This window comes from Jaculus jaculus, chromosome X, assembly GCF_020740685.1.
Source record: "Jaculus jaculus isolate mJacJac1 chromosome X, mJacJac1.mat.Y.cur, whole genome shotgun sequence".
In the NCBI taxonomy this organism is placed as follows: domain Eukaryota; kingdom Metazoa; phylum Chordata; class Mammalia; order Rodentia; family Dipodidae; genus Jaculus; species Jaculus jaculus.
This window is the reverse complement of record NC_059125.1, coordinates 36288839-36401243: the sequence shown is the minus strand read 5'-3', so window position 1 is coordinate 36401243 and position 112405 is coordinate 36288839. Positions and strand designations below refer to the sequence as shown.

The 112405-nt window shown below is 39.2% G+C and overlaps 2 pseudogenes; both read left to right on the top strand.

Annotated features, from left to right (window-relative positions):
* Nucleotides 1-31567: 31567 nt before the first annotated feature.
* LOC105944557 lies at nucleotides 31568-32782 on the top strand (annotated as a pseudogene).
* Nucleotides 32783-33246: 464 nt separating this feature from the next.
* LOC101610967 lies at nucleotides 33247-98132 on the top strand (annotated as a pseudogene).
* The last annotated feature ends 14273 nt before the right edge of the window (nucleotides 98133-112405 follow it).

The window sequence follows — 112405 nt, the reverse complement described above, 5'->3', positions numbered from 1 at the left end:
ACAGGTGTAATTTGGTTAGAACTAGAAATGAGTTAATGGCCACTTTTTTTTTTTTTAATTTCTAACTTTGGATATGGGTTAGAGTTATATTTTCGAGACTTCTGGTAGATTGATTTATACATTCCTGCATTATTTTTTATAACAAACTTGTATATTTTTTGAGGCAGAGAGAAGGAAAGATTGCATCTATCTAAGTAGTTTAGAAATAGTGTAAAGGTTATTTAATATAAGTATGCTGATATCTAGTGTTGCATTTTACTTTTTTACTGTTGGAAGAAGTTGTACGTGAAGCAGTGACCTAGATAGCACTATAGATTATTGTTGTACACTTTTCTAATTTCAACACCATTTAAATTATTTTAAATGACTTATTGGTTCTAAAGGAAATGGTAATTAACTTGTCAATTCAGAAAATCCTTAAGTCTTTCTGTATTTCTAATCCGTGGGTTTGGTTTGGTTTTGTTATTTTTGTTCTTTGAGACAGGTTCTCACTCTAGCCCACTCTGGCCTGTAATTCATTGTGTAGCCTAGGCTGACTTTGAATTTGAGATTACAAGTGTGAGTTACCACCCCCAAAAGAGGTAACGTGTACAGCTGTCCAGGGTCTTCTTTCTCACCATCAATATCTTATTAATCTTAATAAGCATCTTGGTATAAATTTAAAAAAATATTTATTTATTTATTTGAGAGACAGAAAGAGGCAGAAGAAGAGAGAGAGAATGGGCGTGACAGGGTCACTAGGCACTACACACAAACTCGAGATGCATCCCTTATGCATCTGGCTTATGTGGGTCCTGAAGAATCAAACCAGGATCCTTTGTCTTTGCAGGCAAATGGCTTAACTGTTAACTCGTCTCTCCAGCCCTAAAATTTTGATAGCTTCCTATTGTCAAATTTTAATTAACATATTAACCAAAAATCGAAAATAACTGTATTGTTGTGATTTGTGGAAGAAACCTAACTAGAATTTGTGAGCAAATTATTTGTTGGGTTTAATATCAAAAATATGCACTTATTTTGTGTTTTCTTATTTCAGAATGATTTTTTTTCTGGATATTTGGAATTTTTAAATAATTCTTAAATATTAGATATTAAATATTAGAGAGAGAGAGAGAGGGAGAATGAGTGGTCTCCAGCAACTGCTCTATGTGCATCTGCCTTACATAGGTACTGGGGAATCAGACCCAGGACCTTGGGCTTTGCAGTCAAGTGCCTAAATAGCTAAGCCATCTGGCCAGCCCCCTAGGCAAAAATTTGATTGACATGTAACTTAAAGAGACTTTTCATTTCTTTCTACCTTAAATCAATGTGCTTTTTAAAGAAAAATTGTCAAATCATGTGATTGCTATTGTCAGTATTAAAATGTATGTGAATTTGAAGAATTTATTTTCATATAAAATATATTTAAGCATTAATATAATTGATACATGTGTATATATGTTTTACATTTGTGTATATATACCTTGAGTGTTAAAGAAAGCATCAAACTGGTAATAATGTTTGTTGTACTAGATAAAACTTTTAAAAATAATTTTATTACCCTATAGAATGCAAATTTTAATAGAAATACATCAGCCTAATTCAGAAAGTAATCAATGGGCTGGAAAAATTACTTAGTGGTTAAGGTGCTTGCTTACAGAGCCTAAGGACCATGTTTGATTCCACCAGATCCCACATAAGCCAGAAGCACATGGTGGTGCATGCATCTGGAGATTGTTTACAGTGGCTAGAGGCCCTGGCTTGCCCATTCTCTCTCTCTCTCTCTCATTCTCTGTCTCTCTCTCCCTCTTGCTAATCAACAAATGAAAATAAAATATTAAAGGAAGTAATTACCCTGCCCCTGGGCTCCCAGTTCCAGTATCCACTGCTCTAGAAGGCGCTAGCACTGAGGACTAGGCCCGAGCTCCCACTTCCTTCCTCACATGTCAGTTCCATGGTTCCCATATGCCTGCTATTGGTTTGGGGCTTCCTGGACTCTGCTTGCATGCTATGGAAGCAGGCCCCTTGCTCCACTTTTCTGACTAACCGGCCTCTGGGTCTCCAACTCCCAAATCCCCTGCTCTTGAAGGTGCACATGTGGAATGAGTAGGCCAGAGCTCCCCAGTTCCTTCCTGGTTTTCCAGTTCCCTGGCCCCAGTCTTCCTGCTACTGGCTTGGACCATCTGGTCCGTGTGTGTGTGTGTGTGTGTGTGTGTGTGGCACGCTTTTGCACCAGCTTCCTGATTGACTGGCACATGGGTCCCCAAATCCCTGTTCCTCTGAGCCTGAGGGCACATGGGCCATGTGGGATCTGGCCTCGTGACCTCACTCCCTAGCTTGCTGGATCCTGGTTACACAACCCCCGGTTCCCTTGTGCTGAACAGTGTAGGCAAGCAGAATGAGTAAGCCAGAGGTCCAAGTTCCCCACCTCCCAGTTCCCAAGGAAAATTGACATAACTTCCTATATCATATCAGATCACAATGCTTTAAAGCTAGACATTAACAACAAAGCACACCACCAGCTCCTGGAGACTAAAAAACACATTTTTTAACAATGGATGCATTGTGGAAGAAATAAAAAAAATCATAAAATTTCTAGAATTGAATAATAATAAAAACACATCTTACCAAAACTTGGGACACAATGGAGATAGTCCTAAGGGGAAAAATTAATAGCACTAAATGGCTTAATAACAAAAAATGTGCTGGGCATGGTGGCACACACCTTTAATCCCAGCACTTGGGTAGAAGAGGAAGGAGGATCTCCAAGTTGGAGGCCACCCTGAGACTACACAGTAAATTCCAGGTCAGCCTGGACCAGAAAGAGACACTACATTAAAAAAAAAACAACCTGAAAGATTCCAAATTAATAACCTAATCATCCACCTAAAGGCATTGGAAAAACAAGAAGAATACAACTCTAAGAGCTCCAGATGTAAAGATATAATCAAGATAAGAGTAGAAATTAATGAATTGGAAACTAAGAACACACTTAAGAAAATCAATGAAATGAATAGCTGGTTCTTTGAAAAGAATAAACAAGATTGACAAACCCTTGGCCAATTTGATCAAGTGAAAAACGAGAAGTATCCAATTAACAAAATCAGAAATGAAAAGGGAGAGGTCACAACAATCATCAATGAAGTTGGAAGAATCATGAGGACATACTTCCAAAACCTCTACTCCACATAATTGGATAATCTGGAACAAATGGATGAATTTCTGCACACATACCATTTATCAAAACTAAAGTCAGAGCAGAATAATATCCAAACAAACCTATCACATTCATCAAGATTGGAAAGGTATTCAAAAACCTCCCCCAAAAGAAAAGTCCGGGACCAGATGGCTTCTCAGCTGAATTTTATCAAACCTTCATTGAAGAACTGAAACCAATTTTTCTCAAACTGTTTCACATACTTGGCGAGCAGGGAGTCCTTCCCAAATCCTTTTATCAAGCTAGTATCACCTTAATACTTAAACCAGACAGAGATACAACAAGGAAAAAAAAAGAACTCTTGGCCTCTATCCCTGATGAATTTAGATGCAAATATCCTGAACAAAATCCTTGCAAATTGAATTCAATAACACATCAAAAGCATTGTGCATGATCCAGCAGGATTCATCCCAGGGATGCAGGGATGGTTCAACATATTGAAGTCAGTCAACATAATACACCACATAAATAAACATAATTACAAGAACCACATTATCATGTGCATAGAGGCAGAAAAGGCCATGACAAAAGATAACATCACATCACTTCAGGATCAAAACAAGGGAGAAAATGGGCATGAATGGTTTATATCTCAACACAATAAATAATCTCAAAATTCATATGCAATGGCAACAGGCCTTGGATATCCAAACATTTCCCAAGCAAAAGAAAGATCTCTGGAGGTATCACCATTCCAGATCTAAGGCTGTACTGAAATGCCATAGTAACAAAAACAGCATGGTACTGGCATAAAAAAAAAAAAACAGAAATATAGATCAGTGGAACTTAATTGAAGACCTGAACCTTACAGCTACTTGAACTTTGACAAATGTACCAATAATGTAGCCTAGAGAAAAGGCTGAATCTTCAACAAATGGTGCTGAACAAATTGGATAAACACGTGTACAAACATGAAACTAGACACACTCATCTCCCATACACAAAAATCAGTTCCTGACTTCTGGTCAAATGGCATCTGCTGAACCTCCCAGGGGAAAAAAGGCAACACATTATGGGTTCATTGGGTCTTCTAAGGCAAGTAGTCTCTAATAGACCTCCAGAAAGAGAGAGCAGAGGTGCAAAAAAGGGAATCAGCTGATTCCCACACTCTCGGGTACCCCACCAATCCTTATACCCTCAAGCAGTCTTCCTAGCCATAGCTCCAAACACGGGTTCCTCTTGCATTAATTACAGGCCAGGGGACCCAGGTCAATGTAGCTGCACCTATGCCCTAGGGAGCGGATGACTGTTCCACTCCCCTAACCACACGACCTCCATCTCACTCCCCCCACCATGCACACTTCCCCACTCCATGCAACCTCCATTCCACTCCCCCAACCACCGTTAGGAAAGATTTTAGTTAAGAAAGATAATGAAGGTCACTTTATATTGACTAAAGGCACACTACAATAGGAGGACATTACAATCCTAAACATATATGCACCTAAAATGGGATCTCCTAACTTCATCAAACAAATGCTATTTAGAACTAAGGTCACAGATAACACAGCTGTAGCGGGAGACTTCAACACCCCACTCTCATCAATTGACAGGTCATCCCGGCAAAAAAGAAACAGAGAGGCATCTGGATTAAATGAGGTCATAAAAAAAAGAACTGAGCAGATATATACAGGACATTTCATCCAAATAATGCAGAATATACATTCTTTTCAGCAGCACATGGATCATTTTCTAAAATAGACCATATATTAGGACACAAAGCAAATCTTAACAAAGACAGGAAAATTGAAAAAATTCCTTGCATTCTATCAGACCACATTGGAATCAAACTACAAATCAATAGCAAGAAAAGCAATATATCATATAAGAAATCATGGAAAGTATGGAGATCCAAGCAGGTATCAAAAAAAAACCAACTAAAAAAAGTTCAGGCCTAGATGGATTCACTGGTGAATTTTACCAAACCTAAATGGAAGAAATAACACCAATGCTTCTTAAACTTTTCCATAAAATAGAAAAAGAAGGAATCCTACCAAACTTCTTCTACAAAGCCAGCATCACACTGACACTGAAACCAGGCAAAGATAGAACAAAAAAGGAAAATTACCGACCAATGTCCCTCATTAACATAGATGCAAAAATTCTCAACAAAATACTGGCAAACAAAATTCAGGAATATATCAGAAAGATCATTCAATCTGGCAAATTAGTCTCAATACCAGAGATGCAGAGATGGTTCAACGTATGCAAATTGACAAAAGTAATACATTATATAAGTGGAATGAAGGGCAAAAATCACATGATTATCTCACTAGACACAGAAAAAGCATTTGACAAAATCCAACATCCCTTTATGATAAAAGTCTTACAGAAACTGGGAATAAAAGGAACATATCTCAACATAATCAAGGCTATTCATGACAAGCCTACAGCCAACTTATAACTAAATGAAGAAAAACCTGAAGCTTTCCCAGAAAAATCAGGAACGAGACAAGTGTGTCCACTTGCCCCACTTTTACTTAATATAGCACTGGAAGTCTTACCCCTAGCAATAAGGCAAGAGACACACATAAAAGGGATAGGAATGGGAAAGGAAGAGATCAAGTTATCATTATTTGCAGATGACATGATTCTACACATAAAGGACCCTAAAGAATCTATCAGCAAACTGTAAGGGCTGAAAAACACCTATAACCATATAGCAGGATACAAAATAAATACAGAGAAATCAGTAGCCTTCCTATATGCTAATACTAAACACACGGAGGAGGACTTCCAGCTAAGATGGCAGCGTAGGAACCACACAAAGCAGCCTAGTGGAGAAAAAGCCAAAGAAAATCCATCAAAATACATACTTTTACTAAAAAGTGAGGTGTATAAGAAATTAAAACGACAGCAGAGAAGTAGGAGAAAATTATACTAACGGAGGTAACCCAGGCTCAGAAAGCCAAATGTTTCAGGTTCCATTGCAGAAGAGGTGGTGGAAAGAAAGTAGAGCCAAGGGAAGGGTAGGACTCCTTACAACATTCTCCTCCATATACAAAATGGCCTGGATATCCATGACCTCACAGTGTCTGACACTACTTATACAACACCATCATAATGGGAGGAAAAGATCTTAACATCAAAATAAAAGAGAGACTGACTGAGAGGGGGAGGGGATATGATGGAGAGTGGAATTTCAAAGGGAAATGTCGGGGTAGGGAGGGAATTACCATGGGATATTGTATACAATAATAGACTTTGCCAATAAAAACTGAAGAAAAATAAATGAATAAATAAATGAACATAAATTAAAGAGAGCCCAGCTTCATGACACACGCCTTTAATCCCAGCACTTGGGAGGCAGAGTTTAAGGCCATCCTGAGACCACATAGTGGATTCCTACCTTGAAAAAAAAGTGAGACTATTTGAGAGGGGGATGGGATATCATTGATGGCAGATTTTTAAGTGGAAAGTGGGGTAGAATAGGGAATTATCATAGTTTATTTTCAATAATTATAGAGGCTGTCAATAAAAACTTTATATGGCACACATGAAGAACAAAAACATTAGCTGGGCATGGTGGCACATGCCTTTAATTTCAGCACTTGGGAGGCAGTGGTAGTAGAATTGCCATGAGTCTGAGGCCACCCTGAGACTCTATAGTGAATTCAAAGTCAGCCTAGGCTAGAGTGAGAACCTACCTAGAAAAAACAAAACAAAATAAAAGAGTGGAAGCAAACATAAAAGGGAATAACCACTAGACACATGTCAAGGGTAGCCTATAGCTTCCATCTAAATTAAATAAGGCTTCTACACTGTGATGGGCAGACCACAGAGCAAAAGGAATGACATGAAAAGTCAAATGCAAGTAAACCCCATAAGATCTCCCAGTCTAACAATGTATGTCTCAAATTGAAACATAGAAGAGACATTAGGATCAGAACCCCAGAAATGAAGTCATAAGTTATGCAACCCTGAACAAGCAAATGGCAGTATTTGCAAAAAAGCAACAAAGGGCGAATAATCATATGAGTGTTGTCATCACTAGACTAGACCTAATAGCTAAGACCTGAAAGGGGTCCAGAGAAAGTTAAAGGATATGAAGGAGGGCAATGAAAAAGAGGGCCTCAATAATCAGCTGGCTAAGCTCAACAAAGGCATAAAGAAATACATGGATGAATTCCAAGAAGCATCAAGAAAATTAGAAAATGACATGAAAAGGAAACTTGACAGCGAGATGGAATCTGTACATAAGAAAGTAGTAGAAAATGCAAAGTAAATTGAACAAACCCAAAACTCTATAGATGTTCTCAAGAATAGAGTCAGCCATGTGGAGGACAGAAACTCAGATCTGGTAGAAGAAACAGTTCGAGAGTCCAAACATTTCAATAAGTTCAAAAATTTCTGTGAACAGAACATAAGGCAACGGTGGGATACCCTTAAATGTGCCAACATTTGGGTCATTGGAATACCAGAGGAGGACAAAATTCAGACCAAAGGTATGGAGAACTTATGCAACAAAATTATTGAAGAAAACTTTCCCACTCTCTCAAAAGAAAGATCCATCAAGTAACAAGAAGCTATCAGAACTCCAAACAGACTGGAACAAAGGAGATATTCCCCAAGACATATTATCATTAACACTAAATATTGATACCAAAGAGAATGTCCTAAAAACAGCTATGGAGAAATAACACATTGCATATAAAGGTAACCCCATTAGAATAACTTCAGACTTCTCAATGGAAACACTGAAAGCCAGAAGGGCCTGGAATGGAACACTGCAAAGTCTAAGAACCTATGGCTTCCAACCCAAACTACTCTACCCAGCAAAAGTATCTTTCTTAGTAGATGGTGAAAGAAAAACTTTCCATGAAAAACTCAGCTTTACCACTATATGAACACAAAGCCAAACATGCAGAGGGTACTTCAGGAAATTCTCCACACAGAAGAATCAAGTAATCAACATCAAGTGCCTACAAGAAACAGATCACAAAAACCAAACTCAGATAGGGCAAAAAAGCTACAAAATCTAAGAAAACACAAAACCACACAAACCAACACACTATGGCAGGGATCACATCAAACCTTACAGTCATTACCCTAAATATTAATGGCCTTAATTCACCAAACTAGAAACATAAGCTAACAGGTTGGATCAGAAATTTAGACCCCTCAATCTGTTATCTTCAAGAAACCCACCTCACCACTAAAGACAGACATCTCCTCAGGGTGAAAGAGTGGAAAATGATATTCCAGACAAATGGGAATAAGAAACAAGCAGGTGTAGCTATGCTAATATTGGATAAAATAGACTTCAAACCAAAAGTAATCAAAAATGAAAAGAAGGGTACTTTCTACATATCAAGGGAATGATAAAAGAGGATATCACAACCATAAATGTCTATGCACCAAACACAGGGGCACCACAATTCATAAAATTAAACCTGCATGACAATAAAACATAAATAACAACAAACACAATCATAGCCGGGTACTTCAACATTCCATTATCAGCAGTAGATAGATCATCCAAACAGAAAATCAACAGGGAAGATGAAGAGGTCAACAAAACCATAGAACAATTAGACCTAAAGGACTTCTCAAAACATTCTACCCCAAATCCACAGATCACACATTCTCCTCAGGAGCCCATGCAATGTTCTCTAAAGTATATCATATACTGGGTCACAAAGACTGCCTCCAGATATTTAAGAAGATTGGCATAAATTCCTGCATGATGCCAGACCACAATTCTATATGGATAGAAATTAACCACAAAAGAAGCACCAGGAACCCCATCACCTCCCAGACACTGAACAACACACTTTGAAGCAATAAATGGTTAGTGGATAAAATTAAAAATGCAATGCCAAAATTTCTAGAAACGAATGACAATGAGAACACATCATACAAAAACTTATGGGACACAGTGAAGGCAGTCTTCAGGGGAAAATTCATAGCACTCAATGCCTTCATAACAGTGACAGAGAGATCCCAAATCAAACCCTAACTGTCCAAATAAAGGCACTGGAAAAGGAAGCAGAATCCAACCCAAAAAGATCCAGATGGAAATAAATAATTAAGATCAGAGCAGAAATTAATGAATTGGCAACTAAGAAAACAATTTTAAAAATTGATGAAACAAAGAGCTGGTTCTTTAAAAAGTGAAAAAGATTGACAAACCCCTGACCAATTGGATCAAGTGAAAAAAAATTAACAAAATTAGAAATGAAAAACAAGAGCTCACAACAGACATAAGTGAAATTGGGAGAATCATCAGGACTGATTTCAAAAACCTCTACTCCACAAAACTGGCTAATGAACAGATGGCTTCTCAGCTGAATTCTATCAAACCTTCATGGAAGAACTGAAACCAATTTTTCTCAAAATATGTCCCACAATCAGAGAACAGAGAAAGCTCCCCAAAATCTTCTTCAAAGCTAGTACCACCCTAATACCAAAACCAGGCAAATACCTCACTATAAAACTGGAAACTTGGCTACGACGGGAAGAAAAAATAGGAGGAAATTTCAGTGATACAGTAATGGGAAAAGACTTCCTGAATAAAACCCCAGTAGCACAGTGAACAATCACTCAACCAATGGGATCATATGAAGCTAAAAAGTTTCTTCACAGACAAACATACAATAAGCAGAACCACAGAATGGGAGAAAATAGTTACTGAATATCCAACTGACAGAGGCCTAATTTCTAGAATCTACAAAGAACTCAAAAACAATAAAAAGTCAAACCACTCACAAAATGGGGCTAAGAACTGGACAGGCAGTTCACAGAGGAAGAAATACAAAGGGCAAACACACACTTAAGAAAATGTTCATCAACTTGTGGTTAAGATAGTGGCATAGGTACCACACCAAAGAAGCCTAGGGGGGGAAAGACCAAAAGAACTCATCAAAATACACACTTTTACTAAAAAGCAAGGCGTATAGGAAATTGAAGTGGCAGTGGAGAAGTAGAAGAGATCCAGAGCATCCAGAGCCCGCACAGGCCGGCAAAAGCGGCACTGGCAGGTCTGCCAACTGTGGCGGCGGTCATGGCGATGCACCAAAAAGCCACCAGGATCAGCTCGAGCCGCAGGAAAAGCCAGGTGAGGGGAGCTTCCACTCACACCGGAGCTCTCTGCAACTCAAGAAACGTGAAGGGAGAGTGGCAGTGAACAACGGAGGAGCTAATCACAAGGTAGAAGAACGCGTGGAACAGCGAGAGAACTGGAGCAGCTGCAGCTCCCACCCCTCCCCCACCACCTGTGCCCAGGTCCAGCGAACAGAGCAGTGGTCCACGACCTGGCCATGCCAACTTGAGCCAAGGGTGGGACCCAAGCAGAAGCAGAGTCCCTAAGCAACTTCAGCACTGGCAACAGCAGCCCCAGCAGCAGCGGATCCAGTAGCGGCAGCTTCAGCGGCAGCAGTGGCAGACCCAGCAGCAGCAGCTTCAGTGGCAGTAGTGGTGGCTCCAGCAGTGGCAGCTACAGTAGCAGCGGCGACAGGCCCAGCAGCGGCAGCTTTAGCAGCAGCAGGGACAATTCCAGCAGCAGCAGCTTTAGCAGCAGCAGTTCCAGAACTGGGGGTGGTGATCTGTAGGGCCACAGTTGCCATGCTCATCAAGGTATATTATGCACAGAGACATTACTTCTTACCCATAACTGATGGCTACCCCCATAATGTATGACCTACAATCTCCAAGGAGGAGGGAGGGTACCTTTGGAAGGGGGAGGACAGGGAGGAGACTAACAATAGTACCAACATGGCTGTTTACACACTTAATTTGTACATAACTAACAAAGAAGAAAAAGCCCAGGCTGAAAAATGGTATATAGGACAATAAGTACTCCCTATAATTATTAATTAAGTCAAAGTCTTCTTGCAACATCCAAAACTGCAAAAAACAAAAAAATCCTGAGCAAAATCCTCACAAACCAAATACAACAACACATCAAAAGCATTATCCACCTTGATCAAGTAGGCTTTATCCCAGCAACGCAGGGATGATTCAACATACGGAAATCAGTCAACATAATACAACTGATAAATAAGCATAAAAAGAAGAACCACATGATCAGGGGTAATCATGAGTCCTGGAGGTGTAACATCTGCTGATGTCTGGAAAAATGTATTACTATGCTTATCAAACTGCCCAGTAAGCACTTCTCTTACTATTCATACCCTTATATTAATGCTACTCTCACTTTGGGTAGAGAATCTTCTCTTTTCAGATGGCAGTGGCATTGGGATGACTCAGAAGGTATCATAGTGCTGGAAAGAAGTTACTGGAATACTGAGGAACATCTCAATCACACTTTCCAAGGCTCAGGGTCCAATGCGGAAGAGGTGGCAGAAAGAATGTAAGAGCCAAAGGAAGGGTAGTACTCCTTACAACATGCTCCTCCAGAAACAAAATGGCCTGGATATCCATGACCTCACAGTGCCTGACACTACCTACATAAGACCATCATAAGAGGAGGAAAAGATTATGACATCAAAATAAAAGAGAGACTGACTGAGATGGGGAGGGGATATGATGGAGAATGGAATTTCAAAGGGAAAAGTGGGGGGAGTATTACCATGGGATATTTTTTATAATCATGGAAATGTTAATAAAAATTGAGAAAAAAAATAGAAGAATTAAAAGGGAGAGAGAGGGAGAGAGAGATCTAGGCCTCTGTCATTAGAACTAAAAATAAGTAGAGGAAGACATAAAGGCAGCATATTGACAAAATCTAAGAAGAAATTTAAGCATCACTTATGATGTAAAGGGAACATTGAAGAGGAATAGGCCATTTTGTAATAAAACTGGCCTCCTTGACTCTATCCCAGGACTGATCTGAATTTCTGGATTCAGAAGGGATTGGAATCACAGCAAGGCCATTTCTCACATCAACGTTTATACATACATCGATACAAAGGAGATCAGGCTTCATCCTGAGCTGGCAGTAGAACTTGAAAACATCATCCTGGTTTTACAGGCTTAAAAAGGAAATATTGAAGAAGTTACAACATCTTACTCCGTGGTTCCAGAGAGCCAAGAAGGCACAGATGTGTGAGAGTGTCAGATGCTCTTCAAGAGACCCCTGAGAGGCCATTTCAGGAAGTGATGAAAATGAACTTTAAGTTTCAATAGATGCCCTAAGATATTGGAGATGCCAGAACCATAGGAGAACCCCAAGGAACATTGTAGGCTCAGAGTGCAGTCAATTCATCAGTCAGACTTTGAATGCTACAAGCATCAGGGCCGGAGAGATGAAGGCACTGAATCTTTTGAAATTCAGATAATTTTGTCCTAAGTCCCACATACCAGATTTGTAATTACAGGATTTGGTGTTTGCCCTGCTTGTCTTTGCATTTGCTTTGGTCTTAGTTTTCCTTCTTATTTCTCCATCCCTCCCTTTTAGAATGTTAATTTACTGTGCAGCATTATATGTTAGAAGAGTGCAATTTGTTTTTCTTTTTAATTTCACAGGAGGACACAAGTAAGTGATTGTCATGAGTTTCAGAAAAGACCTAGAACTTTTGAACAGTGTTGAATCTATTAAAAAACTATGATGTCTTTTGAAGTTGGACTGAATGTGTTTTGCATTATCAGATGGAGGCCAGGGACAGAATATAGTGGTTTGAATATAAAATGTGCTCCATAAACTGTTGTTTATGAACAGGTGGTCCCTAGCTTTTAGTGCTATTTGGGAAAGTTGTTGAACCTTTATGAGGTGGAGCTTTGCTAGAGGAAGTGGGTTATTGTAAGGAAAGTGTAAGAAAAAAGCAAATGAGAACACAAGACCTGATCTCTACAGACAGTTTGTTTAGAGAAAACAGTAAAGGAGTGAAGCTTTCCCATGGGATGAAGGCTGAAGCATTGAGCCAGGCTAAGTTTTATAAGAAGGATTTTAAGAAAAGCATACTGTACCACGTGCAGTTGATAAGAAAATTGTAGCTGTTTGTGTCCTTGTTCAGAATAGGCTTTTTCAGCCAGGAATGCCTAAGGGATGATACTCAGATGGTCTCTGGTCCTTCAAGGCCATCTAGGCTAAGGGGAGTATGTCAATCAGGGAAAAGTGCCAAACTTAATGAGGCCAAATGTTTCTGTTTTTTCCTTTTATTTTATTTTATTTTTTAAATTTAATTTATTAATTTTCTTTTCAGCAAATACAGGCAGTTTGGTACCATTGTTTAGGCTCTTCTATGATCTACCCCCTCCCATTGGACCCTCCTTGTTGATGAAAATGGGTCATGCATTGTGGAGTTATCCCAGTTATTGGTATGATAAATGTCTCTGCAAATCATGACCCAACATGTGACTCTGACATTCTTTCCGCCCCCTCTTCCGTGAAATTTCCCTGAGCCATATTGGGTTCATTTTTGGTCTGCTTCAGTGCTGAGTTGTTGGGGGTCTCTGAGGCTCTGGCTCTCTGATTTGGTAGGAGTTGATTTTTCCCTGTGTTGGTCTCCTTCCCCTTTGTGCTGGTATCTGGTTCACAGGAAAACATCACCCTTGCTTCTGTCAGAGTACTTGATGACCCACCAAAGGCCAGTGGTAAGACCCTATTGCTGAAGACTCCATACAGAGCTGACACATAAAATGGAATGGCATGGCTGGAAGCCAGGAGAGAGTCAGTCCCCAGACAGTCAGCGTGTCTAGTGCCAGAAGGTGCTACATAGGCGACTGGGGGAAATGACCAATATCTGTCCAAGCAACTCATTGTCTAACCTAATTAGCAACAAATAACCTGATGTGATGCCCACGCAAGTGCAATAGTTGCACACAGCCATGGTGGGGAATCAACTGCTTTTGATTTGGCTAACTGATCCTCTCAGTGGTATGAGACCCATAGCTGGAGCTGGGAAACAATTCAGAACCATACCCAAACACAAGCCCACTCTCCATTTTCAAGCTACCATCAATCATGGGGTACAAAAGGGCCTACACCTATCAAACTCTCTATCAAAAAAGTAAGTGTTACCTCAATTTTCCGGGTGCTAACTTACTCTCCATTGGAGAATCTTCTTCTCTTTTTCAGATAGATGCAGATCCTAAGGAGAGAGCTGCCCCACCATACCTCAAAAGGGGCCTGACTGAAACTAAGGACAATTGTTTTTTTTTTTCCTTTTATTGCCCTTGAGCTTTAGATATAGTTATTAACTCTTTAGTTTCCAGGGAAGGATATTAACCCTTTAGTTTAGACTCTAAAAGGATAAAAGAAATTGAGGAGAACTGGGGGTGAATGGGACGTTTTCGGGAGGACTGTGTGGGCTGGAACAGGGATGGCTAAGTCTTACGCTGATTTCTACTGGGGAGGGGGAACAGTAAATCTCTTGGGGTGTCCTATTCAGTCTTGTGGAAGTTGGATGTTCAGGGGCTGATATTTAGTGGCCATGAAGAGTTAAGTGACTCGCTGTGATGGCATGTATTTTGTACAGGAAAAATTCAGTGAGTCATTTGAGTATGTAAGGATCAGAAAAAGAGAAGGTGAACATTATCACAATCAGGGGAATAAAGTACATGTCAGAGACAGTATAGGTTTAACTTGAAGGGAGTAGATTTGTGAGGTTTTTTTTTAAATTTGAAGCAATATATATCTTACTTGGTCATAAAGAGATGTTAGGTCACATGTACAGAAATATTATTGGCCATTAAAAAGGCTAATGAAACCTACATTATTATTGGCTCTGGATTGGTAACATTTACCTCTCCACAATCATTGTAGTCCATCATGGAAGTTTTAGTCATACAGATGTGGCTTTTGGTAGTTTTATTTGTTTTATTTGTCAAACTTTATTTTGCAGTTTCTATACCTATTAGGCTATTAGCCCACGTTTAATTTATGAACAAGCAAGGAAGCAGCTCTTCAGCACAGTGATAGTTATCAAAGCCATTAGGAAAGAAACTCCAAGATCATGTCAAATCTATTAGCCATTATGATCTGGTATCCATCCATCCATCTGGTACTCATCCATGCATGAGTTGTTTTGCATGAGACATGACATTTATAGGTGCCATGAACATTATATATAAGGTTGAAAAAATAATAATAGTAATAATATGGGTGATAAGTAGGGAAGAAGTAATTGTTAACTTGGATGCAAAGTTCATTGGAATTTATAGACTTAGATTAGGTAAAGTAGGACATATAAGAGATTAGTATTGAAGTAATATTTTAAGTATCCTAAATTTTTTTTAACTTTAACTAAGATAGATAGTAAGAAGTTAACTAATTATGAGGTTTAGGTTTATAGGGTTTTTTTGTGTAAGTCTTTAATATAGAGGGTTTATGCTCTTTATTTACTTGGTACAAAGATCAAAAAGTCTTATATTTAGGAGAACTAATGAAAGTATGTTAGGCTGAAAGTTTAAAACTTTTATTAGTCTTGATAATTTTTTTATTATCAGTTGTTTATTTTATAAAAATAATGAAATTGTGTTTTACAGAAGTATACTGGTTATATAACATAATGAAATGTATTTTATGTAAATATATTTACATAAAATTTTGATTTTACATAAAAGTTTTATTTATTAGAATAAGTTTATAGCAATTGGAAAACATGTAAGAGTATAACATTTAAGAAACTTATAGTTGTAAACAAGTGTCTGGTAGGAGCCGTGCAGACGCCATTACAAGATGGCACCAGTTTCTGGTTTCTTCTTGGTCACAGTTGAAGTAAATAAGCACAGTGCGCATGTTCACTTACGCAAGCGACCTGGTGTCTTTGGCTACGGGATTATCAGACTGGATACAGAAAGCTACCCTCTATTTGAAGGAATGGGCTGGAATGGGTTCCATGATGCTGTTGATGATCGCTGCTACAGTCGGATGTCTTTGGTGTTTCTGTAAGATGCAAAGTCAAAGACTCAGAGACAATGCCATGCTAGTGCAAGCATTTGCTGCACTGGAAACAGGACATTCACCTAATGCTTGGTTGATAACTCTGAAACAATAATGAGCTGAGGCCGAGGATTGGTGTTTACCCTGGGCCTCTTTGGTAATTGCCTGATGTGCCTGTGTGTAATTTTACAATTGCTTGACCTGTACATTTCCCTCCTCTGTTAAGCTGTCTTGTGGCCTTTGCACCCTGAGAGGTTGTTCTCATTGCACCAGGTTAGGCATAAGACTTCTAGTTTTATTTCACACTCAGCCTTTGCACATCCCTGAGGAATAACTCATTGCACGGGATAAGGTGAGTTTTGAGTTTTCCAAGGCCTTATAACCTTGATTGCCTGTTGCCAGAAGTGGGAAAGGCTAGATCGGTGATTTGGTCTCTTGGTGTCTAGATAATAAAAAAGGGGGAGATGTAAGGAGCCGTGCAGACGCCATTACAAGATGGCGCCAGTTTCTGGTTTCTTCTTCGTCACAGTTGAAGTAAATAAGCACAGTGCGCATATTCACTTACACAAGCGACCTGGTGTGGGCAGATGCTAATGAGGTATTCAGGGAGTAACCAATCACTGGCGGTCACATATCCTTTGGTAACCAATCATTAGTGGACATGCAGTCAAGAACACTATATAACCCGTGGCCTATCCTGGTTCGAGGTCTTCGCATCTAGCAGCTTGGCAGTCCCCAATAAAGTGTGTACAGAAGAATCCTGATTGTGGCGTCTTCCTTGCTGGCGAGGTGGGCGCGACAAGTGTCCTATGTAACAAAATAATGACTTAGTTTTGATTTTTTTTTTAAATTTTTTATTTATTTATTTGAGAGCGACAGACACAGAGAGAAACACAGATAGAGGGAGAGAGAGAGAATGGGCGCGCCAGGGCTTCCAGCCTCTGCAAACGAACTCCAGACGCATGCGCCCCCTTGTGCATCTGGCTAACGTGGGACCTGGGGAACCGAGCCTCGAACCGGGATCCTTAGGCTTCACAGGCAAGCGCTTAACTGCTAAGCCATCTCTCCAGCCCTAGTTTTGATTTTTATGACATATATTTTTTTTCCTCTTTTTTTTTTAAATTTTTATTAACATTTTCCATGATTATAAAATATATCCCATGGTAATTCTCGCCCTCCCCACCCCCACACTTTCCCGTTTGAAATTCCATTCTCGATCATATTACTTCCCCATTACAATCATTGTAATTACATATATACAATATCAACCTATTAAGTATCCTCCTCCCTTCCTTTCTCCACCCTTTATGTCTCCTTTTCAACTTACTGGCCTCTGCTACTAAGTATTTTCATTCTCACGCAAAAGCCCAGTCATCTGTAGCTAGGATCCACATATGAGAAAAAACATGTGGCGCTTGGCTTTCTGGGCCTGGGTTACCTGACTTACTATAATACTTTCCAGGTCCATCCATTTTTCTGCAAATTTCATAACTTCATTTTTCTTTACCGCTGAGTAGAACTCCATTGTATAAATGTACCACATCTTCATTATCCACTCATCTGTTGAGGGACGTCTAGGCTGGTTCCATTTCCCAGCTATTATAAATTGAGCAGCAATAAACATGGTTGAGCATGTACTTCTAAGGAAATGAGATGAGTCCTTTGGATATATGCCTAGGAGCGCTATAGCTGGGTCATATGGTAGATCAATCTCTAGCTGCTTTAGGAACCTCCACATTGTTTTCCACAATGGCTGGACCAGATTGCATTCCCACCAGCAGTGCAGAAGGGTTCCTTTTTTTCCACATCCCCGCCAACATTTATACTCATTTGTTTTCATGATGGTGGCCAATCTGACAGGAGTGAGATGGAATCTAAATGTAGTTTTAATCTGCATTTCCCTGATGACTAGTGATGTAGAACATTTTTTTAGATGCTTATATGCCATTCGTATTTCTTCCTTTGAGAACTCTCTATTTAGCTCCTTGGCCCATGTTTTGATTGGCTTGCTTGATTCCTTATTATTTAACTTTTTGAGTTCTTTGTATATCCTAGATATTAATCCTCTATCAGATATAAAGCTGGCGAAGATTTTTTCCCATTCTGTAGGTTGCCTCTTTGCTTTTTTCACTGTGTCCTTTGTGGTGCAAAATCTTTGTAATTTCATTAGGTCCCAGTGGTTAATCTGTGGTTTTATTGCCTGAGCAATTGGAGTTGTATTCAGAAAGTCATTGCCAAGACCAATATGTTGAAGGGTTTCCCCTACTTTTTCCTCTACCAGTTTCAAAGTTTCCGGTCTGATGTTAAGGTCTTTAATCCATTTGGACTTAATTCTTGTGCATGGCGAGAGAGAAGAATCTATTTTCATCCTTCTGCAGATATTTATCCAGTTTTCAAAACACCATTTGCTGAAGAGGCTGTCTCTTCTCCAATGAGTATTTTTGGCATTTTTATCGAATATCAGGTGGCTATAGCTACTTGCGCTTACATCTGGGTCCTCTATTCTGTTCCACTGATCTACATGTCTGTTTTTGTGCCAGTACCATGCTGTTTTTGTTATTATGGCTCTGTAGTATAGGTTAAAATCAGGTATGGTGATACCACCAGCCTCTTTTTTGTTGCTCAGTATTATTTTAGATATTCGAGGTTTTTTGTGATTCCAAATGAATTTTTGGATTGTTTTTTCTATTTCCATGAAGAAAGCCTTTGGAATTTTGATAGGGATTGCATTAAATGTGTAGATTGCTTTAGGTAAGATTGCCATTTTCACGATATTGATTCTTCCAAGCCAGGAACAAGGGATGTTTCTCCACTTTCTAGTGTCTTCTGCAATTTCTCGCTTGAGTGTTTTAAAGTTCTCATTCTATAGATTCTTTACTTCCTTGGTTAGGTTTATTCCAAGGTATTTTATTTTTTTGGATGCAATTGTGAATGGGAGTGATTCTCTGATTTCATCCTCTGTGTGTTTGTTGTTAGCATATATGAAGGCTACTGATTTCTGTGTATTTATTTTGTATCCTGCTACATTGCTGTAGGTTTTGATCAGCTCTAACAGCTTACTAGTAGAGTCTTTCGGGTCCTTTATATATAGAATCATGTCATCTGCAAATAATGATAACTTGATTTCTTCCTTTCCAATTTGTATCACTTTTATGTGTGTCTCTTGCCTTATTGCTATGGCTAAGACTTCCAAAACTATATTAAATAGAAGTGGGGACAGTGGACACCCTTGTCTTGTTCCTGATTTTAGTGGAAAAGCTTCCAGTTTTTCCCCATTTAGTAATATGTTGGCTGTAGGCTTGTCATAAATAGCCTTTATTATATTGAGATATGTTCCTTCTATTCCCAGTCTCTGTAGGACTTTTATCATGAAGGGATGTTGGATTTAGTCAAATGCTTTCTCTGCATCTAATGAGATGATCATGTGATTTTTGTCCTTCAACCCGTTTATGTAATGTATTACATTTATAGATTTGCGTATGTTGAACCATCCCTGCATCTCTGGGATAAAGCCTACTTGGTCACGGTGAATGATCTTTTTATATACTCTTCTATTCTGTTTGCTAATATCTTGTTGAGAATTTTTGCATCTATGTTCATGAGGGACATTGGTTTGTAATTTTCTTTTTTTGTTCTATCTTTGCCTGGTTTTGGTATCAGGGTGATGCTGGCCTCATAGTAGGAGTTTGGTAGAATTCCTTCTTTTTCTATTTCCTGGAAAAGCTTAAGAAGCAATGGTGTTAGCTCTTCCTTAAAAGTCTGGTAAAATTCAGCAGTGAATCCATCCGGGCCTGGGCTTTTTTTAGTTAGGAGATTATTGATAACTGCTCGGATCTCCATGTTTGTTATAGGTCTATTTAAGTGATTAATCTCATTTTGATTTAATTTAGGAAGGTCATATAGATCAAGGAAATCATCCATTTCTTTCAGATTTCATACTTTGTGGAGTATATGCTTTTATAGTATGTCCCTATGTTTTTTTGAATTTCTCTGGAATCTGTTGTGATGTTACTTTCTTCATCTCTGATTATATTAATTTGTGTCTATTCTCTTTTTCTTTTGGTCAGATTGCTAAGGGCTTATCAATCTTGTTTATCCTTTCAAAGAACCAACTCTTTGTTTCATTAATTCTTTGGATTGTTCCTTTTGTTTCTATTTCATTAATTTCTGCCCTAATCTTTATTATTTCTTCCCGTCTACTGATTTTTGGTTTGCCTTGTTCTTCTTTTTCCAAGGCATTAAGGGGAAGCATTAGGTTGTTTACTTGCGACCTTTCTAATTTCTTAATATAGGCAATTAAGGCTATAAATTTACCTCTTAGAACTGCCTTCATTGTGTCCCAGAGATTTTTGTATGTTGTGTTCTCATTATCATTTGACTCTATAAAGTTTTTGATTTCCTTCTTGATTTCTTCATTGACCCATTCATTATTTAGTAGTGTATTATTTGGTTTCCATGATTTTGTGTATGCTCTATAGCCTTTCTTGCTACTGATTTGTAGTTTAATTCCATTGTGGTCAGAGAGATTGCACAGAATTATTTCAATTTTCCTATATTTGTTATGATTTGCTTTGTGTCCTAATATATGGTCTATTTTAGAGAATGTTCCATGTACTGCTGAAAAGAATGGATATTCTGCAGCCTTTGGATGAAATGTCCTGTATATATCTGTTAGGTCCATTCCTTCTATGACCTCATTTAGTCCAGATGCCTCTGTGTTTATTCTTTCCCTGGATGACCTGTCAATTGATGAGAGTGGGGTGTTAAAGTCACCCACCACCACTGTGTTTGGTGTTATCTGTGACCTTAGTTCTAATAGTGTTTGTTTGACGAATTTGGGAGCCCCCATGTTAGGTGCATATATGTTTAGGATTGTAATGTCCTCCTGTTGGAGTGTGCCCTTAATCAATATAAAGTGACCTTCCTTATCTTTCTTGACTAACGTCGGACTAAAGTCTACCCTGTCTGATATTAGGATAGCAACCCCTGCTTGTTTTCTAGGCCCATTTGCTTGAAACACCGTCTTCCAACCTTTCACCCTAAGATAATGTCTATCCTTTGTAGAAAGGTGAGTTTCTTGGAGACAACAAATTGTAGGATCCTGCTTTTTAACCCAGTCTGCAAATCTATGTCTTTTCGTTGGGGCATTGAGACCGTTGATATTAAGAGATATTATTGAAAGGTGTGTATTTATGTTTGCCATTTGTGTGTGTGTGTGTGTGTGTGTGTGTGTGTGTGTGTGGTGTGTGTGTGTGTTACTGGTTCTACCTGTGCTCTCTTCTGTTAACTGGTATTTGAGTATAGCTGGTTTTTTCTAGGTTCCTTATATGTGTGCTTTTCCTTTTGTTCAGCATGGAGGATTCTATCAAGTATTTTCTGTAGAGCTGGTTTTGTCTTCACATACTCCTTATCCTGCTTTTGTCATGGAATGTCTTTATTTCTCCATCTATTTGAATGGATAACTTTGCAGGATAAAGTAACCTTGGTTGACAGTTGTTATCTGTCAGAACTTGGAGTATATCACTCCAAGCCCTTCTGGCTTTAAAAGTTTGTGTTGAATAATCTGCTGTAATCCTGATGGGCTTGCTTTTGTAGGTAACTTGATTTTTCTGTCTAACTGCTTTCAATATTTTTTCTTTGGTTTGTGTGTTTGGAAGTTTGATTATAATGTGGCGAGGAGAGGTTCTTTCTGGGTTTTGTCTGGCTGGGGTTCTAAAGGCTTCCTGTATCTGTATTGGCACCTCTTTCCCAATTTGGGGGAAATTTTCCTCTATGATTTTGTTGAAGATGCCTACTATGCCTCTGGAGTGGATTTCGTCTCCTTCTACTATGCCCTGAATTCTTATATTGGATCTTTTCATAGTGTCCCGAATATCTTGAAATTCCCACTCATACTTTTCTATAAGTTTGTCTTTCTCTTTGTTGGACTGCATTAGGTCTGCCACCTGGTCTTCTAGCTTAGATATTCTGTCCTCTCCCTCATCCATCCTACTGGTGAGATTTTCTACAGAGTTTTTTATTTCATTAACTCTGTTCTTCATTGCTAGTAATTCTGACTGGTTTTTCTTTATTATTTCTATTTCCCTATTTATGTCTTGTATTGCCTTCTTTATTTCATTAAATTGGTGTCCTGCCTCTTCTTTGATTCCTTTGATTTCCTCTTTGATTTCCTCTTTGATTTCTTCTTTGATTGTTTTCATGTGTTCTTTGACCTCTTTGAACATATTTATAATTATTCTTTTGAACTCTTTCTCAGGCATTTCCTCTAAATCCTTCCCACTGGAGGACATTTCTGATGCATTAATACTTTTAGGTGGATTTATATCGTCTTGCTTTTTAGTGTTTCTTGTGTTATAATGTATATATTTTTGCATCTTGGATTAAGTTAATGCTTGGATTTTCTAGCTAGCTGTGTATTCTTAGCTGTATAAATTGATTTGATGTAATATATTTTCAGGGTAGGACCTTAAGGTATTAGGTGTGGCTCTTAAGACTCTCAGAGTATTTACAAAGATGTTCTTAGGGGTTGAGTTTCCCTGCTATAGTAGTATTCAAGCAGGCTGAGTGGAATAAAATACAGGTAGCTTCTAAAATTTAACTAAACACTGTACACATTCAATCAAAAACAGCCCCAAGTATGTATGCAAGAGTAGTTATTATAATGACCAGATCCTCTATCAACAAAGAGGTTTAGATTTCTGGTCTGTTGAGGTATCCAAGTCAGCGTGTGACCAAGTGAGACCCTTCCCTGGTGCAATCCCAGTTACCTTGGGTGATTTTGGTCTCAGTCAAGTTGCTGCCTGGGTCGTCGGGCTGCTGTTCTGATTTCTGGAGCTGGGCACTTGCTTTTCCTACGGGGCAAACCGAGCCGCTGCTGCTGCTGCCTCTGCTGCTGTCATAGCTGCCACACCGGAGCCACCACTGCTGCTGAAGCTGCCGCTGCCGTGTCCACCGCCATTGCTCCCCCCGAAGCCGCTGCTGTGGGATCTGCCGCCGTGCCGCTCCTGGGTCCGCTGCTGCTGGGGCCGCTGGTACCGGTTCTGGAGCCGCTGAAGTTGCTGCCGAACTCTGCTCCTGCTTGGGTCCCATTGTCAGCCCAAGTTGGCGTGGCTGGGTCCCAGGCCGCTGCTCTGTTCGCTGGAGCTGGGCTCAGGCGGTGGGGGAGGGGAGGGAGCCGCGGCTGCTCTGGTTGTCTCGCTGTTCCACTTGTTCTTCTACCTCGCGGTCTGCCCCTCTGCTGCTCGCTGCCGCTCTCCCCTCACGTTTCCCGAGTTGCAGAGAGTGCGGTGCAAGGGGAAAATCCCGCACCTGGCTTTTCCTGCGGCTCGAGCCGAGATTCTGGCGGCTTTCTGCTGCGCTGCGGTTGCGGCGATTGGCCGAGCTGCCGGAGCCGCCTTTCCCGCCTGTGCAGGCTCTGGATGCTCTATAACTCTTCCACTTCTCCGCTGCCACCTCAATTTCCTATACACCTCACTTTCTAGTAAAAGTGTGTATTCTGCTGAGTTTTTTTGGTCTTTTTCCCCCCTAGGCTGCTTTGGCGTGGTACCTACGCCGCCATCTTAACTGGAAGTCTTATGTCATATTTAGATAGACAAAACTAGTTGAGGTGGTTTGATTCAGGTGTCCCCCACAAACTTAGGTGTTCTGAATGCTAGGTTCCCAGCTGATGGAGGTTTGGGAATTAATGCCTACTGGAGGCAGTGTATTGTTGGGGGCGGGCTTATGGGTGTTATAGCCAGTGTCCCCTTGCCAGTTTTTGGCACTCTTCTGTTGCTCTGGTCTACCTTATATAAGCCAGGGGGTGATGTCCACCCTCTGATCATGTCGTTTTCCTTGCCATCATGGTGCTTCCCCCTCAAGTCTGTAAGCCAAAATAAACCTCTTTTTTGCCACATGCTTCTCTTGGTTGTGTGATTTTTACCAGCAATGCAGACCTGACTGCAATAGTAAAGTGGTACCGAGGAGCGGGGATGCTGTTAGACATCTGACTGTGTGGCTTTGACCTTTTGGAGCTTATTTTTCAAGAGGAATGTGAAAGGCCTAAGAGATGCCTTTCAGTGCTGTAAGTACAGCTTGATGGACTGTTCTGGTGAGAGTGAAAGGCCTGAATGCAGTAAAAACTATGGACTGCAAGATTTGGCTAATGAGGGTGAGAAAGGGCTTTGCCTGGACTGGACTAGTAGTTTGTGTGGGAAGCTTGCTGTTATGCCCATGTCCTGAGAAGTTGTGCAGCATTACTTTGTGGAGAAATGAACTTGTATGAGTAGAGGGATATGGCACAGAAAGAAAAATCATTGGGTGAATTGCTGCCCATTCAACTGCAATTGAGAGATTACAACTATCGAAATTGGGCCAACTGACCTGTGTTGGGGCAACAAAAGAATAGTCTTCTGAAGGGGCCTGAGTGCTCAAGGAGTGTCCTGTTCTTCTTTATTCCCCCTTGGATTAACAAATTGGCATGCTACTTGGTATTGTGGAGTATAAGAAATGCAGGAAAGAGGATCATTGAGTTTGCAACAAGGTCTTGTGTTTTGGAAATGGCCATGGGCAGTGTGAAGCAGGTTTGCTAGATGCCTGCATGGAGACCCCATGGGGCTATAATGATGAATCATGGATTGCAGTGGAGACCCAGTGGAGATGCCAGGACCATGATGTGGCTGCTAATGAAAGCTGCCAGCCCTGATGAAATTTTCCAGGACTGTGAGTAGCCTAGCTGGAGGGGAAGAATTGGAATGCCAGAGATTTATTTCTGGTTAGAATTATTGAACTTGGAGATTTGTCATTGGCTAGAGTTAGTTGTTGGACTTGAAGCTACAGAGTTTGATGGTTGCCCTGGTTGTTTTAAATCTTGTATTGGTTGGATATTTCTTTGCTATGCCCAATGCCATCTTTTGTAGTTTATTTATTCTGTGCCATTATGGGTTTGGGGGATTTTTTTAGTTATTATAGCTCAGTTAAATGATCTTGGATTATAGGGATGTTTGAACATCATTGGGATTGATAAAACCTATGGAGACTTTTAAAGTTGGACTGAATGCATTGTATTTTACATCAGGTATGGATATCAGTTTATGGGGGCCAGGGGCAGAATGTGGTGCTTTGATTCAGGTATCCCCCATAAACTTAGGTGTTCTAAGCTTCTAGGTTTCCAGCTGTAGCAGAGAGCTTCAGGTTCACTGAGATGAACTTTCAGACCAGGCACAATTATGGAGGAAGGTATTTATTGAAGCTTACAGATCCAGGGGAAGTTCCATAATGGCAAAAGAAGCTGGCCTGCCTTCACAGGCCCAAGCAGAGAGAAACAAGTACAAGCCTCAAGGTCAAAAGCCACAGCACACTTCAGGAACTCCAGCTAGGCACATTTTGCATATCTTTAGATTGAAACTGGAAACCTACCACCACACCTTAAGATCACCCAGTGACATTGCCTCCAGCCAGGTAGCCAGCAGATGCAAACTACAAACAATAAGGAACTGAATATATTGGGGGCCATCTATTCTATTCAAACCACCACACCAGCTGATGGATATTTGGGAATTAATGCCTCCAGGAGGCAGTGCATTGTTGGGGGCAGCCTTATAGGTGTTATAGCCAGTTTCTCCCTTGCCAGTATTTGGCACACTCTCCTGTTTCCCTGGTCTACCTTGTGTTGGCCAGGGAGTGATGTCCACCCTCTGATCATGTTGTCGTTTTCCCTGACATCGTGGAGCTTCCCCCTCAAGCCTTTAAGCCAAAATAAATCTCTTTTTTCCCCCACAAGCTGCTCTTTGTTGGGTGATTTCTACCAGCAATGCGGACCTGACTGCAACACTAGTTAAAACATCTTGATCTTGTTAACTTTGATATCATATGGGAAACTAAGGTTTAGAGAATTGGCACCAGAGATGGAGTGGAGAATCAGTCTAGTTTTACACCAGCATGAGTCCAGGGTAAGTCTCTTCTAAAGCCTGGAAAAAATTTGTTAATTCTTAGTGAGATATGTATAGTTGTGTTATTGAGTTAAGAAGAAACACAAGACAATTTTAGTACTTGCCAGAAATTGTAATACAAATTATGACCTTGAAACAGTATAAAAACTAGTGTCAGTACAAAAGACTATGTAGTATGGGACATAAATAGCATGAAAGCTTATTACAGTACAAGATATAACTTTGACCCACAGGCTGTTAACTTTTTTTATCATAATATGAGGTGTGAAATTATAAATAAATTTATCACCTTGATATATTATTAATTAAATATGTAATAGTTATAAATACAGGCATAACATGTCAAGTAAGACAGCATAAATTTCTGGCATGTGTATTTGGTACCAATTACCCCATACACTGTAAGCAGAACAGCAGCATTTAAGATAATTTTTCTATAGCAGGGAATATGTCTTAAGTATCATATATCTATAAGCAATGAACTGAAGATATAAGAAATGAGACAAATATTTAAGTAAAATCTTGACTGAGACTGATTATCCATAATTTAAGAATAAAGCCAAACCTGGTCATTGTTGAGCTAAATTAGTCTGATTTTATTTTACATTAAAGACATTATGATAGATATAAAGTGATTTTTTTAAACAATTACCTTTAATCATTGAATCATTATTTTTTAAATTTTTTTTTGTTATTTTTATTTACTTATTTGAGAGCAACAGAAAGAAAGAGGCAGAAAGAGATAGAGAGATAATGGGTACACCAGGGCCTCCAGCCACTGCAAACGAACTCCAGAAGCATGTGCCACCTTGTACATCTGGCTTACATGGGCCCTGGGGAATCGAGCCTCAAACCAGGGTCCTTAGGCTTCAGAGGCAAGCACCGCTAAGCCATCTCTCCAGCCCCATTGAACCATTATTAAGTTTAATGTAAAGCAACATTTATGAATGGTAGAACATATGAAACCTGGACAAACTATATTAACATTGTTTGTGTATTGCAGGCTTCCTTAGGACAGGAGGAGTTTTGGGTTTGTTTTGTTTTTCAGTTTTCCTTTGAACAATGTTACAATGAGTAAATCACCTTTTATAAGACTTAGACAATAATCTTAGTGATAATCACCCAGTAAAACAGCATTAACAAGACAGGAACCATATAAAGGTTACAGTGGGATTTTTGTCTGCTTGTTTGTTTATTTGATTGTTTTAAGATATAATAATCTTATTAAATAGTAAAAGGTTGACAAATAGATGAACATAGCAGCATAGTTGGTTGAGAACTTTTAAAGTCAGTTTTTTAATATTTATTTATTTATTTATTTGAGAGAGAGAAAGTGGTTGAGGTAGAGAGAGAGAATGGGCACACCAGGGCCTCCAGCCACTGCCAATGAACTCCAGGTGCATGCGCCGCCTTGGGCATTTGGCTTACGTGGGTCCTGGGGAATTGAACCTAGGTCTTTTGGCTTTGCAGGCAAGTGCCTTAACTGCTAAGCCATCTATCAGCATAAAGCCAGGTCTTTTTTAATAACAATTATCATGATCAAATAAATATCAATGACTTAAAGTTTGTAAGTTTACCACCTGAAAACCATAGCATTCTGCTACCAGCCAGGGCCATCCTTTGTTAGTCTGATGTAAGGCCTAGGCTAGTAGTCATCTTAAATATCTCAAGGAGACTGTAATCTGATTAAGTACTTTAAGATTTAATTAATTTTGTCTTTGACCTTTTCTTTAAGAATACTCATACTTTTATCTACATACTTTACTCATACCTTCATCTACATACTTTTTACCTTACAATCTATGTAGCCACTGTGTAACAATCTTTTTCATCAAAAATTTATCAACATCTAAAGTTTTGTCTCCAGTTTGTCTTCCTTAGTCAGTTTTTCTCATGATTATCAACAAAAATTTTCATTGTCCTTAATATAAGACTTTTAATATGACAATTTCAGTTTTTTTTAACTTCTGCTTTTATGTTTTCTTGTCCCCATGGTTAATTATATATAGACTGTCTGGATTCTGATTGTCTCTCTTCCAATACAGACTACATGAAACATAGAACATGTTACATGACATGGTTGGCCAACATTAGACATGACAACATGAACCATGGAGAGGCATTATTTTAAGATTTTTGTTTGTTTGTTTGTTTGTTATTTTGTTTTTCGAGGTAGGGTCTCACTCTGGATCAGGCTGACCTGGAATTCACTATGTAGTCTCAGGGTGGCCTCAAACTCTTGGCGATCCTCCTACCTCTGCCTCCCGAGTGCTGGGATTAAAGGCGTGTGCCACCACGCCCAGCTATTTTAAGATTTTTGTTATGTTTTAAATTGGTGAAGACTTAATCTTAACTGGACAACAGCCAGTGGTTTGGATTTAAAGTTGACTTTTTTTTTTTCCTTTGGTAGCTTGTAATGAAAATAAGGAGGAAAGGTAAAAGAAAGGAAAAAAATAAAGACCTTAGAAGCTATATAGTGATTTTAACTTTCAGCAAGGAGATATAAATTAGATATACATATGTAGAGAAGTTAAAGAGGCCCAGTAAAGATAGGAGGTTTTTTTTTGAATTTGGAGTGAGATGGAGAGACACTGGAAAGTCATAGCTAGATGGCAGAACTGTGTGTGAGAAAGAGAGTTTTAGAAGGGATATGATTTTACAGGCTTTTTGTGACAGAGAATTTGGTAGGTAGAACAAGAAGTACCAAGGGAAGGGCAGGAACGGAGGGCAAAGAAGCCCTGAAGGTATGGTACCTTGGACCACTTGACATGTTTTCTGAGGAAGTTATCAAGATCAATAAGAATATTAAAATCAAAAGTATCAAATTCAGGCCAGTGGTGGAAATAATGTGGCCAAATTTGAACAGAAAAGTGGAATAATTTGGCATGCAGGAACTCAGGAAGTTTGAGTTCCTTTAGATTAGACTTGAGTCATGTCAATGGAGTGTCTTTTGGAGCAGATAATTTAGAGCCCATTTTGGAAGACAATGACTAGAGTGGCCAATCCTACCACCAAGATGTCTCCCAGGCGAAGGAAGGGCAAACAAAACCCAAAGACTAGGAGGGAGCATCCTTGCACTTATAATGCTTGGGGTGTCTGGTGGAATGGCACATGGGGAGGCTCCTAAAGTCTCTGATTGTCCATAAAACAAAAAGTATGAAACTCCCAGAGTTTCTAAGGTCTGGGGTGGAGCACCTACACCACAGACCAAGAATGAATACTTTATTCTGAAGTTGGAATTTGATGAGGATGTGGATGCAGGTGGTCACATGGTGAAAGACCTCTAGTCTGGAGTTCAAAAGTCCAGTGGGAGAGGGTGAAAGAAGAAAAAGAAGAAGCTCCCAGGTATCAGCAGGAAAGACGGAAGGTTTCAGGTCACAGGTCGCTATTTAGTTCAAAGTAGTGAGCACAGTAATTTTTGGGCTCCTGAGGGAGTGAAACATTGGCAGGGAGATAGAGAGGAGAAGGAAATAGAAAGGTAAGGCCCACCTCAAATTCCCAGAGGGCTCTGATCTGAGTCACCACACCAGAAATGTAAGGAAAGTGTATGATAAAAGCAAAAAAGGACACTAGACTTGATTTCTACAGAGAGACTGTTTATTTAGAGAAAAAAGAGAAAGAATTAGCTTTCCAATGGGATGAAAGTGAAAGATAGGATAGAAAAATTCAAGATAAACTTTGTAAAGAAACAGATGGTGGCTACAGAACAGCTAAAGGGGAACATAAACTTTATGCCCCAGGAAGAGTAAAGTTAAAAATAGACAAGATATAGATTGAGTCGACAAGTTTCGAGAAAAACAGGAATGAGGAAATGGTCTCCCATGATAGCCTAACAGGAGACTTGAACCCTGGTTGAGTAAAGATAAGAAGTTTTGACATAACTGTACCAGTAAAGTTGCAACAAAAGTTAACAATTCCTGCTTTGTAAGCATCCTTGTAAAACCTCCCCCTACCCGCTCTTGCTGTAGAAATCCTATAAAAAGAAACATCCAGAGGGGCTGGGGGTCTATTCCTCTGTCTCCTGCATGAGACAAGTGTCGACCCCAGAGCTCTGGCCTCCCTAAATAAAGCCTCATGCTTTTGCAGCAAGCTCGGTCTCCTGTGTGTCTTTGGGTGCGTGCTCTCCTGAGACTTGAGTGAGGGTCTCCCTCAAGGGAGTCTTTCAAAAGCTGAAGTGCTGAGCCAGGCTAGGGTGTAAGTTTATAAGGAGGGTCTTAAGAAAAACAAACTGTATACCCCATGCAGTTTATAAGAAAACTGTAGCTGTGTCCTTGTTCAGAATAGGCTTTTTCAGCCAGGAATGTCTAAGGGATGATATTCAGATGGTCTCTGCTCCTTCAAGGCCATCTAGGCTAAAAGGAGTACATCAGTTAGGGATAGGTGCCAAACTTAATGAGGCTGAATATCTCTGTTGTTTCTTTTATTACCCACAAGAGTTAGGGATAGTTATTAACTCTTTAGTTCCCTTTAGTTCTCAGGGAAGGCTATTAACCCTTCAGTTACAAAGGATGACTCTTTAGGCTTTATAGCCATGCTCCACTTTCTGTTCCCTTTTGGCTTCCTGGCTTTTGATACAATGTCTTGAGCTCATTCTCATCCTTTTGCTGCCCTGCCTTCCCCAACATGATTGAATGTTTACTCAAAACTGCAGACCAGAACAAATCCCTTCCTTTTTGAAGTTGCTTCCTGTCAAGTACTTAGTCACAACAACAAATGGAATAGCTAATGAAACACCACGTATGCATTCTTTTTCTCTTTAATTCTGATAATTGAATTGCTTTTGTTCATCAAATACATATTTAGTAATTGTGAAACCCATGGAAAAATACCAGGAGCCAAAAACAGCCCCCAGATGCAGACAGGCAAACAATCTTGTGACCATAGCATGACCATTGACCCCACCTAATGTACTATAGATAACCCTGGCAGGATGTTTCCGAGAAGAAAACAAAAAAAGGATCCCCACCGACCCCAAGTCTATTAATAAGTAACCAGTGCTGGGACTGTAACCATGCTTCTGCTTCTGTAAACCTGCTTCTGCTCTCCCTAACCCTATAAAAAGAGACCCTTCCCCTTGCCCGGCACACTCAGCCTCTCGAAGGACTGGAGTGCCTGCAGGCGCCTGCAAGAACAATAAAGCTGCCTCTTGCCTTTGCATCCAGTGGCTCGGTCTTGGTTCTTGGGCACGGGTCTCCCACCATGGAAGATTCCCCCTCCCCCGGGAATCTTACAGCAGGGGGCTCATCCGGGATAGAGAGACCCCTGCCCAACCCAACTACTGCCCACCAGAAGGTAAGCGATTGATTTGGTGCACCATTCTGTCTGTCTACGTCTGGTTTTGTTTTTGACTGCTTGCGTTGTGTTAGAAAATCGGCTCGGATCCTATGTCGTTTTGTATCTGGGCAGCCTGAGAAGGAGCTGACGGGCTCGGACTTCTCCCCTGCCACCCTGGAGAATGCTCCAGGGAACCTGGGAGCCCGATTTTTCGGGGCTCAACAAGTATCTGAGGGATACGTTAGTCTGTTGGGTGGACGAAGAGTCCCCCCGTCTGAATCTGCATTTTCAGTTTGTTACCGAAGCCACGCTGCGCGTCTCTGTGCCGGCTGTCTCTCTGTTGTCTTAGTCCTTGGTGTTTGTTTAGTGTTGTCTCTTGACAAAATGGGTCAAAAATTGGTGACCCCCCTGAGTTTAACCCTAGATCATTGGAAAGACGTTCGAAAGATCGCCTCCAACCAGTCAGTAGACATCAAAAAGGAAAAATGGCAAACTTTCTGCTCTGCAGAATGGCCCACTTTCAATGTGGGCTGACCAAGGGATGGAACTTTTAACCTATCTACTATTTTACAGGTGAAAGCTAAAGTGTTTGATCGTGGCCCACACGGACACCCAGACCAGGTCCCCTATATAGTTACCTGGGAAAGTCTGGCAGTCGACCCGCCACCCTGGGTCATTCCTTTCATTCCTCCTCAACCTACCCCACCGCTGCCTATCCCTGCCCCTACCTCCTCCTCCTCTTGTTGTCCAGTTGATACCAAGAAGCCCCTAAAACCAGTACTTCCCCCGGACCCCAACACCCCCATTATAGATCTCCTCTCGGAGGAGCCCCCTCCCTATATATCTCAGACCCAAGATACCCCGAGTCACCAGCCACCAGCCCCTTCGGCCCCACCCGAGCTCCCTTCCCCAATGGCTGGATGTCTGAGGAGCCACCGAGAGCAGCCACCTAAGGAGACTTCACAAGCCTTTCCCTTGAGGCAGGGGCCAGGGGAACAGGTTCAATATTGGCCCTTCTCTGCCTCAGACTTATATAACTGGCGGACCCACAACCCGCCTTTCTCCAAAGACCCTACTGCCTTGACTAACCTGATTGAATCTATCTTAGTTACCCATCAACCCACTTGGGATGATTGCCAACAACTCTTACAGGCTCTTCTTACGTCAGAAGAAAAGCAGAGAGTTTTTCTGGAAGCCCGAAAAAATGTTCCAGGCAATAACGGGAGACCTACCCAGATACTAGATGAGATTAATGATGCTTTTCCTTTGACCCGCCTCGACTGGGATCACACCTCAGCAGACGGTAGGGGACACCTACGCCTTTATTGCCAGTTGCTCATAGCGGGCTTCCGTGGTGCTGGGCGCCACCCTACTAATTTGGCCAAGGTAAAGCAAGTAATACAAAAACCAGATGAATCCCCTGCTGCCTTTCTAGAGAGAATTAAGAAAGCCTATCGCATGTACACCCCCTATGATCCGGAGGATCCTAATCAGGGGGTAAATGTGTCCATGACTTTTATCTGGCAGTCTGCCCCAGATATTAGAAATAAACTTCAAAGATTAGACAATTTACAAGGACAGTCTCTCCAAGATTTATTAAAGGAAGCAGAAAAGATTTTTAATAAGCGAGAGACACCAGAAGAAAGAAAAGACCGCTTACGTAGGGAGGCAGAGGACAGGGAGGACAAACTTAGGAAAGAAGCAGAGGACAGGGAAAATGCAAGAGAACGCAAAAGGAGCAAAGAATTGAGCCGCCTCTTGGCCACTGTAGTACAGAACAATGATAGGAGTAATAGGTTGGGAGACCAAGGGAGACCCCGACCCAGAGTGGACCGGGACCAATGTGCATATTGCAAAGAAAAAGGACACTGGGTAAAGGACTGCCCTAAAAGGCCCAGGAAACCAACGGATTCCACCCCGAAATCTAACCTGTTTGCCCTAGATGAAGACTAGGGCAGTCAGGGCCAGGAGCCCCCCCCTGAGCCTAGGTTAACTCTTAATGTTGGGGGGCACCCTGTCACGTTCCTAGTGGACACTGGCGCCCAACATTCGGTCCTCACCCAATGCCCTGGACCCATGAGCGACCGGACTGCCTGGGTACAAGGTGCCACAGGAGGAAAACAATACCACTGGACCACCGAACGGAAGGTACATTTAGCCACCTGTAAGGTCACACATTCTTTTCTACACGTGCTGGATTGTCCCTACCCATTGTTAAGGAGGGATCTTTTAACAAAATTAAAAGCCCAAATTCATTTTGAAGGAACTGGGGCCAAAGTATCTGGTCCTAAGGGAGTTCCCCTACATGTACTGACTCTTAATCTGGAAGATGAATATCGGCTCCATGACAACTCCCCAAGTGAACCTAAAGATATAGATTATTGGCTAAAGGCCTACCCGCTGGCCTGGGCAGAAACTGGAGGGATGGGAGTGGCAAGACAACAGGCCCCCCTTATTATAACCTTAAGGACATCGACATCCCCAATATCAGTTAAACAATATCCAATGTCTAATGAGGCCTACCTGGGAATTAGGCCTCACATAAGAAGGCTCTTGGACCAGGGAATTCTGACCACCTGTAGATCCCCATGGAATACTCCACTATTACCTGTCAAGAAGCCTGGTACCGGGGACTATCGCCCTGTCCAAGACCTTAGGGAAGTTAACAAAAGGGTGGAAGATATCCACCCCACTGTGCCTAATCCTGATAACCTGCTGAGTTCTTTACCTCCGTCTCATCAGTGGTATTCAATCTTGGATTTAAAGGATGCCTTTTTCTGCCTGAGACTGGGTCCCCAGAGTCAGCCACTGTTTGCATTCGAATGGAAGGACCCTGACTTTGGAATCTCAGGGCAATTAACATGGACAAGACTTCCCCAGGGATTTCAAAACAGTCCCACCCTCTTTGATGAAGCCTTACACCGGGACCTGGCTGACTTTCGAGTCCAGCACCTGTCTTTAATTCTGCTCCAATATGTGGATGACCTCCTGCTTGCGGCCTCCTCACATCAGGACTGTCATAAAGGTACTGGGGCCCTGCTTGAGACTCTGGGACGCTTGGGCTATAGAACTTCTGCTAAGAAGGCCCAAATCTGTCAACAAGAGGTCACCTACTTGGGGTACAAATTAAGAAATGGCCAACGCTGGTTAACACCGGCCCGCATAGACACTGTAGCTCGCATTCCTGTCCCCCAGAACTATAGACAACTCAAAGAGTTCTTGGGGACCGCTGGGTTCTGTCGCCTATGGATACCAGGGTTTGCTGAAATGGCAGCCCCCCTTTACCCCTTGACTAAACAAGGAACCCCTTTCAATTGGACTAAGCCACAGCAAAAGGCTTTTGACAAAATTAAACACTCTCTCCTCTCTCCTCCGGCTTTGGGCTTGCCTGACATCACCAAGCCCTTCGAGCTATTCATAGATGAGAGACAGGGGTTTTCAAAGAGAGTGCTAACTCAGAGGCTTGGACCATGGAGGCGCCCGGTTGCATATCTCTCAAAAAAGTTAGATCCAGTGGCCTCAGGCTGGCCACCATGCCTAAGGATGATCGCTGCAGTTGCAGTCTTAACCAAGGATGCAAGTAAATTAACCCTGGGGCAACCTCTGACTGTGCTGACGCCACATGCCATTGAGTCTATCGCGAGACAGCCCCCAGATCGTTGGCTGTCTAATACACGTATGACCCATTACCAATCCTTGCTTCTTGACAAAGACCGTGTGCAATTTGGTCCAATAGTGGCCCTAAACCCGGCCACCCTGTTTCCCCTCCCTGAGGGGCCAGAGACTCATAATTGCCAGCAGATTCTTGCAGAGGTGCACAGAACCAGGAAGGATCTCACTGACCAGTTGCTGCAGGATGCAGATTTCACCTGGTACACGGACGGGAGCAGCTTCCTACTGAATGGTGAGAGGCGGGCTGGGGCTGCAGTGACCACCAGAGACCAAGTAGTCTGGGCTAGCACCCTGCCTGGAGGGACCTCGGCAAAAAGCAGAACTCATTGCCTTGACTCAAGCCCTCCAGCAGGCTAAAGGTAAAAGACTCAATGTGTACACTGATAGCTGGTATGCATTCACCACCGCCCACATACATGGGGAAATTTACAAAAGAAGGGGCCTGCTGACTTCAGAGGGAAAAGAAATCAAAAATAAGACTGAGATATTGGCCCTCCTCAAGGCTCTGTACCTACCCCAGAAGCTCAGCATTATACACTGTCCAGGCCACCAGAAAGGAAACAGCCCCGAGGCCATAGGGAACAGGTTCGCTGATAAAGCCACCTGTGAGGCAGCTCTGGGACCCCAACTCTTGATTTTGATGGCCACTGAGGAGGGGACTCCTAAAGCAGCATCTCCAACTCCGGGATGGGAATACACGAATGAGGACTTGGACTTAATTCAGAAACTGGGGGCATCATATGATGCTGCCCACGGCAAATGGACTTACCTAGAAAAGACTATTGTACCTCAAAAGATTACAGCCCTCCTCATTAAGCAACTTCACAGGCTAACCCACATGAGCGCTCAGAAGATGAATACTCTACTAGAACAAAAGGAAACAGGACATCTTTTTCTAAACAAAGGTTCAATCCTAAAAGAAATTGCAAACACTTGCAAAGTGTGTGCTCAGGTAAATGCTGGATGAGCCCAGATGGCCCTTGGGTCCCCCCGCCTGAGGGGACACCAACCCGGGGCTTGCTGGGAGCTCGACTTCACTGAGGTAAAACCGGGTATGTGTGGTTACAAATATCTCCTAGTTTTTGTAGACACTTGTTCAGGATGGGTAGAAGCATTTCCCACCAAGCATGAAACCGCCAGGATGGTAACCAAGAAATTACTAGATGATATCTTTCCTCGGTATGGAATGCCACAGGCACTCGGGTCAGATAATGGGCCTGCCTTTGTCTCCCAGGTAAGTCAGTCAGTGGCCAAGGCACTGGGGATCAATTGGAAGTTACATTGTGCATACAGATCCCAAAGTTCAGGTCAGGTAGAAAGGATAAATAGAACAATTAAAGAGGCTTTATCTAAATTAACGCTTGCAACTGGCTCAAAGGATTGGGTACAACTCCTACCCCTGGCCCTATACAAGGCCCGAAACACCCCAGGCCCTCATGGCCTAACCCCCTTTGAAATCCTCTATGGCAGTCCCCCGCCAGCTGTTACTTTCATGCTTACAGAAATTTCTAATTTTACTGATACCCCCACTTTACAGGCTCACTTGAAGGCCCTACAGTTGGTACACCAGGAAGTTTGGAAACCTCTAGCAGCTGCCTATAAAGAGGTGACTAATAAACCACTAATCCCCCATTCATTCCAGATAGGGGACTCTGTTTGGGTCCGTCGACATCAGACCAAGAATCTGGAACCTCGCTGGAAAGGACCTTACACCGTGCTCCTGACAACTCCCACGGCCTTACAAGTAGACGGAATCGCCATTTGGATCCACGCCTCCCACGTCAAAGCTGCCCTGACAGAATACCCAGACAGCACACCACCAAACCCCGCATCATGGAGAGCACATCGCACTCCAAATCCCCTAAAGATAAGACTCTCTCGATCTTAACATGCCTCTTCTTAACTTTCAGTTTTGTGAGTAACGTCTCTGCTAGTCCTCACCTTCCCTTATCCTTGACTTGGCTAGTCATTTCTGAGGAAGGACAAATTATTTGGTCTACTACCTCCCCTGCCCCATTATGGACATGGTGGCCCTCCTTAACCCCCAATCTGTGCGCCTTGACCGCCCATAGAAAACCTTTTAAAGAGACTCTAAAAAGGGCCCATCGGAGGAGACACAACCCTCCTGTTAGCCCAGGATGTTACTCCAAACCTGCCAGGCAGTTGTTAAACTCCACTCTATATGTTTGCCCCCAACATGCCCAGGCATCAGACTGTGGGACTAGATCGGACTATTATTGTAAAAACTGGGGATGTGAAACCACTAGAAATGTATATTGGCAACCCAAATCCTCCTGGGATTTTATTACTGTAACTCGCCTAAATCAGGGTAACAAGATGCTTCTAAACATTACTTTCATCTCTCCTGGCAAGGCAGATAGGACATGGCTCAAAGGCCACACTTGGGGGGTCCGTTTTTACATAGATGGGCCAGACCCAGGTTTCCTCCTTACCATTAAGCTCCAATTATCGACTGACATAAGTCCAATAGGCCCCAACCCAGTTCTATCAGATCAAAAACCTATCCCCCGACTCCCACTTTCCTTGGCTCCGTCTCCTAAACCTACCAATGTTATAATTCCCCCTTCTAAAAGACCAACCACTCAACCCTATAAACCCCAGGGAACAGGTGATCGACTTTTTAGTCTAATACAGGGGGCTTATCTCTCTCTAAATGCCTCTAACAGTAATTATGCCCAAGACTGTTGGCTCTGTTTAACTGCTAACCCTCCTTACTATGAAGGTATAGCCTTACCAGGAAATTTTGCCAATTCCACTAACATTCCTACTTGATGTCTTGCTGTTGCGTCCCATAAATTAACTCTTGCAGAAGTAACTGGCCAGGGCTCCTGTATCGGGACCATACCCACTACTCTTCAACATTTATGTAACAAAACTACTCCTGTGTCCCCTGGATCTTACTACTTAGAATCTCCAAATGGAACCTATTGGGCCTGTAATACAGGACTGACTCCTTGCATTTCTGCTACTGTCCTTAATTCTACTGCTGATTACTGTGTCCTAATCCAGTTATGGCCACGCATTACCTACCATAGATCATAATTCATTCTTCAGGTATTTGAAAATAGACCTAGGCGGGAGCCCATATCCCTTACCATTGCCCGCCTTTTGGAAGCAGGAGGAATCTTAGCGGGGATAGGAACTGGAACAACTGCCCTGGTACACTCGGAGCAGACCCGAGCCCTACAAGAAGCGATAACCACAGACCTACAGGCCATAGAAAAATCTATTTCTGCCCTAGAAACTTCCCTTACTTCCCTTTCAGAGGTAGTATTACAAAATAGAAGAGGCCTAGACTTGTTGTTTCTAAAAGAAGGGGGCCTCTGTGCTGCCCTTAAGGAAGAATGCTGTTTTTATGCTGACCACACAGGCATAGTCCAGGAATCTATGGAAATGCTCAGGGAAAGACTAGCCCAGAGGCAGAGATTGCTAGAGTCACGACAGGGCTGGTTCGAAGGTTGGTTTCATAAATCCCCTTGGTTCACCACCCTCCTATCCACCCTCCTGGGTCCTTTGCTCATTCTTGTACTCCTATTAACCTTTGGTCCATGTATTCTTAATAGGCTGGTACAGTTTATACAGGACAGGCTCTCAGTTATCCAGGCATTCGTCCTCACTAGTCAGTATTAGTCATTAAGCCAAAATGATATAGGATTTTAAGTAAAAGATTTTACTTAGTTCCAAGAGAAATGGGGGAATGTAAAACCCATGGAAAAATACCAGGAGCCAAAAACAGCCCCCAGATGCAGACAGGCAAACAATCTTGTGACCATAGCATGACCATTGACCCCGCCTAATGTACTATAGATAACCCTGGAAGGATGTTTCCGAGAAGAAAACAAAAAAAGGATCCCCACCGACCCCAAGTCTATTAATAAGTAACCAGTGCTGGGACTGTAACCATGCTTCTGCTTCTGTAAACCTGCTTCTGCTCTCCCTAACCCTATATAAAGAGACCCTTCCCCTTGCCCGGCACGCTCAGCCTCTCGAAGGACTGGAGTGCCCGCAGGCGCCTGCGAGAACAATAAAGCTGCCTCTTGCCTTTGCATCCAGTGGCTCGGTCTTGGTTCTTGGGCACGGGTCTCCCACCATGGAAGATTCCCCCTCCCCCGGGAATCTTACAGCAATCACTAATTATATGTAAGATACTACCTCAGGCATAGTGGATATATCAGTTTATTTTAAAAAATTAACACCCTTGAACTCTATAAACACTAGTCATGGTGAATAGAATAAAGACAAAGTAATTTAATAATAGTAACTTCCATAATAGTAATTTGGAAGGTGCTAAGTTCTAAATAAAGAAATAAAATAGATGAGGCTGGAATTGGGGAAAATAATTTTAATTATTAAAACTTTGTTATCTTGGAGGACCAGTAAAATACTTTTATTTTAGCAAAATTTTGAAACACAAGGTGGAGTGAGATATATGGATATTTTCATATCTGGGGGAATAAGTGTTCAAATGAATAAAGTAGCAACTGCAAATTACTGAGCAGGAGTCTACTTGGCTCTGTTCTCACACACGAGAGAGGCAGAGTGAGATGAAGTGGTCTAACACTGAGCTATATTTCCAGCCCCACTGACTATTTTAAAAGACCAGATTCTCGCTTTATTGTTTTGTGTATACATGCTTGGTTCTGTTAATTTGGTTTTGTTTCCAACCAGGGATAATTCCAGTGTATGTCAGATTATACTTGAAAGAAATAGTTATAGCACTACATTTCATCATATAGGTTCTAAAAATTTGTGTTTTCCTCACAAAAGAAAGAAAAATATTGGATTTGAATAGGGCCATTACCATAGTATTGTGATTTCAGAGATTTAAGATTAAAAAGTTAGTACTACTTCTTCCTGGCTCCATTTGTGATGTTCATTGCTGGAATACGCTTTCCACAAGATTGGGAATACATGCTATAACCACATATGTACATATGTGTATTGTTTGATTATTCTCACTGAGTTCTTAAATATAGGCATCATCAAGTGCTAGACACATAAATGAACAAGCCTTCAGTTTATTTCAGTCTCTCTGCCCCTCTCTATCCCTCCCTCCCTCTCTCTCTCTCTCCATATATATATATATATATATATATATATATATATATATATATATATATATATATATGTATATATTTGTTTATTTATGTTATTAACAACATATTTCATATGGACACATGATATGTTGGTACTTTCTTTTCCCTTATCTCTGCCCCCATTTCCATTGGAGATGCTCCATGATGGGGTTGTAGATACCCCCATGGGGTTGTGGTTTATGTGTTGGTTATGTGTGCTTATGTGTGTTGTGGGAGTACCAGTCACTTATTTTGGCAGGGGCATGCTACTCATTTCTCCATACACAAAACTCAAGTCCAAATGGATCAAAGAAAGACCTCACCATAAGACCTGAAACTCTTCTCCTACCAGAAAAAAATGCATCACTTTATGCATCTGGATTTATACAGGTAATGTAGTATTGAACTAAGGTCATCAGGCTTTGCAAACAAGTGCTATTAATTGCTAATCCATCTCTCCAGCCCCTGTCCTTATTATTAATAATACTATATTTATTCATTTATTTTATTTATTTTGAGAAGAGATATATAGAGAGAATGGAAATATTAGGGTCTGTAGCTAATGCAAACAAACTGCAGATGCATGAGCCACGTTATGCTTTCCTTAAAGCTTCCTTATGTTTATTACTACCATCTCTGTGTTCATTCTGATTATGTCCTTTAGAATTTTGGATTTTTTTTCATATTCCTATCAGTTTCCTAGTGTTTTATTGACTAGTTTTACCACTTAAAATTCCTTTATTGTATTTTTCAACAGATAATTCTTTTTCTTATTTTCTTATCTTTTTTATTAAAGAAGTTACGTATATTTTCATAAGATTAATAATGCTTTTGGTTTGAAAGTAATTCATTTACAAAGCCAATCAGTTATGAAAGAGAATGAAGGCTTTGAAATAAATGTAATTTTAATAGTTAAAAATTCATACACTATATGAAAAGTAAACTTCCAAGACAATTTTTAAATTAATAATTTAAATATAAAGATGATTTTTACTATGATGAGAGCTCTTCACATGTATTCACTTTCATAGAAATTTTAAGCACACAATATTATATTGCTAACCATAAGGATAACATTGTGGAACACATATGTAGAATATGATCATATTATATTACTTCATATATAATACTTCACTGCCATTTGATTAGTGTGATGTTTAATCTTGATTATGAAGTTTATTTATTGATAAGTGCCTAGGAAATTACTAAAGTACATCTTTGTGTATGTTTATGAATGAAATGATAAGTGTATACAGGTTAGTTTAGTACAGCTCTGTGTCCCTGAGGATATTTACTGAAAGTATTAACTGATGGAGGAAGAGTGACCATGAATAAGAGTGGTGCCATTCCAAAGGCTAGGGTTGCCAAGTTAGAACTAAAGGGGAGGAGGGAAAAATCAAGCTAGTACAGACATTTTCTCTCTCTAAACAACATAATGTGAGCTGGTTTGCTCTACCACACCCTCCCCACAATGATGGGGATATGTCTGAATCTGTGAGCCAAAATATGCTTTTCCTCCTTCAGGTTATGTCAGGTATTTTGTCATCTCAATGAAAAGTTTGGCAAACACAGATAGCAATTGGCAATTTGACACCATTATCCCTGGCAACCAGCATTCTATTCTCTGATTATGTGCATTTTAAAATTTCATAGGTTCTTGATAAACGTAATCAGCCAATATTTTCTTTTCATGGCTAATGGATTTATTTTGCATTGAACATTAAGCTTAATTCATGCTGTCACATATTACACAATTAATATTTTGGACTGCTTGAGTTGTATTTCCAGGTTTTGACAGAAAAGAAATATAAGTTGACACGTTCCACGTACATTGTGAAAGATTGGTCTAATGTTTGTGGGCATTTAATTATATCTTGCATAAATTGAACATTTTCCAGAATTTTTTTTGTATCAAGTTCCAACACTACTGTGTTAAGATTCTACAAAAACAAAACTTTTATATATTGTAAAAGGAATTTATTTGATTGGTTTATATGATGAAGGCTGGGTATTCCAACAATGGCTGCCTGCATGCTGGAGAAACAGAGAACCTGATAGCTGCTCAGTCTATAAGAGGCGGAGGCCTCAGCAGTCTCAATAGTGCGTAGAGGATTCTTGGAGAAGCTCTGGTCTTCCGTCTTTGTTAGAAGGGTGAGGAAGCTAGATTCCTAGGTTCCTATGTCTGCAAAGGATGGCAGCAAGAGTAGATGAACTCATCAGCAGAGAGTGAAGGCATCCTGGGAAAAGACGCTACTGTTCATGGAACCCTTTTGCTGCCAGGATGGCTGCCCATTCTGAGGGAGAATAATGCCCCCTCAACAAGTCCTTTCTAGAAATGCCCTTATATACCTGCCCAAGGAGCTTGTATCTTATTTGATTCTCAATCCAATCAAGTTGACAATAGTTATTAACTGTCACAGTTATGGAACAAGAATAGTAAAACTTTAAGCAGCTCTGTCTAATAGAACTTCATGTGATGCAGAACAAATTTTATGTAGTGCTGTCTAAAATATAGTCACTACTCACATGTGATTATCAAACAACTAAAATATGAATAGTGTATTGGAAACTTCTAATTTTATTTTGTGGATATTTACTGCCTTACTTTTAAATAGTGTAACTGGCTACTATGATATTTATTAGCTTAGTCTTATAGCTATGTGCCTATAAATCTAAGAACTAGTAATATTGCATGGTAAATAAACAACAGCTGGAAAATGGCTATTTAAAAACTGAAAAATAGTTACTATTTGGATGAAGTCTCTATAAATTGTTATAAATTTAGCTTCTTAAAAGAACTTTTCATCTTGTTTTATCTTTCTGAATCCTGATTTTAAGTGGTACCTAATTTTATCACAAGAAATGCAACCTCCTTTAAAACATCCAATTGTGATGGCATATTAGTTTACAATATTTTTTTGGGGTATGGTACTTTATGTTTGTAATCCTAGAATTCAGGAGGTGGAAGTGGGTGGATCATGAGTTTGAGGGACCATAATGAGTTCAAGGCCAGATTGACCTGCACAGCAAAACTGTACCTCTCCCCTGACAAAGGAACTTTTTTTCTTAATAAGAGTATATAGAATAATATTTATTTATAGCTTATTTCATTGTGTTTTGAATTATTTAAAATTGCTTACATGCTATTTCATTCATTCTGCTGAGTTTAGGCACTTTTGAGATACAAATGATAAAGATTTGAAGCAATAATCTGTAAAACAAATTCAAACAAACAAAATTTAGTAATATAATAAATTGGAAGGTCTAGAAGAAACACATAGTTTTACGGACATATATGACCATCTGTAAACTATGAGGATATAAACAGCATGACAAGACCTATATGAAGCAATTGGACTGAAGCAGTAGCAGTTTTCAAAATCAAATCCAGGTCCAGATAGATTTATTGCTGAATTCTACAAGACCTTTAAAGTAAATTAATGCTCCTTAGTGTATTATATAAAATATAAATTGAAGGGCTGGAGAGATGGCTTAGCGGTTAAGCACTTGCCTGTGAAGCATAAGGACCCCGGTTCGAGGCTTGATTCTCCAGGACCCACGTTAGCCAGATACACAAGGGGGCACAAGCATCTGGAATTCGTTTGCAGTAGCTGGAAGCTCTGGAGTGCCCATTCTCTCTCTCTCTCTCTCTCTCTCTCTCTCTCTGTTCCTCCTTCACTCAGTCTGTCACTCTCAAATAAATAAATAAAAATAAAACAAAAAAATTAAAAAAATATATATATATATTACATATATATATACATATATTACATATATATATACATATAAATTGAAGACCAAAATCATTTTACAAAGCCTGTATTATTCAAGTACTAAACAAAAATCAGAACCTGTAGGTCAATCTCCCTAATAAACATAGTTGAAACCATTATGCACTGCTGGTTAGAATGTATTTTAGTCTAGTCTCTATGAAAATTGGAATGGAGTTTCACTAAAATGACCCCAGAAATAGAACTACCACTGCTCAGAAAGGGAAATATTGCATTTTCTTTTATTTGTAGATGTATGGATCCTAGATTTTATATAGATTATATATACATAGATAAATATCCGCATAGACACATAGGATGTGATCATAGAAGCAAGAATATCTAGGGGCATAAATTGGAACAATGACAATAGGGAGAATGGGTATGATGGGGATAATGAGGTTTAAAGTACATTGTATAGTTGTAGGACAATGTCTTTATGAAACTCATCACTACATTACATATAGTAAAATATGCAAATAAAATTATATTTATTTATTTATTTGAGAGAGAGTAAGGAGAGATAGAGAGGGAATGGGCATGCCAGGGTCTCTAGCCACTTGCAAACAAACTCCAGACGCTTTGTACATACAGCTTACATGTGTACTTGGGAATTGAACCTGGGTCCTTAGGCTTCACAGGCAAGCACCTTAACTGCCAAGCCAGCTATACAGCTCCAAATTATGTTTTAAAAATGTGTGTTGAACTAACGCATACTTTCAATTTAGTTTTTCTTTGCCATACATGATTGTTCTAAAAATTTAAGAGAAGAATCTATATTTGAAATATATGGGGCTGGAGAGATAGTTCAGCAGTTAAAGGTGCTTGTTTTCCAAGCCTGATGGCTGGGATTTAATTCCCTAGTACCCACGTAAAGCCAGATGCACAAAGTGGCATAGTCACCTCCAGGCAGAGGCCTTGGCATTCCCATTCTTACTCTCCATCTCTTTCAAATAAATGAATAAAAATATTAAAAATATATAATTAGGGCTGGAGAGATGGCTTAGCGGTTAAGCGCTTGCCTGTGAAACCTAAGGACCCCGGTTCGAGGCTCGGTCCCCCAGGTCCCACGTTAGCCAGATGCACAAGGGGGCGCACGCGTCTGGAGTTCATTTGCAGAGGCTGGAAGCCCTGGTGCACCCATTCTCTCTCTCTCCCTCTATCTGTCTTTCACTCTGTGTCTGTCGCTCTCAAATAAATAAATAAATAAATAAATAAAAATTAAAAAAGATATATATATATAATTAAATTGAGTTTTATTACCTATGATTCTGTTGTTTGGCAAAATAAATTAATATATTTTCTGGCATTCATTTTTGGTATATTTTTTGGAATCTTCTTTAAGAAAATCATGTCATTGGATCTGAAACCAGGATGCCTGGCTTTGGCCTATCTTCATGTCTTATTTTCTCATGTACTTATAGTTGCCAAGTAGTTACAGTAACTTTCTCATTGCCAATGAGTTTATATTTTTTCTACTTTTACTTACTTATGTGCCTCTGTGTGTGTGTGTGTGTGTGTGTGTGTGTGTGTGTGCGTGTGTGTATAAGCATATACATGGGACAACCTTTGAGAACTTCATCTCTCCTTCCACCTTATTTTGAGACTCTCCTGTCTCCATCTACTATTGGCAGAAGTTTGGGATTACAGATGCATGTGCCACTTTGTACCAGAGCTTTACATAGGCACTGAGGAACATCAAATTTTTTGGGGCATGATTACAAGGAAGCATCTTTAACTTCTGAACCATCTCCTTAGTCTGATCAATTTTTAAAATAGATGGGCTGTAAGGACCTGGGTTTGAGGCTCAGTTCCCCAGGTCCCATATTAACCAGATGCACAAGGGGGCGCACGCGTTTGGAGTTCGTTTGCAGAGGCTGGAAGCCCTGGCACTCCCATTCTTTCTCTCTCCCTTTATCTATCTTTCTCTCTGTGTCTGTCGCTCTCAAATAAATAAATAAATAAAAAGAAAAAAAAAATAGATGGGCTGGAGAGACGGTTCAGCTGTTAAGGCACTTCCCTGTAAAGCCTAACACCCAGGTTTGATTCCTTAATACTGACATAAAGCCAGATGCAAAGTGGCTCAAGGAGTTCCTTCAGAAGTCCTGGCACACTAATTGTCGCTGTCAGTCTCTCTCTCTCTCATTTGAAAATAAATACAAATATTAAAAAGTATAGAATGTGGGACTTCCGGTTAAGATGGCGGCGTAGGTACCACGCCAAAGCAGCCTGGGGGGAAAAAAGACCAAAAAAACTCAGCAAAATACACACTTTTACTAAAAAATGAGGTGTATAGGAAATTGAAGCAGCAGCGGAGAAGTAGTAGAGATCCAGAGCATTCAGAGCCAGCATAGGCCGGCAAAAGCAGCCCCGGCAGCTCTGCCAACCGCAGCGGTGGCGGGATGCACCAGAAAGCTGCCAGGCTCGGCTCCAGCTGCAGGAAAAGCCAGGTGTGGGAGCTTCCCCTCACATTGGCGCTCTCCACAACTCAGGAAACGTGAAGGGAGAGCGGCAGTGAGCAGCGGAGGAGCAGACCGCGAGGTAGAAGAACACGTGGAACAGCGAGAGAACCAGAGCAGCTGCGGCTCCCTCTACTCCCCCACCGCCTGAACCCAGCTACAGTGAACAGAGCAGCGTCCCGGGACCCGGCCACACCAACTTGAGCCGACAGCAGGACCCAAGCAGGAGCAGAGCTCGGCAGCACCATCAGCAGCTCTGGAAACAGTACCACCAGCCCCAGCAGCAGCAGACCCATGAGCAGCAGCAGTGACAGACCCAGCAACAGCAGACCCAGGAGTGGCAATAACAGCAGACCCAGCAGCAGAAACTTCAGCAACAGCAGTGGCTCCAGAAGTGGCATCTACAGCAGCAGCAGCAGCAGAGGCAACAGCAGCAGTGAGCCCAGCAGCAGCAGCTTGAGCTGCTGACAGACCCAGCAGAGGCAGCTTTCGCAGCAGCAGTTCCAGCAGTGAGGGTGCTGATCTGCAGGGCCACAGTTGCCAGGCTTGGTTTGCCCCACAGGAAAAGCCAGTGCCCAGCTCCAGAAATCAGAACAGCAGCCCGACGACCCAGGCAGCAACTTGACTGAGACCAAACTCATCCAAGGTAACTGGGTTTGCACCAGAGAAGGGTCTCACTTGGTCACAAGCTGACTGGGATCCCTCAACAGACCAGAAATCTTAACCTCTATGTTGATAGAGGATCTGGTTGTTATAATAACTGCTCTGGCATACATACTTGGGGCTGTCTTTGCCTGAATGGGCAGAGTGATTAGTTAACTTTTGAATCTACCTGTGTTTTATTCCACACAGCCTACTTGAATACTCCCATAGAAGGGGAAGTCAACCCATAGGAGCACCTTTGTAGATACTCTCAGAGTCTTAAGAGCCATATCTAACACCTTAAGCTCCTACCCTGAAAATATATAACATCAAATCAATTGACACAGCTAAGAATACACAGGTAGCTAGAAAATAGAAGTATTAACTTAATCCAAGATGCAAAAATATATACATTATAACACAAGAAACACTAAAAAGCAAGACGATATAAATCCACCTAAAAGTATTAATGCATCAGAAATGACCTCCAGTGAGAACTAGTTAGAGGAAATGCCTGAAAAAGATTTCAAAAGAATGATTGTAAATATGTTCAAAGAAGTCAGAGAACAAATCAAAGGAGTCAATGAGGAACTTAATGAGGAAATCAAAGGAATCAAAGAAGATGGAGGACACCAATTTCATGACATAAAGAAGGCAATACAAGACATAAATAAGGAAATAGAAATAATAAAGAAAAACCAGTCAGAATTACTAGCAATGAAGAACACAGTTAATGAAATAAAAAACTCTGTAGAAAATCTCACCAGTAGGATGGATGAAGGAGAGGACAGAATATCTAAGCTAGAAGACCAGGTGGCAGATGTAATACAGGCCAACAAAGAGAAAGAAAAACTAATACAAAAGTATGAGTGGGAATTTCAAGATATTCGGGACACTATGAAAAGATCAAATATTAGAATTCAGGGCATAATAGAAGGAGAAGAATTTCACTCAAAAGGGATAGTAGGTGTCATCAACAAAATCATAGAAGAAAATTTCCCCCAAATTGGGAAAGAGGTGCCAATACAGATACAGGAAGCCTTTAGAACCCCAGCCAGACAAAACCTGGAAAGAACTTCTCCTCGCTATATTATAATCAAACTTCCAAACACACACACCAAAGAAAAAATATTGAAAGCAGTTAGAGAGAAAAATCAAGTTACGTACAAAAGTAAGCCCATCAGGATTACAGCATATTATTCAACACAAATGTTTAAAGCCAGAAGGGCTTGGGGTGATATATTCCAAGTTCTGAAAGATAACAACTGTCAACCAAGGTTACTTTATCCTGCAAAGTTATCCATTCAAATAGACAGAAAAATAAGGACATTCCATGACAAGAGCAGGTTAAAGGAGTATTTGAAGACAAAACCAGCTCTACAGAAAATACTTGATGGAATCCTCCATGCTGAAGAAAAGGAAAAGCACACATATAAGGAACCTAGAAAAAACAAACAATACTCAAATACTAGTTAACACAAGAGAGCACAGGTAGAACCAGAACCACAGAAAAGAAAAATGGCAAACATAAATACACACCTTTCAATAATAACTCTTAATATCAACAGCCTTAATGCTCCAATGAAAAGACATAGGTTTGCAGACTGGGTTAAAAAGCAGGATCGTACAATTTCTTGTCTCCAAGAAACTCACCTTTCTACAAAGGATAGACATTAACTTAGGGTAAAAGTTTGGAAGATGGTGTTTCAAGCAAATGGGCCTAGAAAACAAGCAAGGGTTGCTATCCTAATATCAGACAGGGTAGACTTTAGTCCAACGTTAGTCAATAAAGATACGGAAAAAAAAAAAAAAAAAGAAAGATACGGAAGGTCACTTTATATTGATTAAGGGCACACTCCAACAGGAGGACATTACAATCCTAAACATATATGCACCTAACATGGGGGCTCCCAAATTCATCAAACAAACACTATTAGAACTAAGGTCACAGATAACACCAAACACAGTGGTGGTGGGTGACTTTAACACCCTACTCTCATCAATTGACACGTCATCCCGGGAAAAAATAAACAGAGAGGCATCTGGACTAAATGAGGTCATAGAAGGAATGGACCTAACAGATATATACAGGACATTTCATACAAAGGCTGCAGAATATACATTCTTTTCAGCAGCACATGGAACATTCTCTAAAATAGACCATATATTAGGACACAAAGCAAATCATAACAAATATAGGAAAATTGAAATAATTCTGTGCAATCTCTCTGACCACAATGGAATTAAACTACAAATCATTAGCAAGAAAGGCTATAGCGCATACACAAAATCAATAAACTTATTTTGTTTTTTTAGTCCATGTAGGTAATAGCATCATTTACTAATGAAAACTAAGCGTGAACTGAAAAGATTAGAAGCTGCTTCGATACCAACATAGGTTGTGCAAGAAAACTAACAAAGAAAGTCGAGTTCTGTAATTCAATAATGTATAATATTCAATTGCACTTTGAAATCTATCCCTGAATACAAAGTTCTGTACTCCCGTTGTTGGCAATGAACGTTTCTCACTGAAGACTAACCGCGAATTCAATGTTCTCTCATTTCATTACAGACAACATTCCAATGGTAATCTAAGATTGTTTTCATTCACCGGTTTTCTGCTAGGATCAGTTGCTATTGAAAAATCCCACGGAATTCGAACAGTAGGACATATTGGATTCTTTCGTTTCCATTGAATTTTATATTTTATTTACTTATTTACTTAGGAGATACAGAGAGGGAGAGGCAGATAGAATGAGTGCATAAGGGTCTCCAGGCACTGAAAACTCCAGATGCATGTTCCAGCTTCTGAACCTGACCTACATGGATACTGGGCTATTGAACCTGGGTCCTTGGGCTTTGCAGGCTTAGAGCCTTAATCACTAAGCCATCCCTCCAGCCCAAAATAACCTAGTTTATTTGTAATAAAATGAGCTAATTCAAAATGATTTACATATAAAGGAAGATGTTACATATAAAGGAAGATGTTATGTTTGGAAAATTAACTCAAAATAAAACAAAACATGAACGCTCAATGTCAAAGAATGATTTCTGCTTCAAAATGACTCATTTTTGCTGCATTTTTACACTATGGGAGATTATCCCATTCAGGTTTTTTGTTTGTTTGTTGTTTTAATATAAATTCTCTAATTCCATTCCTGAAGGCTATGACCTCATGTTCTAATGCCAATAAAAGACCATATCTGTTAATACCAGCATGTTAGGGATTGTTTCAATACATGAGTTTTGGATGATTATTACTATTTAACCATTGCCACTACCTTCAAACTGTCAACTACCATAACACTATCTAGAGACATTATCTGGATATCACATGTGGCAGCCTGTAAATTTTGATAGGCTAACTTTGCCAAAACCAATGTATGTATGACAAGGATTTATGCTCCAATGCTTCTGAAAACTGTATCTTTGAGATTATTATGAACTTATCTATTCCCCAGCTGCATCATGCTTCATAAAATGAGGAGGAAATTGCCAGATACACACTTTATTGCATCCTTTCCATTTTCCACTCCCCAACTGATTCTTAAAGAGATCACTTCTCAGTAATTCCTTCTGAAATAAGTCTGACTAAAATAAGTGTGTTAATTTTTCCTGAGTAGATATAAACATCTATTCACATGATAGGGCATCAATAACAGACTAAAAAATTGCACCAGTCTAGTTTAGCAGACCAGAGTTTATTGGTGGTAGTAGAGAAATATAGATTACTCAAAGGCAGATGTATCATTGGAAAGTGAAGCCAAACCTAGCATAGGTGAGGAAGCACAGAAACTGCATCCTTACTGGGTGTGGTGGCGCATGCCTTTAATTCTAGCGCTGGAGAGGCAGAGGTAGGACAATTGCTGTGAGGTCAAGGCCACTCTGAAAACACATAGTGAATTTCAGGTCAGCCTGAGCTAGAGGAAGACAGTGCTCTGAGGGGAGGGGAGGACACTGCATCCTTGAAACTCTCTGCTGATCTGGTGGTAGAATCTTCCTTTCCAAGTAATTCCTATTATTTATATAAAGATGAATTAAGGACATTGTGAACCTTGTTAAATTTCAGGCATTTCCTGACACTTGTGAGGTGTTTGCTTCTTGAGTTATGTTTACATCCTGAGCTATGTTTACTTCCTCAGCCTTAAGAAATTTGCAAATTCCTCAGAGCCTTCCTCCCATGGAATGTAATGTTTCAATTCAGAGGAAATTGCTATACAGGAAGACTCTGGAGAGAAAATTGAAACAGACTAAAATATCTGTTTAAAATAACGCAGGATGTAAATCAAATCCTAAGAGTGAAACACAAGCCTGTGAAGTTGAATCTTCGAGTCACTTTGCATGGAGCCTTTCAGCAACAAGGCAGAAAATTTCTTAGTAGATTTATTTTCTGCCTAAATTACCTAAAATAAATTACTTTAAACCACACTTTTATGTTCCTACTGACAAAAGTAGTATTAATATAAAATTAAATATAAATATTAATATAAAACTAAACGCCTTGATTATGTGCTATAACATCTATTCTATTATATTGAATGAGACAAAAATTCTGTACACGAAATATATACTATACAAAGATGTACATTCAATAAATTTTACTGTTATGATGTCGAGATGTTGCAGAAATTCTCTGGAAAGATAACTGCAATGCCAATAATTGCAACTGCAATGGAAGTAGAGGAGTTTACTTCCCTGAGGGCCAAAAGCCTTGAGGTAGCCCTTCAAAGATGCTTTGGCCCCTAGCTGAACTTTTATTACCATTTTATAGTTTTCATAGCCAAGGGGAGCGATAAGTGAATAAACAAGATTTGGCAATCTGCATATCAATCATTTCTGTAGTCAGGCCATCCTATGAAAGAACTCCATTTTACTTTGTGTTAGCCCAAACTGTCTTTCTTGTTATGGTCCCTTCGAGCCCTTTCTGGACAGTTCCTTCTTTGGGATTTCTTCATTTGCTAAAAAAGGTAAGTTTTAGCTCCTCAACAATTAACTCTTACAATAATTCAGTGAATCAGTTCGACTATTAGCTTCTTTTCTACTACATGTCCACCCCAAGTGCTATTAACACGGTATAAAAGAATCATCATGATGCAATGGTACAAGTGCTTTGATTTTTTTTTTCTTACATTGCACAATAATTCAAAGAAAAATTTGGGACAAATGTCATTCAAGTGCTAATATGAAGGACAACAAATGCTTCCTCTGTATTACTGGATGATACTTAAATATAGGCCCAGATTGTGCCAGCCTTCACTTTCTAACCATACATTTATTGGTAGAAAGATTTATGTGTATATGGATAAAATGACATAACCATGTTATATCTCATAATCCTTGATTGCAGGCAATGTCCATCATCGAGTTTGAGATTTTACAAAATTAACAACTAGTTTTTACTGGGTTTTGTATTCTTGTAATACCTTTATAAGTTTTCACAACAAGTAAATAAATGAACACCAAGTATGAGCCAATAAACACAATAGTTTATATAATGTTTCTGAAGGGTTAAAAGCCTTCCCTGAAAACTAAAGGGAACTAAAGACTTAATAACTATCCCTAAAGCTTGCAGGAAATAAAGAAGTTTGGCACCTTTCCCTGACTGATATACCCCCTTTAGCTTAGATGGCCTTTAAGGACCAAAGACCATCTGAATATTTTCCCTTAGACATTCCTGGCTGAAGGAGCCTATTCTGAGCAAGGACACAAACTGAAAGGCTCAAAAATTCAGAAGCCCAGAAATACTATCACGCTCCAAAGGGAGCTTAAGTGGGCCCCTGCATACCTCAAACTCCAGGCTTTACTCTCTGTTGAAAGCAAGTAAAGGGGCTGGAGAGATGGCTTAGTGGTTAAGCGCTTGCCTGTGAAGCTGAAGGACCCTGGTTTGAGACTCGGTTCCCCAGGTCCCACGTTAGCCAGATGCACAAGGGGACGCACGCGTCTGGAGTTCGTTTGCAGAGGCTGGAATCCCTGGCACACCCATTCTCTCTTTCTGTCTGCTTCTTTCTCTGAATAAAATTGAGTAAGACTGGAAATTAAAGTACCTATAATATACCTGATTAAGAGATGTGATATTTGTTAAATTGTTAATTTTTCATAGAAGTGAAAGATAATAAAGAAACTATCAAGTAATTATTTATGTTATAAATGTGATTCCTGAGGTCATAATTGATATTTAGACATGAAAGCTATTTTTGGTTTGTTATTGTTCAGTCACTTAGTCATTAGATATCTATACACAGGGTGCAGGATACTGTGGAAATCTCAGTAGTAAAATCATATTCAATATCTCAGTCAACTCTTGCCATGAACAGGCTACATAAGAAGTTATGCTTAAAATTTTCTTATTTACAGTAAGGCTTTACATTTTCTCTGATATGTGTTTATTATCTGGATTTAAAGTAATCTAGGTTATGCTTTCCATCAACATATAAATTTATTGCAAATCTTTTTGCTGTACCCTTATGCTCTTTGGATTAATAAGTCATGCAATGTTTGAATAATTTTAAATCCAAAATTGGTAGAAAGAAATAAATAATGCTTTGTAAAATATACTTTACTACAACTAATATACATGTTCATAATCATTTTGTAAAACAAAGTCATAGGTCCAAACTCATCATCAGTTAGGTGAGAAGATGTTTCTACTTTTGGCAGGAAAAAAAGATCTTATGGGAAGAACTTGGATACCATATCAAATGAATAATTAGGAACAGTATTTTCCTTCACCAAGGGGCAAATTCAATTTATTGGCCTTTCATGGATATTCTAAACAACAGTTCAGAGAAGTCTTTTAATTTACTTCTTACAAAGTATTTGTATTTAAAATTTTGTTTTACATTGGTGTGTCTGTGTGTGTGTAGAGTATGTTTGTGTGGTATGTTATGTGTGGTGTACACATGATGTTATGTGTGTAACAACTGAAGGAGCAGTTTGGGTGCCCTTCTCTATCATTCAACTACAAATAAACTTGAGTCCTTGAAGTAGAGTCTCTTCCTCAGTCCTGAGCAACAGTTTTGGGTTAGCGAGTCCAAGTGGTTCTTGGGTGTGTCATGGGGGGTGGGACTTGGGAATTTCTTTTTCTTTTTTCTTTCTTCTTCTTCTTCTTTTTTTTTTTTAAAGAATGAGAGAGAGAATTGGCATGCCAGGACCTCAGCCACTGAAATCAAACTCCAGATGCTTATACCACCTAGTGGGCATGGGCAACCTTGTGCTTGTTTCACCTTTGTGTATCTGGCTTATGTGGGATCTGGAGAGAGATCAAACTTGGGTCCTTGGGCTTTGCAGGCAAGCACCATAATCAGTAAGCCATCTCTCCAGCCTAGAATTGGAATTTTATAATCCATTGCCATTTTACAGTGCTGGAGCCCACTCTTTTTTACTTCTTCCCTGCTGTTGATACAATGATGTGAGACGAATGTCTACTTTGCCATGGTTTCTCTGTCATGAACAAGCAATGCTTGAAACTATAAGCTGAAATAAACCCTTTCCTCCAATAAGCTATTTATATTCATATGTTTTGTACCAGCACTGAGAAAGTAACTGCTGTAAGTTTCCAGATTCTATAAACAAAAATAAAAATTCATATTCATAGAAGCAACAATTATTTTAACATTTAAGAAATATAAAATAATTTAAACAGTAACAAGTTTATAAAACATATTTGATAAATTCTGTTGAGTAAAGTATAGAGAAACAGTTTTTTATATATCTAGAGTGTTTAGTGGAAGAAATTTAGTGATTATGCTTAAAGGCTAAGGTGAGACATTGTTGCACAAAAATGAATTTCCTTGTTACTTTTCTGTTTTTTTTTATGTATTAGAGTGATTTTTTATAAATTTCTTTGAATTTTGTGATCATCCTGACTGGTAATTTGCAATGAGAACAATATATAACCAAAATCTTTTTTTTTTTTTTTCTTGAGGCATTTTGAAAAGGACTCATAGTACCCTCTAGGACAAGATTTTTATAAACTAATTTCAGTGTATGAAATGACATACACAAGACAACGCTGTCTCTTATATGATTAATAAAACTGCACTTGCTTGATTGTGTGTATTATAACTTTAACTGCTAATTGTAAGGAAAGTGTAAGAGAAAAGCAAAAAAGAACATTGGATTTGATCTCTACACACAAGACTGTTTTATTTAAAGAAAACAATGAGGGGCCTCAGCTTTCCTGCAGGATGAAGGCTGAAGTACTGACAGGCTAGGGTGTAGGTTTATAAGGAGGACCCTAAGAAAAATAGACTGGACTAGGTGAAGTTGATAAAAAAGTTGTAATTGTTTGTGTCCTTGTTCAGAATACGTTTCGGCATACAGGAATGTCTAAAGAGGATACTCAGATGGTCTCTGGTCCTTCAAGGACATCTAGGCTAAGTGGCTAGACTAAGTGGAGTACATCATTCAGGGAAGGGTGCCAAACTTCTTTATTGCCCACAACCTTTAGGTATAGTTATTAACTCTTTAGTTCCCTTTAGTTTACAGGGAAGGTTATTAACCCTTCACTAATGAGCATTATGACTGTAATTAAACCTTAACTCATTAAGAGTTCATCACAGTGATTTGGTGTACATTGATCAAACTTTTAGAGGTTGATATCTCTAAATCCAATACATTATTCTAATTGTTTGGCCTGTGCATGTCTGATAGTTCTCAGTTTTTCTTCTTAAAAAGTACAATTATTTCTAGAATAGAATCTACGTATATTTGAAGATCTGATTCAAATCATTAATATTATACTTACTTTAGGGTTCAATAAAAAAGAATGCATGATCTCAAAACCATATTTTACTAGTAGATAACTAATAAAAATAGCTATTTTATATGCATCAATTACTGTGATATTCATATATGTAACTTTTTCAATATGAAACACATAGTGATATATTTATATATTTAATATAATATTCAGTTTAAAATTAAATACAATGATATATGTGTGCATATATACTTGGAATACAATGGTATTATATGCATTTATATTATATCAATAATAAGCATAACAAGTGATAAGTGGTCTCTTTATAGTACCCTTATCTTTTTTAAAAAAGTATGACTTGGGCTGGAGAGATGGCTTAGCAGTTAAGCCTGCTCATGTCATTATTTTCACCTGCCATTGTGGAGCTTCCCCTCGAGCCTAAAAGCCAAAATAAACCTCTTTTCCCCACAATCTCCCTTGATTGGGTGATTTCTACCAGCAATGTGAACCTGACTGATTTCTACCAGCAATGTGAACCTGACTGCAACAGTAAAGTGGTACCGAAGAGTGGGATTGCTGCTAGACACCTGACTGTGTGGCTTTGGCCTTTTGGAGCTGATTTCCAAGAGGAATGTGGGAGGATTTGAAGCCGTGGCCTAAGAGATGCCTTGCAGTGCTGTAAGTACAGCTTGATGGACTATTCTGGTCAGAGTTGAAAGACCTGAATGCAATAAGAACTATGGACTGTGAGGTTTGGTTTATGAGGGTGAGAAAGAGCTTTGCTTGGACTGGGCTAACAGTTTGTGTGAGAAGCTTGCTGTTATGCCCATGTCCTGAGAAACTGTGCAGGGTTGCTTTGCATAGAAGTGAACTGGTGTGTGCAGAGGGATATGGCACAGAAAGAAAAATCATGGGGTGATTTGCTGCCCGTTCAACTGCAATTGAGAGATTACAACTATTGAAATTGGGCCAACTGACCTGCATTGGGGCAACAAAAGAATAAAGAGTCTTCTAAAGGGGCCTGAGTGCTCAAGGAGTGTCCTGTTCTTCAAAGACTTCTTTATTCCCCTTTGGATTAACAAATTGGCACACTACCTGGTATTATGGAGTATAAGAAATGCAGGAAAGAGAGGACCATTGAGTTTGTAACATGGTCTTGTGTTTTGGAAATGGCCATGGGCAGTGTGAAGCGGGTTTGCTGGTTGCCTGCATGGAGACCCCATGGGGCCATGAGGATGAACCATGGTTTGCAGTGGAGACCCAGTGGAGCTGCTGGGACCACGAGATGGCTGCCAAGGAGAGCTGCTGGCCCTGATGAAGGTTTCCAGGACTGTGAGTAGCCTAGCTGGAGGGGAGGAATTGGAGTGCCAAAGACTTGTTGCTGGTTAGAATTTTTGGACTTGGAGATTTGTCACTAGCTAGAGTTTTTGGACTTTAAGCTACAGAGTTTGATGTTTGCCCTGGTTGTTCTAAATCTTGTATTGGTTGAATGTTTATTTGCTATGCCCAGTGCCATCTTTCGCAGTGTGAATATTTATTCTGTGCCATTATGGGTTTTTGAGGTTATTTTTTGGTATTATGGCTCAGTTAAAAGATCTTGGACTATGGGGATGTATAAACATCATTGCAGTTGATAAAAAAAAAATCTATGAGACTTTTAAAGTTAGATGAATGCATTGCATTTTACATCATGTATGGTTATCAGTTTATGGGGGTCGGGGGCAAAATGTGGTGGTTTAATTCAGGTGTCCCTCATAAACTTAGGTGTTCTGAATGCTAGGTTCCCAGCTGATAGAGATTTAGGAAGTAATGCCTCCTGGAGGGGGTGTGTTGTTGGGGGCAAGCTTATGGGTGTTATAGCCAGTTTCCCCATAAAACACAGTGTTTGGCACACCCTCCTGTTGCTATTGTCCACTTGTGGTTGGCCAGGGGGTGATGTCCACCCTCTGCTCATGCCATCGTTTTACCCTGCCATCAAGCTTCCCCTTGAGCCTCAAAGCCAAAATAAACCTCTTTTCCTCATAAGTTGCTCTTGGTTGGGTGATTTCTACTAGCAATGCAAACCTGACTGCAACAGAGAGAGAGAGAGAGAGAGAGAAAGAGAATGAGAGTGTGTGTGTATGGACAGGCCAAGACCTTTTGTGGTTACAAATGATCTCCAGACATATGTATATCTTTGGAATGCTTAATAGGTTTAATAAATGAATGGTTTTTAACTTTTAATGAATAAAATAAATAAATGTAACAATGAGTTCACATATTTAATGGAGATGTGTTTAAAATATTATTTTTCTGTGAAATTAATGATTTTCAAATTCCTCATAACATATTTTTAGTTGAAAATATATACTATTTTTTCTTTGAGTGATGTGAAGTAGTTTCAAATAGTTAGAGCCTTTAAAATTCTACTATCTGTTTTTTTTTTTTTGGAATCACAACCTCAACTGAGCATGCTTACAAATGGAATCACTCCTATATGACTATATATAGGCCTACTGTTGTAGTTAGCTCCTTCAGTCAGGTGGCTGGAAATCCAAGTTACAAGCTTTAATGAAACACCTGAGTCTACTGGCAAATACACTCTAACTACCACATTCTGCCCCTGGAACCCTATAGAGTCATGATCATCTCACACTGTAAATTTCATTTAGTCAGACTTAAAAGATCTCCATAGTATTTACCAACTTTAAAAATGTTCCAAAGTCCCAATCTCATCTGAGATTTATGACTGTCTCTTAACTATGAGTACTGTCAAAGTTCCTTACTTTCCAGCATATACTGACACAGAATAAATATTTACATTGCTATAAGGCATAGCAAGGCAAGATTCAACCAGTATAAAATCAATAACCATTAGGTAAATGTCAAACATCTGCAGTTCAAGTCTAATACCTGTAACCAGTGATGTCAGTCTCTGGATTTACATTTCTGCTCCTCCACCTGGGCTGAGTAGCCAGGGACAACATCTATCCTGAGATCCTGAGGTAACAGTGCTTGATGGTAGCCTCTACATATTCCTGCTATAGCCAACATATCTTAGGGTCCCAACTACAAACCATGGTCCATTGTCCAATATCCTCACTAGTCTCTATATCAGGCACTTTGTGCCCTGCCTCATATGGCACCTTTTAGCCACAGCTCCTGGAATCATGTGCACTTCATTACTCACTCCATGCATTTTTCATGTTTATGAAACCAATACCAGGTGTGCAGGACACAGCCATGTTGTTAATCCAGGGATGGAATAAGTGGTGATCTTGAAGAATGTCTTCCTTACAAGAGTTCTCATTTATTTATTTATTTGCAAGGGTAGAGAGAAAGAGAATGGGCATAATTGGGCCTCCAGCTGCTACAAATGTACTCCAGATGAATATGCCACTTTGTACATCTGGATTTATGTAGGTACTGGGGAATCAAATACAGATTGTTATGCTTTGCTACCAAGCTCCTCAACCACTGAGCAATCTCTCCAGCCCAATAGTTTGCATTTTTACCAATATTCACCTCAGACATCCTTTCCCTTGTTTCAATGAAAAGTTGTTGGGCCATATTCCTTAAGATCGTTAATGTGTAGCAGCTTCAGTAACTAAAACTCTGTCCCTATAATACACTCATTTATTATTTTTCTAAATAAATTGTATATTTCTCAGTTTTATATCATCTGTCAAGCATACTAGCTCATATTTAAAATTCAATTTAAAAAAAAATTCTCTGGGCTTGGGCAGAGTAATGCAGCCAGCCCTTATGCCAGTAGCTCAGTTCCAACAAAGTCCTCTGTGGTCTTTCCTTCCCTTTGAAAGTTCATAAGCAAAGCTGCTAAATGCAATTCTCTTTTCACTTATCATTTTCAAATTCTTACCAGAAATGTCCATAAAGCTTGGCTTACCACTCTGGAAGGCACTTCAGTTGCAAGTACCTAGTTTTGTCCCATTCCTCCAACACAAAAGTTTCAAAAGTCCAAAATCCACATAGTCAGATTTCTCACAACTTGGTACCAATTTTCTGCTATAGATAGCTCCACATTGTTGGGGTAAACTTCCAAACACATACAGTTTATGGGAGATACAGAATTTATCTCAAGAATATAGATCCAGGGTAATTTCCATAAAAGTGGAAGAGGCTGCTCCCCTTTCATTGATCCATGTAGAAAGAAATAAGAAGCAAGAAAGATCCAAAATCAATGAGACAGTGCACACCAGCCAGCACACAACAAAGCAACACAGGAGAGTCCAAGGCAGCACTCAGACTGCTCTGCATACCTTTGAGCAAATGAACTTCAGATGCATGTGCCACCTTGTGAATCTGGGTCTTTGTGTCTTTGTGAGTACTGGGTAATCAAACCTGGGTCCTTTGGCTATGAAGCCAAGCACCTTAACAGCTAAGCCATCTCTCTATGCCCAGATTTTTTTCTCATAGTTCTACATACTTGAGACTGAAGATCAATGTGACAGTACTTCTTAGCTCTGTGAGTGTTCTCTTCCTAGCTTATAAAAGACTGACTTCTTTCTGTGTGTTTATGATGAAGAAAGAGATAACCATATTCTTGTTGTCTTTTATAGGATCTTTAATTATACTAGAGATATATTCTCCCATGGTCTTATCTAAACTTAATATTTTCCCAAGCGTACAGCTCCAAATCCTCTCATGTTGGCAGTTAGATGCTCAACACATGCATTTTTAAAAATGCTTTAAAATTTTTATTTATTTACTCGAGAGACGGGGGGGGGTAAAGTGAGAGACTGGGCACACTAGGGCCTTCAGCCACAAGTGAACTCTAAATGCATGCACTACCTTGTGCATCTAGCTGACATGGGTCCTGGAGAATCAAACTTTGGTCCTTTGGCTTTGAAGGTGAGCACCTTAGCCACTAAGCCATCCCTCCAGCTCAACACATGCATTTTGTATTAATAAAACTCATGTCATAGAATACTTTTACCTCACATGAACATATTCCCTCTAGATTTCCAATTGTCAGTAAATGATTCTGGTTTTTTTTTGGGGGGGGTGTTGTTGTTGTTTTAATTTTATCATCTCAAAAACTCATGAATCAGACTTGGCTTTTTCCTTATAGCTAATTTTCATTATATCAACGTGGAAGTTTGAATGGATGTCCCCATTCAGGAGTTAATGAAAGTTTTTAATTTAGATCTCCTGCTGCCTGGTTGGAGGAGGTGTCACTGTGGGTAAATACTTAAGGTGTGAGGGCAGATCTTTTTCAAGCAAAAATGACATGCAGAGTGCTTGAGTTCTGCTATTATGGGTTTCCTGAGTATACTTGCTTGTGATGCTGGTGGTGATATTTTTCTCTGCATGGACTACTGAAAGTGAGTCAGCTTCTTTTGCCATTATGGAACTCCTCCTTCAATAAATCCCTTTCTTCCATAAACTGTGGTCAGTCTGGAGGTTCATCCCTGAAATGTGAGCTTGACTGTGACAAGCAATAAATCTTAACAATGAAGCCACAAAATATATTTAAATATGCCACTTCTTATCAGTTATGCCACATTCATTTCTACACTGTAATTTCATTATTTCTGTCCTGGACCAATGAACTAACTTTGTTTAATACTTATAATTGTATAATATATGACAATCTAATCTGTATCACAAAGCCAGAGAGATTGTTTGCACAACAAAAGTTTGATTGTATCTATGCTCTATAAAACTGTTTCTCGGTGTTCACTATAGAAGTATGTGATTTCAGAAAGGTTTATATTATGGCCTCATTCTTATTAATTTTTTGGCCCAACTTCTTCCATCATTGTACATCCTGTGCTTTCAGACTTTAAAGAAGTTTTTTGTTTGAGGTAGGGTCTCACTCTAGCCCAGACTGACCTAGAATTCACTAGGGAGTCCCAGGGTGGCCTCGAATTCACAGTGATCCTCCTACCTCTGCCTCCTGAGTGCTGGGATTAAAGGCGTGAACCACCACGCCCTGCTAAAGAAATTTTGATTCATTATTTCCACAACACTTTTGCCAAAGTATCTGAGCACATTAATTATCATATTGGACATCTATTTAAATATCATCTCTTTGGAGAGATCATCCTTAAAAACTCAAGACTACACTAATTTCATCACCAAGAACCACTAATGTAAAAGGCATTATTCCCCCATGTATTTCTCTGATCTTAATTCCAAATTAACCAAATTATAGCAAAGAGAAATAGTTTATCATTTCCCCCAGTATTCCCACCAATTTAATCTCTTCCTTGCATCTTAACAGTTGCTCAAAACATTCATGCAACTAATATTTATTCAGAGCAGTATATGTTAAGGTCTTTTTCAAAGTACTATGGTCAAAGAGTGGAACACACAAAAGTATTTGCTATTTGATTTCTTGGCAATATTGTACTAATTGAAAGGTATGAAAAATAAAATATGGTGTTCAGGCTATAATTTTAGATAGACATATTTTTAAAAGTCCTTAGACATCAAGGAAATGCAGATTAAAACTGCTTTAAGAATCCTTCTTGACTTTCGGTCAAGATGGCATCTGCCTAACCCTGCCTCACTTCTTGGGGAAGGAAAGGCAAGACCCTGGAGGCTCAGGTGTTTTGTGTTTTTTTTTTTTTTTTTTTTTTCTCAAAAGGGTTTGCTGATTCTTGTAGGCTTCCAGTGGGAGAGTTCAGAGGAGTAAAATAGGGAATCCCGAGGCCATGAGTCACCCAAACCCCTCAAGCAGCCTCCTTAGCCTCAGTCCCAACAGGATGTCCCTCCTCCACTAACTGCAGGGCTAGTGGAACTAAGCTAGCAGGAAAGGTCCTCCACCCTAGGCTTTTCTGCCATGGTGCAGAGCTCCATGGCCACGAATGCCATCCCACTTGCAGTTCCCACCCTAGCCTTTATAAGCCCCATGTGTGCAATCATTGTTGCAGTTGCCCATCCCACCCTAGCCTTGCTTATCTCCATGTGCAAGATCGCCATCCCCCTCTTGTTCCCACCCTAGCCTTGCTGATACCCGAGTGTGTGATCACTTTTTCAGTCACCACTCCTGCTCTAGCCTTGCTGACAGCAGCATGCACGGACACTGTACCCCTCGCTGTTACCACCCTAGCATTGCTGAATGTACTAGCATGATCAAGGTCCCAGTTGCTGTTCAGGCCCTAGCCTTTCTGAGCCTTGCACACACGATAACCAGCACACTCATGCTCTCCCCTTCCAGTAACCCTGCAATAGCCTTTCTGAACCCCCACATGCCCAATCAATGGTCCACTCACTGCCATCCCCTCCCACCACTGTACAGGGATCCAGGCCAGTGGGCGAGTGTCCCTGCCCTAGTGTTTTTGAGCTCTACACCCATGATCACCATCCCATATGCTGCTGCCCCCTCCCACTCTCAAAGAAATTCCCAGGCTACTGTCTGCAGCCTAGCCTTTCTGAACTCTGTGGGCAATTGCCATCCTACTCACCACACCCCCAACCCTGGCCAGCATGATAGCATCCCATAATCTAGGCTTTCTGAAACATTGTGATGGATTGGCCAAAAGAAAAAGGAATAGCATGAAAAATCAGATGCATATAAATCTAGCTAGATTTCCCAGTCCCACAAGGGATGTCTCTAATCAAAACATTGAAGAGGGACGGAAAGATGGCTTAGCAGTTAAGTGCTTGCCTTTGAAGCCTAAAGACCCTGGTTTGAGGCTCAATTTCCAAGGACCCATGTTAGCCAGATGCACAAGTTTGTCCAAGCATCTGGAGCTCATTTTCAGTGGCTGGAGGCCCTGGCACACTCATTCTCTCTCTCCCTCTCTTTATCTCTTTATCACTCTCAAATAAATAAATAAATAAACAAAATATTTTTAAAACAACATTGAAGAGACAATAGGATCAGAAACCCAAAATGAAGATACAAACTATTCAACCTTGGCTAAGCAAATAGAAGAACTTGCAGAAACTGAACAAAGGACCAATAATTGTATGAATGGCATGCTTCAGAGAAGGTTCCATGGGCTGCTGAGAAGAATGTGTATTCTGTGGATTTTGGGTAGAATGTTCTGTAGATGTCTATTAGGTTTACTCGATCTATGGTGTTGTTGAGCTCTCTTACTTCCCTATTAAATTTTTGTTTGTATTTAATAGGGAAGTAAGAGAGCTCAACAACACCATAGATCGAGTAAACCTTCTCTGAAATAGATCATATACTGGGTCATAAAGCCTGCCTCCATATATTTAGGAAGATTGACCTAATTTCTTGCATGTATTAGATCACAATGCTGTATTGCTAGAAATTAACAAGAAAAGAAACTCCAGAAATCCCATGAGTACCTGGAAACTGAGCAACACACTTTTAAATAATAAATGGATAGTGGATGAAATAAAAAGTGAAATTTCTAGAAATGAATGACAATGAGAACACATTGCTCCATAAACGTAATTTCCTGCATGATATCAGATCACAATGCTGTATTGTTAGAAATTAACAACAAAAGATACTCTAGGAACCCAACCAACTCCTAGAAACTAACCAACACACTCTTAAACAGTAAATGGGTAGTTGATGAAATAAAATTGATATTTCAAAATTTCTAGAAATGAATGACAATGAGACAACATACCAAACAACATATCAAATCTTATGGGACACAACGAAGGTGGTCCTCAGGGGAAAATTCTTTGCACTAAATGCCTTCATAACAAAGATGGAGAGATTGCAAATCAACAACCTAACCATCCACTGAAAGGCACTGGAGAAACATGAAGTATCTAATCCAAAAAGCTCCAGATGAAAAAATAAATAAGAACAGAGCAGAAATGAATGAATTAGAAACTAAGAAAACAATTAAGAAAATTAATGGAACAAAGAGCTGGTTTTGAAAAAATAAACAACATTGATAAATCCCTGGACAATTTGATCAAGCAAAAAAGAGAGACAGAGAGACAGAGAGAGAGAGAGAGAGAGAGAGAGAGAATTCTAATTAATAAATTAGAAATGAAAAAGGAAAGATCACAACAGATGTTACTGGAATTGGAAGAATCATCAGGACTTGCTTCAAAACCTCTACTCCACAAAACTGGATAAGATGGAGGAAATGGATGACTTCTTGGACACATACCACATACCAAACCTAAACTCATAGCAGATTAATCTCCTAAACATACCTATCACAACCCCCAAGATTAAAAGGGTAATGAAAAACCTCCCTAAAAACAAGAGTCCAGGACCAGATGGCTTCTCATCTGAGTTCTATCAAACCTTCATGGAAGAACTGAAACCAATTTTTCTCAAACTTTGCCAAACAATCAGAGATCATGGAAAGCTCTCAACTCCTTCTATGAAGGTAGTATCACCCTAATATGCAAACCAGGCAGAGATGCCACAAGAAAAGAAAACTACTGGCCTATTTCCCTAATGAACTTAGATACAAAGATTCTGATCAAAATTCTTGCCAAACAATGCATCTGGTGTTGTTTGCATTGGCTAGAGGCCCTGGCATGGCCCATCCTCTCCCTCTCTCTGTCTCTTATAAATAAATAAAAATAAATCTTTTTAAAAAATAGATGTCTGGCCATGTCTGGTGGTACACACCTTTAATCCCAGTGCCCTGGAGGCCAAGGCAAGGGGATTGCTGTGAGTTCAAGGCCAGGCTGACACTAAACAGTGAATTCCAATGGCTGTCTCATTTGAATGTTACCTGGGAGACTGAATAAAAATTTTAATTCTTTCAACTAAAAAAAAAAAATTCTTGCAAAACAAATTCAACAACACATTAAAAGCATTATCCATCTGGATCAAGAATGCTTCATCCTAGGAATGCTGGGGTGGTTCAACACATGGAAGTCTGTCAATGTAATACACCACATAAATAAGCTTAAACACAAAAACCACATGATCATTTTGGTAGATGCAGTAAAGGCCTTTGAAAAAAATACAACATCACTTCATGATCAAAACTTTGAAGAGAATAGACATGCACAGTCTATATCTCAACATAATAGGGGCTGTATATAAAGATCCCAAAGCCCACATAATACTTAAAGGGGAGAATGAAAGAATTCCCATTGGGATGAGGGACAAGACAGGGGTGTCCACTCTCACCTCTGTTCTTCAACATAATACTGGAAGTACTAGCTCAAGCAATAAGACAGGTGAAAGAAATAAAAAGAATAAAATTGGAAAGGAAGAAGTTAAGTTAGCCCTATTTGCAGATGACATGATGCTATACAAAAGGAAACTTAGAATCTCCATCTCAAAACTCTTAAAACTGATTAACTCCTTCAGTACAGTAGCAGGATACAAAATCAATGCACAAAATAATTAGCCTTTCTATATACAAAACACAAAACAAAGATACAGAGAAATAAATAAGTGACATTGTCCCATTTTTCAATAGCATCAAAAACCCCAAAATATTTTAGAAGAGCATTAAACAAGGAGGTGAACAACCTTTACAATGAAAACATAAAAACACTCAGGAAAGAAATTGAGGAGGACTTGAGAAAATGGAAAGACCTCTCATGATTCTGGATAGGCAGAATTAACATGAAAATGGCAATCTTACCAAAAGCAATACATATATTCAGTGCAATATGAATAAAAATACCAACATGGGCTGGAGAGATGGCTTAGTGGTTAAGCGCTTGCCTGTGAAGCCTAAGGACCCCGGTTCGAGGCTCGGTTCCCCAGGTCCCACGTTAGCCAGATGCACAAGGGGGCGCACGCGTCTGGAGTTCGTTTGCAGTGGCTGGAAGCCCTGGCGCGCCCATTCTCTCTCTCCCTCTATCTGTCTTTCTCTCTGTGTCTGTCGCTCTCAAATAAATAAATAAATAAAATTTAAAAAAAAATACCAACATCTTTCTTCACAGAGATTAAAAAAAATGATCTCAAAATTCATATGGAATGACAGAAGGCTTCGGATATCTAAGCTTAACCTCAGCAAAAGAAACACCACACCTCTGGAGGTATCACCATACCTGATCTAAAGCTATATTACAAAGCCACAGTAATAAAAACAACATGGTACTGGCATAAAAGCATGATTATATATAAATGGAACAGAACTGAGGACCTGGACTTTGGGTCAAGTAACTACAGCTACTTGATATTTGACAAAGTCCCTAGCAATGTAGACTGGAAAAAAGGCAGCATCTTCTACAAATGGTGCTGAACAAACTGGATAACCATATGCAAGAAAATGAAACTAGATCCACACATTTACCATGCATAAAAATCAAGTCCAAATGGATTAAAGACCTCAATATAAGATCTGAAATTCTGGTATTATTTGAAGAAATAATAGCATTTGTTTTCTATTACATAGGAGTGAGAAAAGACTTCCTGAACAAAACCTTAGTAGCTCAGGAAATTAAACAATCACTCAACCATTGGTATCTCAGGAAGCTGAAAAGCTTTTTCACAGACAAACATACAACAAGCAAAGCCAATAGGTTACCCACAGAATGGGAGAAAAGATTTGCTGGCTATCCAACTGACAGAGGTCTAATTTCTAGAATCTACAAAGACTCAAAAACCTAAACAATAAAAATCAAACAACCCATTCACAAAATGGGGCAGATAACTGAACAGGAAGTTCTCAGAGGAAGAAATACAAATGACAAACACACCCTTAAGACAATGTTCTTCATCCCTAATCATCAGGGAAATGCAAATTAATACAACTATGTGATTCCATGTTACCCCAGTAAGGATAGCAAACATTAAAAAAAATCTATCTAGTGACAATAAATGCTGGCAAGGTTGTGGAGAACTAGGAACCATCACTCACTTTTGGTGGGAATGTAAGCTGGTATAACCACTATGGAAAAAATATGGAGACCCCTAAAAATGATGACTATAAAGTTATCAGCAGTCCCTGTTATTCCTGTACTGGGCATTTACCCTAAAAGATCCAATTCTCAGCTCAGAGATATTTCCTCAACCATGTTTATGGCTGCTCAACTCATAATAGGTAAGAGCTAGAATCAACTCAGATGTCCATCATTAGATGAATGGGAAACTAATATGTGGTATTATGGAATTCTACACAGTAGTGAGGAAAAATTTGAAGAAAAATGGTCAAACTTGGAACAGATCATTCCTCAGTGACCTTACCCAATCACAGAAAGATAACTGCCATATGGTTTCAGTCATCTGTGGCCCCTAACCTGAATCTGCTTAACATGCTGATATAACTAATAAACATCTCGAGGATTGAACAATAGGAATGGTGGGGCAGAAGTGGATGGTAAGGATTTGGGGGGTCAAAAACTGGACCCAAATGGAAACAGTACCATAAAACTGTTACATCCTGAAAGACATACTAAAAACTCCAGTGTTCATCAGGTGCCTAGAGAAAATGCTTGAATCACAGGGGCCTGAAGAGTGTATGATAAAAACTATCCTCAATCTTCTCTGTTTCTCTCTCTCTCTCACTCCCTTCTTTTTTTCTCTCTTTCTCTTTTATATTACCTATATTTTGCTTCTTTGTTTTCCCTTGGCACTGACCTGTAATTCCCTGTACCAGCTGTGGGTAACATTTACAATGAGCTCTTGATCAGAGAGACCTACATGGTTTCCCAAAAGAAGACAAAATTCTGCCAGAGTGCCAGGCATGGTGATGCACGCCTTTAATCCCAGCACTCAAGAGGCAGAGGTAGGAGGATCGCTGAGATTTTGAGGCCACCCTGAGACTACATAGTGAATTCCAGGTCAGCCTGAGCTAGAGTGAGACCCTACCTCAGGGAAAAAAAAAAACAAAAACAAAAACAAAAACAAAAAAAAAACAAAAAAAAATTTCTGCCAGAGTACTTCATGACCCACCAAATGTTAATGATAAGACCCTACTGCCAAAGACGCCATATGCTGTTGGGATGAAACATGGAGTTTCCTTGCTGGGAAATGGAAGAGAGTCAATCCTCAGACAGTTAGCTTGTTCCCAGAAGGTGTTACATGAGTGACTGGGAAAAATGACCAACATATGTCTAAGCAATTCATGCTCTAAGCTATTCAGCAGCAATCAACCTGACATGATGTTCACACAAGTGCAATAGTGACACACAGCCATGGTAGGTTTCCAGCTGCTCTTGATTTGGCTATTAGATCCACTCAGTGCAATGGAACCCATAGGTAGAACTGAGAAAAAGCTCAGTCCATATTCAAAATATGAGCCTGCTCTCCAAAATCAAGCTCCCACCAATAGTGGGCTACAAGAGGGCCTACAACTATTTAAAAAAAAAAAACTCTCTAAAATAATAATGGGGATCCCTGTATCTTGCACTGACCTCACTCTCCACTGGAGAATTTGCTTCACTTTTTCAGATGGATGCAGAACCTGAGAAGTGGATCAGCTCATCGCACCTCAACAGGGTACCAGCTGAAACCATAGATTTGGTAGGGTAATGAGCAAAATCTGCTTTCTTGGTGAACCTGGTATCAGCACAAGGGTGAGAAGATAGACACAGAGGATACTCAACTCCTACCAAATCAGATATCTAGAGACACAGAGACTCCAAAGACCTTGTCACTGAAATAGACCTAAAATGAACCCAACATGGCTCAGGGAAATTCTCGGATGAGGGGCAGAAAGATTGTTAGAACCATAAATTGGGCCATTATGCACAGGGACATTGTCTTTCCCCATAACTTATGGCCACCTCCCCCATAGTGCAAGACTCACAATCCCCATGGGGGGATGACAGGGAGAAGGCTAATGATGGTACCATCATGGTTGTATACACACCATATATGTAATTAATAAAAAAAATAAAAATAAAGAATCCTCACACTGGAAGAGTGGCTGTCATGAAAAACATCAAAACTCAACACATGCTTGTTTGGGTGTGAGAAAGAGAAACCCTCCCTTATTCACTGCATGTAGACTGGCATGGCCTCAGTGGAAATTTAATGAAAGTTTATTAAAAACCTAAAAATAGACATAAGTAATGACCCACCTATACCACTTTTGGTCCTACACCATAAATACTTTACATTTTACTGTAGAGTCAATTGTTCAGACATATGTGTTGGTGCTATGTTTTTAATAGCTAAGAAATAGAACAAGCTTCACAAAAACTGATGAATGGATTTTGAAAATGTAGGTACATAAAAACAATAGAGTTCTACTCAGCAACAAGAAAAAAAAAAGTTAAAAAATTCACAGGTCAAGGGATCAACCTGTAAAAAATTACACTGAGTGAAGTAACTCCTACCAGAAAGAAAAAATCCACTTTCTTTCCTTCACAGGTTAACCCTAGCATAGAATAGATTTGTTTGTATGTTTCCATATACATCAGCACTAGTAGTGTTCATTAATCTATAATCATGCCTGTAAGAGTGGAGAAGCATGAAGGGATAAGTAGACAGGCAAGTGGTTGGGAAGAATACAGAGGGTGGAGGCACATCTAAGAGGGGAGAAGGGCAAGGGAAGGAGAAGAGAGGAGAACAGAAAACTAAAGTCTGTATGAATTAGTACCATAGAAACCTACTTTATTAGCTAATTAAAGGACAAATAAAAAGAAGAAGAGAGTGTGCTTAGGCAGAAGTACTCTACTGAGGTAGAGAAAGCTTTTCTATGAAGCCATGCATTGTTGCAGGGGAATTCCCATGCCAGAGATGGATCAACCCCACAGTGAGCTTTTGGTCAGGAAGTCCTATGAGGCCATCAAAACAATACAGGCCATTGCCATATCACTTGCATATTTCTAGTATGAGATGCTAAGAAGACCCTAATGTTGAAGTTATCAGAGGCTGCTGTCCCAGAACACTGAAAATTCAAGTTAAGACCAAAATGGAAGCCGTATCCCTAGCTGCCATAGTGCTGAAGGTGCTATACAAGCTGCTTCAGGAAAAAGTCATCCATAGCCTGAACAAGCAGTGAATCCTTAAAGCTACAAAATCAACCAACTAGGCAAGCTGTATCTACTGGTGAAATAGTGGTACATAAGGTATGGGATTATCAACTGCTCTCTCATTGGCTCTGCTCATTGAGAGGGAATTTATGCCCAGTACTGAAAACCAAGTCAAAATCATGTGGCATGGAAGGTCATAAACCCCAGAGGGAATCTTCTACTTTTCTTTGGCTAAATGAAGATGTTATGTGTATCAAACAGTCTTCTTAGTGTATACATTTTAGCTTTGATTAACCCTGATCTCGCTTTAGAGAACCTGCTTTTACAGATGGCGGCAAATACCAAGAAGACTCAAGATTCATCAAAATGATATAAAAAATAGATATCCCAGGGCTTAGTACTGGACACGTCATCTCTACTATACCTGCCAGGGTTCAGGAAACAAAGCTGAGGTAGTCATAGAAGGAATATGAGTGCTTTTGTCACTGCTATCCAGAGGATCATCTCTATGGAGATGGTGGTGTACACTGAGTAGACTCAAAGCTCATCAAAGTAGAAAATAAGAGGCTTTATAGAGCTTAACAATAAAGGAGATTTCTACCATGCCCTCCAAAGCTCAGGGTATATTGTGGAAGAGGAGGCAGAAAGAATATAAACTCCACAGGGCGTGTAGGCATATGGTTAAACACTGTTCCTCCTGACACAAACAGACTGATGCATACATGACTCTGCATTGATTTCCCATACTCCCATAAAATCAGAACAATTGAAAGACTATTACCATTGTAACATGGAGGACAGAGAAAATGGAGTAAGTAACAGGGAAGAGAAGAAAAGCCTTGAAAGAGGAAGGTCCTGGGGCCAGGAATGGGAAAGGGGAGCAAAAGTTATAAATGGACTGGAGCCAACCAAAATACTCTATGTTCATATATTAAAGTTTTTAGTAAAAAAGTACTGCATGGGAGGATATTTTAGTAAATGAATGAGTTAAATGAGTAGGAAAGGATTGCTAAGAGATTCTTAACTAAGTAAGATTTATTTCTGTCTGTTTTGAACTGTGAACTTAAATTTTTTCTATCACAGAAAAGCAAGAGGAAGGCAATATTCAATATGTCAAGAGGATACTATGGAATATTGAATTGAAGGCTACAAAAATTTTAGAAAAAATAATATAATGTTTGACATGTAAGTTCGAGATATCAGTAGCATAAATGGAATATTGTCATGTGTTTTGCTTTGCAGTACATATTTTTATTTTGCTTTATTTTAACCTTGATAATAGCATCTTATGTGACCATATCACTTAGAAATCTAAAGTGAATTTTAGAAATGTTGGTAATATTATTCTGTCTAGATAGACACCAAAATATCAACACTTGCTAGAAATTGATTTGCACTGGTGAGATGGCAAATTAATGATGTTATTTAGCCATATACTGCAAATATAATCATTTATTTACACATTGAGTTATGGGAATTTATTGTCATTTAACAGGAAGTAACCATAAATAACCAATAATAGGCTAGACAACTCTATATGTAAAAATGTGCTGCCAGGTTTATTGATTATGTTTCTTATGGTGCTATAGAAGCTAAAAATATTTACTGCTAGTGGGAAAGGGGCAAAATCAGACATGTGAAAAATATTTTACTGATATTGAATGCTTTGGCTTGACTATTGGAGTAACCTCAGAATTTACATAGTGTAATATTTGTAAGATTAGGTCATAAGGGTTCATGGATGATATTTGGATCTTTACACAAGTACAGGAGAGGAGAAGTTTACCTTTTTTCCCCTTCCACTATAAAAGGAAACAAAGCACCATCTATTAGGAATAGGTCTTCTCCAGACCTGAATCAGCTGGAAACTTGATTTTCAACTACTCAGCCTCTAGAACTCCAAGACATCATTTTCTACTTTTTAATTTTACAGTAATAACACCTCATATGAACTACAATATAAATACTGAGAAGTGCAATGTATTGCTGCTGTAACCCACATCTTAAAATGTTGGAACTGGGTTGGAGTTAGGCAAGAGACAATTAGCATATCAGGCTAATAATACAGGCCTGTATTACAATGAATGAACCTCATAAGGTAATTTTGGCAAGGATCCACAAGTGCTGTGAAGAGAGATTTCATTTTCTGTTGAAGGCCATTCTGATGAGGAATTAAGTGTAAATAAAAAACGTGATATGAGAAACTTTTGGGAAAGACCATCCTTATTATAAAGTGGTAAAGAAATTTGTTGAATTGTATTTGTGTCCTAATGATTTGGGAGTGGTAAAGTTTGTAAGCAATAAAGTAGATTTATTGATATGTGAAACCTCTACAAAAACTATTGAGGGTGTTGCATGGCTTTTGCATTATTTTTCTCATTGCTATAGCTAAGCATACATGACAAAAAGCTACTTTGAGATAAAAGGATCCATTTTAGGTCACAGTTTTTAGCAAGAGGCACGATGCCTGGCACTTTAGCATTAGTTTGGCAGCTTACAAGTGATCACATTTTGGTCACAAGCAAGAAAGAAGCAGAAGAGATGTAAGCATCAAAACCTGGGTCAGGGTAGAACCTACACATCCCTAGTGTCCTAATTCTACCAGATAGGCCTTACCTCTTAAAGGATCCACAATCTCCCCAATCAGTATTACTAGCTAAGGATTGGTTAAGTGTTCAAACACATGAGCATGCCTCTGGAATTCGTTTGCAGTGGCTAGAGGCCCTGGCATGCCCATAAACGAATAGATAAACTGAATTAAAAAAATTAAATGAGAGCCAGGCATAGTGGCAAATGCCTTTAATTCCAGCATTTGTGAAGCAGAGGTGGGAGGATCACCATGACTTTGAGGCCACTCTGAGAGTACATAGTGAATTCCATGTCAGCATGGGCTAGAGAATGATCCTACCTAAAAACAAACAAAAAACAAAACTTAAAATGCAGTTTTGTAAAAAGTATTTAATAAATACTTGATATTTATTATAAATACATGATAAACTATAAGATGTATTAAACTATGCCTTTTGATGTATCTGGTACATTTTACAAAATGTCAAAGATTAATCTATAAAATTTTTTCTCATTATATTGTTCTAGATGAATAAATATATTTTAGACTCAAATTCCAACATGCATTTTATGTTTAAATAATGAGGTTAAAATTCCATTACTTCTTTCTAAAAATATTTTATTTTTATTTATTTATTTGAGAGGCAGAAAGGAAGAGGCAGAGAGAGAGAGAGAGACAGAGAATAAGTTTGAGACTCCAAACACATGTGCCACCTTGAACATCTGGTTTATATGGGTCCTGGGGAAATGAACCTGAGTCCTTTGGGTTTGCAGGCAAGCACCTTAACCACTGAACCACTTCTCCAGCCCAATTTTCCACTACTTAAAAAATTCATTTTAGAGAAAATATCAGAAAGACTGGAATATATTTATAAGAAGAGAAACTAAAGAAAAAAAAAAACGTATCTGTTAGATACAATCATGACTCTATCAAACATGTCAAATATCAAATTACACCTTATGAAATTTTTTTATACTTTAGCTCATCTCACTGTTTGGCAGGATTGAAAATATTATCAAATAAATATAAGTTGTTATGAGTAGAAAATAAGCACAAAATAAAATTTCTCATCACCAAACTATGAAAAAATATATTTAAACTTACAGAGTGGACTACATTTATATTTTAAAAATATTTTACTTATTCATATATTTGAGATACAGAGAAAGAAAATAAGAGGGAGAGACACAAAGTGAGAGATAATGGGTATGCCAGGGCATATATCCACTGTAATCAAATTCCAGACATATATGCCACCTTGTGCATCTGGCTTTATGTTGGTACTGGGGAATTGAACCCAGGTATTTAGGCTTTGTGGATCATATTCATCACACCTTATGTTCTCTTCTATCCCTCCTACTACTGAACCCTTTGTTATGCTCATTAATGTTCCCCCACTTTCATGTCTTTTTTTCTGACTCACTGAGTCTAATTAAGTTTACGGTCATAGATGGCAGGTTATTTACTAGCTAAAGGACAGCTTAACAGTAGCTGTACCACTAACATAAATGGCTCCTGCTCCTTCAGCAAGGGGATGGTAAGAGTACAAAAGCCAGAGAGAAGGATGTACTGTTGTGAAACACTGTCTTCAGGACATGATATGAGGCTGTTGACCTCATGAGCTCACTGCAGTTGTAGTTACATGCACAAGATTGAGTCTATCATGGACGGGGATAGGGGAGGTAGTGAGTCCTTACTCCTCCTTGAGGATCTACTTTAGTTGTGTGTGTGTGTGTGTGTGTGTGTGTGTGTGTGTGTGTGTGTGTTTTTAAGTAATTCAATCCATGGTTCTTCTCTTTTAGCCAGAAGCAATCTTTCATTAACTTTCACTAATTCTTTTAAAAATGTGGTAGCTAAGATAAAGGGTTTCCTAAAGCAAGTGGACAAGTAGTTGGACTATAACTTCCTTTATAGGAAGAGATCATTACTAAGTTCTATTTTAATTTCATTTAATTTTATTTTGTTGTTGCAAATAGTGTTTCACTCACTGTAACCCAAGATGGCCTCAAACTCACAGTAATCTCCTAGTTCTAATTCCCCAGTGTGGGGCTTAAAGGCATATACCATCACACCAGGTTCTACTTTTCTTATTACTACAAGTAAACGGTGCTGTGATGGTTATCATATCTTCAATCAGGAATAAAAAGTAATAGAATAAAAATGCAAATGTTGAGATACACATTTTCTGCCCAGATGCTTAATTAATAAGCTCTCCATTTATGGCATTGTTTTGTACTCATACTCTTTGGAAGTTAAGAAGTATTGAATAATTAATGTTTTTTAAATTTTTTCTGATTTATTTTTATTTATTTATTTGAGACAGAGAAAGGGAGAGGGAGAGAGAGATTGGGCACACCAGGGCCTCTAGCCACTGTAAACGAACTCCAGATGCAAGCACCACCATGTGCATCTGGCTTACATAGTACCTGGAGAATCAAACCTGGGTCCTTAGGCTTCTCAGACAACTGCCTTAACGGCTAAGCCATCTTTCTAGCCCTAATTAATGTTTTTTTTTTTTTAAACCACTAGAGATTCTGTATATATAGTACATATTTGCAAAGCTCTCTTTTTCATCTCTCCTCCAAAAGCTCCTTCCTCCAAATCCAGAGTTGTAAAATACTATTCCCACCTCTACCTTTCTTCCATCAGGAAGCATACCATTATGCATTTATGCTTGTATTATCTGTCACCACAAGAACAGCAGTACTTCCAGGTCAACCCTCCTCTGCATTCACGTATCCAAGGGCAGAGTACTTTTTACCTGTTACTAAAGCCCAATACCTTATCATACCACCTAGTAAAAATTGCATACTGTCACCAGGATAATTATTTATATTTTTTAACCTCAATATCTCAGAAGGTTTTCTATATTTTCCTGCTCTATCTGAGGCCTGTGAAGATAATACTTCCCTGCATAAACATTTCCATGTAGTAGTGGATATTTTCTCTCCCATATTTTCTTCTCTATTAAATATTCCCTGATTCTAATTTTAAGCTAAAAATAAAATTGCCTGCTTACCTTACTAACTATATACCATCCTCTCTCATTACTTGAAAGCAATTTGTTACCACCAGACCACCTGTCTCCATTGCATGTCATGTATGCCCATACTTGTGATGGGGTTATATCATGATAAATCTACTCTAAGTTCTGTGACAAAAATCCCTAACAAATCAGTTTAAGGGAGACAGGGTAGATTTCAGCTTACATCATAGTGGGGAAGGCATCTGGTCACATTCTTTTTGTTTTGTTTTTAGAGGGTTAGGGTCTCACTTTAGCCCAGGATGACCTGGAATTCATTCTGTAGTCTCAGGGTGGCCTTGAACTCATGGCAATCCTAATGCCTCTGCCTCCCGAGTGCTGGGATTAAAGGTGTGCACCACCACACCCAGCTGGTCACATTCCTTTAATATAACCCTCAATAGGAACATAAAGGGATCATGTGGGAGGATGCATCCTGGAGTGTGTGGAATAAGGCCTAAATTTTAAAAATTTGGCTCTGGCTGGTAAATCCCACTACCAGAAATGGGTTACAAACAAACGTTGAGCTGTTGATTGGAGAGACCTGGGGTCCTCCAAATAAGAATGACATCTATATCCATCAAAATATCTCACTTCCAGCAAAGATGATGACTGCTGCAAATCCCAGGGAAAGGCAAGACATTAAGGGTTTACTGGGTCTTTTTGTCAGTGGGAGGGCACAGAGTGGGGGGAAAACAGGGAATTGCGGATCCCCTTGTGGGCAGGTAGCCCACCCCTCCCACCAAATAACCGCATTGTCTGCCACCACACAATGATCTCGGGCTGATCAAGTGCTGATTGACCCTGTGTGTGGAAGCTTAAAATGTTCTGCACACACACCCACATTACTGCTCTGGCCACCAGCAATCAGTGGCTCCTAATAATAGGGAACACCCTATTTCCTCAGGAGCAGGCAGCCCACCCCACCCTTATCCACAGCGCAGCTGCATGCAGATCAATCCGTGTGTGGAAGTTTAGACAGCTCTGCCCACTCACTCAATTACTGCTCCTGCAACTGCACGTTCAGTGAGCCCAGTCCTACAGCAACTCCCACACAAGCCCAGACTGTGTCTCTCACTTGCAGCAGCTCAGGTGCCAACCCCTACCTGTCTGCCACGCTGGCCATCCAACATTGTCCTGAGGCAGGGGAGCACAGACTGTTTCCGGCTCCCAGTGTTCCCAGCCAGAGTTTGGGTTGCTTCAGTGCTTGGTAACTCAGTCCCCCTCCAAGCTAGAAAGCAGGCAGCTTTTGTGCATTTCCTCTTGAGAATTCAGGAAATTTTGGTGCCCCTGAAAGGCAGTAGACAGGTGGTTTTGGCAAGTGAGAGCCAAAGCCCAGGCTGCTTGGCAACTGCCCCAGATTGCCTCAGAATCCCACTGTGCTAGAGCCCAGGCTGACCCACCCACCTATGTGCCCATACACTGTCATGGGCAGACCACAGTGCAAAAGAATAACATGAAAAATCAAATGCAAGAAAATCCAGTTAGATCACCCAGTCCTACAATAAATGCATCTAACCAAAATATAGAGGAGTCATTAGGATCAGAACATCAAATTGAAGTTATGAGAATTGCAACCCTGACCAACCTACTGGTAGAACTTGCAGGAAAGCAACAAAGGACTGATAATCATGAGGATGATGCCATCACTAAACTAGAATTAATAGATAAGAAACTGAAAGGAGTTCAAAGAGTGTTAAGATATTTGAGGTAAAGTGAAAAAAAAAGAAGACCTTAAAAATCAGCTGGCCATGCTGAATGAAGACATAAAGAAATGCAAGGATGAATTCCAAGAATCATCAAGAAAATCAGAAAATGATGGGAAAAGGGAGCAAAACAGAGGGATGGAAATTATAAATAGAAAAGTAGTAAAAAATTCAAACATAATTGAAAAAGTCCAAAACTCTCTAGAGGCTCTCAAGAATAGAGTCAGCGAAGTAAAGGATAGAAACTCTGATGTGGAAGACAAGATGGAAGAATCAGTTTGAGAGTTCAAAAATTTCAGTAAGTTCAAAAGTTCCTGCAAACAAAACAGGATACACTTAAACGTCCTAATATCAGAATCATTGGAATACCAGAAGGAGAATAATTTCAGACCAAAGGCATGGAGAACGTGTTTAACAAAATAATTGAAGAAAACTTCCCCAGTGTCTTAAAAGAAAGGCCCATCAAGATACAAGAAGCCAACAGAACTCCAAACAGACTGGACCAAAGGAGAAACTCTCAAAGACATATTATAATTAAGGCTCTAAACATTGACTCCAAAGAGAAAATCATAAAAGCAGCTAGGGAAAAAGAGCACACCACTTTCAATGGTAACCCCATTAGAATTACTTCAGACTTCTCAATGTAAATCCTGAAAGCTAGATGGGCCTGGAAGGAAACACTCCAAAGTCTAAGAACATATAGCTTCCAACCCAAACTACTCTACCTGGCAAAAGTATCCCTCATAATAGATGGTGGAAGAAAAACTTTCCATGACAAAACTCAGCTTTACAATTATATGAACACAAAACAAAACCTACAGAGAGTATTTCAGGAAATTCTCCACATAGAAGAAACAAATAACTAAACTCAAATGCCTACAAGAAGCAGATCACAATAACCAAACTCAGAGTAGGCACAAAAAACATCAAAGCCCATGAAAACACCAACACACATCTACTATCACAATAAAATCGAATCTCACAGTCATTACCCTAAATATTAATGGCCTTAATTCACCCATCAAGAGACACAAGCTAACAGGATGGATCAAAAAATTAGACCCCTCAAACTGTTGCCTTCAAAATACCCACCTCACCACTAAAGACAGACACCTCCTCAGGGTGAAAAGGTGGAAAACAATATTCCAAGCAAATGGGAAGAAGAAACAAGCAGGTGTAGCTATATTAGTATCAGATAAAATAGACTTCAAACCAAAAATAATCAAAAAGACAAAGAAGGCCATATGCTACTTGTAAAGGGAACAATCCATCAAGAGGATATTACAATCATAAATCTGCATGCACCAAACATAGTGGCAACACAGTTCATAAAACAAAACCTACTTGACAATAAAACAGAAATAACCACAAACACCATCATAGCTGGGGACTTCAATACACCATTATCAGTAAAAGACGGATCATCCAAACAGCAACTCAACAGGGAAGTAAGAGAGCTCAACAAAACCATAGATCACTTAGACCTAATGGACATCTACAGAACTTTCCATCCCAAATACAGACTACAAATTCTTCTCAGCAGCCCATAGAACATTCTCTAAAATAGACCATATACTGGGTCACCAAGGCTGCCTTCACATATTTAGGAAAATTGACATAATTCCATGCATGATATCAGATAACAATGCTATAATGCTAGAAATCAACAACTAAAGACCCACCAGGAATCCCACTGGCAACTGGAAACTGAACAGCACACTTTTAAACAATAAATGGACAGTGGATGAAATTGCAAAATTCCTGGAATTGAGTGACAATGAGAACACATCATACCAAAACTTATGGGACACAATGAAGGCAGTCCTCAGGGGAAAAATCATAGTACTCAAAGCCATCATAAAAAAGACAGAAAGATCCCAACTCAATAACCTAACCATACACCTAAAGGCACTGGTAAAAACAAGAAAATTCCAACCCAAAGAGCTCCAGAAGGAAAGAAATAATTAAAATCTGAGGAGAAATTAATGAATTGGAAACCAATGAAACAATTACGACAATTGACAAAACAAAGAGCAGGTTCTTTGAAAAAATAAACAAGATGGACAAATCCCTGGCCAATTTGATCAAGCAAACAAAGGAGAAGATTCAAATTAATGAAATTCAAAATGAAAAAGGAGAGATCATCACAGACAAAAGTGAAATTGAGAGACTCATCAGGACTTATTTCAAAAACTTCTACTCCACAAAACTGGATAATGTGGAGGAGATGGATAAATTCCTGGACGCATACCATCTATCAAAGCAAAATTCAGAGCAGATTAATCACCTCAATAAACCCACCACACTCATGGAGATTGAAAAAGTAATAAAAAACCTCCCCAAAAAGAAGAGTCCAGGACCAGATGGCTTCTCAGCTGAATTCTATCAAACCTTCATGGAAGAACTCAAACCAATTTTCCTAAAACTGTGCCATACAATTGAAGAACAGGGAAAGCTACCCAACCCCTTTTTGAAGCAAGTATGACCCTAATTCCAAAACCAGGCAGAATGCCACAAGAAAACTACTGGCCTCTTTATCTAATTAACTTAGATGCAAAGATCCTGAACAAAATCCTCACAACCTGAATCCAACAACACATGAAAAGCATTATCCACCTTGACCAAGTGGGATTCATTCCAGGAACACGGGGTGGTTCAACATATGGAAATCAGTCAATGTAATACACCACATAAAGAAGGTTTAACATGATCATTTTGATAGATGCAGAAAAGGCCTTTGACAAGATAAAACATAATTTCATGATCAAAACATTGGAGAGAATTGGCATGGTTGGTTCATATCTTAACATAATAAAGGCAATATACAAAGCTCCAAAGGCCCAAATAATACTTAATGGAGAGAGATTGGAGGAATTCCCATTAAGATCAGGAACAAGATAGGGTTGTCCTCTCGTACCTCTGCTTTTCAATATAGTACTGGAAATTCTAGCACAAGCAATAAGATAGGAGAAGCAAATAAAATGGATACAATTTGGAAAGGAAGAGGTTAATTTAGCTATATTTGCTGATGTCATGATGGTGTATGTAAAAGACTGGAGAGACTCCGTACCAAAAATCCAGAAGGTGATTAACTCCTATTGCAAAGTAGCAGGATACAAAACCAATGCACAAAAATCAGTAGCCTTTCTATATTCAAATGCCAAAGATACAGTGAATGAAATAAGGGACATAGTCCCATTTTCAATAGCAACAAAAAAAATTAAAATATCATGGAATAACGTTAATCAAGGAAGCGAAAGTTCTACATACCAAAAACATAAAAACACTCAAAATGAAATTGAGGAGGTCTTGAGAAAATGGAAAGACCTCCCATGCTCCTGGATAGGCAGAATTAACATTGTGAAGATGACAATCCTACCAAAGACAATATACAGATTTAATAAAATTCCAATTAAAACCCCTACAGTGTTCTTCACAGAAATAGAAAATATGATCTCAAATTTCATATGGAAAGGCAGAATGCCTCACATACCCAAACATATCCCGAGCAAATGAAATACCTCTGGAGGCTTCACCATACCTGATATAAAGCTATATTACAAAGTCATAGTAATAAAAACAGCATGGTACTGGCATAGAAACAGGAGTGTAGACCCATGGAATAGACACGAGGACCCTGTCTTTGGGTGAGGTGACTATAACTACTTGATATTTGACAAAGGCCCTAACAATATAGACTGGAAAAAAGGCAGCATATTCAACAAATGGTGCTGGACAAACTGGATAACTATATGCAGGAAACTGAAACTTGATCCACACATTTCACCATGCACTACACTCAAATCCAAATGGATCAAAGACCTCCATATAAGACCAGAAACGCAAATACTACTGGAAGAAAATATAGGAAGTACTTTCCATGACATAGGAATGGAAAAAAGATTTCCTGAACAAAACCCCAGTATCTCATGATCTTAATCAGTCACTCAACCATTGGGATCATATGAAGCTGAAGAGTTTCTTTATAGACAAGCATATAATAAGCAAAGCCAATTGAATACCCACAGAATGAGAGTATTTGTGGGTTATCCAACTGACAGAGGCCTAATTTCTAGAATCTACAAAGAATTCAAAAATCTAAACATTAAGAAGCCAAACACCCCACTCACAAAATGGAGCAAAGAGCTGAACAGGCAGTTCACAGAGGAAGAAATACAAATGGCAAACACACACTTAATAAAATGTTCATTATTCCTAATCATCTGAAAAATGCTAATTAAAACAACTATGAGATTCCACATTACCCCAATAAGGATAGCAAAGATCAAAAAATCAAATGAAAATAAATGCTAGTAAGGATGTGGAGAAGTAGGAAAACATCAACTGTTGGTGGAAATGTAGGATGGTACAACAACTTTAGAAAGAAATATGGAGGTTCCTGCAAAGCTGACTATAGATATACCAACAGACCCAGTCATTTCCTGACTGGGCATCTAGCCTAAAACCTTCAAAACACAGGACAGAGAGATTTGCTCAACCATCTTTGTAGTGGCACAATTCGTAATAGCTAAGAGCTGTAATCAACCCAGATGTTCATCACTAGTAGAATGAATAACTAAAATGGGGTATATCTACACAATGGAATTTTATACAGCATTAAAAAAAAAATGACACAATGAAATTTGAGGAAAAATGGTTGAACCTGGAACAGATCATTCTCAGTGAACTTACCCAATCACAGACAAAAATCACCACAGAGTCTCAGTCATCTACAGCACCTAACCTGAATCTACCCAAGTACCTTACATATCCAGCAAGCATCTTAGGGACTAGAGACTAGGATGGAGGTGGAGGGAGGGGAGGGCCTCAAAGGGGTGGGAAACAATAACTTAGTGGTACCATAAAATTCTACTTCCTAAAAGGCAGACCAAATGGCTGAACTTTCACCAGGACCTTATAAGGAACACCTGAAACACAAGACACTGGAGAGCATTGGATCAAGGCTAACCTTAATCTTCTACATCTTCCCTCACCACCTCTCTCTCTCTCTCTCTCTCTCTCTCTCTCTCTCTCTCTCTCTCTTCTCTCTAACTCTTGAATATTAGTTATCTTTTTCCTCATTTTCTTAGTGGACACTGACCTGTAACTCCCAGTTCCAGCATGGGGCTATCATCTACAATGAGCTTTTGATCAGACAGACCTACAAGGTTTCCTAAAAGAATGACAGATTTCTGTCACAGTACTTGATGACCCACCAAGGGTTAGTTGTAAGACCCTATTTCTGAAGACACCATATGAAGTTGACACATAAAATTTAATGGCATGGCTGGAAGCTAGAAGAGAGTCAGTCCCCACACAGTCAGCGTGTCTAGTGCCAGAAGGTGCTACATGGGCAACTGGGGGAAATGACCAATATCTGTCTAAGCAACTCATGATATAACTTACTTAGCAGCAAATAACCTGTTGTGATGCCCACAAAAGTGCAATAGTGACACAAAGCCATGGTGGGGAAGCAACTCTTCTTGATTTGGCTAATTGATCCCCTCAGTGGTATGAGACCCATAGCTGGAGCTGGGACACAAGTCAGAACCATATCCAAACATAAGTCCACTCTCCAATATCCAGCTACCATCAATCATGGACTACAAGAGGGCCTACACCTATTAAATTCTTTATAAAAATGTAAGGTTTATCTCATTGGTCTGGGTGCTAACTTACCCTCTGTTGGAGAATCTGCTTCTCTTTTTCAGATAGATGTAGATCCTAAGGAGAGAGTTACTCCATCATACCTCAAAAGGGCCCCAGCTGAAACTAAGAAAAATTGGCGAAACAAGCAAGGGTGCTGTTTTCCTTATGAACTGGATACCAGCATAAGGGGGAAAGAGACCAACACAGAGAAAAAAACAACTCCTCCCAAATCAGACAGCCAGAGCCTCAGAGGCCCCAAACACCTCATCACTGAAACAGACCAAAAATGAACCCAACATGGCTCAGGAAAATTTTGTGAAAGAGTGAATGGAAAGAATGTCAGAGCCACATGTTGGGTCATGATACGCAGAGACATTTATCTTACCTCTAACTGTGGGCTAACTCCACAATGCACGACTCTTATACCTCAACAAGGAGGGGCTCATGGGGAGGGGTGGGTCACAGATGAGCCTATTAATGGTACCATACTGACTGTATTTGCTCCATAAAAATAATTAATAAAAAAAAATAAAAAAAAGAACTCAGTGGACTTCTGGTTAAGATGACGGCTTAGGTACCACACCAAAGCAGCCTAGGGGGGAAAAAGACCAAAAAAACTCAGCCAAATACACACTTTTACTAAAAATTGAGGTGTATAGGAAATTGAAATGGCAGTGGAGAAGTAGAAGAGATCCAGAGCCCACACAGTCTGGCAAAAGCGGCCCCAGCAGGTCTGCTGAAATGCAGCTGCAGCAGCACACCAGAAAGACACCAGCAGGCAGGAAAAGCCAGGAAAAGGTGAGGGGAACTTCCATTCACACCTGAGCTCTCTGCAACTCAAGAAACGTGAAAGGAGAGCTGCAGCGAGCAACGTTGGAGCAGATCACAAGGTAGAAGAACACATGAAACAGCAAGAGAACTAGAACTGCTGCAGCTCCCTCCCCTACCCCACCACCTGTGCCCAACTCCACCAAACAGAGCAGCAGTCCCAGGACCCGACCACACCAACTTGGACCAACAGCGGGACCCAAGCAGGAGCAGAGTCCAGCAGCATCAGCAGCAGCTCCAGCACCAGCAGCAGCGGCCCCAGCAGCGGCAGATCCAGTAGCTGCAGAGGCAGCAGTCGCAGATCCAGCTGCAGCAGTGGAGGATCCAGCCATGGCAGCTAAAGCAGCAGCAGCAGTGGCAGCAATAGCGGTGGACCCAGCAGAGGTGACAGACACAGCAGCAACAGCTTTAGCAGCAGTGGCAACAGATCCAGCAGTGGCAGCTTCAGGAGCATCAGTGGCAGTTCCAGCAGCGGGGGTGCTGATCAGCAGGACCACACTTGCCAGGCTCGGTTTGCCCTGAAGGAAAAGCCAGTGGCGAACTCCAGAAATCAGAACAGCAGCCCAACGACCCAGGCAGCAACTTGACTGAGACCAAAATCATTAAAGGTAACTGGGATTGCACCAGGGTCTCACTTGGTCACAAGCTGACTTGGATCCAACAACAGACCAGAAATCTAAACCTCTTTGTTGATAGAGGATCTGGTCATTATAATAACTACTCTTGCATACATACTCGGGGCTGTTTTTGATGAATGGGTACAGTGTTTAGTTAAATTTTAGAATCTACCTGTATTTTATTCCACTCAGCCTACTTGGATACTCCCATAGCAGGGAAACTCAACCCCTAGGAATACCTTTGTAGATACTCTGAGAGTCTTAAGAGCCAAACCTAACACCATAAGCTCCTACCCTGAAGATATATAACATCAAATCAAGTGATACAGCCAAGAATACCCAGCTAGCTAGAAAATCCAAGCATTAACTTAATCTAAGATGCAAAAATATATACATTATAACACAAGAAACACTAAAAATCAAGACAATATAAATTCATCTAAAAGTATTAATGCTTCAGAAATGATCTCCAGTGAGAATGAGTTAGAGGAAATGCCTGAGAAAGATTTCAAAAGAATGATTTTAAACATGTTCAAAGAAGTCAAAGAACAAATGAAATGAATCAACGAAGAAATCAAACAGGAAATCAAAGGAATCAAAGAGGAAATCAAAAAACATGCAGGACACCAATTTAATGAAATAAAGAAGGCAATACAAGACATAAATAGGGAAATAGAAATAATAAAGAAAAACCAGTCAGAATTACTAGCAATGAAGAACACAGTTAATGAAATAAAAAACTCTGTAGAAAATCTCACCAGTAGGATGGATGAAGGAGAGGACAGAATATCAAAGCTAGAAGACCAGGTGGCAGATGTAATACAGGCCAACAAAGAGAAAGAAAAACTAATAGAAAAGTATGAGTGGGAATTTCAAGATATTCAGGACACTATGAAAAGATCAAATATAAGAATTCAGGGCATAGTAGAAGGAGAAGAATTCCACTCCCAAGGCATAGTAGGTTTCTTCGACAAAATCATAGAAGAAAACTTCCCCCAAATTGGGAAAGAGGTGCCAATGCAGATACAGGAAGCCCTTAGAACCCCAGTGAGACAAAACCAGGAAAGAACCTCTCCTTGCCATATTATAATAAAACTCCCAAACATACAAACCAAGGGGAAAAAAATATTGAAAATAGTTAGAGAGAAAAATCAAGTTACCTACAAAGGAAAGCCCATCAGGACTATAGCAGATTATTCAACAAAAACTTTAAAAGCCAGAAGGGCTTGGAGTGATGTATTTCAAGTCCCAAAAGATAACAACTGTCAACCAAGGTTACTTTATCCTGCAAAGCTATCCATTCAAATAGACGGAGAAATAATGACATTCCATGACAAAAGTAGGTTAAAGGTGTAATTGAGGACAAAACCAGCTCTACAGAAATTACTTGATAGGATCCTCCATGCTGAAGAAAAGGAAAAGGACACATATAAGTAACCTGGAAAAAACAAGCAATACTCAAATAATATTTAACACAAGAAAACAAAGGTAGAACTGGAACCAAAAAAAAAAAAAAAGGCAAACATAACTACACACCTTTCAATAATATCTCTTTTTTTTTTTTTTTTTTTTTGGTTTTTTGAAGTAGGGTCTCACTCTGGTCCAGGCTGACCTGGAATTAACCATGTAGTCTCAGGGTGGCCTTGAACTCATAGCGATCCTCCTACCTCTGCCTCCCAAGTGCTGGGATTAAAGCCGTGCGCCACCACGCCCGGCTCAATAATATCTTTTAAAATCAATGGCCTCAATGCCCCAAGCAAAAGACATAGGTTTGCAGACTGGGTTAAAAAGCAGGATCCTACAATTTGTTGTCTCCAAGAAACTCACTTTTCTACAAAGGATAGATATTATCTTAGGGTGAAAGGTTGGAAAATGGCATTTCAAGCAAATGGGCCTAGAAAACAAGCAGGGGTTGCTATCCTAATATCTGACAAGGTAGACATCAGTTCAACGTTGGTCAAGAAAGATAAAGAAAGTCACTTTGTATTGATAAAGGGCACCCTCCAACAGGAGGATACTGCTATCCTAAACATATATGCCCCTAATATGATGGCTCCCAAATTCATCAAACAAACACTATTAGAACTAAGTTCACAGATAATACCAACCACAGTGGTGGTGGGTGACATTAACACCCCACTCTCATCAATTGACAGGTCACCTCAGGAAAAAATAGAGAGAGGCATCTGGACTAAATTAGGTCATAGAAGGAATGAACCCAACAGATACATACAGGACATTTCATCAAAATGCTGCAGAATATACATTCTTTTCAGCAGCACATGGAACATTCTCTAAAATAGACCATATATTAGGACACAAAGCAAATCTTAACAAATTCAGGAAAATTGAAATAATTCTGTGCAATCTCTCTGACCACAATGGAATTAAACTACAAATCAGTAGCAAGAAAGGCTATAGAGCATACACAAAATCATGGAAACCAAATAATACACTACTAAATAATGAATGGGTCAATGAAGAAATCAAGAAGGAAATCAAAAACTTTATAGAGTCAAATGATAATGAGAACACAACATACAAAAATCTCTGGGACACAATGAAGGCAGTTCTAAGAGGTAAATTTATAGCCTTAATTGCCTATATTAAGAAATTAGAAAGGTCGCAAGTAAACGACCTAATGCTTCCCCTTAAAGCCTTGGAAAAAGAAGAACAAGGCAAACCAAAAATCAGTAGACGGGAAGAAATAATAAAGATTAGGGCAGAAATTAATAAAATAGAAACAAAAGGAACAATCCAAAGAATTAATGAAACAAAGAGTTGGTTCTTTGAAAGGATAAACAAGATTGATAAACCCTTAGCAATCTGACCAAAAGAAAAAGAGAATAGACACAAATTAATATAATCAGAGATGAAGAAAGTAACATCACAACAGATTCCATAGAAATTCAAAAAATCATAGGGACATACTATAAAAGCATATACTCCACAAAGTATGAAATCTGAAAGAAATGGATGATTTCCTTGATCTATATGACCTATATAAATTAAATCAAAATGAGATTAATCACTTAAATAGACCTATAACAAACATGGAGATCCGAACAGTTACCAATAATCTCCCAACGAAAAAATCCCCAGGCACAGATGGATTCACTGCTGAAGTTTACCAGACCATCAAGGAAGAGCTAACACCATTGCTTCTTAAGCTTTTCCAGGAAATAGAAAAAGAAGAAATTTTACCAAACTCCTTCTATGAGGCCAGCATCATCCTGATACCAAAACCAGGCAAAGATAGAACAAAAAAAAGAAAATTACAGACCAATCTCCCTCATGAACATAGATGCAAAAATTCTCAACAAAATATTGGCAAACAGGGTACAAGATTATATCAGAAAGATCATTCACCCTGACCAAGTAGGCTTTATCCCAGAGATGCAGGAGTGGGTCAACATACGCAAATCAATAAATGTAATATATTACATAAACGGTTAGAAGGACAAAAATCACATGATCATCTCATTAGATGCAGAGAAAGCATTTGACAAAATCCAACATCCCTTCATGATAAAAGTCCTACAGAATCTGGGAATAGAAGGAACATATCTCCATATAATAAAGGCTATTTATGACAAGCCTACAGCCAACATATTACTAAATGGGGAAAAACTGGAAGCTTTTCCACTAAAATCAGGAACAAGACAAGGGTGTCCATTGTCCCCACTTTTATTGAATATAGTTTTGGAAGTCTTAACCATGGCAATAAGGCAAGAGACATACATAAAAGGGATACAAATTGGAAAGGAAGAGATCAAGTTATCATTATTTGCAGATGACATGATTCTATACATAAAGGACCCTAAAGACTCTACTAGCAAATTGTTAGAGCTAATCAAAATCTACAGCCATGTAGCAGGATACAAAATAAATACACAGACATCAGTAGCCTTTATATATGCTAACAACAAACACACAGAGGATGAAATCAGAGAATCACTCCCGTTCACAATTGCATCAAAAAAAAAAAAAAGTACCTTGGAATAAACCTAACCAAGGAAGTAAAGAATCTCTACAATGAGAACTTTAAAACACTCAAGCGAGAAATTGCAGAAGACACTAGAAAGTGGAGAAACATCCCTTGTTCCTGGATTGGAAGAATCAATATTGTGAAAATGGCAATCTTGGGCTGGAGAGATGGCTTAGTGGTTAAGCGCTTGCCTGTGAAGCCTAAGGACCCCGGTTTGAGGCTCGGTTCCCCAGGTCCCACGTTAGCCAGATGCACAAGGGGGCACACGTGTCTGGAGTTTGCAGAGGCTGGAAGCCTTTGCATGCCCATTCTCTCTCTCTCCCTCTATCTGTCTTTCTCTCTGTGTCTGTCGCTCAAAAAAAAAAAGAAAAGAAAAGAAAAAAGAAAATGGAAATCTTACCAACATCAATCTACACATTTAATGCAATCCCTATCAAAATTCCAAAGGCTTTCTTCATGGAAATAGAAAAAAACAATCCAAAAATTCATTTGGAATCACAAAAAAAAAACCTCGAATATCTACAATAATACTGAGCAACAAAAATTAGGCTGGTGGTATCACCATACCTGATTTTAACCTATACTACAGAGCCATAGTAACAAAAACAGCATGGTACTGGCACAAAAACAGACATGTAGATCAGTGGAACAGAATAGAGGACCCAGATGTAAGCCCAAGTAGCTATAGCCACCTGATATTCAATAAAAATGCCCAAAATACTCATTGGAGAAGAGACAGCCTCTTCAGCAAATGGTGTTTTGAAAACTGGATAAATATCTGCAGAAGGATGAAAAAAGATTCTTCTCTCTCACCATGCACAAGATTTAAGTCCAAATGGATTAAAGACCTTAACATCAGACCTGAAACTCTGAAACTTCTAGAGGAAAAAGTAGGGGAAACCCTTCAACATATTGGTCTTGGCAAAGACTTTCTGAATACAACCCCAATTGCTCAGGCAATAAAAACACAGATTAATCACTGGGACCTCATGAAATTACAAAGATTTTGCACTGCAAAGGACACAGTGAAAAGAGAAAAGAGGCAACCTACAAAATGGGAAGAAATCTTCTCTAGCTATATATCTGATAGAGGATTAATATCTAGGATATACAAAGAACTCAAAAAGTTAAATAATAAGGAATCAAACAAGCCAATCAAAAAAATGGGCTATGTAGTTAAATGGAGCATTCTCAAAGGAAGAAATATGAATGGCATATAAGCATCTAAAAAAATGTTCTATGTCACTAGTCATCAGGGAAATGCAGATTAAAACTACATTGAGATTCCATCTCACTCCTATCAGATTGGCCACCATCATGAAAACAAATGATCATAAATATTGGTGGGGATGTGGAAAAAAAAGAACCCTTCTACACTGCTGGTGGGAATGCAATCTGGTCCAGCCATTGTGGAAATCAGTGTGGAGGTTCCTAAAATAGCTAAAGATTGATCTACCATATGACCCAGCTATAGCACTCCTAGGCATATATCCAAAGGTCTCATCTCATTTCCTTAGAAGTATGTGCTCAACCATGTTTATTGCTGCTCAATTTATAGCTGGTAAATGGAACCAGCCTAGATGTCCCTCAACAGATGAGTGGATAATGAAGATGTGGCACATTTATACAATGGAGTTCTACTCAGCGGTAAAGAAAAATGAAGTTATGAAATTTTCAGAAAAATGGATGGACCTGGAAAGTATTATAGTAAGTGAGGTAACCCCGGCCCAGAAAGCCAAGCGCCACATGTTCTCTCTCATATGTGGATCCTAGCTACAGATGATTGGGCTTCTGCGTGAGAATGAAAATACTTAGTAGCAGAGGCCAGTAAGGTAAAAAGGAGACATAAAGTGTAGAGAAAGGAAGGGAAGAGGATACTTAATAGGTTGATATTGTATATATGTAATTACAATGACTGTAATGGGTAGGTAATATGATGGAGAATGGAATTTCAAATGGGAAAGTGTGGGGATGGGGAGGGAGGGAATTACCACGGGATATATTTTATAATCATGGAAATTGTTAATAAAAATTAAACAAACAAACAAAAACCAAAAAAGTATATAATGTGGGCTGAATTTTAAGGGGGGGGGTACATGCATCTGTAGTTCCTCTACAGTGGCTGGAAGCCCTGGCATTCTCATTCACTCTCCCTCTCTCTCTCTCTCGCTCCCTCTCTTTCCCCCTCTCTCTCAAATAAATAAATAAAAATAATTTAAAAATAGGGCTGGAAAAGGCCAGTGGTAAGACCCTATTGCTGAAGACTCCATACACAACTGACATGTAAAATGGAATGGCATGGTCTGGAAGCCAGGAGAGAGTCAGTCCCCAGACAGTCAGCGTGTCTAGTGCCAGAAGGTGCTACATAGGCGACTGGGGGAAATGACCAATATCTGTCCAAGCAACTCATTGTCTAACCTAATTAGTAAGAAATAACCTGGTGTGATGCCCACACAAGTGCAATAGTGGCACACAGCCATGCTGGGGAACCAATTGCTCTTGATTTGGCTAAGTGATCCCCTCAGTGGTAAGAGACCCATAGCTGGAGCTGGGAAACAAGTCAGAACCATACCCAAACATAAGCCCACTCTCAATTTTCAAGCTATCATCAATCATGGGGTACAAGAGGGCCTATACCTATCAAACTCTCTATCAAAAAATGTTATCTTAATTTTCTGGGTGCTAACTTACTCTCCATTGGAGAATCTGCTTCTCTTTTTCAGATAGATGCAGATCCTAAGGAGAGAGTTGCCTCAACATACCTCAAAAGGGGCCTGACTGAAACTAAGGACAATTGGCGAAACAAGCAAGGGTGATGTTTTCCTGATGAACCTGATACCAGCACAAAGGGGAAGGAGACCACCACAGAGAAAAATCAACTCCTACCAAATCAGAGAGCCAGAGCCTCAGAGTTCCCTAACACCTCAGCACTTAAGCAGACCAAAAATGAACCCAACATGGCTCAGGGAAATTTTGCGGAAGAAGGGGCGGAAAAAATGTCAGAGTCACATGTTTGGTCAGGATATGCAGAGACATTTATAGTACCAATAACTGTGGGCTAACTCCACAATGCACGACCCATTTACATCAACAAGGAGGGTTCATTGGGAGGGGTAGATCATGGATGAGCCTAAACAATGGTACCAAACTGCCTGTATTTGCTGATAAGAAAAATAATAAATTAATAAATAAATTATAAATAATAAATTAATAAATAAATAAAAATAATAAATTAAAATTTAAAAATAAAAATAAATAAATAAATAAATTCAACTAAAAAAATAGGGCTGGAGAGATGGCTTAGCAGTTAAGTGCTTGGTTGTGAAGCCTAAGGACTCTGGTTTGAGGCTCGATTCCCCAGGGCCCACTTTAGCCAGATGCACAAGGGGGTGCACACGTCTGAAGTTCATTTGCACGGGGTGGAGGCACTGGCGCAACCATTCTCTCTCTCTATCTGCCTCTTTCTCTCTCAAATAAATAAATAAAAATGAACAAAAAGGAGGTTAATTTTTTAAAAAATTAAAAATAATAAAAAACAAAATTCAATATATGTCATGCATGCAATATATGTCATTAAATCACTTATTTTCAAATAAACTTTAAGATTTATTTTTATATGTAAATTTTGGAATAATTTTAAATCATTAGGAAAAATTAATAGATTTTATTTTTTTCCATTTTCACTGATTAAATTTATCTTAATTACAAACACAGCTGAGTAGCTAATCCAAAATAAAATAACAATACACTACTAAATGATGAATGGGTCAATGAAGAAATCACAAAGGAGATCAAAAAATTTATAGAGTCAAACAATAATGAGAACACAACATATCAAAATCTCTGGGACACATTGTAGGCAGTTATAAGAGGTAAATTTATAGCCTTAAGTGCCTATATTAAGAAAGTAGAAAGGTCGCCAGTAAACGACCTAATGCTTCACCTTAAAGCCTTGGAAAAAGAAGGCAAACCAAAAATCAGTACATGGGAAGAAATAATAATGATTAGGGCAGAAATTAATGAAATAAGAACAAAAAAAAACAATCCAAATAATTAATGAAACAAAGAGTTGATTCTTCAAAGGATAAACAAGATTGATAAACCCTTAGCAAATCTGCCCAAAAGAAAGAAAGAAGAGACACAAATTAATAAAATCAGAGAGGAAAAAGGTAACATCACAACAGATTCCAGAGAAATTCAAAAATCATAGGGACATACAATAATAGTATATACTCCACAAAGTATGAAAATCTGAAAGAAATGGATGATTTCTTGATTTATATGACCTACCTAAATTAAATCAAAATGAGATTAATCACTTAAATAGACCTATACTAAACATGGAGATCTGAACAGTTATCAATAATATCCCATCTAAATAAAGCCCAGGCCCAGATGGATTCACTGCTGAATTTTAGCAGACTTTTAAGGAAGAGCTAACACCATTGCTTCTTAAACTTTTCCAGGAAAGAGAAAAAGAAGGAATTCTACCAAACTCCTTCTATAGGCCACCATCACCCTGATACCAAAACCAGGCAAAGATAGAACAAAAAAAGAAAACAACAGACCAATCTCCGTCATGAACATAGATGCAAAAATTCTCTACAAAATATTGGCAAACAGAATATAAGAATACATCAAAAAGATCATTCACCCTGGCCAAGTAGGCTTTATCACAGAGATGCAGGGATGGTTCAATACACGCAAATCTATAAATGTAATACATTATATAAACAGGTTGAAGGACAAAAATCACAAGATCATCTCATTAGACGCAGAGAAAGCATTTGACAAAATCTAACATCCCTTCAAGATAAAAGTCCTACAGAGACTGGGAATATATGGAAAATATCTCAATATAATAAAAGCTATATATGACAAGCCTACAGCCAACATATTACTAAATGGGGAAAAATTGGAATCTTTTCCACTAAAATCAGGAACAAGACAAGGGTGTCCACTGTCCCCACTTTTATTAAATATAGTTTTGGAAGTCTTAGCCATAGCAATAAGGCAAAAGACACACATAAATGGGATACAAATTGGAAAGGAAGAGATCAAGTTATCATTATTTAGAGAAGACATGATTCTATACATAAAGGACCCTAAAGACTCTACTAGCAAGCTGTTAGAGCTGATCAAAACTTACAGCCATGTAGCAGGATACAAAATAAATACACAGAAATCAGTAGCCTTCATATATGCTAACAACAAACACACAGAGGATGAAATCAGAGAATCACTCCCATTTACAATTGCATTAAAAAATATAACGTACCTTGGAATAAACCTAACGAAGTAAGTAAAAAATCTCTACAATGTGAACTTTAAAACAGTCAAGCAAGAAATTGCAGAAGACACTAGAAAGTGGAGAAACATCCCTTGTTCTTGGATTGGAAGAATCAATGTTGTGAAAATGGCAATCTTACCTAACGCAATCTACACATTTAATGCAATCCCTATCAAAATTCCAAAGGCATTCTTCATGGAAATAGAAAAAACAATCCAAAAATTCATTTGGAATCACAAAAACCCTCGAATATCTAAAATAATACTGAGCAACAAAAATAAGGCTGGTGATATCACCATACCTGATTTAACCTATACTATCTAGAGCCATAGTAACAAAAACAGCATGGTATCGGCACAAAAACAGACATGTAGATCAGTGGAACAGAATTGAGGTCCCAGATGTAAGCCCAAGTAGCTATAGCCACCTAATATTTGATAAAAATGCCAAAAATACTCACTGGAGAAAAGACAGCCTCCTCAGAAAATGGTGTTGAGAAAACTGGATATATATCTGCAGAAGGATGAAAATAGATTCTTCTCTCTCGCCATGCACAAGAATTATGTCCAAATGGATTAAAGACCTTAACATCAATCCTGAAACTCTGAAACTCCAAGAGGAAAATGTAGGGAAACCCTTCGACATATTGGTCTTGGCAAAGACTTTCTGAATACAACCCCAATTGCTCAGGCAATAAAACCACAGATTAATCTCTGGGACCTCATGAAATTACAAATATCTTTCACTGCAAAGGACACAGTGGAAAAAGCCAAGAGGAAACCTACAGAATGGGAAAAAATCTTCGCCAGCTATATATCTGATAGAGGATTAATATCTAGGATATACAAAGAACTCAAAAAGTTAAATAATAAGGAATCAAACAAGCCAATCAAAAAATGGGCTATGGAGCTAAATAGAGCATTCTCAAAGGAAGAAATACAAATGGCATATAAGCATCTAAAAAAATGTTCTACGTCACTAGTTATCAGGGAAATGCAGATTAAAACTACATTGATATTCCATCTCACTCCTGCAGATTGGCTACCATCATGAAAACAAATGATCATACATGTTTTCAGGGATGTGGAAAAAGAGGAACCCTTCTACACTGCTGGTGGTAATGCAATCTGGTCCAGCCATTTTGGAAATCAGTGTGGAGATTCCTAAAACAGCTAAAGATTGATCTACCATATGACCCAGCTATAGCACTCCTAGGCATATATCTGAAGGAATCATCTCATTTCCTTAGGAGTACGTGCTCAACCATGTTTATTGCTGCTCAATTTATACTATCTGGGAAATGGAACCAGCCTAGATGTCTCTCAACAGATGAGTGGATAATGAAGATATGGCACATTTATACAATGGAGTTCTATTCAGCGGTAAAGAAAAATGAAGTTATGAAATTTGCAGAAAAATGGATGGACCTGGAAAAGATTATACTAAGTGAGGTAACCCAGGCCCAGAAAGCCAAGTGCCACATGTTCTCTCTCATATGTGGTTACTAGCTATAGATGATTGGGCTTCTGCGTGAGAAGGAAAATACTTAGTAGCAGAGGCCAGTAAGTTAAAAAGGAGATATAAATGGAAGAGAAAGGAGAGGAGGAGGGTACTTCATAGGTTGATATTGTATATATGTAAGTACAATAATTGAGATAGAGAGGTAATATGATGGAGAATGGAATTTCAGAGGGGAAAGTGGGGGGGTGGGGAGGGAATTACCATGGGATATTTTTATAATCATGGAAAATGTTAATAATAATTAAAAAAAAAGAACTCAGGGCATAGTAGAAGAAGAATTTCACTCCAAAGCATAATTGGCATCTTCAACAAAATCATAAAAGAAAACTTCCCCCAAATTGTGAAAGAGGTGCCAGTGGGGAGGGGCTAAGTCATGGATGAGTCTAATAATGGTACCAAACTGACTGTATTTGCTGAATACAAAACTAATTAATAAAAAATATTAAAACAAGAAAAAGGATCTTAAAAGCAATGTTGTTCAGATTTTTTTAAAGTTCTAATTAAACACTTATAATAAATCTATTTCCAAATATTCATTTAGGACCAAAATTTAAGTACACTTGGTAAATATGTCTGCTGTCTATTTGCAATATTTTTACATACTCTCTGATTTTTGGGATATCCAGCCCCCTTTTTCCTAACACAGCAGGGAAGACATATACATGTTGCCACTTAAAGGAAGAAATGAAGCCGGGGGACCCCAGGCTGCAAAAATATACAGAAGCATTTACCTTTTCCAGAACTAAACATTTCTTCCATAAAAATATTAAATAGCCAAGTCCTATAGAACTAGGGCCAGGACTACTTCAAATATAGCTTCTGTGTTTTATAAATATAGGGCAGAAAGCCTTTTGGGTGATATTTGTACATTTTCACATAATATTTCTAGGTCCCTAATTGTATCTTGAATCATTATGCAGAATCAAAGCTTTTTTTCTTACACTTAATCTCATAAATTTAGTAAATATGTAGGTAGATAACTACATTTTAATATAAGAATTCAACTCAATAGGACATGGAGGATCGCTGTCAGTTACAGACCACCCTGAGGCTACAGAGTCAACTCCAGCATCTGTCAATGGTTCACCATCTTCCAATTCTGAAAGTGATGGGTCTAGTACAGGCTCTCTGGCTTCCACCAATACAAATACATTTGAAGGTGCAACATCTGGATTAATAATTCCTATTACAATATCTGGAGGCTCAAGGCCATTATATTCTATAAATCCTGTAACTCAAGTTCCCCTACCACCTGGTTGGGAGCAGAGAGTGGACCAGCATAGACGTGTTTATTATGTAGATCATGTTGAGAAAAGAGCAACGTGGGATAGACTTGAACCTCTAACTCCCGGAATCAAGATTCATTTGCTACATCACAAAATAAAGAATTTGATCCCCTTGGTCCATTACCACCTGGATGGGAGAAGAGTACGGATAGCAATGGAAGAGTATATTTTGTCAACCACAACACACGAATTACCCAATGCGAAGTCCCTAGAAATCAGGGTCAACTAAACGAAAAGCCCTTACCTGAAGGCTGGGAAATGAGATTCACAGTAGATGGAATTCCATACTTCGTGGACCACAATAGAAGAACAACCACCTACATTGTCCCCCACACAGGAAAGTCTGTTCTGGACAATGGACCCCAGAAAGCCTATGTTCGTGACTTCAAGGCAAAGGTTCAGTATTTCCGGTTTTGGTGTCAGATAATGGTTCTTTCTTTTGTCACATGAAGTTTTGAATCCAATGTATTGCCTATTTGAATATGCAGGAAAAGATAACTACTGTTTGCAGATAAAACCCTGCTTCTTATATCAATCCTGGTCACCTGAAATATTGGCAGGTTTATTGCCATGGCTGTATTCTATGGGAAATTCATAGACACTGGTTTTTCTTTACCATTCTATAAACGTACCTTGAACAAACCAGTTGGACTTAAGGATTTAGAATCTATTGATCCAGAATTTTACAATTCTCTCATCTGGGTTAAAGAAAACAATATTGAAGAATGTGGTTTACAAATGTACTTTTCCGTTGACAAACAAATTCTAGGTGAAATTAAGAGTCATGATTTGAAGCCCAATGGTGGAAATATTCTTGTGACAGAAGAAAATGAGGAGGAACACATAAGAATGCTAACTGAGTGGAGGTTGTCTCGAGGTGCTGAAGAACAAACACAAGCTTTCTTTGAAGGATTTAATGAAATTCTTCCTCAGCAATATTTGCAGTACTTTGATGTGAAGGAATTAGAGGCCCTTTTACATAGGATGCAGGAGATTGATTTGAGTGACTGGAAAGGACATGCCATCTACCGTCACTACACTCAGACAAGCAAACCAATTATGTGGTTTTGGCAGTTTGTTAAAGAAATTGATAATAAGAAGAGAATGAGACTTCTGAAATTTGTTACTGGGACTTGCTGATTGCCAGTTGGAGGGTTTGATGACCTCATGGGGATTAATGGACCACAGAAATTTTGCATTGAAAAAGTTGGGAAAGAAAATTGGTTACCCAGAAGCCATACCTGTTCTAACCGCCTGGACCTCCCACCCTACAAGAGCTATGAGCAACGGAAGGAAAAGCTGCTGTTTGCCATTGAAGAAACAGAAGGATTTGGGCAAGAGTGACTTCTGAGTTATGACCTCACACCCTTGAAGGACAAGAACTTACCGCAGTGTTTGTCCTTTCCTTCCCTGCCTGTTGCACAGCTTGTAAATTTGGACTGTGATTATTTAGAGAGTTAGCTGAGTGTAAGTAAATTAAGGTTATCATTGAGATTTATCTCTCAGTGATTCTGGGTGTCTACTCAATGTTTCCAGAAAGCAGATCTACAAACACTAGTCAAAACTTACTTAACATGAGATTTAACATGGCAACAATATCTCTTGTCTTATTACATTAGATTGTTTCTTAACAAGTTTTATGTGTGTCAGAAGTCTCACTTGGGAGTAGGCCTTTTGTTTTTTAAGAGATTCTGCAGATATGCAGGGAATTCTCTTGATAACTGCAGTATACACGATCTTCCTATTCGGTCTCTTCCTGCGAGGTTTTTATTTATTTATTTTTTTAATTTTTTTTTTTTATGGGGTAGAAGGATTTATTTTTGGCTGATAGAACAGAAGTTCCATAATGGTGGGACAAGCTGTCAGCCTTTCACAGATTGACAAAGACAGAAAAACCACCAGCAGCATCTCAAAGAAAGTACCAAATCACACAAGAATCCCAGTAGAGCTCAAGCACTCCTCATACCCTTAGGATAGAACTTGGATCTGCCCTCAGTAATAACCCTGCCCTGTAGCAGGAGACTTCCTGCTAGGGGAAGAAGCTGAAAAATCAATTTTAACAATGCCCGAGTCTACTAGGGAAGACAGATTCGAACTACCATAGCCCTAAACACACCTTAGGGCTGAACTTCAAGATCCACCCTAGTGACACCTCCTCCAGCTGTGCCACTGGAGACTCATGTTACAAGCTCACTATTAATAAAACACCTGAGTGTTGGGGGCCATGCATTGTATTCAAATTATCAAACTCAAACTACCACAGAACTTAAGAAAGAAATAAAAATCAGGCTACTCCTCTGGCTTATGTAATAGTTTCTACCCCATATAGGTCACACATTAACAATTCTTCAGTAATTTTCCCTCTTTATCAAATTTTATTTTATTTATTATTCTGAACACTCTCGCAACAGTCATACTAAAGATCTTGTCTTAGCCATTGCCTTCCATCTACTTATCTTCATCTTCTCCTTTAATATCAAGTTCTTTTAAAGAAAAGCCTTTAATGTTGGCCTCGATTATATTTCTATATTATAATTTTTGTCCACATTTGAGAAACTGATCCATAGGACTAGAAAAAATATATATACTGACTCCCTATCTGTACTTCTGAGTTCTAGAGGTCAAAATATTCAATTGCTCAATTGACATTTAGTCTATTCAGTTATCCAATGGACATTTCAACTGAGTTTATCTTATATAGAATTCATAATTCTCCACCTGTGATACTTTCCCAAAATATTTCTTGATCCAATATCTTATAATTTGTTTATTCTAGTTTAGGATCCAAGCTTTAAAGTCTTAGTTTATTTCTCTCTCTATAAGGCCAACATAATAATTGCATACCAAATCTTTAGCAATTGATTCTAGATGTTTCATCATCTGATATCTTTTAAACATATTTATTGACAATTTTAATATATATTTATATATTATGTAATATATACATACATATACACACATATATATAATATATTTTGATCATATCATCCTCTAATGTCTTCTATTATTTTTTTTCCTGCTGAACTCTTTCTTTTTTTCTAGCCACTCCAATATGTACTTAGATATCTTTTATTTATGACCTACTGAATTTAATTAGGGATTCGTTGAGGAATATGGGTGGAGGTTATTTACTGAAGAATGGGCAACTTATGGGTGGCTATATCACTGAAGAAAATGTCTACTCTTTCCCTAGCAAAAATTAACTGCTAATAACTCCTCATGGAGGGATGCGGGCCTTATGAACTCTTCCAACATACATGACAAAACACTGATATGCTCAATCTTGTGCAGGTGTTGTGCTGGTAACTACAGCTGCTGTGAAATTATGAATGCAATGACATGTCATGTTCAGAAGAGAGCATACAATGACACTCCTCCCCATCATTGGGCTTATATATATATATATATATATTTTTTTTAAATTTAATTTATTAGTTTTCTTTTCAGTAAATACAGGCAGTTTGGTACCATTATTTAGGCTCATCTGTGATCTACCCCCTCCCATTAGACCCTCCTTATTATTGAAAATGGGTCGTGCATTGTGGAGTTAGCCCCCAGTTATTAGTATGATAAATGTCTCTGAAAATCATGACCCAACATGTAACTCTGACATTCTTTCCGCCCCCTCTTCCGCAAGATTTCCCTGAGCCATGTTGGGTTCATTTTTGGTCTGCTTCAGTGCTGAGGTGTTGGGGGCCATCCTGCGAGGTTTTTAATGAAAGTGCAAGATTAGCCCAGCTTCTGGGCACCTGAACAAGCTGCTGGCTTGTGCTCTCCTTCCCATTTCAGCCTTGGCCTGATTGTTGTTTTTCATTTCCGGAGCAGGAATCACTGCATCATTTTGATGTTATTTGTGGAAATGATGCAAGACTCTTGCATCTTTCCACAGAGTAGTTTTGTCTATTTGAATTCAGCGAAAAATTAGTCCCAGCCAACAAATGACTTCATACCTTTCTTCATTTGGAAGTTTGAGTATTTTAATTGCCTTGCAAATACTAAACTTTACAAATAATGTCAACACTGTGGTTCCTTCACTGTTGTTTTTAAAAGTTAACCTAGAATTAAAATTAATTTAGCTAAATTCATCTAAGACCATTCTTGATGATTTTATATGATCCTATGCATAAAGTAAAGGTTTATTCTTTTATCATAATCCAACAACTTCAGTTGTTTCAATAATGAATTCAAGTTGTAGCTATTTTCTAGTCCAAATAGAGGTCGGTTGTATAGTCTCTGAATTCATTTTCAGTTGGAAGAAAAAACAAAAAGATGACATCTAGTAACCACAGAAATGTGTTCTCTTCAAATTTGTCATTTCTCTGGCACATGTTGGAGTAGTCATTTCCATTTTTTACTTTGTCCCCAGTTGAATATTTTTTATCCCAGAAACTTTTCCCTTTTTTTTCCTATGACTAGTTTATTTTAGATTGCTCCTTTAGTAACTGATGAATGCACTTTGACCTTCTCTGTAATAATTAATATAACTTAGCTTAGCCTATTAGACTGTCAGGATGGCTGCTGCCATAGATTTGAAATTATGGGCAATGAGATGAAGTCTCAGCCAGCTGAGTCCCTATTATAGCCAAACCCAGAGGATAGCCTATAACTCATGTAACAGGGAATTTGGCATATGTAGCTTAAACAAAGGTAGCATGAAGCCAATAACATTCAGAGAGTACAAGCCACCATTCCACAGGAAAATAAAGTTTTTTTATGTCCCACGCTGCTTATTCTATTTACATCCTAGAACAAGAACATTTTTTAACTTATACAAATATACTCTTTAACACTGCCATCACAGCAGAGACTTAAGTGAATGAAAGGGTTGCCTTCATCCAGAAATTGTCAGTGTAAAGGAAGAGATTAGGTTCTCCCCAACCCTGGCTTTTATCCTACATACCACAGGAAATATACATAATCTCTAAAAATCCTAGTTGTTTCCAAAGTAGAGTCTCTCTGCCTTTTTGTTGGTAGGGTTTTAAAAATACCTGCTATTGCTTTGTCTTACAGAGAGAATATCTGCCAACTACCCACTGTATAGGTCTGGACTTTGGTAATATATGGTTATGAAAATTAAGCCCTCTATAAATACCTCCTAGTGAGTTGAATTCTTATATTGAAATTTCTTATTTCTATGTGTGCCCCAGGCACTTAGGGAAAGCAAGAATCAAGGGCGGCTGTGGGGGACCTGAAGCCTTCTACTGTGCTGGCTGGCAATGTGTGTCTACCAGAAGGGTATATTGAAACCCACCTACTAAGGTAGACCTTATCACCATGACACAGAACCAGACCAGGGACAAAAAATGGACCATGTTACCTCCCTCCCTTGAAAGGAAATGAGACCTGTAATTTCATTTCTCTCAAGTTTACAGAAAAAGAGAGACAGGTGTCCTAGGGTAATGGAAAGACCTGGGGACTGAGACTATGTTACTGGGTATGATCCTGGTGCCTTATTTACTGTCCGGTTGGTGACAACATTTCCCAACACAGGCCTGGTAGGGGCAAGAACAGGCATTGCAGCATCACCCTTCAAAGCAAACATCAAGTATAGACTTAGACATTCAGAGGCTGAATTACACACTTAGAGAAAAATGTAGATTCCTTAGCTGAGGTTGTATTATGGAATAGATGGGGGTTGGAGTTATTTCTCCAGCAAGGGAGACTATGTGTGGCCTTAAGGGAAGAATGTTGTTTTTATATCAACCATTCAGGTAGCAGAGAATTTGGAAAAAGAAAAGAAAAAGAAGCCAATAGATGATGGTTTGAGTCATGGTTCAGTCATTACCCATGGTTAACAACTCTGCTGTCTGTTTTAGCAGGGCCATTACTTTTATTTTTGTTGCTAATCACAATAGGACCTTGCATTATTAATAGATAGTTGCTTTTGTTAGGGAACACATTAATACAGTACAGCTTATGGTTTTACGATTACAGTATATACCATTAGACTCCACTCACTTATTTGATTGGGATCCAAGATTGGCTCCTCATGGTACAAAGAGAGGGGAAATGAAGGACTCAGGAACCAGATGGATGCCATGACAGGCTTCAGAGTCTTCAGTAGGCCTAAGTTTCTGTTTCCTGGCAAGGTCTAAGTTCTTATCTTCCAGTAAGGGTGGGTTTAACATTTACTGGAAACCATACATTCCTGTAGTCATAGATAAGTTCAATTCCCCTAGCCCCAGCCAGTCAACTTTGCCTGCCAAAATCCTAAGCCAACCAGAAGAGTACACTGTTTAAATCAACCAATAATGTACACATCCCCTTCTTCTATGTTCAAATCCCTTTAAAATCTCTACCCTCACACTACTCAGGGTTCTTGTACAGATCCACTGCATTGGTGGAGTCAAGAGACCGAGCTTAAGCCCAAAATAAAGCTCCTTGCCATTGAATAAAAAAAAAAAAAACTAGAAAAAGAGTAATTGGAGAGAATAAGGGGTTCAGTGGAGGGTGGGTTTTGGTTGCAAGGGATGGTGGGTGGGAATTATCATGGTTTATTATATATACTTATGGAAGCTATTAATAAATTTTTAAATACCCTCAATTCCTGGATACCTTGCACCTGAGGGTGTGTGCAGTGGGCACGGAGTGAGTAGGCCATATCCCTGTTTCCCAAGGATCCTTCCAGTTATCTGGTCCTGGTAGGTTTCCCTGTGGTTGGCATGAGGCTGCATGAGCCCTGTGACCTTGCAGTGGAAGCAGGCCCCTTATTCTGACTTCCTGATCAAAGTGCCGCTGGGTTCCCAAGTTCTGGATATCCTGTGCCAGAAGGCACAAATGGTGTGCAGTGAGAAGGCCATATCCCAGTTCCCTGGCTCCTCTCAGTCTCCTGATCCCTGTATATTCCCCTGTGCCTGGCATGGGGAGGCCTGGTCCCTGTGTGTGAACTGTGGCAACAGGCCTTTTGCTCTGGTATTCTGAATGGACCCTGGGTAATGACATCCCTATTCCCCTAAGTTAGAGGGTACACAGACCACTGTTGGGGCAGGCCTCTTGCCTTTGGCTCTCCAGGTCCTGGTGCCTGGTTTGCCAAACTGTGATTACCATGTGATGAAGAATGTGTGCAAGTCAAGTGAGTAGGCCAGAGATCCAAGTTCCCCAAGTTCGTTTGTTGTAACTTCAATCTCAACAGTCTGTGCATCTGTGGATATAACTCAATCCTACACCAGTATACCAATCCAGTTCACATTTAAAACAGAACACCCTCTGAAGATCCTACAAGACAAAAACTTGCTTCATCCTCAATAGAATAAAGTGTCTCCCCCAAATGAGAAGACCACAATGCAAAAAAAAAAAAAAAAAAAAGCCAGTGAAAGTCAGAAAACTGAGAGATCTCCACCAAGGATGCCTAGTCGCACCATGGAATCTTCCAATGAAATCATAGATAAATCAACAGAAATTCAATCCAAAAATGAAAACACAAAAAACAATGAGATCCTGATCAAAAGAATTGCTGAATTTGATGCAAACCATCAAAAAAACAGGAATCATTTTAATGAAATTTAACAGAATTGTCTCTTAGAGCATTCAGCATAGGCTCTACTTGATGGAAGAAAATGTTAGAACCCTCAAAAGAGATATGAGTGAATTGAAGGTGAGTCAAGAAATGGAATATCTCAATAAAAAATTGATTAAGCTTAATGAAGACTTGATGTAAGAATGAATTCTAGGACACATCAAGAAAATCAAAACTTGAAATGATATTGGACTTCACAAAAGTGATGGACAAGATGTGAAGTAACACAACAAAATACAAAAATCAATTAGACATTATAGAAACATCTGCAGAACCCCTCATTAACAAAATTACTCATGCAAAAGATGGAACCTCTGATCATGATGACAAGACAGAAAAAAATTATCAGGAGGCCAAAATCATTAAGGTCAAAAATCTCAACGGAACAGAATCTGAGTGAACTGTGGGAGACCCTAAAATGACCAAACATCTAGATGATGGATATACCAGAAGTAGGGGAAATCCAGGCTATAAGCATATAGAACATATTCAACAAAATTATTGGGGAAAATTTCTTAAATCTCTCAAAATAGAGGTCCATACAGATACCAAAATCCCACAGAACATAAGCCAGAGAGGAATAAAGAAGAAATTCTCCAAGGCACATCATGGTTAAAACTCTTAACAATGAAAATAGAGAGAGAGAGAGAGAGAGAGAGAGAGAGAGAGAGAGATCTAAAAACAGCAAGAGGGAAGCAGTTCATTACATACAAAGACATTCACATCAGGATTAAGTCATATTTCTTAATGGAGACCTCAAAGTCCAGAAGGGCCTAGAATGGAACACTTCAAAGTCTAAAAAAGTCTGGCTTCCAACCCAAGCACTCTACCCAGGAAAAGTATCCTTCATAATAGATGGTGAAAGGAAAGGAAAATTTTCTAAATCTTGCAAAAGAGAGGCCCATCAAGATACAAGTATCCCACAGAACAATAAACAGGCAGGACCAAAGAAGAAACTCTCCAAGACATATCATAGTTAAAACCCTTAACAAGGAAAACAAAGAGAGAGAGTGTTAAAAGCAGCAAGAGGGAAGCAATTCACAACAAAGGCAATCCCATTAGAATAACATCAGATTTCTCAATGGAATACCTGAAAGCCAGACGGGCTGGAATGGAACACTTCAAAGTTTAAAAAACTCTAGCTCTCAACCCAAGCAACTGTACCCAAGAAAAGTATCCTTCATAATAGATGGTGAAAGGAAGGCTTTCCATGAAAAAGTCAACTCTATGATTATATCAACACAAAGCCAAACCTACAGAGAATACATCTGGAAATACACAGAAGAGTCAAACAATCAAAAGCTAAACAGAAAAAGATTATAATAAGCAAAATTAGACCACAGGAAAACAAATAAAAAACACATGGAAACAAGAAACTGCATTAAGCAACTCATCATTATGGTATTAATTCAAACCTCACAGCAATAACCTGAAATACTAATGGTCTTAACTCACAATCAAAAGACGCCAGTTATCAGGCTGGATCAAATCTGGACCCTTATATCTACTGTCTTCAAGAAACCCACCTCACCACTAAAGAGAGACACCTCCTCAGGGCAAAAGGATGGAAAATGATATTCCAAGCAAGTGGAATTAAAAAAAAAAAAAGCTGGTGTTGCTATTTTAATATCTTATAAAATAGACTAAACCAAAAGTGATCAAAAAGGACAAAGAAGGTCACTTCTTTTTATCAATGAACTAACATGAGAACATCATAAATCATAAATGTATATGAGCCAAACACAGGTGCATCACAGTTTATAAAACAAAATCTACTTGACAACAAAACAGAAAGAAATAAACACCTATACCATCATAGTCAATGAAATCAATACTCTACTATCATCAACACACAGATTATCCAAGCAGAAAATTAAGAGGAAAATAATAGAGCTCAATGATAATATAGATCAATAAGATCTAATGGACATCTACAGAAATTTCTACTCCAACTCTACAGAATACACAATCTTCTAGCAGTCCATGGAACTTCCTCCAAAATAAACCATATATTAGGTCATAAAGTGTGCCTCTATAAATTCAAATTGGCCAGGGGTTTATCAATCTGGTTTATTTTTTTTCAAAGAACTAGGTCTTCATTACATTATTTTTAAAAAAAAAATGTTTTCTTAGTTTCCTATTCATTAATTTATGCTCTGATCTTGATTATTTCTTTCAATCTGGAGCTCTGAGAGTTGGATTCTTCTTGTTTTTTCACTGCCTTTAAGTGGACAGTTAGTTATTAATTTAGGGCTTCTCTGTCTTTATTATGAAGGCAATTAGTGCTATGAAGTTTCCCCTTAGGGCTGCCTTCAGTGTGTCCATTCAGTTTTGGGAGGTTGTGTTTTCAATATTATTCAATTATCAGAATTTTATAATTTCTTTCACAACCCATTCATTATTTAAAAGTGTATTGTCTCCAGTAAATGGTAGAGTTCTTGATGAATCTATTTTGGTTGATTTCTAGCTTTAAAGCATTGTGATATATTATGCAGGAAGTTACTTTAATTTTCCTGAATTTATAGAGGCACACAATTCACATTGAAAAGGAAGAAGTCAAGTTAGCCCTATTTGCAGATGACATGATCCTATATATAAGTGACCTGGAGGTCTCCATCTCAAAACATCTAAAGGTGATAAATTTCTTCAGTAGAGTGGTTGGATACAAAATCAATGCACAAAGTTGGTAGCCTTTCTATATGCAAAGGACAAATATACAGAGAAAGAAATCAGTGATGCTGTCCCATTTCCAATAGCAACAGAAAATTTAATTTCTTGGAATAAAACTAACTAAGGATGTAAAAGACCTACATAAAAAAAAAACCATAAAAGACTCAAGAAATAAATTGAGGAGGACTTGAGGAGATGGAAATACCTCCCATGCTCCTTGATAGGTAGAATTAATATTGTGAAAATGGCAATTCTACCAGAAGCAATATATAGATTTAATGAAATAGCAATAAAAATACCAGCATCATTCTTCAAATAAATTGAAAAAACATAGCAAAATTCATATGGAAGTGCAGAAGGTCTTGGATATCCAAACACATCCTTATCAAACATAAAATTAAAAATAAAAAACCCTCTGGAGGTATCACCATCCCCAATCTAAAGTTATATTACAAAGCCATACTAACAAAACCAGGATGGTACTGGCATAAGAACAGAAATATAGACCAATAAAAGAGAATTGACGTCACAGACTTTAGGTTGAGTAACTACAGCTACTTGATATTTGATGAAAATTCCAATAATTTAGACTGGCAAAAAGGCATAATTTTCAACAAATTGTGTTGGACAAATTGGATGACCATATGTAGAAAATGAAACTAGATCCACTCATCTTTCCATACACAAAAATCAAGTGCAAATGGATTAAAGACCTCAGAGACCTGAAACACTTCTACTGGAAGAAAAAAAATAGGAGGCACTCTCCATGATATAGGAATGGAAAGACTTCCTGAATAAAACCCCAGTAGCCCAGGAAATGAAACAATCACCCAAATGATAGGATATCATGAAGCTAACAAGCTTTTGCATACACAAACACACTGTAAGCAGAGCCAATAGATTACCCAATGAATGGGAGGAAAATCTTCACTAGCTATACCACTGATATAAGCCTAATATCTAGAATCTACAATGAACTAAAAAAAAAAAAAAAAAAAACCCTACACAATAAAAAAAATCAACCAACCCACTCCAAAATGGAGCAGAGAACTGAATAGGGAGTTCTCAGAGGTAGATTTACAAATGGCTAATACACACTTAACAAAATGTTCTAAATCCTTAACCTTTAGGAAAATCCAAATTAGAACAACCATGAGATTCCACCTTACTCCAGTAAGATTGCAGTCATTAAAAAATCTAACAATGACAAATGTTGGTGAGGATGTGGGGAAAGAGGAATCCTCATCCCCTGTTGGTGGGGATGCAAACTTGTACAACCACTATGGAAATCAACTTGGAGATACCTGAAAAAGATGAACATCAAGCTGTCAAGAGACCCAGTTATTCCCTTACTGAGCTTTTACCCTAAATGCTCCATGCATCAATACAGAGAGATTGGCTCAACCATCTTTATAGCTGCTCAATTCATAATAGTTAAGAACTGGAACCAGCCGGGTGTGGTGGTGCACGCCTTTAATCCCAGCACTTGGGAGGCAAAGGTGGGAGGATCACTGTGAGTTCAAGGCCACCCTGGAGCTACAGAGTGAGTTCCAGGTCAGCCTGGACCAGAGTGAGACCCTACCTTGAAAACACACACACACACACACACACACACACACACACACACACACACACAAAAAAAAAAAAAAAAAAAAAAAACAAAAAAAAAGAACTGGAACCAACATAGATGCCCATCACTGGATGAATGGATAACAAAGTTGTGGTACGTTTACACAATGGAATTGTATTCAGCAGTAAGTAAAAATCATAAAATGAAATTTATAGTAAAATGGACAGATTTGGAACAGATCATAGTCAGAAAACTCATACAATCACATTAAGAGAAATGCCATTGGTCATCACTGATCTGGGGTTCCTAATCTGGACATGCTTGAGTTGCTCTCATATCTGATAGGCAATTCAAGGCCCAGACAACAGGGATGGAATGGTTGTGGGGAGAGGAGGGAAAGGTGTGGGGGTAAAACAAACACAAAATTAAAGCTAAAATGGGCTAATACCATAGAAAACTTTATCCTTGGAGATGGGCTAAAAGATATAACCCTCAAAAGGAATAAAGGAGGAGCAGAAAAGTAGGACCCTGGAGAGGGTGGGATGAAGCCTAAACTTAAAAGAAAAAGATATTCTGCCTCTGACTTGTAACTCTCAATATCAGAGACTGGTTGCTACCCACATTGAGCCATTGATCAAGAGTCCTTTTAGGTTCTCCAAATCAAGACAGCTTTCGATAAAAGCGCTTGATTACCTGCCTGAGGCAAAAGCCAAGACCCTATTGCTGAAGACACCATATGCTGCTGACACAGTATGGAGAGACCTGGCTGGTATTCAGGAAAAAGGCAGTCCCCAGGCAGCCTGTCTAGTGCCAGAAAGCACTACATGCGCTACTAGGGGAAAATGACCAACAATGTTTGGAGCAACCAGAGGTCTAAGTTACTCAGAAGTAAACAACCTGGCAGAATATAAATGCTAGTGCAATAGTGGTACTCAGCCTCAATGGGTAACCAATAGCTTTCTGATTGGCCAAGATATCTGCTCAGTGTAAAAGAACCCATTTCTGGAATTGGAAACCAGATCAGAATCCTATGGAAACAAAGATTATGTTCTCCAGTGTCAAGCTCTCACTGGTCTTTGGCTAAAAGAAGGGTTACATATATAAAATTCTCACTAAGTTAATAATTATTATCCCATTGATACTAGACTGACTTCACTCTCCCTTGGAGAATGTGATCTTCTTTTTCAGAAGGTAGCAAGACCAGGGGAGATAAACTACCTCTCACATTTCAGACAAGTCACAGATGAATCCACAGAGAAATGAGGAGATTATCAAGGGTACATCTTCAACATTGTTCCTGATAATCAGCACCAGGGTATAGGAGACAGACCCTGGGGATACTCAACACATGCCAAAGTAGAAATCCAGAGACTTCTAAGAGCTCATCACTGAAGTAGATTTAAAACTCACCCACCACAGCTCAGGGAATTTTGCTGAAGAGGGAGTGGAATGACTGTAAGAGCCACAGTTTGAGACATCATGCCCAGAAACATTCCCTTCCCCCGAAATACCTGCAATGCCATTGAGGCATGTCCCCAATGGAATGGTGGTAGGCATGTGGAAGAAGAGGGTACCAACACATGATGTATCCATATGAAACACCTTGTTAATAATAAGTATAAAGACAACAAGTTTAAAAACAAAAAAAATATAAACCATTGAGAATGAGCCAGCTACTCTGCATTAGAACAATAGAAAAGATGTCATGATGGTGAAATACAACCCATTGAAAAATTAGACTTGGAGAAGTGCTAACAAGAGAGAATATGAAGAAAGAATGCTGAAGGCGTTTCCTTCTCCTCAATGCCTGACTTCATCTACTCTGGATAAAGAATTTGGCAGTATTGCCCATGTGTTCTTTGTAAATATAAATGAATACAGGATCTAGAGGGTCATTGATTGAAACCGTGGCTATGGGAGCCTCTATGGCTAGACAGTGTGAGCAAGGTTGAAGTTCCCTCAAGGAGGACTTGTGAGGCCATTTTATGAAACTGAACTGAAGATTATAGTGAAAAGCACAGGATTTTTGAGATTCAAAGACCATGGGATGGCCAGCAAGGGATGCTACTGGCTTGGAGCATAGGGCTACCATGGAGGCTGTTGGCTAGGGATAAAAGTTTTCTCTGGCTACTCAGCCCAGCTGGAGGGATGGAATGAAAAAATCCAAAAACTGTCATTCACTGGTTATATCGGACTTGAACTGTATAAATCTGATATTTGCTTGATGATTTTTGAGTTTTCATTGTTCTAGTCTCTCCCTATTATGTCTTATAACAGTTGGAAATGTTTACCCTGTGCCTTAGTAATAAAGTGATAAGAAAGTGCAAATGTAGAATAGAAAGCTATTTGTTCAGGGATGCTTGTGCCTATGGCTTCACTAACCAGGTAACATACAAGCAGGGTACAGCTGCATAGATAGTGAGGAGACTCAGAGTCATGCTGTCTCCCTGGTAAAGCTTGTACAATGTAAACTGTTCTACAATATCATATAAGCCAAATTCCTTATTAAATTTCTTCTACCACAGCTGTCCCAGTGTCACACTAAAGGCGTGAAGAATTTATGAAGAACTACTTGTCTTCAATCCATGTTAGAAGTTTGATGAAGCTGGCATCCAATGTCCAAGAAGGATGGCAGCAACAGGGTAAATGCATGGGCAGACAAGAAGATGGCTCTATGTTCTGTATTTTATTATATATAGTTAACCACCAGAATGGCTGCCCTATTTGGTGGAAGGTCTGCCTCCCTCCATCAGTTATTCCTGGAAAAGACCTGACAGATGTACCCAGGAAGTATATCTAGTACATTACCCTAATCTAATCAAATTGACAACAGAAATTAACTGTCAAAGCAGTATGATGAGATCAATGAATGAAAAGCTACTCTAAGGATATATCATGTGTGGAGGAATTGTTTCAAAATTTACTTATTAGGCTTGTTTAATTGGGCTGAGCAAAGATGTGCATGAAAACCCAGGGTCAAGACCTATATAAAGCAAAACTTCTGAGAAACCTCTCTAAATTTTAAGGAGAGAATTTTTGTTAGCTAATGAGACACCTGTTTATAATCATACTCCTGCATAAAGCTCTGTTAACCTCAGATATGGAAGGTGCAATTAGCATTTCTGGTTCAGGCATATATTCCAGGTTTATTAGGCAGATACTGACCTGGTGTAATCCCAGTTACCTTTGGGATGATTTGGTCTCAGCTGCTCTCTTGATTGGGTCCCTCTTTGATGCTCTGTCAGTTCAAGTAGGCGTGGCCAGGTCTCTGGACCACTGCTCTGTTCCCGAAGGCTGGGCACTGGTGGTGGGGAAGGGGAGGCAGCCAATGCTGCTCTACTTTGCCTGCTGATCCATGTGCTCTTCTACCTTGTGATCTGCTCCTCAGTTGTTCACTGCCGATCTCCCTTCATGTTTCTTGAGTTTGCAGAGAGCTCTGGTGTGAGTGGAAAATCCCTTTGCCTGGCTTTTCCTGTGGCTCAAGCTGAGCCCCACTACAGCTGTCTTGTGCACAGCCCCTCCCTGCCAGAGGCGCTTCTGTTGGCCTGTTGGGCTTTGGATGCTCTGGATCTCTCCTACTTCTCTGCTGCTGTTTCAATTTCCTATACACGTCATTTTTTAGTAAAAGTGTGTATTTTGCTGGGTTTTTTTGGGGGATTTACCCCCCCACCAGGCTGCTTTGGCATGGTACCTATGCTGCCATCTTTACCAGAAATTCATAAAAGAATTATTCATAGTCTCTCAGGCTGACTAATCTTGTACATAGAAGGCTGTCCTGGCTCTGTCTTTGATTATAATAATTCTTTCATGTTACAATGCATATTTTCAAGGACAAAAATCGCAAACCAGTTCCTGCTGTTGAA